General features: G+C 38.3%; 8 protein-coding genes and 1 long non-coding RNA gene across 14 annotated transcripts; 4 read left to right on the top strand and 5 right to left on the bottom strand.

Annotated features, from left to right (window-relative positions):
• Nucleotides 1–11,008: 11,008 nt before the first annotated feature.
• On the bottom strand, nt 11,009–12,408 carry LOC146475672 (uncharacterized). The gene is made up of 2 exons (XR_014865789.1): nt 12,151–12,408; nt 11,009–11,621 (listed from the first exon to the last, which is right to left on the bottom strand). It is a non-coding gene; the product is annotated as an uncharacterized LOC146475672 (long non-coding RNA).
• A 1,111-nt stretch (nt 12,409–13,519) lies between these two features.
• LOC146475671 (uncharacterized) lies at nt 13,520–23,922 on the bottom strand. Of its 2 annotated transcripts, XM_085115373.1 has the most exons (15): nt 23,811–23,914; nt 23,422–23,688; nt 22,157–22,299; nt 21,798–22,041; nt 21,205–21,281; nt 20,944–21,022; nt 20,248–20,469; nt 19,747–19,900; nt 19,199–19,273; nt 18,633–18,701; nt 18,190–18,272; nt 17,900–18,085; nt 16,655–16,923; nt 14,814–15,150; nt 13,520–14,419 (listed from the first exon to the last, which is right to left on the bottom strand). In XM_085115373.1, exons 2-15 carry the CDS (start codon nt 23,585–23,587, stop codon nt 14,016–14,018), a joined length of 2,508 nt encoding a protein of 835 aa, XP_084971499.1. In that variant the 5' UTR covers nt 23,588–23,688; nt 23,811–23,914; the 3' UTR covers nt 13,520–14,015. The 2 variants fall into 2 exon arrangements, with proteins under 2 accessions (XP_084971499.1, XP_084971498.1); XM_085115372.1 differs by having other exon boundaries at nt 23,422–23,922.
• On the top strand, nt 22,139–51,706 carry LOC146475670 (uncharacterized). 3 transcript variants are annotated; one of them, XM_085115369.1, is made up of 45 exons: nt 22,139–22,240; nt 24,309–24,359; nt 25,428–25,526; nt 25,949–26,050; nt 26,248–26,469; nt 27,813–27,908; nt 28,626–28,692; nt 28,892–28,998; nt 29,170–29,256; nt 29,542–29,600; nt 29,744–29,884; nt 30,005–30,067; nt 30,318–30,423; nt 30,809–30,895; nt 31,307–31,389; nt 32,137–32,230; nt 32,538–32,591; nt 33,007–33,108; nt 33,344–33,472; nt 34,358–34,492; nt 34,827–34,955; nt 35,124–35,258; nt 35,946–36,044; nt 36,687–36,776; nt 37,175–37,234; nt 37,739–37,846; nt 38,013–38,060; nt 38,227–38,286; nt 38,368–38,436; nt 38,884–38,973; nt 39,205–39,288; nt 41,650–41,712; nt 42,083–42,190; nt 42,506–42,595; nt 43,185–43,237; nt 43,904–43,973; nt 44,828–44,923; nt 45,321–45,410; nt 45,926–46,130; nt 46,246–46,300; nt 46,680–46,800; nt 47,107–47,205; nt 48,101–48,120; nt 48,865–48,976; nt 49,295–51,706. In XM_085115369.1, the coding sequence occupies exons 3-45, from the start codon at nt 25,449–25,451 to the stop codon at nt 49,328–49,330; spliced, it is 4,002 nt and encodes a 1,333-aa protein (XP_084971495.1). In that variant the 5' UTR covers nt 22,139–22,240; nt 24,309–24,359; nt 25,428–25,448; the 3' UTR covers nt 49,331–51,706. The 3 variants fall into 3 exon arrangements, with proteins under 3 accessions (XP_084971495.1, XP_084971493.1, XP_084971494.1); XM_085115367.1 differs by lacking the exon at nt 22,139–22,240 and adding an exon at nt 23,992–24,188; XM_085115368.1 differs by lacking the exons at nt 22,139–22,240; nt 25,949–26,050 and adding an exon at nt 24,004–24,188.
• LOC146475669 (uncharacterized) lies at nt 51,353–72,215 on the bottom strand. Of its 2 annotated transcripts, XM_085115370.1 has the most exons (15): nt 72,018–72,215; nt 69,304–70,438; nt 68,260–68,339; nt 67,605–67,727; nt 66,883–67,028; nt 66,302–66,416; nt 65,358–65,588; nt 64,707–64,982; nt 63,906–64,094; nt 63,032–63,382; nt 61,908–62,028; nt 61,046–61,111; nt 60,577–60,772; nt 54,916–55,213; nt 51,353–52,661 (listed from the first exon to the last, which is right to left on the bottom strand). In XM_085115370.1, the coding sequence occupies exons 1-15, from the start codon at nt 72,069–72,071 to the stop codon at nt 52,218–52,220; spliced, it is 3,825 nt and encodes a 1,274-aa protein (XP_084971496.1). In that variant the 5' UTR covers nt 72,072–72,215; the 3' UTR covers nt 51,353–52,217. The 2 variants fall into 2 exon arrangements, with proteins under 2 accessions (XP_084971496.1, XP_084971497.1); XM_085115371.1 differs by lacking the exons at nt 51,353–52,661; nt 54,916–55,213 and having other exon boundaries at nt 60,573–60,772.
• A 7,546-nt stretch (nt 72,216–79,761) lies between these two features.
• On the top strand, nt 79,762–83,227 carry LOC146475668 (uncharacterized). Its single transcript, XM_085115328.1, has one exon. It carries the CDS (start codon nt 80,006–80,008, stop codon nt 83,072–83,074), a length of 3,069 nt encoding a protein of 1,022 aa, XP_084971454.1. The 5' UTR covers nt 79,762–80,005; the 3' UTR covers nt 83,075–83,227.
• Nucleotides 83,228–83,868: 641 nt separating this feature from the next.
• Nucleotides 83,869–87,061, bottom strand: LOC146475667 (uncharacterized). The gene is made up of 4 exons (XM_085115363.1): nt 86,365–87,061; nt 85,783–86,098; nt 84,971–85,206; nt 83,869–84,394 (listed from the first exon to the last, which is right to left on the bottom strand). Exons 1-4 carry the CDS (start codon nt 86,944–86,946, stop codon nt 84,011–84,013), a joined length of 1,518 nt encoding a protein of 505 aa, XP_084971489.1. The 5' UTR covers nt 86,947–87,061; the 3' UTR covers nt 83,869–84,010.
• LOC146475666 (uncharacterized) lies at nt 87,051–94,273 on the top strand. The gene is made up of 17 exons (XM_085115364.1): nt 87,051–87,193; nt 87,344–87,428; nt 87,795–87,874; nt 88,383–88,474; nt 88,791–88,899; nt 89,230–89,300; nt 89,419–89,526; nt 89,684–89,756; nt 90,145–90,187; nt 90,634–90,716; nt 91,024–91,074; nt 91,214–91,282; nt 91,641–91,686; nt 91,788–91,888; nt 92,191–92,277; nt 92,801–92,971; nt 93,709–94,273. The coding sequence occupies exons 1-17, from the start codon at nt 87,179–87,181 to the stop codon at nt 93,811–93,813; spliced, it is 1,389 nt and encodes a 462-aa protein (XP_084971490.1). The 5' UTR covers nt 87,051–87,178; the 3' UTR covers nt 93,814–94,273.
• A 49-nt stretch (nt 94,274–94,322) lies between these two features.
• LOC146475665 (uncharacterized) lies at nt 94,323–102,769 on the bottom strand. 2 transcript variants are annotated; one of them, XM_085115366.1, is made up of 11 exons: nt 102,155–102,769; nt 100,158–100,203; nt 99,345–99,411; nt 98,682–98,817; nt 98,242–98,305; nt 97,663–97,743; nt 97,166–97,233; nt 96,272–96,347; nt 95,914–95,999; nt 95,497–95,605; nt 94,323–94,631 (listed from the first exon to the last, which is right to left on the bottom strand). In XM_085115366.1, exons 1-11 carry the CDS (start codon nt 102,679–102,681, stop codon nt 94,563–94,565), a joined length of 1,329 nt encoding a protein of 442 aa, XP_084971492.1. In that variant the 5' UTR covers nt 102,682–102,769; the 3' UTR covers nt 94,323–94,562. The 2 variants fall into 2 exon arrangements, with proteins under 2 accessions (XP_084971492.1, XP_084971491.1); XM_085115365.1 differs by having other exon boundaries at nt 95,914–96,002; nt 102,155–102,765.
• An 8,800-nt stretch (nt 102,770–111,569) lies between these two features.
• On the top strand, nt 111,570–114,402 carry LOC146475664 (dual specificity protein phosphatase 6-like). The gene is made up of 3 exons (XM_085115362.1): nt 111,570–112,086; nt 112,271–112,672; nt 113,343–114,402. The coding sequence occupies exons 1-3, from the start codon at nt 111,657–111,659 to the stop codon at nt 113,663–113,665; spliced, it is 1,155 nt and encodes a 384-aa protein (XP_084971488.1). The 5' UTR covers nt 111,570–111,656; the 3' UTR covers nt 113,666–114,402.
• Nucleotides 114,403–123,999: the final 9,597 nt, after the last annotated feature.

Here is a 123,999-nt window from a genome sequence, read left to right as displayed (position 1 = left end):
CCCCCAAACGTAAAAAATCCTAACCCCCAAACGTAAAACGACTAACGCCTAACCCCAAACGTAAGAATTACCAACCCCCAAACGAAATCAAACTAATCCTGAAACGTAAGAATAACTAACACCCAAACGTAAGAAAACTAACCCCCAAACGTAAGAATTACTAACCCCCGTGCGTAAAAAAACTAACTCCCAAAAAAAAAATTACTAACCCCCAAACGTAAGAAAACTACCCCCAAACGAAAATTACAAACCCCCAAACTAAAAAAATTAACCCCAAAACGTAAGAAAACTAACCCCCACACGTAAGAATTACTAAACCCCAAACGTAAAAATTACTAACAGCCAAACGTAAGATAATTAACCCCCAAACGTAAGAATTACTAACCCGCAAACGTAAGAAAACTAACCCCTAAACGTAAAAAAACTAACTCCCATCCGTAAAAATTACTAACCCTCAAGCGTAAGAAAAAATAATCCCCAAACATAAGTAATCTCACCTCCAAACATAAGAATTACAAACCCCCAAACGTAAGAATTACTAACCCTCAAACGTAAAAAATCTAACCCCCAAACTTAAGAATTACTAACCCCGTACCGTAAGAAATCTAACCCCCAAACGCAAAAATTAGTAACCCCCAAACGCAAGAAAACTAACTCTTAAACGTAAAAGTTACTAGCCCCAAAACGTAAGAAAACTAACTTGCAAACGTAAGAATTACTAACCCCCAAACGTAATAAACCAACCTCCAAACATAAGAAAACTAACCCTTAAACGTAAGAATTACTAACCCCCAAACGTAACAAATCTAACCCTCAAACGTGAGAAATACTAACCCCCAAACGTAAGAAGTACAAACCCCCAAATGTAAGAATTACGAACCCCCAAACGTAAGAAAAAAAACCCAAACGTAAGAATTACTAACCATCAAACGTAAGACGACTAAACCCGAAAGATAAGATTTACTAACCCACAAACTTAAGAAAACTAACCCCCAACAGTTAGAAACCAAACCACCAAATCTAAAAATTACTAACCCCAAAAAGGTAAGAAAACTAACGCCCAAACGTAAGAATTACTAACCTATACACGTAAGAAAAGTAACCCCCAAACACAAGAATTGCTAACGCCCAAGACGCAAGAAATCTACCCCTAAACGTAAGAATTACTAACCCCCAAACGTAAGAATTACTAACCCCCAACGTAAGAAAACTAACCTCCAAACGTAAGAATTACTAACCCCAAAACGTAAACAAACTAACCCCCAAACGTAAGAAATACTAAGCGCCAAAAGAAAGAAAATTAACCCGAAAAGGTAGAATACTAACCCCCAAACGTAAGAAAACTAACACCCAAACGCATGAATTTCTTACCCCCAAACGTAGGAAAAGTAACCCCCAAACGTAAGAATTACTAACCCCCAAGCGTAACAAAAAATAACTCCCAAAAATAAGAATTACTAAACTTTAAACGCAGTAAAAATAACCCCCAAACGTAAAAATTACAACCCCCAAACTTAAAAAAAATTAACCCCCAAAGGTAAGAATTACTAACCTCCAAACGTAAGAAATCTAACCTCCACACGTAAAAATTACTAGCCTCCAAACGTAAGAAATCTAACCCCCAAACGTAAAAAATCCTAACCCCCAAACGTAAAACGACTAACGCCTAACCCCAAACGTAAGAATTACCAACCCCCAAACGATATCAAACTAATCCTCAAACGTAAGAATTACTAACCCCGAAACAAAAGAAAACTAACCTCCTAACAAAAGAAAGTTTAATCGCCAAACAAAAAAAACTAACCCCCAAACGTATGAATTACTAACCCCAAAAACGTAAGAATTACTAACCTCCAAGCGTAAGAAAACTAACCACCAAACGCAAAAATTTCTTACCCCTAAACGTAAGAAAACTAACCCCCAAACGTAACAATTTCTTACCCCTAAACGTAAGAAAACTACCCCCCAAACATAAGAAAACTAACCTTAAATCGTAAGAATTACTAACCTCAAAACGTAAGAAAACTAACCCCCAGACGTAAGAATTACTAACTTCCGAACTTAAGAAATCTAACCTCCAAATGTAAGAATTGCTAACCCCCAAGCGTAACAAAACTAACCCCCAAACGTAAGAAATCTAACCCCCAAACGTAAGAAAACTAACCCCCAAACGTAAGAATTACTAACCCCCAAATGTAAGCAGACTAACCCACAAACTTAAGAATTACTAACCCCCAAACGTAAGAAATCTAACCCTTTAAACGTAAGAATTACTAGCTTCCAAAAACAAGAAAACTAACCCCCAAACGTAACAAAACTAACCCCCACACGTAAGAATTACTTAACCCCAAACGTAAAAATTACTAACAGCCAAACGTAAGATAATTAACCCCCAAACGTAAGAATTACTAACCCGCAAACGTAAGAAAACTAACCCCTAAACGTAAAAAAACTAACTCCCATCCGTAAAAATTACTAACCCTCAAGCGTAAGAAAAAATAATCCCCAAACATAAGAATTACAAATCCCCAAACGTAAGAATTACTAACCCTCAAACGTAAAAAATTTAACCCCCAAACTTAAGAATTACTAACCCCGTACCGTAAGAAATCTAACCCCCAAACGCAAAAATTAGTAACCCCCAAACGCAAGAAAACTAACTCTTAAACGTAAAAGTTACTAGCCCCAAAACGTAAGAAAACTAACTTCCAAACGTAAGAATTACTAACCCCCAAACGTAATAAACCAACCTCCAAACATAAGAAACCTAACCCTTAAACGTAAGAATTACTAACCCCCAAACGTAACAAATCTAACCCTCAAACGTGAGAAATACTAACCCCCAAACGTAAGAACCCCCAAATGTAAGAATTACGAACCCCCAAACGTAAGAAAAGAACCCCAAAGGTAAGAATTACTAACCCCCAAAAGTAACAAAATTAACCCCCAAACGTAAGAATTACTAACCCTTAAACGTAAGAAATACTAACCCCAACCGTAAGAATTACTAACCCCTAAACGTAAAAAAATGAACCCCTAAACGTAATAATTACTAACCCGCAAACGTAAAAAGACTAAACCCCTAAACAAAAGAAATCTAACCCCAAAACGTAAGAATTATTAACCTCCAAACGTAAGAAATCTAACCTTCAAACGTAAAAGTTCCTAATCGCCAAACGTAAGAAAACTAACCCAAAAAACGTAAGAAAACAAACCCTCAAACGTAAGAATTATCAACCCCCAAACGTAAGAAGCCTAACCCCTGGACGTAAGAATTACTAACCTACAAAAGGAAGAAAATTAACACCCAATCGTAACAGAACTAACCCCCTAACGTAAGATTAACTAACCCCCGTGCGTAAAAAAACTAACTCCCAAAAAAAAAATTTATTAACCCCCAAACGTAAGAAAACTACCCCTCAAACGAAAATTACAAACCCCCAAACTGAAAAAATTAACCCCAAAACGTAAGAAAACTAACCCCCAAACGTATGAATTACTAACACCCAAACGTAAGAAAACTAACCCCCAAACGTAAGAATTACTAAGCATCAAACGCAAGAATTAATAACCCCCAAACGTAACAATTACTAACCCCCAAACGTAAGAATTAGTAACAGCCAAACGTAAAAAATCCAACTCCCAAACGTAACAATTACTTACCCCCAAACGTAAGAGTTATCGACCCCCAACCGTTATAAAACTAATTTACAAACGTAAGAATTATTAACCCCAAAACAAAAGAAAACTAACCCCCAACCGTAAGAATTACTAAGCATCAAACGCAAGAATTAATAACCCCCAAACGTAACAATTACTAACCCCCAAACGTAAGAATTAGTAACAGCCAAACGTAAAAAATCCAACTCCCAAACGTAACAATTACTTACCCCCAAACGTAAGAGTTATCGACCCCCAACCGTTATAAAACTAATTTACAAACGTAAGAATTATTAACCCCAAAACAAAAGAAAACTAACCCCCAACCGTAAGAATTACTAACCCTCAAACGTAACAAAAAATAATCCCCAAACATAAGCAAGTTAACCCCCAAACGTAAGAATTACTAACCGAAAAACGTAAGAAAATTAACCCCAATATGTAAGAGATCTAGCCCCCAAATGTTATAATTACTAACCCCGAAACGTAAACAAACTTAACCCCCAAACATAAGAATTACTAACTCATAAACGTAAGAAAACTAACGCCCAAACGTATGAATTCCTAACACCCAAACTTAAGAAAACTAACCCTCTAACCTAAGAATTACTAACCCCCAAAAGTAACAAAACTAACCCCCAAACGTAAAAATTACTAAACCCGAAACGTAGGAAAACTAACCCTCAAACGTAAGAATTTCTAACCCTTAAACGTAAGAAATACTAACCCCCAAACGTAAGAATAACTAACCCCCAAACGTAAAAAAACTAACCCTCTAACGTAAGACCTACTAACCCCCAAACGTAAGAAAACTAACCCCCAAACGTAAGAAATACTAAACCCGAAACGTAGGAAAACTAACCCCCAAACAAAAGACTTACTAACCCCTAAACGTAAGAAGACTAACCCCTAAACGTAAGAATTACTAACCCTTTTAGGTAAGAATTACTAACCTCCAAACGTAAGGAATCTAACCCCCAAACGTAAGAATTACTAACCTTCAAACGTAAGAAGACTAACCCCCAAACGTAAGAAATATAACCCCCAAACCTAAGAATTTATTACTAACCCCCAAACGTAAGAAATCTCACCTGTAAACGTAAAAATTCCTAAACCCCAAACGTAAGAAGACTAACGCCCAAACCTAAGAATTACTAACCTCGAAACGTAAGAAATCTAACCCCTAAACGTAACAATTACTAACCTGCAAACGGAATAAAATTAACACACAAACGTAACAAAACTAACCTGCAAACGTAAGAAATCAAACTCCGAAACGTAAAAATTCCTAACCCCGAAACGTACGAAAGTTAACCGCGAAACGTAAGAATTACTAACCCCAAAACGTAAGAAAACTAACCCCGAAACGTAAGAATTACTAACCCCCAAACGTAATAAAACTAATCCCCAAACGTACGATTTACTAACCCTCAAACAAAAGAAAACTAACCTTCAAACGAAAGATTTACTAATCCTCAAAAGTAAGAAAACTAACCCCCAAACGTAAAAATTACTAACCCCTAAACGTAATAAAACTAATCCCCACACGTACGATTTTCTACCCCCCAACCGTACAACAACGACAATTTTTTATGACAAAACACAAATTACAATATTACATATCCACAGTTAGCAAGGGCTATTAGAGGTGGGTAGCATTTAAAGTTGTTTGCACGCTTAAAACGAACAGAAAATTAACAGTACAAAAATAAAAATGATTCATTAAACAATAAGAAAGGGAATCAAATAAGAAAATAAATGAATAAATAAAACACATAAATGACTAATTATTATTTAGAAAGTTAAATGCAAACTTACTAAGTAGTGACATAAGATTGATACGAGTTACAGCGTTTCTGTCAACATACACCTCCTCAGTCTCCAGAACCTTTAAAAGCAATTAACGCAGTTTACGCTTAAAAAGTGTTAAAAAACTTTCGTAGTTAAGGGGGGATTTTGATCCAAATTGTCGTAAGAAATCTAACCCCAAACATAAGAATTACTAGCCTCCAAACGTAAAAAAATTAACCCCCTAACGTAAGAATTACTAACCCCTAAACGTAAGAAAACTAACCCCAAGAAGTAAGAATTACTAACCGACAAACGTAAGAAAACTAATCCTAAACGCGAGAATTACTAAACCTTAAACGTAAGAAATCTAACCCCCAAACGTAAGAATCACTAAGCCCCAAACGTAAGAAAACTAAACCCTAAATGTAAGAATTGCTAACCCCCAAACGTAAGAAATCTAACCCCGAAATGTGAAAATTTTTAACCCCCAAACATAAAAAATCTAACCCCCAAACGTAAGAATTCCTAACTCCCAAACGTACGAAAACTAACCCCAAACCTAAGAATTGCTAGCCCCCTAACGTAAGAAATCTAACCCCTAAACATAAGAATTACTAAATCCCAAACGTAAGAAAACTAACCCCCAAGCGTAAGAATTACTAACCTTCAAACGTAAGAAAACTAACCCCTAAACGTAAGAATTACTAACCCCCTAACGTAAGAAATCTAACCCCCAAACATAAGAACTACTAAATCCCAAACGTAAGAAAACTAACCCCCAAGCGTAAGAATTACTAACCTTCAAACGTAAGAAAACTAACCCCTAAACGTAAGAATTGCTAACCCCCTAACGTAAGAAATCTAACCCCCAAACATAAGAATTACTAAATCCCAAACGTAAGAAAACTAACCCCCAAGCGTAAGAATTACTAACCTTCAAACGTAAGAAAACTAACCCCTAAACGTAAGAATTGCTAACCCCCTAACGTAAGAAATCTAACCCCCAAACATAAGAATTACTAAATCCCAAACGTAAGAAAACTAACCCCCAAACGTAAGAATTACTAACCCTCAAACGTATGAAAACTTACCCCCAAATGTAAGAATTACTTAGCCCCAAACGTATAAAAACCAACCCTTAAACTTAAGAATTACTAACCCCCAAACGGAAGAAAACTAACTTCCAAAAATAAGAATTACTAATCCCCAAACGTAAGAAATCTAACACCCAAAAGTGAGAATTACTAACCCCCAAACGTAAGAAAACTAGCCCCTAAACTAAGAATTACCAACCTCCAAACGTAAGAAACGTAACCCCCAAACGTAACAATTACTAACCCCCAAACGTAAAAAAACTAACCCTAAAAAGAAAGAATTACTAACTTCAAAACATAAGAAAACAACCCCCAAACGTAAGAATTACTAATCCCCAAACGTAAGAAATCTAACCCTTAAACGTAAGAATTACTAACCGTCAAACGTTAGAAAACAAACCCTAAAAACAAAGAATTACTAATCTAAAAACGTAAGAAAACTAACCCCCAAACGTAAGAATTACTATCCCGCAAAGGTAAGAATTACTAACGCCCAAACGTAAGAAAACTAACCCCCAAACGAAAGATTTACTAACCGTCAAACGTAAGAAAACTAACCCTTAAACGTAAGAATTAGAAACCCTCAAACTTAAAAAAACTAACCCCCAAACGTAAAAATTACTAACCCCTTAACGTAAGAAATGTAACCTCCAAACGTAAGAATTACTAACCCCCAAACGTAACAAATCTAACCCCCAAACGTAACGAATCTAACCTTCAAACTTAAAAAGTACTAACCCCTAAATGTAAGAATTACTAACCCCCAAACGTAAGAATTCTAACCCCCTAATATAAGAATTTTTAAACCTCAAATGTAGAAAAAACTAACCCACAAACGTAACACTTACTAACCCCCAAACAAAAAAAAAGCTAACCCCCAAACATTAAATTTACTAACCTCCAAAAGTAAGAATTGGTAACCCCCTAACGTAAGAAATCTAACCCCCAAACGTAAGAATTACTAACCCGCAAACGTAAGAAAGCTAATCAATGAACGTAGGAATTACTACCCACAAACGTATGAAAACATTCCCCCAAACGTATGAATTACTAAGCCCTAATCGTATCAAAACTAACTCCCAAAAGTAAAAATTACTAACCCCCAAACGAAAGAAAACTAACCCCCAAACATAAGAATTACTAACCCCCAAAGGTAAGAAGACTAACCCCAAAAAGAAACAATTACTAACCTCAAAACGTAAGAAAACGAACCCCCAAACGTAAGAATTACTAAACACCAAACGTAAGAAATCTAACCCACAAACATAAGAATTACCAACCCCCAAACGTAAGATTTACTAACCTTCAAACGTAAGAAAGAAAACCGCCAAACGTAAGAATTACTAACCCCCAAACGTAAGAAAAGTAACACCCAAAGGAAAGAATTACTAAGCCCAAAACGTAAAAAAACTTACCCTAAAAGGTAAAAAAATAACCCCCAAACATAAGATATCTAACCCCCAAACGTAAGAATTACTAAGCCCCAAACGTAAGAAAACTATCCCCTAAATGTAAGAATTGCTAACCCCCAAACGTAAGAAATCTAACCCCCAAATATAACAATTATTAACATCCAAACGTAAAAACTCTAACCCCCAAACGTACGAAAACTAACCCCCAAACGTGAGAATTGCTAACCCCCTAACGTAAGAAATCTAGCCCCCAAACTTAAAAATTACTAACTCCCAAACGTGAGAAAACTAACCCCCAAACGTAAGAATTACTAACCCTGAAACGTAAAAAATCTAACCCCCAAACGTAAGAAAACTAACCCCCAAACGTAAGAATTACTAACCCCGAAACGTAAGAAAAGTAACCCCCAAACGTAAGAATTACTAACCCTGAAACGTAAAAAAGCTAACCCCCAAACGTAAGAATTACTAACCCCCAACCGTAAGAAATCTAACCCCCAAACGCAAAAATTAGTAACCCCCAAACGTAAGAAAACTAACTCTTAAAGGTAAGAGTTACTAACGCCAAAACGTAAGAAAACTAACTTTTAAACGTAAGAATTACTAACCCCCAAACGTAACAAATCTAACCCCCAAACGTAAGAAATACTAACCCTCAAACGTAAGAGAACTAACCCCCACAAGTAAGAAGTACTAACCCCTAAATGTAAGAATTACTTACCCCTAAACGTAAGAAATATAAAACCCTAATATAAGAATTACTAAACCTCAAAGCCCCAAACAGAAGACTTACTAACCCCAAAACGTAACAATTACTAACCCCCACACGTAAGAAAACTAACCCCCAAACGTAAAAATTACTAACCCCCACACGTAAGAAAACTAACTACCAAACGTAGGAATTACTAACCCCTAAACGTAAGAATTACTAGCCCCCAAACGTAAGAAAACTAACCCCTTAAACGTAAGAATTACTAATTCCTAAATTTAAGAAAACTAACCCCAAAACATAAGAATTACGAACCCCCAAACGTAAGAAATCTAACTCCCAAACGTAAGATTTACTAACCCACAAAACGTCAGAAAACTATTCCCCAAAGGTAAGAATTACTGACCCTCAACCGTAAGAAATCTAACTCCCAAACGCAAGAATTAGTAACCCCCACACGTAAGAAAACTAACCCCCAAACGTAAGAAAACTAACTTCCAAACGTAAGAATTACCAACCCCCAAACGTAAAAAAACTAACAGCCAAACGTAAGAATTACTAACCCCCAAACGTAAGAAAACTAACACCCAAACGTAAGAATTACTAACCCCCAAAAGTAAGAAAACTAACCTCCAAACGTAAGAATTAATAGCCCTTAAACGTAAGAAAACTAACCCCTTAAAGGTAAGAATTACTAACCCCCAAACATAAGAATTACTAACCCCAAAATGTAAGAATTACTAACCCCCAAAACGTAAGAAAACTAACACCCATAAGAATTACTAACCCCCAAACGTAAGAAAACTAACCCTTAAACGTAAGAATTACTAACCCGTATTGTGCCTTGTGCGCAGGGGCGCCGCATGAGGCCACAATCCTTGCCTTTAAAACCAAACAAAATTGACATGTCGACCTCCGCAATGACTTGTCAAGCCTCGTGCACGCACCAAGACACGTCAAAAGACATCGAGGCTAAGGTTTAAATTCCCCACCGCTTATGCATGGGGATCAATCATTCACCCCCGGGAAGGCAAAGGGGTCAAATGCCCGGGGTATGCCCGGGGGGGATGTTGAAGCTTCATTTTGACCGGTGCATAAATTGATAGGAACGACGTTCAAGTTTACGAAGGATAAAGTCTTAGGATAATGAAAAATTCACCATCTTGTGCTCACGTTCTCCGAAAGACCTTGAATTTGGTCATTTCACGTTGTTGTTTTCCTGATGACGGTAACGAAATGTACCAAAACATAAAACGCACGTGCAGGGCGATTGTTTTTGCTCATTAAACCTATTATTTTGTCGCGTTCCCGTTGCCATCGCCGTCGTCGTTGCTAACGCTCCCTAATGTCCAACAAAGGGCTGTGACGGAACGCATACCAACTTTGACACAACAATCGACACCTACCAGAAACCAGAATCAATCACTACAGAGGTCACAGCTTTGGCGCTTAATGGATGATAAACAAAAGTGGCCAAGAAAACTCTTCCAAAAGCTACATTAAAGGAAACGTGCACTCTCGAAACGTATTAACGTTAAATTGTTGAAAATACAATCTACTTTGAAATTTCGTTGGAAAACACGGAAATATTTTCAGTGTCGGACAAAACATGATTTGATTATCGCCTATTTTCGCTTTTTAATTTCGAGGGCGCCTCCATCATGGATTTCATGACGTAATACGGTTGTTTAATTGCTTCACACAAAAGAATTTCTGCTGAATAACAACACCAGCAACCGTTAAGGCTGGTTTCCATATGATCGCGGATCGCAGATCGCAGATCGCAATAAGGTCTGCGATCATATGGAAACCAGCCTTTAGATAGAACATGGTTCTATCTTCTGCGATCGTCTGCGATCGCGATCGCAGGATCGCAGACGATCGCAGAAGTAGTTTCCATATGATCGCAAACGATCGCAGACCTTATTGCGATCTGCGATCCGCGATCATATGGAAACCAGCCTTTACACGTCATAAAATTCAAAATGGCTGCACCCAGGAAATTTAATTAAAAGCGAAAGTAGTCGATAATCATATCTAATTTTTAACACATTTGAATTTCATTTCTACGTTTTAGACTAAAATTTAGAATTTAGACACTATTTCCAACACTTAACGGTTAAAATCGTGACGCATTAGAGCATAGTACAAAAGAAGGTCGCCTACTCTCCTTTCGGCCAGCCGGACTCCATTTTGCACTTTTTAAATCCGTTGTTTCTTTCTGGTTGTGTGGCGCTTACAATGTTTCCCTGGAAAACTCCGGTTAAATCTCTAAATGACATTTCATTGTCAGCATCGTCAGTAGCAACGTTTTTGGAATTGCAGGACAAAACAAATTGAAATGAATTAACCTTCAAAGCAATTTTTAATATTTTTTTTAGTAATTTATTTAAATAAATTGATTTAAATAAAGATATATATTTTTTGACGAGTACACTTTATCACGCTTCCTTGCCGTCGATTCATAACGAAGTCCAGTCCTGCTTTGTCTGCAACGCTATGTTGCGTTACAGTTCAACTAGCGTGACAGATGTATTTTCAAGTCAATGTTTTATGTATAGTATTCCAGTTCTTTTGTCTCTCCATTGCATTGCTTTCCAACTATAGAAATTTTCCAGGCAGCTGTTTCCTGGCTTACCTGTTGTGTTACAAGTCAACTTGTCTTTTTCGAGATCTTCGTAATCGCCTGGAGTGACTGGAGTAATAGTTTGCAAGGAAGTGACTTTGCTGATTTCCATTCCCCGTTTCTACTCGGATATAACGATACACTTGCGAATGATAATAAAAGAAAAGTAGAATACAGGAAACAACAAACATCCAAGTTGAAAGTGTGACGAGGATGATATTGTCCGTGCTGGATATCTTCATTATTTCATGCCCTGTGGTGTGGTTCTTTGATAACAGTCTCATTTTATAGAGTTATTTCCTGTATTAACTTGCGGTCAAGGGTAGGACCTGTAAAATGTAAAAAAATAATTGTCACTTCCTGTGAAATTGATATCTGCTGTTATCATTGCCTGGATCAAGTCAAACCTACGGTCACGTATTTAATAGATTATCCCTTCTATGAAAATTGTTAAGATTGTCTCGAGATAAAAGCCATTGAACAGCTCTTGGACTATGATACAGTTTATTTTAATGATCACTGACTGCAGAGCGGCCCTGTGTTGAGTTTGAAGGTCGATAAAAGTATAAAAAGGTCATTTAAAATGAAAACTGTTTTAAAATTACATGTCTATGTAATGAGAACGGGTCATAAGAAGAATGTTCGATTCCTGTGCTGTTTGTTATGTTGTACAAGGTAGGTCTAAGTTTGAGTCTATGGTTGGAGATTGCAAACCACTTCGAAGTCTTCTGATTTATTATATCGCGCATGGTGATACGTACTGTATATTTATGTCATAATGACGTCTATGTCTGATATACACACTTGTATTGAGACATTCAACCGATAAAATGAAAAGGAATACCCTAATGTACTTACTGTTGGTTTTGCAAGTCATTCAGGTTAAGGTAAAACCCAAAATTTCCGAACATCTCAATAGTCTTCCATCACTGAACACACCAAGCTATTTTACACATTTCCTGTTTATTTAAAACGGTTTAATATACAACATTTGAGCTGAACTTGACAAAGCTCGATTGATACGTATTATTTACACCCATGATGCGGATTACATGCATGCACAGGGCATCATTTATGCACGTGCTTAATACTTATCCAGGATAAACCTGTTTGGTAAGTACTTACCACAGCGTACGCGTACGGCAGCTATAATCTTGAAAACTGGAACATCCTTTGCATCGTCTCGACACGTCCAGGGGCTAGCAGTTTAACCATGGCAGGGAAACGTTTTACCATGCACCTTCTTGTTGTTGTACTGAGGGCCCAAGGGCAAAATTCATTATGGGATTAAAGGGCATAGGATAGTCTCTGCAGGTATGATAACCTCATGGCAGACGTATCATCTTTCCGGCAATAAAGACACCGATGCTACAGTTGATGTTTTGATAGACGATCAAAAAGAACACACTGAAACGTCTGTCAGGCCGAAACGCATCGCGTCCGTCACGTTTCCGGACAGCTGACGATCCTCGAGCGCATGAACCACAGGTAGCCCAAGCTCTATAAGCGTTGTAAGACCTTTGTTTGACCTTTGTAACGCGTGTTTGTGTGCCGTATTTTGGCCGGTTCAGCATGATTCCAGTGGGTTTTAGGCTCGCTGTTTTTCTCTCCCCAATAGAGAGGAAAACGGCCAACCTAAAACCCATTGAATAGTGTTGAAATGGCCAAAATACGACACAAACTTTGGCAAGATATCAAGGAGACAAGGTAAGCCATTTTTGTTCAATTCATGCCCTTTATTTTCGACTCCTAAACACGTTCGTAAATTCCCATACAAACCCTTATAATTTACACCATTGCGTTACACTCATCGTGGCACTCAAATTACGTGATGTTACAAAGGTCAAACAAAGGTCTTTTTATAAACGTTCATACAGCTTGGGCTACCTGTGCGTGAACGTGCTGCATCAGGATATCAGCACTGATAATCTCAAGTGTCGAGAAAAGCAGTAGATTGGGATCAAAGTAGAGTGGCAATGACTACGAGCCTCCTCGGTCTGAAATGGACAAGGGTTAACGTGCGCAGAGCCTTTAATCTGACAACTTGGATTTGTATCACGGTATTTCCGTGCTCAAATCACGCTTGTAAATTGTCAACTGATTAGCCTCCTACCACTGTGTTGGGATTTTTGTTTTCTTTGAAACCCTACTTTCCTCAGTTGTAGTGCCCCTTATTAGCACCATCGCGCTAAATACACAACACTTGTGAATATAACAAGACGTAACGTGGGAAAATTAAGTTATAGTTTATTTAGTGTGTCCCCGCTCGAGAAAGCTCAAACAATATTCATTTATTCGATAAGACAGAGTTGCATTTATTGGCATAACAATGCCAGAGTTTCGCAAAACAAACATTTTCCTGTCATTCTGTCCTGTCATTCTAAATGTTTCTGACGTGAAACCGACGGAGCACCCATCTTTGTCGGAAAATTTCCCTGTGTTAACGAACATTTTGCGAAAAGGTCACCTCGTTTCCCTGAATGCATGTTAAATTTATCATGACTTGAAGATGAATTTCAGTGCTTACAGCTAATAAATAGCTGAAAATATTTCTTTTAGGATCGTTGGCGAGTAAAAAATGACTTCCTCTACCAATGACGTGCCAGGCGAGGTTCTAAATTTGTTGATAACAGGTGGAGGAGAGGGGGGAGCTGCGAGGGTGGGGGGAAGAGGGTATAAGCTCTTTACTGTCGATAAATCCAGGTTCTCTTCCCCACGACCCCTCAACTTGACAACCAATTCTCCGGGTGCTCCAGTGTGGAGGTGACTGACATAGGATTCTCAGACACTATCATAACACTTGTGTCTGTGGGAGACAGCACCGCAGGCTCATCCGATTGAGACTGCAGTATCTGATCGGGCAAAGTTACTTGAGGCACCATGACATTCACAGATAAATCGTTTGAATTACTGCTGCCTGTTAAAGCATGTTGAGGAATTGACAGCGCGGATGATGACGACAAAGTTGCTGCAAGACTCGTTTCCATGTTTGAGATCACAGTCACGTGAACGAGGGGGTCTGGGCTCACCACAGCCTCTCTGCTCTGTGAACTTACTTGATGCATGTGTACAACAGGTGAGTCTGGAAGATGGGTGCCATCTAAGCTTTGAGCGATCGCTGCCGGACCTGAAAGCAAATCACACACCATAAAGACCTAACGTTTTCACTTCAAAAGACACATTTTAAGTAAAGTTGTGGTATCATAACTTTTGAGTGTTTGTGGGTTAAATCCTCAACCAAGAGACTAAAATGAAAGCTACTGAGCAGTACGTTACTGAAGTGCTGTTTGTTATTCAGCACAACTATAAACTTTTGAATCTATGGATAAAAACAGAAATCCGAAAGTGTGACCATCCAAAGTGGACAAGGACGACAAGTGGTTCTCGCTTTTGGGTCTGGATTAAATCCTTTGGTGTGAGCTGTTTATTATTTAATATGCTCAAGGCTGTCTAACTTTTGTGTCCATTGATAAAATCTTCATCATTCTGTGCGGTTAGAATGATAGCTGAGTGAAACTCACCTGATTGTTTTATGGTCTGCACTCTCTTTATATCATCAGCTTCTTGCACCTGAAGCTCAGCTGTCAGACCTCCATGGCTGTCCAGAACATTGCTGTCCACATTAGTATCGTCTACATTGCTGGGTATGTCATCCTGCTGCACTACCTCGCTGTCCTGTAAGTCAGGCTCTGACTTGCCAATGGTTGTGTGGGTGAGATCTGCATTTGCCAACTCGGATGCAGTGATGGGTCCAGAGATGTCTGTCTGTACTATGGCCTGTGTAAACTCAGGTGAAACCTCAGGGAGAGTTTGGACCGCATGATGTGTTTGAAGCACAGCTGTTGTCATGACTACCTCCTGAAAGAACACATTATAAATTTAAAGTGGATCACTGTGAACCATTTGTGCCAAAGCTCCTAAGCACTAATTACACGGAATGCCCGCAGGGCATGACGTGTCTAGGTTTCGGTCGGGTATCTTTTTTTTCTTCATCGGTGTCATAAATGTGCACATTAATTTATGCATTAAACTCTGTCCTCCCCTAGTAAGGATATATTGTTCTGATTGTCTTCAACAGAAGCAGCCCAATCAAAATCTATTTTTCAGGCACATATCACGAGAGAGGGGACCCACTCATCACTTCTGTGTGACGTCAAATCATCATTTGATTTATTCATTAAAACTAGATTAAATTCTTCCCTCTCCCAGAAGGGATCTATTGTTTTGATTGTCTTGAACAAAAGCAGCCCAATCAAACTCCATTATCTGCGCGTATATCATGAGGGAGGGGACCCACTCATCTCTACTTGTGTGACGTCAAAGCAAATCATCATTTGGAAAAGTTGTTTTCGTTCAATGGCGGCCACATGTCTGAATTTAAGACTCCGGATCTGCCGTTTTCAGAGAGAAAACCAACCTTTTTCAAGCAGTAAATCGAAATAATAACTTCTAGGTAGTACTCGACAGTTGAAACGGCAGAAATTGGGAGAGTTTACAGCAAAGAAAATCCGCTTTAAAAAACAGATCGAATGATCAACGCGAAGGATTAGAGCTAGAGGAGGCCAGACCAGTTCAGCGGGGTCATGACGTTATTGCATAGTTATTTCTGGTATGATTCCTAGTAACACAACGATAAGTATCACGCAATATATCTGAATAAAACCATTCAGACAATTATTTCAATGGCCAAGGGAGGATATTTTTTAAATATCTGCGAAACATACAATGGGGAATAATTGGGGCTACATTACGCATTCCGTGTAATGCCATTAGAGGGGCATCTTGTTTCCTGTGAAATTCTGTTTATTATGTTGTACATGGTGTTCAAAAATTTTGAGTCTAGTGGGAATCCTGATGTGTGGCCATTCAAATGAAAGCTACTGAGCAGTACTTTCTTGAGGTACTGTTTATTAAGCTGTGCAAGGTGGTTTTTCCTTTTGAGTCAATGGATGAAATCCTAAAGTGCAACCATTTGAATTAAAGCTTCTAAGCAGTACTTTCCCGTGGTGCTGTTTATTAAGCTGTACAAGGTGGTTCTACTGTTTGAGTCAGTAGGTGAAATCCTAATTAAAGTGTGACCATTCAAATGATTTAGCTACTGAGCAGTACTTTCTTGTGGTTCTGTTTATTAAGCTGTGCAAGGTGGTTTTTCCTTTTGAGTCAATGGATAAAATCCTAAAGTGTGACCATCTGAATTAAAGCTTCTGAGTAGTGCTTCCCTGTAGTGCTGTCTGCTTTAAATTTTCATGTACTAGTAGCAATATTGTTTCATTTTGCATTCAAGACATTCTTATCGGTAAGGGTTAAATATAGCTTTAAAAGCTATATCCATCTTGTGACAAAAAAAATCCCCATTCCTTACCTGGTCATGTTGATTGCTGTCTAGTCCCTCGGGTACTGCCGTCAGCTCTCCAGTGTGTGTCTGTCTCACCAGATTCCCTGTGGGTTGTTGAATGATGTATGTCTGTCCAGCAGGGGCTTGTATGATATATGATGGCGTCCCCTGGACAGTTGATTGGTTACTGAAAATGTCTTGTGTTAGTGCATTGACTTGTACTACTTCAAATCTACTGTGACTGGTGGTGAGGGGAGAAGTGTCATCTTCTCTTGTTACTGCACCATCACTGCTGACTGTGAAAGAGAACACATGTAGCAATGATAAACCCTCACTCAAACTATCAAACCTTGTCTGGGAGGAGTGAGTCACTAGATGAGCTTGGTTGGAGAAGGTTACATTGCAGAACACTACAGGATAAAGCAATTACCTGAAGTTTTCATTCATAATAATAATTATTATAAACAAACACTTCAGCTATTGGAAATTATGTGTCCAATACCAAGAACTGAGGCTGCGAAAGCCAGCCTACATTACAGGGGATCTGTCCAATGGAACAAGATCCCTGAAGAGATAAGACATCAACCAAATTTATATGATTTTAAAACACTGTTACAAGACAAGGTTATCTCAAATACATTTAGTTAAAATGTGTTTTTTGACAAGGTTCGTAGGCAAACCATTTGTTTTGTGTTAAAATAAAGAATATGATGATGATGACCATCCAAAACATAATTTAACACATGGAAGCTCTGCCTAGATATTGTACTCTTTGCCCTTTGATTTGCCAACTTTCACTGAAATGATACCCCTCTCAAATACACAAAAAAATATACCCCAAAGATAGAAGAGTGACCTCTGTGTTACTGATGGCAAACATTATCTTAAGTTTGTATTGTAATTTCAGTCTGCGATTTTCACTTAGTTTCTTGCTATCCTCTCCAATACTTAGATTTATTTGCTCCCCTTTTGGTTCCTAATCAGTCTTTGTGACCCTCTCAAATTCACCAAGTCTTTGCATACAACTTGGTTGAAAAGGATGCCCCCCCTTTTGACTGGAGCCTCACTATATAGCCAACTATAAGTTTCAAGTTTATTCAAAAACTTGAAACTCAAGTTTATTCAAAAATTCAAAAATTTAGCAAAAAAGAGAGACTGGCCCGCAGGTAGCGAGAGCTAATCTAGGCGGGCCAGACTTATTGGGTACTTCCCCTCCCCCCTGCTCATATCTAACTTAACTTTTTATTATTAGAAGTAAAGAGAGATGGGTACCTGTTATAGTATGAGCAATTCCTGAATTTGTAATGGTTCCTGTTGATATTGGGCTGACATGAACTGGTCTTCCTCCAGAAATTACAGACACACGAGGAAGGTGATTCCCTTTAAAACGAGCTTCTTGTCTCTCAATTTTGTTTCGCAGTGTTGCAATATATGTGTGATATAAATATGAATATATGCCTGTCAATCAAAGCATTCAAAATGAGATAACATTAAGGAGGCAGGGATTCATATCATTCCTTAAATTCTGTTATTTAAAGTGATGAACTGTTCCGTTGTAATACCTTCAAATGTTGTTGCATCACTCTCAGGAACATGTTTCTTCATTGCCCACCACTTGCTTCTCAGCCACTGAGGGGAACGCACACTGAAATAAAGCAAATGACAAATAACATGTCTTGTTTTATATTCTGAGAAGGTAAATAACAAAATTGGTAAACAACAAATCAGGACTACACGTAAGAGTGGGGAAGCTGAATAATTTGTGGACTGTTCTTCAAGGCACTGTTTTTTTTTTCACACCTTTGTCAATCTAACCCTCAGTTTGTTAGAAATAACCACATAATTTGTGACTAATTTGATTATTTAAAGATAAAAAACATCAACAAAAACATTGACAAAATGGCAAGTCATGATAGCCATAGCAGGCATTATAGATCACTCAAACAAGATCACCATTCATGTCACAGAACTTGATGTTTGATAAAATAGACTAAAGTCAACTTACCTGGCCCAGTTACTCGCCATTACCTTCCAATCTATTTCATTTTCATCTTGGAGATTCAGTTCACGGACCCTTAGGAGAAAGTTAAAAATGTTTTGTTCTACACACTGCACTTCAAATTAAGTCATTGTAACAGAACTAACAGCTTTCATTTCCAGACATGCACGCTACTCTCAACTGGTGCTCTCCCAACAGAGCTAACTGGTCAGCAGACAACTGAGCCAACCTGGCTGTCTGTGACAGATGTCACAGACAGACAGACAGACAGACAGGTGTCAAGCTTGGAGATTTGTCTTGTGAGAGAGGTGTCTGTGTTAGCGAGCTGTCTGGGTAAGAAAAGTCTCTGTGTATGAAAAGTGTCTATGCAAGAGAGGTATCTTTCCTATAGACTGAAATGCCTGTCTCAGAAAGGTGTCTGCACATGCCTCAGGGAGAGAGAATTTCTGCCTTATAAGAGCTGTCTGTATTAAAGAGTTGTTTGTCTTGAGATGTGTTCACCAAATTATTATTACAGATTGAAGTGCCCATAAGAGGAGTAGACATGTTAAAGAGACACCTTGTTATCTCACCTTGTAATAAGTTGAATTTCATCCTGTTTTGTCCATTCCTGTCCTCCTTTTTCCTTCCAATTTAAATAGTTCAGCCTAAGTAACACAATTGACCAAAAATATGGAAAAAGTTAACAAACTAAAAGGTGAAATGTGTGACAAAATTGACAATGGCACTAACTGAATGGTCAAATTTTGTGATTTCGTCCACATTCAAAATCAAGGATGTTGCATAGCTTAGAGTCAAGGGATGGTAAATGTCCTTTACTACCTATTCCCATATTCTGGTGGGGAAAGAACCAAAACTCTTATGCAGTGTTCACAAGATACTAAACAAGTTTTGTGTCAGCACAGCACTGTAACACTCGCCTGGTCTTCACTGTGCAACATTTGTACTGACAGGAGGCATGCTTCAAGTGTAATTGCAAATACTTGGAGTTACACACCATTCAAGAACTTCTGTGGCTCTCCTTGATCAAGAGCACATAACTGTTTTCTTGGTTATTGTCAGCACAAAACTCAATGTGACATAGAGTTACAAATAGCTTTTCAACCAACAAGTAACATACCATTTTGAGCGACACTGTTTCTCTGATCTTGTGCCAACCCTCTCAGCTACAGAAGCCCAAGATATCCCTGCTGTGATGTACTCCCCAGAGCTTGTGCTACTCAGCTCGTGTACTGCACTGGACAGTCTTTGCTCTTCTTCTGCTGTCCACTTGCCTTTAAAGTAATAGGAAACATAGTCAAGCATCAAGGCTTGGTTACTGTGCAACAACTGCGGGTCAGTAACATTGCATACAATGACATTTTAGTGTGTGACAACCCTTCATTCTTCTTCATCATTCTTCTTCAAACTACCCATGATTACCCCAAAATGGTGCACACTAAATTGATGAACGAGAAGACGATTGCTCCTTGGGCACTAAGGAGTCCGAATAACATCCTTTCCAGTGACCATGCACAGGGCCATGGCATGAGTACATGTACCTAGTCTGAACATTAACAGTTTCTTCAAGCAACAGAAAATGGGTGTTACTCTTTAGCCAGAGAACAATCGATCTAACTACCTGAGTGGCAGTGATCTCTCATGAGTCTGAATCTGTCCTTCACTGATGAGGCACTCCGTCCCATGGCAGCACCAATCGTGGCCCAGTCATTACCATGTTTTTCTTTCAAGGATTTTAACTGTTGCACTTCCTGTGAGGAGTATTTTCCCACATAGTTTCGTCTGTCATACATGCGGAGCACACGTCGGTAGATTGCAAAAAGAGGACGTCTAATACCTTTAGCTAAAATAAAGAAGAAAATGTTGTTTGAAAGCAAATAATTGCATTAAAACACAAAAAAGCATAGAGGAAACTGTTGACTCAAGAAAAATGTATTAATAAGAACTTTTTTATTTATTTGAGATATCTTATTTTCCTCCAATAACACACCTGTAGCTGTCCCTCGAATAATAATATTGTTATGTACCCCTCAGATAATCATCCTCTCAAAAGACATGCCCCTAAAATTACAGCAGGGCACTGTATCTCCAGTTTAACACTGCTTTCTCTGAGTAAAGTAATCACTCTCAGCTGTACAGATACAGTTGACTATGATGTCTATACACAAATTCAAGAAGGGCTAGTTACAGAGCTAGTTTTTGTTGTACTCAAAGCAACAGCAGATGTTGCAACTTATACTATATTTTGGTTTGATGTGTAAAAAAAGTAAGTTAATAAGATCTGCATCTCAATGACACCTGTCAGGTATGTTATTACCTATGGTTCTGTAGAAGTCCTTGCGATCATCCTTGGTCATTTCAAATATAATGATGTTTGGATCATGGATGTTGTTGATCTAAAAACAACAACAGCAACAACAAATTAGACTGGGCTTGATACATGTAAAAAAAGAAAAAAGCACAGACAAGCAGAGAAAGAAATATAAATCAGATTTGATATGCATCATACATGTGTACCAATCATGATATTAAAAGTCAAGGATTGGGAAAAGAAAAGCAACTTTTTTTATGTGCATACCTTGCAGTATTCCAGTATGTTTTCTTTTAATTGGTCATTCTCTTCTTTAGACCACATTCCTTGTTTCCACTTTACTCCTTACAAACAAATAAATAAATAAATAAATAAATATTAAATATAAATGTCTGTCTGGTGTCTTCCTGCTAATATATAAATACATAATTTATATTAGCAGGAAGACAGAATTATCAGAGGATGACTATAAAAAAATTGTCTCAAGACTAAAAATAACATAAAAATAGCTAAAATACTGAAGTAATGATTTGGTCATGTATACCTGGTAAATATGATCTGGTGGTTACTATAAAATTGGTGATGTGATGGCTTTCTTTTTTGGTTCCAAAATCATCCAAAATTTATTCTACAGAGAAGCTTTAAGCAAAATGATGTCTTCACATCCCAAAAAGACAGAAGAATTTATTAGTGATTTTATATAGTGTACATGTTCTGTGGAAAATCTGAAATTTGTCTTCTTCTGCTCAATTCAAAATTTGACTGTTAACTTTACACATTGTGGAGATACATTGTTTTGACTGGGCAGTTCTAATATTTTAATACTCCCAAACAGCAGTCATTTCAGATCCTGAAATCACCTTTGCCATGAAGATTATCTTTGTCTTCTTTAGTAGTGAACCATGCTTGGTTGACAGAGTTATTATTCTCATTGACAACAACAGGCTGAGACGCAGGAATGATTGTTGACTCTTGAGTAAGTTGTCCGGCTGCCAGAGCTGCCACGGCTGCTGACAAACTCAATGTTGCATTTGCTGCCTCTTGAGCAGTGATTTGGCAACCATTATCAACAGCTGCACTGGTAAAGGTCTGGGAATTCACTTCCTAGCAACCAAAATTAAAAAAAAAAACAAGTAAATAAATAAACAAATTAGTATGCTGAGGCCTGCCCTTTAATTTTCATAATTTTTCTATTTTTGTATTTTAGATGAGTTCTGACCTGAGAAACAGCAAGTGATGCTGCAGAGGACATGTTCACAAGTGTTGCCAGATCAGCAAACCCATCTGATGACTCGGGATCCAGGTGAATGTGCTTGCTGTCTTGATCATCTGTTTGATCGACTTGCTTTCGCTTCATTCCAGCTATTGAAGTAATGATCATCAAATAAAGTATTACATTTTATGGTTAATGCCATACCATTCACTCTCCTCTTCTATGTCTGTCACTCATTGCCCCCACAACCTCATTATTTCTGAAAAACAAGTTAATTTTGCTGTGTACCAGAGAAATCCATGGCATCACTTTAGCAAGAGGCCATTAAGTAGAGTGTGCAACAGACAAGTCTAGTTCTAAACCGTTTACTGTAGGGTATGGGTTGGGAATGGGGAGGGGCAGACACCCTCCTCTGTTAGGTGGATGTAAGCCACTGGTCCGGCAGATGTCTGTCTTAATTAAGCTATGTTCACACTTGGTTCCCAAGCACCGTGCCTGAGTACAATTCTCACTGGGCACTAATGTGAACATACTCTTTTAATCAAGTATCCAAGCCAGAATTCTGGCAAGGTGTCTGTGCCCGAGTGCAAGGTTGACACCTGGTACTCGGGCACTGAAGTAGGCACTGGTTCCTTGTGAGCTCAGCACACATTTGTTGCCCAGTGCCCACGCACTAGTGCTTAGGCACCAAGTGAAGATAGCCTTAGCTGGATTAGCCTGCTAGCAGTCCCTTTCTGGATAGGTCGAGGGGGTGCACAAAATAGCCGAGCGAAAAAGCCAAAAACTGGAGTGAATGAGCACAGAGGGGCTGTTTCTCCCCAAGTCTCTTCTCGTTTTATTCTCCTCACTCCAGTCTCGCTGTGTTGTGTGCTTACAGCTGTTTCGTTCGGGTATTTCACACACCCTCTCAACTATCCAGAAAGGGATTGATGGCAGTTGCCACCTGCAGGTTTGCAAGTGTTGTTTCCTTTCATTTTATTATTTAAAAATAGTTGTTACCGCTAAAAAATATTCTTGATAAATTTCGATATTTTCCCTCATTCATTAAATTAGGTCAGTGGTTTTCCCTAAAAAAGGAGGAGAAAACGCTATTTGAGACACGGGTCAAATCCCGCACGAAGCCCGAAGGCTGGCGTACTTTTATACCTTGTCGCTCAAAGGAAATTATTTCTCCCATTGGCCATACCAAATTCAAATCAATAATTTTCACCGATTAATAAGTCTAAAATAAAAGAAAGATTAAACTTATGAAATTTAAAAGGCTTTCGTACCTATTTCAGCAAGAGAAGCAACTGGATTTTCCGGCGAAAACGTGGAAGCGAAGCCAAGATCGCCGCCATTTTCTTCAAGAGCCTTCGCGTCTACGGTGCACGCAGTTTCGTGTTGTAGAGAAACTTCATTTAGTCCAACCTGGCTATTCGTCTCACCCACTTCCATTTATTTTGTGTTTCACTTCCGGTGAGTGAAAACAAAATAATTATACAGATTTTTCGAATTTCGAGCTTTGGTGAAATCCACGTCCGGGAACTTCAGACACGCTGAAAACGAAAATCCCGAATGTTCAAAGACCCGTACGTACGTTTGTCTGATCTCTCACGGAGCGCTCTTCATAATGGCGATTTTTCACCTTAAAAACAGCGCAAAACTAAGCAAAACTTACAAGGTTACTCTATGAATAGCTGAAGGATAACAAAAAGCGAAAACCATAGAATTTTTTCCCCGAATGAAGTTGAAAATTGGACGATAAACGAGATAAGAAGGTATGAAATTTTCTGTGGGACTTTTTTCAGGGGTGGCACCCCCCGAAAACATAGCGCCTTCAAACTTTCGATCAGCGGCCTACCACTTTAATGGCGGCCATCTTTGTTTTGGTAGCAACCCAGTCAAAAGGCGATAATCACACGTTTGTAGCTAATTTGAGAGGTATTAGCTCGATCACTGTCAGTAGCAATCGAGAATTAGTAGCAAGTTTATTCTGCAGCTGAAATAATTCAAAATGTTCAAGCGCTGGCGCGATAAAAAGAAGGAAAATGAGCAGGTAGTATTTGATGATCATTCGTTCGATCTTGTATTTGCCCGGGAATGAGATGTCACGTCAACATTAATTATTATGACTAAAAGTGAACGCTGCTAATGCGGTGCCTCCCTTGTTTAATAGCCTGACAGCCTAACGAAGGGAAATCAGCCGCAATCGGTCTCTGAAACCTCCGTGAGTATGTAATATAATTATTTATTAAAGTGTAATCATGCATTTGTGATATAAGTTACACGTGTAAAATTATTATGCATATTGACACTCACGCAACTTCTGGTCATTCAGGGACTCTATTTCTATTGTCAATTGTATTGATTAACAGTACTACATTTTGACATGCCCTGTTCCACAGATCATAATCCTACACTTTTTATTTATACATGCAAGGTGGACTAAAGTGGCTCAGAAATCTGCACTCATTTCCATTTCTGATAAAATGAAAGTTCTCTGAAGTTTGTGCAAGATCAAGTGCAGATTTCCTAACATATGCTCCAAGTTTTATTTGAAAGCAATTTCATGGCTATTTTGTGCAACTTTTCGAACCAAAATTGTTTGTTTTTTTCTCAGCATTATGTGATGGCCTAAAATAGCATGTACCAAATAGCCTGCATGCATATGCCTCCTATTTCCTTTGATGCACTTGGAAAGGAACAAAAGAAGTATGAGATGTCTGCATGCAGGCCAGTACCAAACTGTAGACTCTTTTTTGTCAAATCCATAATTGGAAGATTCTATGCCAAATACAATAATATTGTGACTCAAGAATAGGCCAATTTCGATATATTAAAATTTAGCTTGAAACAATAAACATCACTTCAAGACTCCAGGGAATAAACTCATACAAACTCTACAATTTATTCCCCGAAGCCTCGTACTGATGTTATTGTTTCAGGCTGAATTTTGATATATCAAAAGTGGGCTATTTACTTGTCACAGTGTTACATTTTAGTTCTGGCATAGTAAGAAAAAGGATCATTTGGAGAAATGCTGGCATGACTAGCTATAGCATAACTGTATACCGTATGGTATATTTTATGTAGTGATGTTTTAATTTAGCAATTTGCAAAGGGTTGTATTTAGCAAGCAAGTTAATTTAGTGCTTTGCTCTTTAAGAAGTATTTGTACACTAAAACAATACGAGCAGTCTGGATCACTTGTGCAACCAATCAGATTAAAGGATTCAGTTAATTATTATTCATCTGGGATGCATGGAGAAGAAAATAATAAATTTTTTTTTGCCAGGGATTTATCTGCCCAGTGTGTATGATCTCCTTTAACTCTCCAGAAGATCTTCAAATCCACTTTGAGACGGCACATGTTGAGCCATCACCTTCCAGTGGAGTAAGTTAAACCTTTTATCTTCAAGTTGAGTTATTCCTTTACTACAGATAGATACAATAATACTAGTTTAAACTCTCACTGTGTGTTTCGTTCTAGACTGCCTATCATATCTCGTTGACTTGACAGTAGAAAATTGGTGTCTACACTGTACATTACGAAATTGAAAGTTAGTGGGAATATCTCAACTTGCTTTATTGCCTGGACATTTTCACAATGAAATTATATTCATAGGATGAAAAGTTCAGACTAATAACTGAGCCATACACATTTCTACAGAAGTTAACTGATAGGGGAGGGAAGGGACCTCTCCTGCATGAATTTTATTAACAACCATAAATTTTTACCAGGTTATTGCTTTGAGACCTTTTTTGGCAGTGTGCATACTGTGGGACTAATTAGGACTTCTTTACTTTATTCTTTAGGATTTCATTTGTCCTTTGTGTATGAAAAGTTTTGAAAGTCCTGGAGAGTTGCAAAACCATTTTGATCAGCTGCATGAAACTCAAAATGATTCTGAAACTGTGGTAAGTCATTTGCTACCTGAATATGTCAGGCTTCTGTTCTGCACCACAGGCATCCCACAAATCACCACAGGCTTGCAACCCAAACAACACCACAGGAAACCACACTATCAGAGGGTGTCAATGTACTATCATAAGCATTTCAAAAGAGAGTGATATGACTGTGTAATACATCTTGGAAAAACCTTTTCTTTATTTAGAAGCCATCAATTGCACCTTTGTCCCAGAGTTTACCTGCAGACACAACAAAAATTTGGAGTGAAAAACATGGCTCTTTTCTGTCATTTGATGAAGAGATTCCATCTCCCAGGAAAGAGTCAGAAGTGTCTCTTTTGTCAAGTCAGCTTAAAGAACTGGAAGACAAAGCACAGGAGATTTTGTATTTACAACAAGAGCTTAATGAGGCAAATGCATCATTAAAGGTATGGAATCTTTCTATGACCTGTCATACCAGCAGCCCTTGCATGACTCTGTAGCACGAACATACAAAAATCCAACAGATAAGACCCCAGATGTTGAAAGAGCAGATAACTCAGTCCAGCAGATCACTCGCTATCCAGTGGATAAAATATATTGGTTGGAACACATTTTATCTGCTAAATAGCAATTTATCCACTGGTAGAGTTATCTGCTCTTCGAACAACCGGGACCAGGGCTGGCATATGTTGTTAGCTGGTGAGCCATGTATTATGGCCAGAATTTTTGTATGTTCTCAGAGTTTTAGAATGACTACAAGACAACAAACATTGAAGAATTTCTTTACCTCATGACAAGTTATATTCACTTTACAGTCGAACCCCACCTTACGACCACCTCGTTAATAGGACCACTTTTTTGTGCCCCATATGAATTGAAATTCCAGTCATTTCCTTAGTATTACAACCTCGTTAATCCGACCACCCTATTATTAGGACCACATTTTCGCAGCCCAAAGGTGGTCATATTAACGGGGTTCCACTGTACTTGTATAGTATCGCAACCTCATTTAAGTCTAGCATTACTGCTAATTGGGGACATTGAAATAAAGAAATAAATACATGTACTATAAAATTGTACATCAATAAATAATGCAGGCAGTCTATATGTACAAAATCGTAGTGTAACTACAGTGTATATAGAAAATTAAGGGGACCTCATAACCTATAATACCTGTTATGGGTGAATACTCTTAATGCAAACTTGATTTTATGAGTGATGTGCACCTGTAAGAAGTTTGTTACAGGTTTGAAGCTCAATACAACATATATGTACAGTGTATCCATGGAAACATATTTACAGCCCTACCAACATATTTCAATAATTTCCTGTATGCTACCTATAAAAAGAGAGACAATAAGAGAGACTACAGTGAAACCCTGCCTTACGGCCAACTCGTTAATATTACGGTCACTTTTTTTTGGCCCCTCAGCAAAATGACCATACATTTTCTTGTAAAAAAAACCCTTGTTAATACGGTCACCCGTTGATACGGCCAAATTTTTTTGGCCCATTGATGACCGTATTAACGGGGTTCCACTGTATATCGTACTTTCCAGCATGGTAGTTTTTGCCCACATCTTTCATGATATCCTGTAGTGTCTAGAATCCTACATCTTGCATCGATTGTATGCTGTTTGGAAATACTAGGGCAGGCAGTATAGTGTCAATAATTTTCTGATCACTTAACCTTGTTCATGGCTGTTAAGTGTTGTGACTGTTTCTGTATCAGTTACCTTTTACCATTATTTTTCACAGTAAATTATTTACAGCACTTCTTTTATGGCAGGAAGAGAAATGGTACTCTGCTGCTTTGAAGGAAGAAGTTGACAAGATCACCAAAGAAAAGGTTGAACTGGAGGAAATGAACAATTTACTGGAAAAGGTTCCTTATTCATGTGTTTACTATTGCAGTACTGAACGTAATGTACTTCAATATGCCACAAGGCGCACAAGGTCATCACCCTCTTTGATCCACCCTATCCTACAGTGCTACTTGACTAAACCTTTCAATAACTAACAGTAATTCAGAACCCATCTAGTCAGATCCTAATGATTTACTGTCAACAGTCATAATAATATTGAGAGGGGTAAAGGGATGGAAAGGGAGGGGAGAGATCACATAAATTCCAGTGCCTCATCTTTCATAACACATTTTGTTTGTTTGCTATGGAATTGCATTTCACCATAAAATTAAAACTAATATTTTTGGTGAAAATTATGGAAGCTCATGGCAACCTACTTAATAAATTACATTTCAGTTCATCAATTCAGCTTATGAAATTTCATTTTAATTATCAAGTTTTCTAAAAAAAAAAATGACCTTAGTCTACATGATGAGGTAAAACTGCATGTGTAAGGACAACAAACTGACAAAAAAGTAAAGAAAGAACCAAACAAACAAACCATACAGCAAACCATAACTCTCTGATTGTGATGTAGTAACTTTCTGAACTGGATGAAGTAAACTGAGATGTATGCTAATACATTTATTCATTGTGGCCTAACATTTAATGTGTTTGTGTGACAGCTGTGGTGTAGTAATGTTATATTATGAAATAATGATCATGCTTAAATTTCAACTTTATTTTTCTTGTTATAGGAGAAGCGAGATTTAGAAAAGGAATCTAATGAAAAAGTCATGGCAGAGAAAGAAAATAGTGTTAAATGTAAGTAGGTGAAGGGATATATCTAGATCTTAGCAATGCTGGTCTTTGTGGTACACTAATGAAAAATAAGCATCATAGTAAAATAGTCGTAGCATCACATAAAGTAATGTACTTACCTGTTACTAATGACAAGCAATCGCATTTTCAATATTTCTGTTATTTTATTTTAATTTATTATTTTGTTGTTTTCATTTTCAAGCTATGGCTGAGTTTGCTCAGTTGAAAGTAGAGCTGGCCAGGGCATTGGAGGCCCAGACAGGAAGCCAGAGTGAACAGATGAATTTATCTCAACGCACATCAGAACTGGTGAGGAATTATACTTTCCTGAGGGAGTGGCATGCTGAATAGACTCCATAATGCATTACTGACATTTCCTTCTTCCACCAGAAAAAAAAAAGGCCATACAGTATAAATGTAAAACTGTGGATGTAAATATAATTATCTTCAATGCATCCTGTTCGTGTATTTTTATTGCAGGCAACAGAAAATGCTGGTCTTAAAGCATCTTTGGAGGAAGAGCAAAGACAACAGAAAGTTTACAGTGAAGAAATCAACAGATTGAAGGTAAAGGAAAATGAGAGTGAATATTATTAGAGAGTGGGGAGTACTTACAGGGATAAAAATGAAGTCATTAAATTAATAGTGGACTGTAATTCATACATAATGATTGATTCATTTCATTATTTTGATTTTCCACTTTTTAATGTCATCCATTATTTGAATGGTATGTCACTTAAGGATTTGAAAAGTTAAATACTGTAGATTTCACATCCTAAGGATTTTACCCATATACTAAATTATGTGTGAGTAGATGTTTTATTATATAATTGTGGATAATCATTGTTTCAGGAACAACTGGAAGATAAAACCAGACTTAATGAAAACTTAGAAAAGCAGATGTCTCAAAGGTGTGTACAACGGTAAACTCTAAAATTACTTAATAAAGATACAGGTCATACAATCCCGATCTTTTATTTATTTATTGCTTAACTTAAAATTGACATAGCAGTTAGTTTGTAACCGTTACTTTAATTCCTTTGCTTGTATACAGACCTTCTGGAGATGAAGTCATATCTTTGCAGAATCAACTGTCCATAGCACAGCAACAGGTATCAGCTCTACGACAAGAAAAAGAAGATGAACACAAGGCTTGGCAAGAAAAATTTAACACAACCTTAACAGAGGTGAACAGGTGCGAATCTTAGCAAAGTTTAGTTTTAAATTTACAGTACATGTTTCAGTCATTTAGCTTTAATTTACAGAAGTGTTAGGTTCTCACGGTGTTAATGGTTTGTTTTTAATCCTGGTCCAGCTTGCAGATGAAAGTTAAGGAACTTGAAGTTGAAAAGGCATCAAAAATTGAACAAGTTCAGAGGTGAGAGAACATGTCATTCATGAAACTACTTATAATTATTGTAATGAGAACCATTCACAGTGTTTATCTAGTAATGAAGGCCTGGTGGTTTTGTAATGTTTATTGCATTAAGTTTTTAGTTTTATCAAGATGAGTCATCTTAGCCTGGTATCAGCCTTTAAATTTCTTGTTTCCTATAATTATTTAGATGACACTCAACATTTTTCTTGTCATGATGTTAAATATATTAACTTCACCATTGTGTTGACAGCCTGCAGACAGCAATAACAGCATCCACAGAGAACAGGAAACAAGTACAAGAACAAAGCCAAGAAAAACAACAACAACTTATTAACCTGCAACATGACCTTAGCCAGGTGAGATAAACTGAACATTGAACAGAGCTGGTATGACATCGTAAGGAGACATTTGCATAACTCAGGTCATAAAGGTTGTATGCAGTGAAACAACCTTAGTTTCCTTTTATCAGCTGGTGTTAAGTTAATTTTTTATTCAAATAATTTTATTAAAATGAGAAGAGAATATGGGATAAGGCAAATAAACCAACCGAACAAAGTTTTGCAATCAAAGATATTAGCCAGTGTTAATGTGGAATACTTTATATGCATCCACTGCACCATGCTGAAAAATTGTGACATCTTAATGTATTTCTGAAAATGTGAATGTTAAAGAAAGTGAAACATTAATGTAATTAACAGCAAATTCAAGTTTTTAATTTACTTCTTGGTTTATGCCTTCTAGGCTAATGTGGTTCTCAAAGAGAAGGAGACCTTTATTGAATATCTGCAAAAGCAACTTGATGAAACAAAAAGCAAGCTAGATTCTGAGGTTTGTGCAGTGTACAAATTAATGTACATATAAAGGAGCGGAGTGTGGGGATGTTAACAGAGAGAGTGTAGAGGGGGGGGGGGGGGGGGATGAAAGGAGGGGACTTCTTCTTTCTTCTCTCCCAAGGAGAATTGCTGGTTAATAATAAAGGTGAAACCTGTGACATGAATCCAGACTTGACTTTCAGACCTGCTTGAAGTAATTTCATTTGAAATCACAACTCTCTTTACTCTGATGCAAATCCCTTCAAAACAACTGAAAAATGAGACAAGTGTCCATCTCTTTTTCTGTTATGATTTTATAGTAGAGGTGTGAAGTATTTGGGTTACCATTTGGTTAGATTTTTGTTTTCCTGGTGATTAAGAATTCTCCTTAAATTAATAACTTCAAAATTGTATTGTCTTTGTATAGGTCACACTAAGGGAAAACTCAAATCAAGAAGTCCGAAGCCTGCAAAACCAGTTAGAGGAAGAACAGAGACAAACCCAAAACAGGTCAAAGGCTGTTTTTATTTTGAGTCGAGAATAACTTGGCTTTGGTGTCATGAATATATCTAGTTCAGTCTACTACTCATTAGATTGTAAGACAAATGTGTACCATTACTAAAGTCTTTGGGGGCTTATTATTGCCTTAGGCCTCAAGAGGAGAGAGAGGGCTAAAAAAAAAGCTTAAAAATAAATCAGCCTCTCCAAAATTTTCCCACACCACTTTGCTGAAACGTAGCAATAATGTTAAGTTGATGGAAATGGAATGAAATTATTTTTTGAGTGCTAAAGTGTGGACTACTGTCTGTAAAGTTCCCCGGACTGACTAGTCCTGTGAAGGAAATTTGGTTTGCCAAGGTCAAAGGAAAGTCCTTAACCTTGGTGGGATTTGAACCCACAGCCTCTGAATTAAATCACCAGCTGAGCTAAACGGTCTCAGCTGCAGATGCGAAGGGTTGTGTATCACAAAATAATGCAATTTGATTTTTTCCAAGTTAGTACAATAACGTACCTCTGCACATTAAAAACCAAGTTTTCCTACTTTCTATATACTTTAGACAAGCTGACTGGGTGTTTCCCAACCATTGGTACATGAACACCCAAGTTTTAAAAGCATTTCTTTGTTTTCTAACATGGGAGGAAGAGGCCAATTGAGAAATCTTACTTCCAAATTAAACAGAGGGTATATAAGAGATGGTGGCTGAATAGAGCTTTAACAGTATTGATTATCATAATTATTTTATTTTTTTCTTTTAGAGAGTCATTAATGAACGATCTTGAAAGTAGTCTTCAGCAAAAGAAAGATGATATTGCAAGATTTGAAGCAGAGCGAACAGATCTTATTGCTAAGGTTCACACCATAAATATTGTTATTAATTACTAAACTGTTTGCAATGTAAAAAAATAGTTACTAAATTATCCCCAGTAAAAGCAGCTGGAAACTGAAAAAAGCTGTGGCACAAAAGGTTTGACTGGAAACTGAAAACTGGTTAGTGAAACAAGTGACAAAGAATTTAAGAAGAACGAGCTACTATTGAATAAATAAAGAAGGAAACTGAAAACAAAAATGTAGGAACATTTAATATCAAAATTTATTGGGAAGTTCCAAAAGAGGTTTTAAATTTAGGTACCTGTTTTCTTTACTTTGATAATTGTAGATTGAAGCTGGTGGTGGAACGGAAACTGTTATAAATCAACTCAAGCAAGAAAAGGTAAACTTGTGTAAAGCTGGAACCAGGAAAATGCTGGAAAGGACATCCAAATACCTTATTTAAAGTTGTAACCACCTTGTACAGCATAGTGAACTTTACCACATGAAAGTACTGCTCAGTAGCTTTTATTTGAATGGTCGCACTTTAGGAATTCATCCACAGACTCAAAAGTTAGAACCACCCAGTACAGCATATAGTAAATAGCATCACAGGAAAATACCTCCATTTTCATTTGAGGATTTTAATTCACCCACAGTCTTTACTGATGAATGAGTCATTAGAATGTGGTGCTTAAATATCTATCTTGACAGGAAGCCTAGTTGATGGTTCTATTCATTCTTAACTTTTGTCTACTTGTCACTGTTGTGTGTTACAAGGAGAAATAAGATGCTGATGTCTGTTTGTTAAATGACAGGAGAGCTACCAAGTACGGCTACAGTACATGGAAACTTCACTTCAAACTCAAGCACAAGAACATTCCAAGAAAATTGAAGAGCTGCACAAAGAACAGAATAAGGTCAGAGTGGAAATGGAGGGTGGGGTGGGAGAGGGGGTGGTAGTGAAGTAGTGATGGGTTCTTGAACCAAGACTTCATAGGCACGGGCATCTTTTTTTTTTGGGGGGGGGGGGGGGTGGGTTGTGACACAGCTGACAGCTATATGTACAACATTAACTGATAATCATACATTCAATCCTGTTACTAGGCTAAAACTATAAGCTAGACATTATTTTGTTTTTCTTGTGTTATGCAGGTGGAAGAGGAGTTGGCCAGGGCAAAAGACAATTCTGCAAAACTGGAAAATTCTGTCAGGGATCTGACATCCCTATGTAACAATTCTTCACAACAAATGGAGGAGTTGAGAAAAGAACTCAAAGAAAAAGTAAGTGATTACAGATTTATTTACGGCAAACCTTAAATGTGACTTAATTTGTGAAGGTATCCTCAAACAAAAGCCAAAAGCTTCAACCACCTTAGGTAAAAGAGGAATGAATGATTGATTAAATGTATCAAATAATAATAATATTATTTACAAATTACAAAATATTTTCCCTTTTATTTGATTGGTTGAACACAATTAATGGTTCTTGACAGTATAAAAACAAGAGAATTGAGTAAATCTCACTTAACAAAGATTTAATTGAACAGTAGCGGAACTAAATAATTTAAATAACAACAAGACTAGTATTACAATGGGGTAAATCTAAATCATACTTTTGGCTGTAATACTTTCTAAAGTATTGTGTGGCCATTGATATGAAAGCTACTGAGCAGTACTTTCCTGTGGTACTATTTATTTTGCTGTACAAGCTCGTTCTAACTTTTGAGTCTCTGGATGAAATCCTAAAGTGTGACCATTCAAATGAAAGCTACTGAGCAGTGCTTTCCTGTGGTGCTGTTTATTATGCTGTACAAGCTTGTTCTAACTTTTGAGTCTCTGGATGAAATCCTAAAGTGTGACCATTCAAATGAAAGCTACTGAGCAGTGCTTTCCTGTGGTGCTGTTTATTATGCTGTACAAGCTGGTTACATTTGAGTCTCTGGATGAAATCCTAAAGTATGACCATTCAAATGAAAGCTACTGAGCAGTACTTTCCTGTGGTGCTGTTTATTTTGCTGTCAGTACAAGCTGGTTCTAACAAAACTACTGAGTAATACTTTCTACAAGTGTTTTTGCAAAGTAATGGAATTTTTGAAAAACATTTTTGTTAATTTATTATACACGAAACATTCCCAGGATAACTGTTTAATAACATTCTATTTTTAGAGTGAAACTCTTGTTGCACTTGAAGCTGCAAAAGTTGCTGAAAAGTCTGTTTTGGATGAACAAGTCAGATCTTCCCAGGAGACCTTGCAGGAGAAGCTTAAAGAACTGAGTGCTCTTCAACAACAAAATGTGAAGGTGAATTATGGAAAAACTCTGTGGTGGATTTTAGATGTGTTCTTGTAGTTTTATCAATATTGTTGTGTCAATACTAATGAAGAAACTAACAAGAAATTGGTGAAATTTCTGTGATTGTGTTCAAACTTAACCACGCACACCACATTTTACACTTTGATTTTGATTAGGTAGATGCATATGTAGGCTCACTGGACTTCCCCACCCCTACCCCTCTTCCCCCCACCAAAAACAAAACAAAACAAAAAACAACAAACAAACAAAAACTTAATACACTGTAATACTACATGGTAATATATGTGCCTGTGTTATTTTTTAATCTATTTTCCTTGTGAAGCTCAAAGAGGATCATGATGGCTTGAGGGAAAAGCACTCCAAACTTGAAATTCAGGTGAAGACATCAGAGATGGAAATTGAAAACCATTCAAAAAGATGTGCACAGCTAGAAGGGGAAATTAAAGGAAAGGTGGGTGACATGAAATATCTTTTACTCTGAAATACGAAGTCCAGATTTTGTCTCAAGATAATAAGGCCCTGTAATCTTATGATAACTGCCAACAGCATGGAGAATGCCAATGTTAACCTTGGAAATGATTTAATGTAAACAGAAGAAGTTCCTTTTGTTTTTTCACAGGTTGAGGTGATGACATTACTGAAACAAGAGAAGTCCTCTGAGAAAATGTCACTAGAAAAACAGATTGATGATGCTCAGCAATCGCTGAACAAGAAGGAAAAAGAATTGGCAGCCTTGCAAGGAGAACTGCAACAGGTATATTCAGTCTGGATTCAACATCTATGCATACATCTGAAACTCATTTTCTTCTTAGTGAGCCTTCAGTTAGGTTTCATTGAGGGCCATGCACAGGGCAAATTGAGCATTTGTAAAGTACTTAACATAACATCACCCAGCTGCTTTTTATGTCTCAGCTGTCTTTTTACATTAAAGAGCACATCCAGGTTGCCTAGCCTGCCCAGGTGCACTAACCTTTTGCTGGACTGTTCAAAATCTTAATGAAACCCCAGATTCAGTTGTGATCTACTTGTGCCCCCCACCCCTATATTTTGTTTATGGAGATAAGCCTGTAGAATGCATCTGTCCAATATCATATTTTATTTCAAGCTGAAAATGGCTCACAAAGTCTTGGATTTCACAGCGGTCCTCCAACAGAATTTTCCAAAAACCTGTACATATTGTATCTTTTTGAGATGGAAGCAAAACTGGAGAACTTGGAGGAAAAACTTGGAAAAATGTGAGAACCAAGACAAACAAAAGTCACCAAAAAATATACGGAATATGAGACATATCAGATCATAAAACCAGATCATTGAACTCAGCCATATTGGCAGGAAGTGAGTGCTCTCACCACTGTGCCTTTCCTGCTCCCCAAATAAAACTTGTTTGTAATTTTTTTTGCATGTGATGAGAAATCATGAAACTTTTCTGTTCAATTTTCAGTTCAAAGAAAACTCTGCTGAGAAAATGAAATCTATGGAAAAAGAAAAAGAGCAGCTCTCTCTGAATCTGACGTCCACAAAGACTTTATTGGAGGAAAAGGTTTGTGTTTAAAGTATTATTTTCATGTGCTGCTTGTGTGTTTGTACAATGTTGGCCTGAACAGAACTTACAGATAGTAATATATTGTCAGCTGGGCTGGGTTGTTCAAAAGCCAATTAACGCTAATCCACAATAATTATTAAAAGTTAACCGAGGTTTTTGTCTCGCTGTTAAAAATGATTTTAAAGGCAAAGAAAAGTCTAAGGTAAAACTTGGAGACAAAGATCTTTTGGACGAATCCTTATGGATTAGTAAATATACTCAAATCAAAGTTCACGTTAATGCAGGATTAGCTTAATCAGGCTTTGAACAACTGGGCCCTAGAATTTAATAGCAATTGATTGCCAGGCATTAAGTTCAACCAGATGTCTGAAGTGTCTGACCAGTATGAAATTGGCTTTGGTAGATGTGGTGACCAAAATTTGGTGCATGAAAATCCACTGTGTCATTTTGATGAATTTTCTTGTTGCGAGTTTGACAAGTTTTAGTGGAAACAAGCAGCTGTGTGACTGAAGTGTGATCCCCATACTGAAGAAGTAATCGTGAAAGTCGAAAATTCTTTGTTTATATTTTTTTTACTTTTCAAAGATTTCCCTCTGTCATTGAAAATGTTGTTTCCTTTTCTTCCTATTTCTTGATCAGGAGAAATCTATTTCTAACCTTGGATCAGACCACCAGGAGGCAAGAAAGGAAATAACATTGTTAAAAGAACAGTTGGCATCTATTACACAAGTAAGATTATCTGTTCTTATTGATTTGTTCATATTTACACACCTCTGGTCATTAAGTAAGATACTACATCTGGTCCTTCTGGATATTTCACTGATATTTTACCCTGCAGTGGAATAGCATTGGAGTGAAGCACTGCTAGTTTGGGTTGGCTGTGGTTCAATGGTTGTTTGGGGAACCCACTGTCCAAAAAGCAGCCCAACCTTTACAATTCTTCAGACTTCCTGGTTTGCAGATATTACAAAGATTGTGTGTTACATAGCAGGGTTGTGTTTGTCATTACAATGCTATGATATACAGGTATTTCATGCCTGTGGGCCCTGTAAGTAAGGAATTAAAAATGCCAATCACCATAGTTCACTACCATTTTCTCATGACTTTTCAATTCATTACCTCAACAGTCATTGAAAGAAAAGTCTGATCAGCTGGAAAGTGCCACAAAACAACATGTGCAGGAAAAGGTCAGCTTTTAAATTCTTCTTGTTTCCAGAAAGTGTCTGTTGTTTTTCTTGGGCAAATCAAGTTTTAAGTGAAGACCTAGATTTCCGTGGGAAGTCAGGTTAGATGGTAACTATAAACAGCAGTCAGATTTTTATGACTCCAGCCTAAGATGTTGAATTAAGGGCAGCTGGATACTGATTGGATATGTTTTCCTGGTCAGGAAGAAGTTTCAAAGAGCTGCAAGCACTGCAAACCACTTAGAAGATTGAATAAGACTGCTCACTGGGCAGATCGTATTTAGTGCTAATCCTAGTGAAGCATTTGTACTTTTTTTTAAAAAAATCAAAGATCCCAGTTTAAAAACAGTTTATTTTTCTCTCAATTCAACTTGAAGTTTTGATTGCTGCTGCAGTTCACCCAGTAAACTCGCAGAAAATGTGTATTGTATTGAAGTCTACCAGTTTTATTACCAAAAAGGATTTATTAAAGAACGATTTCTGCATTTCTTTACTATTGTTTAATAGCAAGCTTTGGAATCCAAACTGTCTGAGTTAGACAGCACCAGCAAGAACCAAGTGTCAGAGTTGATGAGCACATTGAAGAATGTCAAAGAAAAATTACACGAAAAAGAGGTACTAAGGGAACTGTGTCATTGCTTTGGTGAGGTGGTTCAAAGTGTGCTGCTTACTTATCCTAAAGAATTGGTCATTTTATGTTACATAAACTGAGCTTATGTGCTGCCTTCAAAGCCACTAAGATTATGTTGTTAAAAATATGAAATTATGTTTCGGTTCTCAGGAAGTGTGCACCAAACAAGTCCAAGAACAACAACAGCTTCAACAGAAGGTACATTTCTTCTTATGTTGTAATGATTGAGATTCCTTTTTTCATGTGTCTGAGTACTTTTGCTAAATTATTGTCATCTGCTTGCTTCATAATGTAAGTTTCACGCAATTCACAGAAACTGTTAGCAATATAGAACAGACATATTAAGAATTAATCTTTTAATCAGATCCAACGACTTGAACAAGAGAAATCTTCAGTGGAGGAAGCCATGAAGGAACTCGGACAGGTCAGTGTTTTGCCTTAAACCAGACAAGCGACAATGTTGTTACGGTAACCGTTCTTCTTATTTTTAATTTGTTTTCAACAGGCTCACCAAGAACGAATAACTAGTTTAGAGACAGAGTACAGTAAAAAAGAAGAAAAACTACAAGAACAGGTGGGTGAGCTTATGCAAACATGATGTGTATAGTTATATTATTTTGTGTTTTAGAGGGTGAGTAAGTGAGGGAGTGGCATCTACATCTATCATAACGAATCAGCAAAGTCCATACGATCATTGCACCAGTTATAAAACTAAAAATAACTAAAATGGTAATAAATAAGGATCACCGTATCCTAGTTGATGATTTTCTTTATTCTTCTCACCTTTCTGATTTAGAATGTTTTGATTTTGTAAGGAGAAATGAGATGTTGATCACGACAATTTTGTAGTACATTAGATAGTATTTAGTTGTATAACAAAGGATATCTCCCGGTTGATGATTTTCGTTATTGTTATCTGCTGTGTGCGTGAGTATCTTAATATTAAGAAGAGAAATCAGAATGCTGATCAATCTCTGATATTTTATTTAATTCTATTTTGTATTCTTCCTTTATTTAAAAGCTTGCAGAACAAGAGAAAATAGCTGGTGTGATGCAAACTTCCCTTGAACAGAAAGATGGAAGAATGAATGAAATGCAGAGAAGAATAGAGGTGTGTTCCTTTGAAAAATTGAAGCATTTAAATAAAAGCCACTGAGCAGTACTTTCCCTTAGTGCTGTTTGATTTGTTGTGTACGATGTTTATAAATTTTCAGGAAAGGAAAACTGTTGAACAGTATTTTTTATATTGTACTGTTGATTCTTCTAATTTTCCCCAACTGTAAATTTTAGGAAACTTCGTCAAATTGTTCTTTGTCATAACTAAATATTTATCTCTTCACAGGTTCTGGAAGAAGAACTGAAAAGGGAATGTGAAAGCTGCAAAAACTACGAAGCACAACTTTGTAAACTGCAAATTGCTTCCAAGGTAATGATCCTGAAATATATGCTTGATTTAAATAATCAATAAATTTAAATGAAGACTTTCGAAAATAAGACTTTATCTTATTCTTTTAACTGTACTTTAAATGCCATAAGATGCACGCTATACGATCATAATAGAGAGTTTTAGATCCGAGTTTACCGCGAACCTCTAACTGCGGTTTGCGGTTAACCGTTTGCGGTTCGACGTTCACACGTAATTCGATTTAGTTCTTCTTGCAAATTTACGGCCGCCATTTTGAATCAGCATTTAGTATTTCGCCCGAATTTGTGCCTCTGTTACAGTGTAATGGACGAAGATTTGCCCCACAAGATTTTTGTATCATTACGTGAGATAAAACGAGAGTTACACGCTAAAAGCTTTCAGGTAAATGACATACGTGAAAACCTACCTCTCCATGTTGAAAACGCACGTCGAAAGCCTCAAAAATGACGTGATAGACTGGTCACGTGACCTCCAGCGGTTCGCGGTAAACTCGGATCTGAAACTCTCTAATGTAGGCAACCTCTTTATTCATTTACCAGTGATGTTAGGGACCTTACGAAAACGTGACGGCAACGGCAACGAGAACATCAAAAAACAAAAGGTTTAATGAGCGAACAACGGTTCTGCACGTGCGATAACAAATTCAAAGTTTTACCGAGAACGCGCGTACAAGACGGTGAATATTAACTTTAAGTCACGCTTTCGTTGCCGTTACCGCCCTCCATTCGGCTGACGCAAATCTTCATGTCGCAGAAAGAACACGATGTTTCTACTTTTTGCAACGAGAAAATTTGTTGTGCGCGGACGTTGTTATACGTTCATCAAACAATCGCAACTTGCAATTGCAACATTGTTGCGCTACAAGTTGAAAGAAAATGTTGCCCGTGTTACTTGGCCTTGAAGCAACGACAACGGCGACGGCAGCAAAAACGCCACAAAACAATAGGTTTAATGAGCAAAAACAATCGCTCTGCACGCTGCACGTGCGTTTTAAATTTTGCTACATTTCTTTGCCGTCCTCTGCAAAACAACAACGTGAAATGACCAAATTCAAGGTTTTGCGGGGAACGTGAACACACGCCGGTGAATTCTTCATTTACTTTCTTAGCTTGAACGCCACTCCTACCAATTTGGTTCCTGGGTATATTTCGCCGTTGCTGTACAAGTTGAACGAACTGAAACAATCGCGAAGTAGCACAAATAAAATATAGTTATATTTTCAAGTGACGTTTTCGTTGGCGTTGCCGTCGTCGCTTCTTAAGTTCCCTATTAAGAGACAAAGGCAACAATGTCTGAAGTTTTGGTTGTCCTGTGCCGGTATCTGAATGAAGAAAAACAAGAAAACTGAAAGAAAATTTTGACATAAAAAGGATACATAAAAAGGATATCGAACAAGAAACTCGACTCGCTTATGATTCCAAGTCCAAAGCCCGGTCAAACGGCACATGATAGTCAATAGACAGATTTAGCATCGCGTTTACGTGAAACGGCAAACGTCCCCTTGCCGTTTCATGTTTCATGTAAAATAGCGTTAACCTTTTGACTTAAGCTAATTTTGCGAGTTTCGATGAAGCTGTTTTGCGACTCGCTGTTGTGAGTTCATGAAGAAAAGTGCGGTAAGGAGTGAGTTATGAAGACGGGATTTTTAGATATGAAACTTAATTTGCTCTAGTATGACTTGCCGGAAAAATTATTGGGGCACTTGTTTTCAACAATGAACTACTTATGTGTATAAGAAAAAAGGAAGAAATACTTACGTAGTTCTCACGTAGACGGCGAACGCGAAATAGCCTGTTTTCATGCGGTGTTTCACGTAGAAACGGGCTGTAGAAACGGCAACCGGCGACCAGCAACCGCGAAAAATGGCGGGAAAATCGTGGTCACGTGGTCATTTTGCCGTTCGCATTTCACGTATACGCAACGCCATAGTCTCTTCAACGGAGAGACTTTGGCTACGCTAAATATCTCTTTTGATAGTTAACAATTATTCCACAAACGCGCGTTGCATATGAGATGATAGATAGCTAACGAGGCGCGTAGCGCCGAGTTGGCTATAATTATCTCCTATCCGGCCAACAAGCACAAGTGTAATGGCTCATATACCATGGCCGCTAAGCCAATCAAATCCTTCGAATTGCATTATACAATGATTCAGTTTTTAATAATTGATAATAGTTGATGATAGTTTTGACTATTATCAACTACCATCGACTATCATTTGACCAGGGCTTAAAACAGGTTAACCCTGGGACTTGCTGTGACACTCAGCTCTGCACTAATCTTGCTCTATTGAATTGTGTGAGTGAAGTGTTTTACCGCTACATTTGAGTGGCGGCCTGGCTAACTTTTTTTTTTCCAAAGGAAAACCAAGAAAAAATAGGTCGCCTTGAGAAAGATCTGAAAGGTGCTCGAGATGATATTAAGGTAAATAACATGTTGATCCTACTGTGCAAATTTAATGGCGGCTTTCAATTGAGTAATCACAGTAATCATCCTGACCAATCACAACAGGCGTAAGACACAACGAACCAATCAGAATTTGAAGCAAATACAAGTAAACGCGTCAAGCGCGGGAAAACGTGAGCGAGGAAGTTTTGACTGGTTTAACTTTGACTTCTGATTGGTTGACAGTTGCCAGGTTTTTTAATACACCATGGAGCGTAGTGAAGCAAACAAGAACAAAAACAACAACAACAGCAACACGATCAAGTCTCGTTAGTTTTGTGTCACGTGCATGATGAACGTTAGCGTGAAAAATAGACATGTTGTTCACAGCGAAGTTGTTCGTACACAGGACCTCGAGAGTCAGGTCACAACAGGAGAGGAGGAACTGGGCCAATTTAAAAGACAAGCGGAAGAAACTGAAGGCAATCTGAGACAGACTGTAGAACAACTTAATGAGGTGTGTTCAATGTTGTTTGTAATTGATTTTTGAGATGCATTGAGGTTTTATTCCTTCGAGCCATGTTCATTTTTTTTTCAAAGAGCTCAATGAGGTGATCTAGGGGGCTTACACATAACCTCTAGTTACAACACATGATATTTAGCTGGAAACGAGACAGACATAAATACAGCAACTTCATGTTTAATTTATTATGTTTCACTTGTGTATTTTATTATTTAAAAACCTTTCTCAAGTTTCTTTGAAAAGTCATCATTTTGTTGAAGTCTTTTAGGTCGTCAAAGCTAATTGGTTTCCTTTAAAACGGTTTTTTAGGCCAAGAATTCTTTGGAGACACAAGTAATGAATCTTGACAGTGAAGTGAAGGCCGCTCGGGAACAAACTGACAAAACTAAAGCTGAAAAGGTATGCTCTTAATTTGTCGTTTCTTCCCATCAGCGGCTTTTTGACTGAGTTCATACCCATGACTTCTCGTTCTGCTATTCTGTTTATGTCTTTCCCTCTATTTGAATCGATCCGTTTTCTTTTTTTCGTTCCCACTTTTCTTACCGTCAGTGCTCCATTAAGTCCCCTTTTCTTTGTAGCCTGCGAACGCAGACGTATTTCGGCGGAGTGAAGCGACAGCCGGAAATACGTCTGCTTTCGCAGGCTACTTTCTTTGTGGATGACATTTTTTTTTTTGCATATGCCCCCTTTCCATGTAGAACTGAATTGAACTGAATAACTTTATTTTAGCACGATAAAATCATTACTCTTCTGTTTCAGCTAGTTGAACTCTTATCAAAACTCACCTTTTGAAATAAGCCCCCCCCCCCTCCCTTTGGAGCCTAAAAATAAATAAGTCCCCATAGGGAGTTAACACTGTTAACAGTTGCTTGGAGTCCAACCAACTTAATTCCCGTCATTTTCCCACCTTTTGTTTGTTTGTGTCTTTTGTGGCTGCATTAAGAATAAAAGTGATACGATATTGGTGACTATTGTTTTCTCTTGATAGAATTCCGTTGAAAAAGAATTGGAGAGTCAAAGAGAAGCTTTTAACGGATTGAGGCAAGTTAGTACACTAAGCTTTGAAGGAAATAAATATACCTTAAGCTCTGTTTGGTTTAACGCAAACAGAAGAGCTGCTGCGAAATTCAGCTTCCTTCATGGGTTTATTTCAAGTAAAACGTAGGCTTTTGATGTGCAGTGGAATCTCACTGAACCCCTTTCAGTTGCCCGGATATCAACATGCATATTCTCCTTAGTTTCTCTATAGACATCTTATTGTACTAGTAAGGAGAATTTATTCAACATCAAGACATTCTATTTGGTGATCACTTCCTTTATTCTCATGACTTGTATGTTAGATCATGTAGTTCATGTTGATCACTGTTGGGGCTTTACTTGAACTAAGGCCAGTCTCCCGTGCTTCTCTCTACTACAGTAATTTGAATTCTTATTACTCGTACTTTCTTTAACAAAAAACAAAAACAAAACAACACTTTATTGAAACAGAGAGTTAGAAGTTAGGTATATACCTACCCGCAAATAGCTAAAGCTAGTCGAGGCGGGTAGGTATGACTATGTTAACTGAAAAAGCTTTGTGTTTTTCTTGACGGTTGTGTTCTAAGTGGGAAACATGATAAATCATTGGTAATATATTGAACAGAATTTAAAACGTAAAACGTTATAGTTAGTTATGATTTTGTAATATTAACTTTTTTCCTCTTTTAGAATTTCAATGCAAACAAGAATAGGAGAACTGGAAAAAAGCCTTACTGCTGAACAAGAAGCTAAAGAAAAGGTGAAATCATGTTGCTTGAAAATCCAGGATAACTGCAGCAAATGGGTTTTATTTTCTCTCATATCTTTGGCTTTTCTGCCTTCTAAACAGAGTTGATCACTGTGCTGATGTTATGAAATGCATAACAAGATGGTTACCCTTAGTTAAAGCACTAGTAATAAAGAAAGATTAGGGAGTGCGTTCGATGATCTCCATCCCAGGCTCTTTTACCTTTGCCAAGTTTGAATTGATATTATCCGCCCCTGTAAAATGTACGGGGGATGTCAGATACGCGTCCCAATATCCATTCATTGTCCCAACGATCTCGACTCCAAACGCAATTAGGAGTGCGTTCTTTCTACGTCAAACGCAATAATTTATATGAATATGAACTGTCACTTGAAAGACCATCGTAGTTATGAACGCAGCTTGAGCAGTTGCAAAATCGAAGACTCAGAAAATTTAGGCTTAAACCGCGGTACGGACCCATGATTATCAAATCTACTGGGAACTGTTGCACTGCAAAACAGCTCGTACGTTTTGCGTTGCAAGTCGCGCAAACTCGCGCATGTCGGCGGTAGGCCTCTTACTCCTTGAATTCGAGTAAAAGACCTGGACTGTTTCGCAGCGTAGCTTCTAGTGATTTTGTGAGTTGTTAATGATAACCTTGGAATATTGGTAGTGTGAACTGAGAAAAGTAACACGATTTAGATTGTTGTTTTAAGTAAAATACATGAAAGACCAACGCAGTTAATGTTATGTACGCAAGTTAATTTAAGCAGTTGCGAGAAGGCTTTCTCTTAACTGTAAGCTTTGTATAATCTTTGGTTGAAATGGAAGACAGCTTAGTAAAATTGTTTTTATTTTTTCGGAAGGTACTACAAGAGGCTCAAGAGAAGCAGCAGCTTCTTATCAAGCAAAAACTGGAGCTGGAAAACAAGCTTCAAAACACTGAAAAAGATCTAAAAAAGGTGAGTTAAGAAAATAATAAGGACAACACGGAGCTGTTCAAAGAAGTCAATGGAAAATGTGTTTACAAACAGCTGAAACAAATGAAGTTATACACCAACTGCTGTAAACCTCGATTACCCGCCGCCGTTCGGAAAATGAGCCCGCGCTGTTCCCACTCCTGTCTTCTCGGAGAGGAAACCTGGACCCGAGGGAGCGGCGGAAATTTGCGCTTAAAACTGACATTTGATGTTGTTCGCAGTTTCAAGTTTGCGGATAAAACTCTGTCGTGTGGCCAGGCAGTTGCTGTACTTTCCTTTGGTGCTGTTAGTTTGCAAGTCAATGAAATTATCAATCTTATCGTGTGACAACTTTAATTAGTCCAAGATTATATCTGAGTAATTTGTTCACATTTTTCAGGCTTTAGAAGAACACGAAGAGACCAAAGAAGTGTCTAAACGAGTTCAGTTGCTTCTTAAAGAGGAAACAGCAGCAGTTCAAACCAAACTGGTGAGATAGTAACAACAAAAACTATATACATTTATTACGCTGTGGTTAAACAAAAGGATGGAGTTGTGGTGACAGCATAGTAGTGCGATCCTAGGAATGAATAGCTGCCAAAGAAACCTTTCCAACGATGGCCTTTTTTATACAGTTCGCAAAATATCATTTTTTCTGACTTTTACACAGGCAGAAGCCCATGACCGAGTGCCTCTTCATACTAAGCCTTGGAGTCAACCCTTTCCCAAGTAGATTTATGTTTAGAAAATTTGGAACGCCCCCAGTTCAAATAGCCAAGCAAAGAAGAGCAAGGACAATTAAATTGTCATACGTCATACCTTTTCATGAAAAAAGCAGTTCTAAAAATAAATTTACCCAGGAAAGAGTTGACTCAAGGAATAAATACAAATAGAGGCTCCTGATCAAGTGCTCCTATCACTGGGCATTCATCCATGAGAGGGAAAGAGTACAAATCAACAGCTTTTTAAAGTGTCTTTGCACTTAACTTTGCGCTCCATTTTCAGGCGAATGAAACACAAGAGCTGGAAGACCTTAAGAAGAGCAAAGAACAAACTGAAGCAAGGCTCAATATTCAGATTTCGTCAATGAACGAAAACCTTGCCGCCGCGAGGAGTGAGGCGGAAAAATTCCAACAGGAGACGAGACAGACTGAGGAGAAGCTTGCTGAGGCTGAGAAACGAAATGATGATTTGAAAGGAGAGATGGCCGGTGAGTGACTGGTGACTAGAAAGCCTCGACATGGTGTATGTGCTAGCCGTAATACCACGAGAAACATATTGTTCCTCTTTTGAAAATTAATCATATTTTTGCTTGTTACTTGTAGTTCTGGAAGCAACTATTCAAAATAATCTGGATGAAAGGAGAAAACTTCTTGAAAGGTTTGTACATTAGAGAATGATAGGAGGGGGCAATCATTTGCATTAAAAAACTCCTTCTTTTTCGGGTTTGCTTTTAGTTACGACCCATGCTGTATCCCATAATTTTAGTAAGGGTAGGGTCACGTGATCCCAGCGGACAAGGACCTTTCATCATCATCATAATTTTTTCAACACTTTGCGCCTTGAAGCTAAAAACTCCTTCAAAATACAAACTTGTATAAATAAAATGTATGACATCATACATTCAGATCAATCGATATAAAAAGCTACAAAAATAATGTTAACTTGCAAGACGTATGTGGGAAGGCAAAGTTTTTAATTTGAAGTGATTATTGTCAACGCAGTTGTTGTCGTTGTTGTTGTCGTTGTTGTTGTTAAGGTGTGTAGCTGGAGACGAGGCTTTAGAAAAACAGAAAAAAGAAACAGCTGACCTGAAGAAAAAGGTGGAGAATGCACAAGCGGCCATGATGGAACTAACGCAGGAGAATCAGTCGCTACAGGTAAACCTCAGTAGTGATCAGCTTCTAATTTCTCCTCACAATATTACTGCTTGATCAACGATACTGGTCATGAGAATTAAGGACATGATCACGAAAGATAACATTGCATTGATTGATCAACAAATTCTATCAACTAGTCCCGTAATAAATATGTAGAGAATATTAGGATAATATGTTCATCAATCGGTTACTGAGCCAGTCATTCATTTTAATTGCCAGTCAGTGAGTTAGTCAGTCAGGCAAACCTAAACACATGGTTCATTTAATTCTCTATGAACAAAAGCCTCTTTCATTCTTCACTTTCAGATTTTAAATACTCAAAAGAACGCACGAAGATGGGAAAGCGATACTGACGTAGCAGCTTGTAATGGATGTGACAGACAATTCTCTATGACCATTAGAAAGGTTGGTTACTTCATCATTGTGAATAAAACACGAACTTGGTTAACTAAAAACCTTTTGCTGACAAGTCTTGGTGAACGGCTCTGATAAACGTTATTAGAGACACTTGTATCCTTATTTTGTTTCTCCAAGAAGTGCCACATCTCACAAATTTTCGAAAAATGTTTTATATTTTGAAACAATTTTAGTTGGGGAAAGTTTTTTTTTAAAAATAGGGATAACCTCACGATTTCGTCTTTCAGGTGGCATATCTTAAATTATATGTCATGTTACGCTAAATGATTTAGTAAATAAACCCCTTCAGGCGGCTGGTATATCGGAGCCCAAGACTGAAAGATTGTTCGATAAATGAACAGCAAAGCTTCGAAGGCAACTGTGAAATTTTGAGGTAACGTTGTAGCCAGATTTTATTAAACTGGGAATGGATGACAACAACTAAGACCTAAAACTGTAACGTTTTTTCTTTGTTTGTTTGTCTGCTTTTGCTTTTTTGTTGTTGTTGTTGTTGGGTTTTTTTTTCGTAAAAAAAGAAAATAAAAGTCCGCCAATTGATTTTGTATCACGTGACATGTTTGGTCCAATGAGAACGCACGGAAATTAATCAGTGGTTTTAATGTTACGTTACGTTACGTCATCTTACGTTAAGTTATGTTATAAGTTGTATGTTACTCAAACGAAAGAAAGAAACAAAAACCAGACAAACAGCACCAAAGGAAAGTACTGTCAATGACTTTTATTTGGATGGCCAGACTTCAGGATTTCATCCACAAATTTAAAAGGTAGATTTACGTTACCTAACTTTTGAGGACATTTAGGGTTATCATCGAACGATAACAGTTTATCTGCCACGCCATTTAAATGGACTTTGCTTATATTTTTCCTTTCTTTTATTTTTCAGCACCATTGTCGAAATTGCGGGTAATTATAATGAATTTCCTTATTTTGCAGTCAGGTTTAGATCTGTGTCTGGTTTTCTTTTTTATTTACCTCACATTCTCAGCACATAACGAAAGCTAGAAGGGGTTAAAGAAATTAAGAAACTCTCCCCCGAGTAGAACAAAAATATAAAAAGGGAGAGATCTTTAATTGGTTGAAACACTCTTCCAATGTCCTTTAACCAATCAAAAGAAACAAATTTTTCGTAATCCCACTTACGGACGTTCTCCTTCATGCTTCGTACCAGCTGCTTTCCAACGCTTGCCACCGGCTGCAAGTCCCGGGGGGGGGGGGGGGGGTACTTGGGTTCAGTTTTGCTGGGTATGTGCCGCTGGCCTCTCAGAGCCCCTGCCCCATTATAGTCTTTTTTGTGGCCAGTTATAGGCCCCATCTTAGTCACTTTTGGGAAAATGAGACCATTTTGAATCCCTACGTAATAGAATTTTCTTACCCCAAAAATCCGAAAATGTGCGACCCCATTCTAGGAACTCTATTGAAAATGTAACCCCATTATAGTCAATCCAGTCGTGAAAATGCGACCCCATCCAGCAGCACATCCCCATTAACCTCTTATAAGGAAGTACCCCCCCCCCCCCCCGGGCTGCAAGTTTTCCTGCGCTACGGTCTACATAGAGTTTTCATCGGTCAATTGCGTCATAGCGTTAGTTATGGTTGCCTGTATGTAATAGAAAACTTGCTAAAGACTTTTTCTCCTCTCTTGCACAGGTTAATCTACTGTGGTGATTGTACACAAAAAAGTGCGCCTCTCACATCGAGCAAGAAACCCGTGAGAGTATGTGACAAGTGTTTTGAAGAAGTCACTTCAGGCACGGCACGGGTGAGTGACGATTGTGTTACGTAACATTGTTACTCAGTGATTGCGTTACATGACAATGTACATTGGGATTGCGCAACTTGACTGCGCATATTAGTGATTGTATTGCTGCTTCCCAGTGGTCATTTGCTTCTCAAGGACAAATAACCAATCTTTCATGATGTATGGGCAATCATATCTGGAATAGCAAGTTTATTTTTCTGCCATTTGAGGAGGTTGATAAAAAAAACAAGTTGTTTTCTTTTCTCTCATTTTTCAATTTAAACCACAATACGCCGCAATATATAAACTTAATAACGATATTTTTTTTTTAATTTTCAGTCATATTCTTTGAATCCGAACCAAGGCTTCAGCTGAGGGCACGCCTCAAGAAGATACGATGTTATATATTTGTATCAACTTATAGCTTCTCCTTACAAGATCGATACGACACCAAACAGGCAGATGATGAGAATTTAGCCAGTCTGTACGTTGGAGTTTTACGTAGTACGAATATTCTAGTGGTAATTTCTCCAAACAACATGAATACACTAGAGTACGGAAGTATCCACATAACAAATTTGTAATATGAACAGTTTGTCCAACGTTATTGTCTCTGTGCCAAAGTAGACCTTTGAAAGACTGTTAGTAAATGGTTGAACTACAAAGACGACTTCAAATTGGCTTGACAAAACGATAGTCACTCCTGCGTGCTGAGGTATCTAGCCGTTTCGCTTTTTAGGTACAAAATTTTTACGCGGGGGTGGGATGTTGTCAAGTTCTGTAATGGGATTCATAGACAAAATTTATTAGCAAACTTTTTAACTGTAATTTAAAACCGGAATCTAGTTTTCTATTTCTTATTCAAACCGTGGCGACTAGGACAGTAGTAAGCGCGGAGGATGATGACGAGCAAGTAATTTGAAAGTGAAGGGTGGCTTCAGTAGGGTAAGTGAAATCCTCGTTTGTAATTTGACATTTGAAGCTGTCAAATAATTTCTTGGGCCTTTATACTCACATTAAATTTCGCACAAAGCTATTTTGTGTACTAAACAGAGGCTTTATTTTCATGATTTCGGAGAATTAAGGTTTTAAATGTTGCGATAGGATAGCTTATATTCCTTAGCTTACATTTCCCCTCTTAAACGGAGAAACTGAGACTCGTTAAAATTGATAGGATTAAGTTAGGTAGCTATATTTTTGTAGTAATAACTGAAATATTATAATGATATTATAGAATGATAGCTGCTGAGCAGTAGTTAATAGTAGGGCTGGGATAGAGCGATTTTCGTTTGATCACGCGAACGAAAAGAAAACATGTTAACTGGAAAATAGAGGTTTCCTTGATTTAGCGAACAAAAAATAACGAACGTCGAGCTGCTTTTGATTGGCTTACAACGTTCCTAAAATTATGCAACATTGCTTGGCATCACCTATTTAAGGGAATGTGATTGGTCAATCGAACTTTGTTCTATAATAAGGTGTTCTTAAGGCGAAAAAACAAACGAGGCTTTGCTTTGAACTTTTGAACTAACGCACGACGAAACGAGAATCGCTCTAGTTTGCCATAAAATGAGGTAAAACTCTAAGGTTCAATGAAGGACTGTTGTTTTCTATTTTACGTGCAACGTATGGCTATGTACATCTCCTACGCTAAGTAACGTAACTTGTTGAATAAACATGACGCCATGGAAACCAGGTCTGATTCCCAGGTGCCCTCGACTGATGTGCTTAAGCCCCGCCGGCCAGTAACGAACGGCTCTGGGGATTGAAGAATAACCCATTTTACAGTTGCGTCCTTAGTGACCTGGTCTGTGAGTGAAGGTGAGACTGGAGTTGAATTTTTTTATATATACAAACGCCGTTTCTCATATCAAATTCTAGTTGTTCTTATGCTAAATAGTTTGCATTTACATTTGAAAAGCACTGGGATTTGTATCAAAACAAAATGAACAACAGCCTCGCTTCAACTCACGGGCCAGGTCACTAAGCACACAACTGTAACATGGTTTCGGCACCAAACCTCCTCCAAAAATTTAGCCCAGGCGTCTGGGAGTGAAACCGGTGTATAGAACGACTTCAATTTGAAGCGATTAAAAAAAATTACAATATATCACAAATGCTAAAACATGAAATAAATTAAAATTAACTAAATTTTGTTGTCAATATATTAACTTCTCTGTCTTCTAATTATTGATAACGTTCGCCAACAGTTAATACCGCGACCGCTAAACATGTATTTACAAACAGATTGATACAATACATTATAACTACTAATTCAACACTACCCAACTCCTCAGAATCGATAAGGGTCTGAGGATAACAAGCCTCCATTTTTTGAAATCAGAATTACCACCATCTACTACCCCCTCAAGTTTGCTTGAATCTTGGTTGGTACACTTAACCTAAACCCATAGTATAATAAAATCTCGTTGAGCGACCGCATATCTTCTAAACGACCACCTTCAAAATGTTGGCTTGGTTCGAGTCAGGTCACAGTCACATTCAAGAATCTATTGTAAACGACACCGTTCCTGATCTCTCGTGAGATTCGACTGAATTCACAACAAACGCAACTAACCAATCAGAAGTAGAAACAGAAAAATGAAACATACGCCAAGCGCGGGAAAAAGCGCGCACACCAAGTCACGTGCACTATATATATTCTGCTTCTGATTTGCTAACAACGGAAAACAGTGTTTCCATTAGTTAAAGCACGTTGCTCGAACTACAGAATTCACTGACAAGAAATAATCTTGACATAAGATTAGTTTGGACAGTAGTTTTCCTTTTTCGTTGCGTCCAAAGTTCAAAGTATTTTGGCCATTCACAATCCTGCATTTCGCACCATACCAACTGACAAAGCCTTTGGTTTGCCTTTTGACAACTTTTTCTGCAAACTTATAGGTTGGTTAATTGTCCTTTCTTCAGGCGTCGTTGTCGTGAAACTTCAGTTATTCACAACAAACCAAGAAGTCCTGCTTGTGAACCTAAAGCACTCCTTCCTTTCAAGGTCATTTCTTGAGTGGTCACGCTGTGTTAAATGATGTGTTACAGCAACCGCGTAACCACTTACAAATACAAATCAAACATTGTTCATCGAGATGCCATTTGAAAACTGGGACCACAAGGTCCCACCTCCTGCGTATTGGAGAGTTAAATTCCATGTTCGGCTTTTAAAAGCCAAAAATACTATAATTAATCACGTTTTTATGAACGTACCATCCGTTGTGATAGTACCACGATCTTGTGGAAAATCACGTGACTAAAATAGCACGCAGAGCGTACTCTTGGGAGGCCTGGTCACTGAGCCGTTCTGGGTTGTTGCATCGTTCACTCTTGAATTTTCCTCTTCCACAATTTTCGCTACTTTGGACACCGCCTGTGCTGCACCGTCACTGTTGCCATTGACTACCGCCTGTGCAACCTCCGCTGCGGCAGAGGCAGCTTTTATCGCGGGTGTAGAGTACTTGGATTTCGAGATCTGCTGTGCTGTTGCACCCGCAACAGCAGCGGCAACCGCACTCGCAGCCATGCGCCTGATTTGCTCGGCGACCTTCTCGTCCTCGGTAGTATTGCTGGAGTCCGTTTTTGGTGATTGGACTGACTGCAGGTCAGAGAATTCAACTCCCTTCTTGGGCTTACTGGATTCCGTGACTGGTTTAAACTCGTCAGACGTCGACGAGTCCAGATTAGCGTTGTTTAGTACCTAAATAAAATGAAAAATAAAAACGGCAAAGAAACAAGTCTTAGTTGACCTTCAGCTGATTGACAGAGACGCTCTTGCGCGCGCGGTGACGAGGAAGTTTGTATACTCGTGTCGTTGGTCGGCCTCTGCAACAGCGCAGGAGAGAAGCTCTCGTCCTTACTTCGAGGACTTTTCTTTCCGTTACCCGGTTTTTACTCCCTTCTTTCCATAAAATTTGTCATTCTTGAGATCAGAACTTTAAAGGTGGGATCGCATTTAACAGGGACCGGAAGCCGTGCAAGGGCCTGGTTGTTCGAAAGCCGATTAACATTAATAGACGATTTAAGGCTTTTAAAGGCTCATCTCATTTTAAGCTAATGATAAAGAAAAGCCTAAGTCGAAATTGAGGGTCAAAATTCTTTTGAAGAATCTCTATTGATTAGTAATTAAACTCGAGTCAAAGTTCAGGATTAGCTTAACGGCGGGGCTTCGAACAACTGGGCCCTGGTGAACAGTCAGTGGATATTCCATTACAAGTACATGACGAAATAAATGCTGCAAAACAAGACCTCGCCATTGTTGACAATTTAAACGTCTCAAGAAAATGCCTCCCAAGAAGTTTAGGAGTGGTAGAGAAACGAAAAGGAGGTTCACAGGTAACAAGTTTACTATGAAGAAAAATAAGGTGGAAAATGAAGCTTCAGTTGAGCAAGAATCGGCCGAAGAAACCGAAGATTCCGAGTCCCAAGAAACCACGTGGTGCTTGAGTGTTGATGACTTCCAGTTTCAGTGAGGAAACTGGGCGATGTTTCAGGTGAAGCAGACGATGGCGCAAATCAGGAAGATTTGAAAGGTCCGCAAAACTTTCGCTTGGTTGATATCTCTGATATTTACACAATTTTTCACTTATTTCGTTGCCTGGTTTCCAAGTATGGCCGTATCAAGACGGAGGAAGATGGCCGTGCCAAAACTAGCTTTGCCTCCCTGCTTCTATTGAAGTGCAAGAATCTAAAGTATTTATTTTTTCAGAGATTTTATACTTCTTCGAATATGGAAGGGAGCCAAGCATTTGAGGTTAAGTGTGGAATAATTTTGGCATCAAGCCTGACTTGTGAAATTTACTGCTGCTACGAACATGCCTTCTCCTATGCTGTCTAGAGTGCTGCTCAGACTTTGCAAAAAAAGCACGAGAACTGCTGTGGAAAAGGTGAAGATTTATTATGAACCAGCATATGATGGGATTTTTGACATTGTAGTTTCAGCAGAGAGCATTTGGAGGAAAAGAGGTCATTCATCCTCGTGTGGAATAGTCACTGTTCTGCCTACCATCACTGGAAAAGATCGAGTCAAAGGACTGTAAAGCGTGCACTGTATGGAGAAGGAAACTGAGAAGGTACACAAGAATTCCAGAACTGGTGGGAAGGACACCAGCATCTCGTGAGGCCAATCACCTGGGTACTTCAGTGTTACAGGTAAAATAAACTGGAATAATAAATACCTTATCCTCTGGTTTTACAGTTAACACTCGCATTTACGGAGAAGTTGTAAACCATCCGCGCGTATAGGGTAAAACCAAAGAATAGGATTTACTTAGTTTAATTAAACCCAAAGTTACTCCATAGACGGCCACTGGCTCTTTGTTACGGTGGAGTGAAGTGAGACATCCTGTCAAAGTCCAGGATCCGAAATTAACTTTTTTAGGCAGGCGCCAACTGGCGACTGAATATTTTTTTCAGTCGCCATATGGAAAAATGTGGTCGCCAAAAAGTGTCAATAACATTTTTCCTTCGCAGTAAAACACAAACCAAACTTTTTGGTTCCCAATTTTTTTTTAAGAATCAGAACGAAGAGAACGCATTTGGGGCTGCAATGGCGATTTTTCTGCTAATGAATAAGATTAATATACAAACACGCTGATCATAGCTGTGAAACGTTGTGGTAGTTTTAATTAACAACAGGAAAATCGGTTTTATACTTCAAGTAAAGGTAAAAAGTAAGTGACCAATTGGCGGGAGGCTTTGAATTTTAATTTTAATCGATTTGGCTGAAATAGAAGTTATTGTTTGTATAATGATCGTGGCATGAAATAGTTGATCGCCCGTTGGCGACCAGTTGTGCAATTCTGGTCGCCAGTGCAAATTTTTTAGTTGCATTGGCGACCAGGAAAGCGCAATTTCGGAAAACAAGTAGCTTTGAGTGTGGGGAAAGGGGAGAGGAGGTTACTGAAAGAGAAGGGGGGGGGGGGGGGATGTTCCCAGTTTATGTATCCCTTTACCTGTGTCTCGTGCTCTGGTGTGCGTGGAGGTTCCGGGGGGTGTATATCCCCAGTGCCGTACAGTGTTCCGTTACAATAGCTGATAAGCGCGTTGATTTGTCCTTGATCGTACTGGTGCGAGAGAGCACTCCCTGAACCAGCACTCAAATCTAAGCACACTCCGTGGTCCTTCAACAGGGACCCCAATTCATGCCCCTCAGTGTCCCACGTAGATTTGTCAAACAAAACGGAGACTACAGGCTTGCTGTGAGACAGACCAGTGTTCACATCCTGTGTGCCACGAGTCCAGTCCAGGTATCTTAAAAGTTACAAACAACAAATTTTGAGTTAGTGGATGAATTCTAATAACACACAAACATTTTAAAACTATTGAGCAGTGCGTTTGTGTGATGCTGTCTGATTGTTCGTTTTGCTTTGTTTTTGTTTTTTGTTTTTTTTTTCAAAAACGGAAAACGAGGATAGGGCTTCTCGCTAGGAATAGGGTAAACAGGTGTTTTGTTTAAACCACTGTGACGCGTGTAATCTTTTTTCCGATGATCAACCAATAAACGTACCGCGCTGTACGCACAGAGGACAAAACATGTCCGTGTAATGATACAAGATCGTAACTGGTCCAGACATCGAAGATTAAAGATAGCGATTCATCCCACTTCCCGGAGGATAGGCGCCACCCTAGCAGACAAGCCAATCTTTGTATTTCAATTTCTGACGGGAATTTCTAACTTCTTGGCTACCTTTTCTAAACCTTTGATGAGATTGCCATCCTCTCGTTCACAGTCTATTTTTGCACCCCTTTCAAATACTAAAATTATTACACTATACTATTCCATTCGAGCGGAGCCCACCCCCCTCTTCCCTCCCGTTTTTTCACCTGCTTTTAATGGGAAAGTAAGATTTCGTAAAGGTCAAAGGTGTTTATAAAAAAAAAAAAACTTAATAAGCCTGATGAGGCAACTGGCATAATTGTCAACACAGTCAGGGTCTAGAAAATTGGCGTCGAGTTAAAATAAGTCCGCCATAAGCTCCTGAAGTCGGCATCGCTGCAGTTCTCGAAATCAGGAAATCGAGGAATTTCGACGAAGAGACTCGTTTACTTCTTTTGGCACGAGAAGGTTTTTCTTTTTCTTCTTTCTTTCTTTAAACATGTTTAGTCGATAATTTGCTTATCGCCATTCAAACGTATGTTTTTTAATTCCAGGTCAAGTGAATACAGCCCGGGTACAGCCCATCATTTTTATTGTGTTTTAAATAAAAACAAGGCATAAACGGTCAGACGAATTTCCTGTTCGTTGTTCCTTATCTTATTTTCACAACAGCAAACACTTGCTTTTTCTTTCTCTGCCGTAGAAATCAATACCTCGACAAGAAAGGTCATTTTAATCTTCTACGATACGGTTGCTTGAGTTTCAAACGTCAAGCAAAAAGAAAACATCGAATTCTTTTTAATTATTTACTCATTTAAAATATATCAGCTGAAACTATATTGATCAAAATCATCCAAGGCAGCAAAAAGGAAAAATTCCCGAAACACATTTGACACTTTAAAACTAAACCGACAGTGGAGGGGATTAGGCTATCTTTTTACTGCAGACACGGAATGCTAATTTATTGACAACGCTAATAATCTGTTGTTTCAGAGACGGGTAAAAAGCATACGTATTGGCCATGAGAAAAACTCATTTTCGAAAACTGACATACAAGATTTCAAATGTCTCAATTTTTGCCGGAAAATCAGGTATGGATAAGCTGCACTCGATGAAAGATGAATCAAATTTCTACTCGTCTCACCCGATCGACCGCCATCACGAACGTTTCGCCTTCGGCAAGATACGAATGGTCTTTAAAAAAAATACAAACATTATATGAAAATTTTCGCAGATAACGATGTATTATTGCAGATAATGAACAAAAGGAGCTTAAGAAATGTTTTAAATATTGCATATTAAACGGAAATATAACAATCTGCACAAAATTCACTCGATCGCGTCGAGTCATTTCCACAAATAGGCCACAATTGTATCCAATTGCGATTCAGCGTTAACACTTGCAAGCGACGAGTACAGGCGAATCGAACGACAGTAGTTTAAGCGTGAAAATCTCTACTTTAAAACGAATATGCCTAAATTTGCCAGCTCACAACTTTCGTCTGTTTCTTTGGATTTTCTCGACCGATAAATGTTAGAATTGTATTTTACCTTGATCAAAATGGCATGTGTACCTTGTTCGTTGTCTTGTTGTTTCTTTTGCCGTTACCTATTTAAGCTGTTTCCTTGTTCCGTAGAAAAACCGATTCACTCCGCTAGTCTTCGATTATGACCTGTATGGCTTGTGATAACTTACCGATTTTGTGGCGAAAGTTTGTTTATGATCTTGGATACGGCAACAAACCCAGAAATATCAAACCGACAGCTGATATCGGTCACTGATGACGTCACTACGAATTAATGTTTCGCAAGCTGTTCATTGAAAAAAACAATTTTTTGAATACCGCCTGGTGGGATAAGCTATTAGTTCCGGTGAAATTTGTACCACGAATGCAGCTATAGTAGCAAAAAAAATAAAACAGAAAACTATAAGAACCACGCACAAATAATGCTCAGTAACTTTCATTTGAATGGTTACACGTTAGGATTTCATCCACGGACTGAAAAGTGTAACCACCTTGTACAGACCAAAGGAAAGTCCTGCTCGGTCGCTTTCATTTTAAAAATATTCATCCTCAGACTAAAAAGGTTTAACTCGTAACACAAGTCTTGGTTTAACTAACTCCAAAATAGTTTGTTCATCAAAATATTGAAAACGGACGTCACATGCAATGGACCCATTTCTCGCGTTATCTTTTGGGGAAATAATCTCAAAAGCAATAAACCGGAGTATGGACAAGGAAATATATGCACTGCGCGTAAAATATATTAAATTACAAAGGCGATGATTTTATCATTTTCTTAAAAGAAAAGTGTTGAAAATTGCTGCAAACTGAAAACACTAAAAAATAAACCATTACAATCTAACTACCTGCAGAAACACTGAAATATGAATGAGGTTTTTCGAAAAATGTCCGACTTGGCGAAAAAGGCAATTTATGAATATTTACTTAGCAAATAAGAGGATGTGAAATTTCATGTGATATGTTTCGCCAGAACGGCCCCACTGCCACCTCCTAACGTCCCTAAAACACTCGATTAATAAAGCGTTTAAATATCGTCAACGATAGAGTATAAATGGTTAAATAAAATACGCGATTGTTTTCAACGGTTTCCGTAGCAACCAGCTTATGTCAAGAACTGTTTAGGTTCTCTATGTAGAGCACACAAAGGCTACAATTTTCGCCATACATGTAATTCTGTTTCCTTAATTAAAACAATTTTACCCTTTACCTTGACTGAAAAGTCGTGATACCGAACACAATTTTCGATCGGGGTGGGAAAATCTTTACCATAATATATTAAATAACAAAATTGAAAGTTTCCGCTCGAAAGCTTTCTCTGGGAGACGAATTTAAATAACTTGAGAAGGATCCGTCTTCTCGCCTCTTTCCGCTTCACAGCCTTGTACGAGCATTGCAAGACAAGAAATTTTTTTGGCCACTACAGCTTTTTAACTGTGTCTTCTATCCGGTTTTTGGTTCATAAAAATTGGCGGGTTCACGTTGTCTTTGTTCATTTTTTATAATCAAAGGACTTCCTAACTTGAACAATTCTGTCTCCCATTGATAATCCTACTTCGCACTCCTCGAACAGTTCCTTGTCTCTAGATGGGATCTCATTTAGATACGATAGATACGTTTGAAAAACAAACTATTAAAACGACTCTAACAGGAACAAAAGAAAAATGGATGCAGCTTAATGTTACGTTACAAAAAGAACGAAACGTCACCTGGAGGCTCCGCGAAAAATCAACGCGGAAAAAACAAAGTCAAAAAACATGACCAACCTTTATCAGCTTACAAGACAGCTGGAGTACCAGGAGCTGAATAGACGCTCATTTATGAATGTGCGAAGAAATAATACGCCAGTTTACGACGATTTTCTAATTCTCCAAGATATAAAGCCAAGGAAACGTTTTTCCGGAGAAAATCTAATGGAAAATGTACTTTGCTTGTTTGCACTTAATGGCAAGATACGCGTATTTGCATAAAAATACAACCTATTTCGCACACATTGGACAAACAAAAAAACCTTAACAATTACATCTTATGTACTTCTAAAAACTTACAATAGCCGCTTCGAAATCCAAAACAGCTATTGTAAGTTTTTGTATGATGTAACACAAAAGGCACCATGAGGGAATAAAGCCATATATTAAGTTCTTAATTTTCACGAGAGCAAACTACAAATTTGAGGGGGGGGGGGGGGGTTATTCCACTTTAGACAAAAATAAGAACAAACAGAATCGCAAGGAAGAACTACTCAACACCTTTCACTCGGTTGGTCACACTTTAGGATTTTATCCACAGACTCAAAACTTAGAACCACCTTGTACAGCATAATAAACAGCGCCACAAGAAAGTACTGCTCAGTAGCTTTCATTTGAATAGTCACAGTTTAGGATTTCATCTACAGACTCAAAATTAAAACCACCTTGTACAGCATAATCAACAGCATTACAGGAAAATACTGCTCAGTAGCTTTTGCATGGCCACGTAACCAAACATCTTACAACGCAATACGTTGTCAGGGAGACAGTTAACAAAATGTTTGTAACCAACAATGAAAATTTATGCTTTAAGTTAAGATTTAAGTCTAAAGCCAGTTTCCGTTTCACCAAGAAACGCAAAGAAGATAAATAACCCTGTCCTTTGTCAGTGTATTTATTCACCTGGATGCTTCAAACGAAACCTCGTTCAACAATGAATTAAAATCACAATCGAAAAAATCAGTGCGCAAAGCGTACTTGTGTAGCTCCTCAAAGTGTTATGATGAATAACAGTTGGATGTGCATGGTGGCCTACTATTACTTTCGGCAATAAACTAAAGGAACACATTAACAAGGCTAAGACTTCACTTAACCAAAGTCAAACAAAGAAAATAGACGTTGCACATTCCAGTTTCCCAAATGACCGAGCAGAAGATTTGATTTTTTTTGTTTTAGAGATTTGTGTGAGCCCGTATCAACCTCCAGAATTGAGTTCTTTTGCAATTCCTTCTGAGATTTTTCCATTTTTCGTCGAGACAATTGTAACTGACGGTATTTTACTTTCTTTGGTTAAAAACTGTGCTCAAATGAATAAAAAGAGTGAAACAAAACAGCGGGGACCGACCCTTGATTGGCATAAGAACGAAAAAGCTAAGTGGCCGGGCAGTCCTAGAGGCTTTAAATCGCCAGCAACCGAGACAAATTTACTTAGCCGTGTTACTTTACTGAGCATTGAGCAAAGAGTTCCGGTATATCCACATAACGACGCAAGCGGCTGATAAACCAGCAAGAATGAATAGACAACCCACGTGGCTTCTTCAGACTCTCCTAAAATGTAAGAACGCTGTTTGAATCACTTCTTTGGCAAAGTTAAGGGCGGTTCTCCTACACCTGAACAATTACAATGAACGCAAATACTGCAACAAGTCAGTGCTTAAAGCAAAACAGAAAATTGTTACATTTTCTTCAGCACCATGAAAAAGCAGCCCAAGATGTTACGATCGCCAAACGAAGTGCTCTACTTACTGTGACGTGACAAAAGCCAAAAACAGAGACGAGTCCGCGATGATTTTCCGACGTTTTTCGTTCAGTTCTTGTCCCGTTTTACCAGCTAGTACCCAGTCTCCAAGGCAGTCAAACCCGGCCAGGTCAAGGGACTGCTGTAGAAGCTTCACCTCGTGCTGTTGATCCGGGTGATAACTGATGTAAAGCACGGATTTACCTAGGGAAATATTGCACGGCGAGTCAATACGTATAGTAATTACGTGACTGACAATTCACTAAACATGCATATTCACTTCAAATCGTACATCTTGGGAAGCATTTCTCGTATGAGCACAGTAGTTAGATATAAAAGTTTGTTTGACCCCCTACTCTCTCCCCACTCCCCCCCAACCAAAAAAAAAAGAAAGAAACAAAAGAAAAAATTAAAAAAAAATTATGATAGTCCATCTGATCAAGTTAAATGAGCCATCAGCATTGCTGCAATACTCACAGGCGATGTTAGCGAGCCAACTGATGGTGTCTTCAGGAATCTCCAAGTGTTCATCTGCATGCAAAGCTGGTGAATAAACAAAAACAGGGCTTTGAACAGTTTTCTGTGCAGAGGATGCTATGTATTGGCATTTATTGATCTAAAACAGGTGCTTCACCTTCAGAACTGTGGTACAATCTTGAAGTACAAGAGTAAAATTTTCTTTGGTGTTGTTTACTATTGTGTGCAAACTGGAAATAAAGTTTGGATTTGAGTAAAATATCCAAAAGTATGACTATCAAAACTAGAAGTTTTGACCGGTAAACTGTTGTGCTATTTATTATGCTGTAAAAGGTGGTTCTAACTTTGAGTCTGTGGACGAAATCCTAAAGTGTGACCATTCAAATGAAAGCTACTAAGCAGTACTACTTTACTGTGGTGCTATTTATTATGCTGTACAAGGTGGTTCTAACTTTGAGTCTGTGGATGAAATCGTAAAGTGTGACCATTCAAATGAAAGCTACTAAGCAGTACTTTCCTGTGGTGCTATTTATTATGCTGTACGAGGTGGTTCTAGCTTTGAGTCTATGGATGAAATCGTAATGTGTGACCATTCAAATGAAAGCTACTAAGCAGTACTTTCCTGTGGTGCTATTAATTATGCTTTACAAGGTGGTTCTAGCTTTGAGTCTGTGGATGAAATCGTAATGTGCGTGACCATTCAAATGAAAGCTACTGAGCAGTACTTTCCTGTGGTGCTGTTTGTTATGCTATACAAAGTGGTTCTAACTTTTGAGTCTGTGGATGAAATCCTTGATGAAAGTCGCTGAGCAGTACTTGATGGCGACATAAACAAAGGATTTCACTGAGTTTCTTCACTTACCTGCAGGTGGAATGAACCAACAGTAGTTTGTATGATGATTTACTTGTGAATTGTACTCGCTCACAAGCTCATACAGTGGTTTGTGCTTTGGTCTGTTGCAGCCGAAAATTGGTACCGTGATCTGTAAAAAAGGAAAGGACATTCTTTTGAATTTGGGATAATGGCATCACTATGCTATCAGCAAATTTTCAAAAGGAATCTGCTGTCTGGCCCGAGTAGAATAAAGAAACAATTTGTATCGCCTAAATACTAAAACCGTAATAAACTCGAAAAAAAAACTCGGCGTAAAATGAATAAAAAGTTTAATAAAATAGACCGTTACTTCCCGCGACGCTATAAATTTGCATCATTTTTAACAATAAGTGAATCCTCTACTTAGAAATAGGATTTTGGAAAATTTAACAACAGATTTATTTGTTAAGCACATTCTCGCTCCCAAAAGTCATCTATCCCAACATCCGGTTCATTGTTTTGCGAACAAAATGTCATTCGAATCTCCAGCGTAAAATACTCCACAGCACTCATGTTAGTTTCCTCCAGTCCATTTGGAAATTTTACCTCCTTTTACTGGTTTACACTAGTTTTGTTCCCTATTCACATAAATTTAAGTCGCGTTAATCTTTATTAAAGAGATTTAGCATCGCCTATACTCAAACGGCAAAAATAACCACGTGACCACGATTTTCCCGCCATTTTTCGCGTTTGCCGGTTGCCGTTTTTACGTGAAAACAGGCTATTTCGCGTTTGCCGTCAACGTGAGAACTGCGTAAGTATTTCTTCCTTTTTTTCTTATACATATAAGTAGTTAATTGTTGAAAACAAGTACACCAATAATTTTCCCGGCAAGTCATACTAGGGCAAATTAAGTTTCATGTTTAAAAATCCTTCATAACTCGCTCCTTACCGCACTTTTCTTCATGAACTCACCACAGTGAGTCGCAAAACAGTTTCATCGAAACTCGCAAAATTAGCTTAAGTCAAAAGGTTCACGCTATTTTACGTGAAACTTGAAACGGCAAGGTGACGTTTGCCGTTTCACGTAATCTCTCTACAGCTGTCACAGTATTAATAGAAGCGTTAATTTCCTTTATTAAGAATCTTGGCAAGCTGGCTGTTCTTATTACCTCAGGACAAATTCCCTTGTAATTCATCAGCAATGCTTCATTAACGTAGAAATACTTTGCCAACACAACCCATGTCATGATTAGGGCTTGCTTACTGCCGTCAGTAATCTTGCACCGACCAATCACATCCAAGGTGGTGTTATCACGTGATATCTGTACGGTCACGGGGCCAACTTTCAAAATGGCGCCCGAGTTCCAGTATGAGCACATTTCGCAGGAAGGCTTCAAGTTTGCGCATGCGCCGATAAGCAGTGGTGCAGTGCTGTCAATGGTCACGTGATCACGAAACTTGTAACGCCATCCCACCTGAATGTGACCCTCTGGGACGGAACTGGGCCAAGCTGTTGTATCCTAGGATAGACAACGTACAAAATGATTGAAGATGTCACAGTCAGGGGAGGGATCAAGTGGAAAGGGATACCCCCTAATACTGCCCTAAGATCAAGGTTCTTGCTTTCCGTTTCGACTCCTTTTGCTACGGTTGCTTTTGGAGAACTACTTCTTTCAGGCAAACCAATATACACACTATATTGATCTATACATACTACTGACTGCCAGAATGGCAGCATTACACGCACCGAGCATGCGCATAAATCTGATACACTGCACGCAATTTACGCGCGCGTTCCATCAAATACACACAAATGTGTGCAACTTTTGTAAAATTTGTCTGTAAATTTAACATGTAAAGTTAGACTAAGACACATTAACTGTGTGTAATGTAGAACAAAAACTCTTGCGTTGATCACTTGCAAAGATACACGTTCTTGAACTAAAAGAAATATTTTTAACAACGTATTGTGATGGGATGTTGCAAGTTTATTTAACTACCTCAAGGTGAAGTTAAAAGGAGAAATACCACACTGTGACCTACCTTTGACTCTTCCGGCAGCTTGGGCATGAGGGGCACATAGTACCTCTTGAACACTGAGCAAGACTTGTACTGTGACATGACAAGCTCAACATCATAATTTCCCTTTGGAGCACCTTCCACCAAGAACCCAAGGCTTCTGAACAAACTGATTACATTCTGTAGCTCTTCTTCATCCAAGAGTCCTGGGATCTAATGTTTAAATGATTCAAAGAAAACAACTTTACAGAAGATGTTCACCTTTATCATAGTCTCAGTACCACAGTAATTTACAGAATGCCTTCAGGATTCTTGAGGGAGGAACTTAAGGTTATCCCACCTCCATTAAATCATATTTTGACACACACAGATACATACTGTAGAGTTCAAAACCTAGAAAGTGCCGCCCATCTTTTTTCTTGGATTAACTCAGTTTATTTCTTCTTGCATGAAGGTGAAGTCATGGAATGCATGACAACAAAGATTTGGTGGCAGAGCTGTGATCATAAGCTGTGGGATCTGACTCTGCTTAATTCTCTGTATACATTTATCTGACCCATTTGTTGGCACAGCTTTGCCAACAAATTTTTGCCACTGTGTTTATACCCAGGATAGTGTCACCAGATACGTTCAGATCTTAATTTAAAACCACACAAGTACGCCCTTGCCAGGAAAACCATGAATGCTAAGAAATAATGACAAAAAAATAATACAAAGAATGACCATCATTACTGCATGATTTGAGCCAAATGAGCAACAAAAGATGCAAACAATGGAAGCCACTGATAGCATGGTTAATACATGTAAATCTAAAGGCACTCTCACCTGAAAGCATAGTGGCACAACTGACTCTCGCACAAAGCCTTTGCTCACAATATCAGCAATGGCTGCTCTCAAGGTCCACTCATTTGGCCGTGCACCTGTTGGCCAGAACTTCTCCACTTTACCAGCCTTGACAAACTGAGGGACAAATTCACGAGGGTCTGTTTCACACAGGACCCCTGCTATGCAATTCAGGAGAGCACTTGGGTTCACACATACAATCTTCGAAGGGCCTTGGTTTTGGCAAGATGAAGGAATGTTGAATACCAATATACAGCCCTGAAAAAAACAGTTTTGAAAGTCAACATTTATCTTACCATTAACTAGTTAAACTCTGAGTCGCATCTAGTACCTAAGCTCTGGAAATCTTAGACACAAACATCCACTGAATAACCTCTCCTCCACCATTGTTAACCATAAACTCAAAGACCTACAGCTACTAATGTTCACAATGTTTTAAGCGATATAAATTATTGTTATGACTGCATCATGTAACCCATCAACTCCCTTCAATAAATTATCCCTCTTGTCCTCTAACCTTAACATCTAAACCCCCCCCTGAAGTGGGAAGGAAATGCAGCTACATTGTAGAGTTCTGGGTATGCTATAGATCCTTCAGTTTAGTCCAACTTTCCATTCTGTATATTTCCGTACCTTGTACTCTAACACCGTTGTTGCTTGTTGAACAGCTTCAACTGCTAGCCCCACGTCTGATGCAAGGCGCAGATAATGATCCCAAGAAAGCAGCATGGTGTTTTTTTCACGTAACTGTAGTATTTCACAATAGAGATACACAATGCCTGGACTGATTTCTTCCACTAAGTGAGGGAATAATGTGCTGTCCATCAGGGTTTCAGTGATGGAATGCTGTAACTCTGTCATGCCCTATGAAGGAAAATGAAACTGAAGTATTTGCGCAAATTTGTGAGAGTGGGCAGTAGTGTAGCGGTCAGTGGATCAACTTTGATCATGCACTTGATCACAAGATGGGAATGTTGGAATTTCAAGGATGGTTCTTCAACATGTCATGCTGTTTTCCTTAAGAAAAACTATAATTCAAACTGTCTGTACCCAGGCAAATACAACACAGTAAAAGGGTACCACTCATTGTTAGCGAAACCAACGTAAAACAAAAAACCATGTACAGTATAAGCTTAGATTTATATAAAATGTACTGGCTTCCCGTCCAGCAACATAAACCTCTTAACTGCCATTAAAGTGAATAACAATATGGCTGATTACAAATTTATTTCTTCAACTTGGAATTGCATAACTTTCACTTTGTTCCTCTCACACACCCAAAAATACTGTGTATAAATTTCCTCATCAAAACCCAACTTAAAACCTGTCTTTTCATATAGTTGGCCTTCATTATTTGTTACAGCCACTTAAAATAGAGACACAATTACAGCAGCACTTGCTTCAGTCATGTCTACTCTTTAAAGGCAACCAGAAGAAGTGTTGATCATAGAGGGAGAATTGATCTTAACAGGGAGCTTTGAAAGGAAAGCATACAAAGACAACAGAATAAGACTTCCTTAATTTTCCTACTGAACACAATTTATACTGGAGTACTGGAGCTCTAGGGACTGAGTTACCTTTCCTTTCAAAGTGTTGACAAATAACACTTGCTGCGGAAGTTTGGACCAATTGCAAACAAGATTCTCCAGCTTGTTTAATCTTAATTCAACACACTTGTCCTGTCGTAGATCCCTGTTGGAAAAAGTTTATAAATAAATATGAACTTCAATTTCTTAAATCATACTCAGATTTCACTTCAAAGTAATATAAAATTTGAAAAATAATTAGAAAAAATTTTGAAAAATTAACAGCACACCAGGAAAGACCTGTTTAGCAATGCACTAAATAGTCACAGCTTACAACTTCCTCACTGACTGAAACATAATTTAAGTTAGAACCACCTACAGTAGTGCAGCATAGTCATAAACACTACCAAAGCAATGCACTGCTCATAAAGTAGTTTCCACTTGAATGGATAATGTTTAGGATTTCATCTACAGACTCAAAAGGTTTTAACCACCCCATAAAGCATAACAAACAGTGCAAAATAAACTAAATCCAATTTCCTCTTAACTTAATGTTAAGTCTTAAATATATGTAGTTTGAAATGTCTGGAAGCAAAACTGTTTAAAGACAAAGCAAAGAGCTTATTACCCACCGTAGCAAGTCTATTTCAGCCTGAATTTCCTGTCTTTGGCTTGCGTCAGCCTTCTTTACAGCCTCAAGTACCTCATCACCAAGCATGCTCCGATCCTCCGCGCTGTCAGCATGTGTTCCTACTATGATGAATGGTGATGTGGGTGCCTAGAAAAAATAAACCAGTGAGAGAAGAACAGAAAACTACTATTCATTGATCACTCACTTAATTAAGGTGCCTTGCTTTTGACACTTTTTTTTCCTCAGATATAATGTTTCAAGAAAAGTCCTGGTACTTTGATCCCATTTTATATAGTCTTGTTCACCAGCTTTCATTTTTTTGTTTTGTTTTTGTTTTTGTTTTTTGTATGTATGTATTTTTGAATGCTTTTCTTGTAGCCCTTGAAAATAGTTTTCCATGTTGATTAATAAATTATACACCAATAGTAACAGTTACTGTAAATTATGTGTACAATGTAATTAAATAATTATTTTTTCAGAAAAGGTCCTTCGGGGGAATAGATCATAAAATAAAATAAACATGTGCTAATTTAATTTGGAATTTTTTTTTCAGTCAGCTTTTTACAGACAGTATTTTTTTTCCAGGTTAAAATATTATAGTGACCAACAATACGATAGAATATGTGAGATGGCATCTTACCAAACAATGAGATAAGATTCTCTATTTTTCTTTGAAAATCTGTAGCACTTACATGAACAGAATATGTTTGTTTTATGACTCACCTTTGATCGCATGAGAAGCATCCATTGTAAAACAGACTCAATTTTAAAAGGGTCATGCACATTAAACACAATGGCAAACAGTGACTGCTCACAGAGGAACAATGGGTGAACTCCCTGAAGGCACTGCAAAAACAGAGAATCATTCATTCAGAAAGTCATTCATGTGAAAAATGACTCCTATCGAACGTATATAACTTACAGTGTATCTTTGGGTACCGTAAAAGTAAAAAAAAAAATTAAACAATAGAGTTAAAACCACCATTAAGCTTCAATAGCATAAAAAGCACCACAGGAAAGTACTGCTCAGCTGATCCATGAGTAACTTCCATCTGAATCATCAGAATGCACTTTTTGATTTTAACCTACAGACTCAAAGGGAAACACCACCAAGTACTGCATAAATAAACAGTAACCCAAAAAATTGTGCTGGCCGAACATCATTTGATGCAGTCAACATGTACAGTGATCATGACAATTTCTCCTGACAATATCACTACAAGTTCAAGTACAAACAGGCCATGAAAATACATGTAAAGCCAAATACACAAAAATGATAGAACTTTAAACAACTTCTCAAAACCACAACCAGAATGATACATATCGCAGCCAGTGACGAGTAAATGCATGTTGATATCAGGGCCCATATGGTACTTACAGCTCTTCCGCCACAGTCCCACATTTCCACGGTAAGTGACAACATCTTTTCATTAACATCAGTGCCAAGGTCAACAGACTCTAAACATTGAACAATTAATAAAAATGAAAATGTCTTGAATCTGGGACAACAAAGCTAAACCTGACCTAGTACAGTACCAATAAGCAGAAACAAAAACAATCACACTGTGGAGAAAAGCAGTACATGTGCAGTTGTACATTCAAAAAAAATACTGTAAAACAGACATGTCTGTTGCCCGTTCATTCCAGACCATCATCATCATCATTACAGGTGAACCCAGTGAGAGAATCTGGTAATTAATGATTCAGATAGTGAAGGTTTCTCGCTCCATATTAAACGTGTACTGGGTAAGGGAAGGGAAGGGAAGGGAAGGGAAGGGAATATGCCTTGCAGTTCTCAAATTTCTCAAACCAGTGGACCACAAAAAACATTGTCTAATCACACTCTTGTTCAGAACTGGCCTTGATATCCTAGAATTTCATACTTGGAGAGTCTGTAGCTCTATCAAGTTCTGCAGCTTCAGCAGGACAACTGATCAACTATTACTAAAACCAAGTTAACTTTGGTTACTTATGCTGAGTTAAATTCGTGAAACCTTTTTTATGCATGTAAACTTCATGCTTAGTGTGTCAGCATGAAGCTAATTGTAAAAGGCCTGTTATATCAAATGATTCATATGGTACATGTAATTTAATAAGCATAAGGCTTGGCTCATGAAAGGTAAGGTTGATGAATCAAGGTTGCTCTGATGTCATTTGATGTTGCAAACCCTGTCATACCTAAGATTTTTCCATTCTTAATTCAAATCTACCAAAATGAATCAATTCAGAAGCTGTACCAATGTTGAGCCATTGCCATACCACTTGGCATGACAGATGTAAGAGGTACAGTGTCTGAACCAGGACAAAGAACAAGATTGGTGTTACTTGTGCACACTCAAGTTAAAAATGAAGAATTGCAATATAACTCAGCCTTATGACTTTCATTATAAATGCAAAAGAGAGAAGAGCTTACAATACACACCTTTTCCACTTTTAAATGGTTTCCAAGATCCAACATGAACGCCTTCAGTTGAGGTATCAGCGATAGACTGTGTCATGGTGGGAAGACTTGTCATTAAACTTGTTTTCCCACTCCCTTGATTTCCCAGAAATGTCAAACGGCACAGTGGCTGCAAATCACATTTTTTTAGAAAATCACGACAACACCCCAGGCCTTTGGTCACCTTGTCCAATGGTGGACATTTCAGCGCAGTACAACCTTCCACTTTAAGTTCTTGAAGCGACACATGATGCAATATACCAAAAGGAATGTGTCTAACGGCACATTGCGACATGTCCACTGATGTCAAGTTATGACAGTTTGTCACCAAAGCATCTAAAGATTTTTCAGTCAATTTAACACACCATTCAAGTTGAACTTTCGTCAGAGCAGTACAGTTTGTTGAAAGTGCAACAACTGAATCATCAGAAATGTCTTGACAACCAGAGAGGTCAATTGATTGAAGCATCTTACATTTCGAACAAAACATACACAAACCTTGATCAGTCAACTTGCAATGGCTAAAACATACATCCCTTAAATTTGGACAAACATCACCCAACCCTTCAACAATGTCATCATTCACAGCAGACAGTTCACTAAGATCCAGTGACATGAGAGTTGGTGCAATGTGAGCCAGAACTTGCCTTAAGCCATTTGATGTAATATTCTCAAATCCACAAAGTGCAAAGTGTTCCACTTCCAAATCTGTTCTTTCAAGAAATGATGCAAAAATATCATCATTAAGAACCCAGCTTTTGTCATCCTCGTTACTATTGCAATCATCATCATTGTTATCATTGTCGTCGGCTAATTCCTCAGATTCAGTTGACATGATTGTAACATGTTTCAGGTGCTTGCAGTTTTTCACAAGTGAAGAAATACCCACAGATGACAGTCTTCCAAGCGACCCAGAGAAAGAAATATTTGTGAGCTTTGGACATTGTTCTGAGAGCTTGGTAGCACATTCATCATCAAATGGTTGACAGTTGTGAATGGATATTGCACCAAGATCAGGGTTTACATGTTCCACAAGAGCTTGAAGATCTTCTGAAGAAAGATTTTTGCAGTGTTTGAATACAAGTTCACTGACAGGTTGGTTTCCTTGAAGGTTTTCCTGCAATTAACAAAAACAAAGTTTAAACTAAATTATTTATACCCCTGCAAAGAACAACTGACTTCCGAAGCTTATGACTCTTTCCAGTTATTTCCAGTTCCCAAGAGATTTCACATGCTATACTAATGAGGATTTGAACTACTCGTTTGTCTAATTCCAAAAAGATTTTTTTTCATAATTTGTTGTAACAATATGCTTTTCTAATTCATACTTTATAAGCACCGCAAGAAGCAACAAATGCAAATAATACCGAGGCATTCATAAATTAAAGGCCAGTACAATTTATTGGCCAACAAAATATCGGAAAAACAAATACTCAATTAAGTGGCTTAGAAATTTTGAATTTTTCACTAAAGTTTATCTATCTATGGCTCTTTCATACACACTGTAATGACAGAAAAAAAACTACGTAAAATATTCAGATGTATTGAGTTTTTTCAGTCTGTCAAATGTTTTGAGTAAACAACTGAATAATAGAAAGGCCGTCAAATTAAAAAAATAGAATTTCGCTCTGAAACTGAAACATCTCGGATTCGTTAAACGCGCGAACGAAATTTTTCCCTTTCGTGTCATTTAAAAGCATCCCATTGATAAATAAACTCCGAAATAACAAATCCAACAAGAAGATTTTTAACAACGGGAAAATAATCCCAGAAGAGAGTAAACATTTGTCATGGTAATAATGTGAGAAGCTGTGAGACACAATAGGAAAGTGGGAAATTGTTAATGCCGCAGTTCGGAGCTACACGAACCTTTATTTTTATATATTTCCACGACAACCGAACATAAACTCTGAATTGCCTTTTCTTAAAATTTTAAATTAAATAATTTAAGGGATAAGGGCTTTCAGTCTCCTTTATCCTTTACATTCAAAGTAAAATCTTGATTATTAAATAAGTCTGTGGATGAAATCCTGAAGTAAGTGACCACTCAAACGAACGATATAACTTAAGCTTATATTAAGCTGAAACTTACAATGTACCTAGCAGCGTTACTTTGTCGGCATTTTTGTAAGCCGACAAAAATTTGGGAAGCGTTTTAGTTTTGGAATCTGAGTTTAAGGATTCATCGTAATGTAAGCAAACTTTCCTAGCGTAGTTCGCGCTGAAAGAGAAACATCAGCTCATCTTGATCGGTTTCATGTGTTGAAAACATACAAGACTCAACTGTAAACGTTACAGATCATTTACGATGACCTTTTAGCAGTTATGTTTTCGTACGCGTTCCAAACGATATAAAAGCTTCTTTTAATAGCCTACGAATACTATGTATCAGTGGCAGAAAGGTCAAACTGTTTAGATCATTAGAGTAATATCAGGAATCGAAGCAAACCTCCTGCCACTTCAAAAATCGATCGATCTGGTTACCACACATGCACAACAAATCAATGAACAACGTTTTGCGCTCAAAACGCGAGATACAATTCAGTTCGATTCGTACGAGCGAAAGCGGCTTCTTGCAAGTATCTTCGAAAATTACAATTTCCTAGTGCCGATAAAACATTATCTTCAACCTAATGAAGTTTACAGCGGGAAAATTATAAACGAAGTTTGATTGCAATTCACATCTCAAAACATACCTTGATCTGCTCCACTGTCGCATCTTGTTGAAAAACAGTTCTGTTGGATGCCATGAAAACGCTAATAAATCCACCAAGATATTTCCAAAATCCTGAAAAATATATCGGTAAAGGGAGATCGGCGGTGCATCCTGTCACGTTCTGAAGTTGTAATTTGCGAAGCTCGATTCAGGTTTCCATAGAGTTGAAGCCTCTCAAGTACAGCTGGCTTTCGTAATCATGCGCAGTAAGCGATTGTAGAACTGGGGGGACAACAATACAAAACAGTGGGGGTGAGAGAGTGAAAATTATCCAGAATTAGCCTGCGTAGCTGGCGGTATTGCAGGCTCCGCCGCCAAAACTTTATTTCACGCGCGCCTACAATACCGCCAGCTACGCAGGCTAAATTGATACCAAAATATTCTCACATTTGTGATATCCAACAGGCCTCTTTCGGAATATATATCTCTCTTTCTGCTAAGCTGTTTTGCAGACGATATGTAGCTTATTAAGGGACGGACCATTAGAAAAGTGATGGGGGGGGTGGGGGATTTTCAGTCTGCAAAAATTTTTTTTTATGCTCAGTGCTTGTGCAGGAATTTTTTTTTCAGTTGATACCCTCTGCACGAATTTTTTTTTTTTTGTTGTTTTCCAGAAAAAAAAAATTAAATAAAGGATTTTTAAAAAAAAGTTGTACTTTGTGGGCTTGGAATGATTACCTTTAACCCCTGAGACAATATCTAAAAATTACAGCATAATGGTCAAAACTAAACAAAAACAACGAAACCTAGTATCTAGTGCTGGTAGTAAAATCAGCCTCATACTTAAATAAAAGACTGGTCATCATTTTAAAATAATTTAAATCAAATTTCATGTACTGTCTGTTTATTGATTGTTTACTTTTTAACACATTTTAATAAGAATTGATTCAAAATTTTTCAAAACTGTTGGCGCCAAGAAATCTTATGAAATATTTCATAACAAACACTTCAAGTAGTATATAATCTCAACTTACTTAAAATTTAAAAGTCAAATTCATGGTGGGATTGTTAATGTTTTTGCTTAATATTACATGGATACTCTTTTGCTACAGACACAGTCCCCTTTCATTTTATACACGATAGAGTATCATTAGCACAGAGAAATGTTGATTCTTACTTTATATCACAATGATTAAAATGCAAATGATATTTTTTGTATATGATCAGACTTATATGTAGGCTGTGTATAAAAGTGGGACGGGGACAAGGGGACGGGGACATTGGGACGCGTGTGTGGGGACTTGGGACCTGGGGACGCGTGGGGAGGGACGTGGGGACATCATGGGACGCGGGGACGTATGGGACGGGGACGGGGACGGGGACGCGGGGACGTCAAATATAGGGACCCGGGGGACGTGGGGACGTTAATGTTTATTGTTTAAGTCGAAGGTCCAAAATCTGCGTACGTTATAACGCTCAGTTTAGCCGAAGACATCTCTGAACCTAAAACTTCTGTATATTATAGTCAGGGATGTGCAAGGGTTGCGTGATGATCAAAGCAAAAGCAGTAGAAACTTACCGTTCCTCCATGCCTGTTTAATAAACGAAGACTCGGCCAAGACCCCCTGCATTGAAGAAAGTGAAACCGCTGTCCTGGTCTTCTTGCTGATAGAAAATTGGAGCCTTAAGCAGGGTAGGGTGGGTAGCGGTCGCCAAAATTTATTTTCGATTCCAAATAAATAAAAAAGGAAACTAGATTACTTGTGGCATAAGCGAACTTCCAACCCCGGAGTGCTAGCTCCGAAATCTATTGCATATGCCTCTAAACCACGGGGGATTCAACTATTGAAACAATATTCTATTTTGTTTGACATATTTTTAGTGGCAAATCTAACAGTAAATGCTTGCTAACAGTGCTTAACCCTAATCAAGATAGTCAGTGCGCCTACTCCTATATGAAGAAATATTTTGTGTAAACATCATAAGGTGTCCGATGTGGTTAAATAACACAGTTTCACGAAGAAAGAGATATCGCGTTTACCTCCGACTTTACCTCCCGCGTCCCCGTCCCACACGTCCCCGCGTCCCCGCGTCCCATACGTCCCGCGTCCCATACCAGATGTCCCCACGTCCCTCCGCTCGCGTCCCCAAGTCCCAAGTCCCCACACACGCGTCCCAATGTCCCCGTCCCCTTGTCCCCGTCCCACTTTTATACACAGCCTTATATGTATGATCTTGCTTCTTTTAAATATATTTTTATAGATAGGGCTATGGCCCTGCATTATTTATAAATAATTACTCTTGAAATAAAATTCATTCTTCACATGCTGTAACTTCTGGACTGACTTTGATGTACTTAAATGGTCGAACATTTTATTTATTGACTTTTTGTTTTTGAACACACAAAAAATAAATTACAAAACACTACTCAAGACTTGCCACAGCTCCAAAGAGTGAAATAGTAATAATTTAGAAAGAAAACTGTAAATTGTTTTGTACTTATGGTGAAGCATACTTTATCTGATACAAGGAACTGTTTACTAATGTCCAGTGGCACATGAGACCCTGACATTGAATACTGATCACATTAGCACTGAAAAACAGTAGAAGTGTCTGCATTTAAGGGCAATGTTTTTAAAGCACTACATCAGATCTACTTGTATGTGTTTTTCAAATACTTGTTTTATTATAGTGCCAGCAAAATAAATAATTCAAAACCGTTGCAGGGGATTAAACTTCTGCAAGAAATAGTTACAGTTCAACATGTGTGTACACATCTGTGTCCACAATCTTCTTTCCTACATTTCAGTTGTCAAATCGATCCTAGTAATAATAATAATAATAATAACTTTATTAATGTGTCTGTCGTTCTGGTTGTACACCGGGAATAAAACTTATTGGGGACACCTACGTTTTTTTTGTCTTTCTACTGTAATTAAACTCCCCATAAGACGGACAACTCTCTAAGTCGGACAACGGACACTTTAAATATTAAACAACCGTCAACGGATAACTTTACGTTGGGGGTTTAGTGAAAAACGCCTCAAACAGGAATGTATGTGCTGAAAATGAAAGCAATTAAATTAAGAATTATGGAAACAAACTTCTTTTTTGTAGATAACTAAATACGTTGAGAATATTAAGGGCCTTGAGGGTTTCAAACCTGACGTACAAAAAAACAATCCATTTTCCAATATTGATTCTGTCTCAGTTCGTAGTTTCAACGACTTCAGACGGACGTAATACAGCCGCGTGTAGTCATTATGCATCGGTTTAGCTTGTTATCTCAGTATTACTGGTGTCACCTTAATACCTCTACTTTTTATAAGCCCGAAACCTCTCTAAGCCAGACAGTTGGAGTCGGTCCCGACGATGTGCGTCTTTTTAATAGAAAGGGTTCACCGTACTATATTCAAAGCAAATTTGTCCTACATCCTGATTTTTGCAGTAAAAGCTTTAAACATAAATTATTTTAAAACTATGTCGATTATTGACCGCCTTAATCCTTCAGTAAACAGCAAGTCATTCACAAGATACAAAGTACTTTCGATCACCAGATAACAAAGCACTTTGTGCGGTTTTAATTTGCCTACAGAGCACTTTGTGGTATTGACAATGAGCCACAGAGCATTTTGTGGTAAATAAAGTGAACACTTGTCCTTCAATCTAGATGCTCCTACAAGCGTTTTTAAAAGAGGACTTCTTGAAAATGACTCAGTTTTTTAAATTTTGTAACCATAAAGCACTCTGTGGCCCAACGAATAAAACTATAAAGCGCTTTATGGATAAGCAGATATGCTGGAAGCGTTTTACTGACAAAATCGTTTTTCTTCAAAACTAATTGACCTATTGCTCGTGATTATTGGGTTTACTACCAGTTACAAACACAAAACAAAATACTGAGTTGTAGTAAGGGAAAATTCCAGCCACGCCACAAAATGTGAGGTTGGTTTGTTGTTCATACAAAACAAACTTCCACAAAAAAATTTAGATTTTCAAAACATTAAAAAGGCCATTTTGGGGCATTCTGGAAGAAATTTTTTTGTCATTAAAACCCTAAAAGGTATTTTCTATAATAATTCCTTAATCTCCTTCTGCAAGAATTTTTTTTTCTTCCGTCTCGGCTTGCAAGAATTTTTTTTCAGGCATTTTGGCTTGCACGAATTTTTTTTTTGTATTTTCCCCACCCCCCCCCCCCCCATCACTTTTCTAATGGTCCGTCCCTAAATGCAAGGCTGATCGGACAGCTAAAATAATTTTTTTGCCCAATATTTCGGTCAGACAATACTAACCTTCTTCAGGGGCGGCAAAAAGCTGTCCGATCAGCCTTGCATTTTATTTTACGTTTTATTCAACATTGCTGATCCTGATCTACACAAAGATCCGGCTACACTTAGCCTCCCACGCAGACGTTCTTAGGGGTTCGTCACGCGTTCCTTAGTGGGGCAGAAACGCGTGACGAACCCCTAAGAACGTCTGCGTGGGAGGCTAGGCTACACTTTGCTGCTGTTTGTACAAGTGGGCCCTGCACTATTCAAGTGTAGCTTATTAACCTGGATCAGGTTCTGTTTTCGTTTCGCTTAGTAAGACGGGGGGGGGGGGGGGGGGGCAGATAACTCATGACTTTTCTCATTATGCTCTTCTTCTCCTTCTTCTTCTTCTTCTTCTTCTTCTTCTTCTTCTTCTTCTTCTTCTTCTTCTTCTTCTTCTTCTTCTTCTTCTTCTTCTTCTTCTTCTACTACTACTACTACTACTTATTATTATTATTATTATTATTATTATTATTAATATTATTATTATTATTATTATTATTATTATTATTATTATTATTATTATTATTATTATTATTATTATTATTATTATTATCTAGGACACGTAAGAAAAACATGAGTGTAAAAATGTCTGAAATGACTCCGAGTTTAGCACCACTTTATTATTAGAAGCACCATTTTCAAATCGTTCCTTTACCTAAACTGGCTCAAGATATGCCGTCAAGTTAAGAAGAAGCAAGTGGAAGTAAAATGATAACACGAAGAAACAATAATCAAACAGTCAATCACTCAATTGGAAGCAACACTAATATGTCTCCATGTCCCCTCAGTCTCTGAAGGCCTGACTTACAATCATGTTTCACCTTCTGTCTTTTCTCGTAACACAGAGAGCTCAGCGACCAAATTTCGTAAGATACTGAACAGAGTGATAAAGACAACTTTACATTTTTTAAACGCTTCTGGGACGTTTTTGTTTGTGTGGGGTGTTTTGAAAAGTAAAATGTCAATTAATTCAACCAACTTTTCAGAAAAAAATGTGATAATGGCTGATTGTTTCCGTTCCAGCCAAACAAGTAAACCAAAACGGGAATACTATTTTAAACTGTTTCAGATTTTCGAGGGATTTCAGCCAGATAAGTACGATTTTAACAATTAGAGTCAGTGGTTACAAGTATGTTAGCAAATGAACACGAATTCGTAAAACTATTTTCAAGAACCCACTTTTCTTCCAAACGTACATTGGTCTTCCATTTAATGGTTACATTGAGCAAATAGAAAAGAAAGAAATAAACAAACAACAAGAAAACGTAACAACAAAATAATTACAAATCATCCCCTTGTAACTTGCTTATGAAAAAAATTAACGTAGGATTTGTGTACTTTCCATGATCGTTTGTTTCAAGACAAAACAAAGAAATCATGGCAGGTTCTTACCAGTTTCCAGTTGTTAATTATTAAAATGATGTCGTCTTTGTTCCAGCGCGATATTCACTTTAAATTTTTCACTGACAATTTATTTGTTTGTTCGTATAGCATTTCCCTCTTAACCATCACGTCTTTTAAAATTTTCAGTATTACAAATCGTATTATTACTTTTTTGATATTTTTAAAAGCAACTGTCATTAAGTATCTGTCATTTTCCATAGTGTTTTTTTTTAATTTAATTTTTTTTTTTGTTGACACCCTAATCCTTTTCAAAAAGAGATCAATGGAGTTTATTTTACATACCGAGCTGAGAGATAAGTCTACAGCAGAATTTTAAATAGATAGCTGAGAGCCTCCGAGATAGCCTGAATATCGGACGACACGAAGTGAATCAAAGCAATTTCCCTTTTCCTTTCCGGCTTTTTAACAAACTGTATTAGCCCCCGATAATTCGTACATATCGCTAAGTTAATTAAAATAAATTTCCTATCTTAATTTTATGTTTTTTTATAAAACTAGACTGTATCAACTAGCTCAAATCAGTTCAGTATCACCAGCACAAATAAAGCGACACCAGTTTCCTTCGTTGCAATATACTTTATTTCAACCTTTTGTAACAAATTTATCCCCAATTTCGCGTTCTTCGTTGTTTTTTTAACGATGGACTAATTCTCTGATCTATGACGCAAGATCCATTCATTCGTTGATTGTCCATACAATCTCGACTCCAAACGCAATTAATATGGAGCGTGTTCTTTCTACGTCGAAAGCAATAAAACCATGCAATTTCTAAGACATCGAATCAGTTACATATAACTCGACCATTCTTTCAACTCGAACAGTTTTACAGTACTCCACCTTACTGTATGAGTCAGTTAAGAGTATTAGCTGCTTTTGAGTCATAAATTCTAACGACTTAGTTCTCGAAACGTTTCTTGGACAGAACTTTTAAATGTTTTCACGCGTTGGAAAATTAACTGAAGCGAATCCGTGTCCTCAAAACTTACTGAAGCATTAAAAATTCGTTAGGACCAAATTGTTAATTTCTCAAATGAGGGCCTTTATACGTTGTGAAAAACACATTTAAAAAAAAGACTCTAAATATCCAGTAGCTTTTGTCCAAAGGATTGGTGCCATCGTCTTGTAGAGAAAGCGCGTCCTCTTGAATTATTAAGTAGCAAGTATGCAGTCTTTAAAGAAGTCTCAACTTTCTTAAATTTTCACGAAAAGTCAGGGTCACCTAGAAAAGGTGGCCGCTTACAAAGAGATCTCAGATATAGTGATTTGACCGAAAAAGAAAATTGATCATTTAAGGAAGATGTTCGCTCAAAGATGCATGGGTCTCACTGTACCTTCATTATATTTTACGTTTGCGCGTCGCGTGGCTCTGTGAGCGTTACTAAACTTCTGTTACTAGGGAACGAATAAATTTCAGACTCCATCTTGGCTAGGGGTGGGGGTTACTCCGTTCAAATTTGTTATAATTTGACAGTGAATATGACTTTAAAAAGATAATCAGCATCATAAGATTATATCTATAAAATGTAAAGAACAAGTTCTGAAGGTTAAATATAACGGCCGGAAACGAAATTTTACAACTTTCCAATCAGAAGAATTAAATTACAAAAGATATGAGAGGATTTCTAACGACAGTTTGCGAACGTTCTAGGGTCTATAGTGTTCTATTTTTGATGAGAAAAATGATTTAATTTCGATATGTAAAAATAGTTTTAAGTTATAGTTTTAGAGGTCATAAATTTACTGTAATTTTGTTTGCCCCCAACCAAGACCGTGAAAAGTCTATTTTGATTCATTATAACAATGAACGTGACACAAATTCATTGCAATGGAAGAGTTAAAAAAAAACATCTTAAAGTTTTGTTGATCCCAAATTAAGGGGCGTCGGTTAGGATTACTCCGCGCAGCACCGTGACGGTTTCTTTTTTAAAACAGTTGATTTATTGACGATGAGTTGCACATAAGACAACTTTTCTTGTAAATTCTCCGCAACTTGATGAGACCGAAACACGGATATTGAGATAATAATTACAAAATATTACCCTGACATCTGAAGCAATTAACGTTTCCCACATCATTGAGTTTTGGACGTTTTATTAGAGCTAAGACAAAACAAAGGAATTGTTGTTTCTTCAAGTAGCTACCACTTGTTATTTAGGAAATTATTTAAAAGTTCAAATGACCTTCAGCAGGTTCGACATTGCATGAAAAAGAATTAATCTGCAGGACGTCTTGGCTTACATCACCAGAATAACCATATAACCTTCACTGACAGCCAGTGTCCTTAGATCATCCACTGGATCTCCGGGACAAGATGAGGTCCGCATCTATTTTAATCGTAATATTATGCCAGTTATCGATTTCCAAACCAGCTTGTGGAGATGAGGATCCATGGATGGGGGAAACTTTTGATGCCTTAACAGGTTTAGCAAGTATAGCTTACTTTAACTCAAGCATATGCTACGTTGGCGACAAACCATTCGATTGCTACATGCAACAACTCACATCTTATCTGCCAAAGTTTGAAAAATTTCTGATCAAGAGCAGACTGAATGAAAAAGCCTACAATCGAAAAATGTTCGCTCTTCTTAACGGATTTCGGGGCTTTACAGATGATTCCCTACCAGACAAGATTGAACAGCACGGATTTTTAACGAGCACATCACTGAAAGCAATCTATGATTCTACAGTCAAGCCTCTGATGGAAACTCTGAAAGAGGCCGTCGCAACAACTGCTTCAACGGATCCATTGGCCTACAACGGATACATGTTGCCCTTAGAAACAGCGTGTTCCACTTTACCAGACCGAGATGTCCCAGCACTCTCAGTAAAAGATGTTTGTCCTACTCTTTCACAATGTTCTTCGTCGGTTCATTCAAGCACAGCAAATGCTTGCAGCGAAGAGGGTAACAAATGCGATTTGGACAAAGCCATCCCACTTATGATCGGAGTGCTCTTCTATAAAATCAGCTTTGTATTCATTGACAGATTTTGTAGTGAAAGATGTTCCGGCGATGATGGTTGCAATATGGAGGAGGAATATGCTGGCATCGTTAAACAGATAGATTTGATGAAAGCGTTCCGAAAAATGCTCCCAGACAATCCATTTGATCAGTTTTTCAGAGATGCTGTTACAAGGAGGGCTTACTCTCGAATAGGCGAAGCCATGGAGATTATCAGCGAAAACGAAGAGAACTTCGATCTGCCTCTTTGCCGTTTAGCTTGTGAAGAAATTGACGCCGAGCCCGGCTGTCAAATAATGACATTTTATCCGCATTACTTGCTGTTGAAGAAGATGAAGGGAGAAAGACTTGATCCAGGACATCCCGGAGATACCAGGGATCTTACGCTCTACGAGAATGTGGACCATGCGAAAATGATCGAACTAAAACAGGACACTGTTAAACACAACGAGGTACTGAGTGCCATAGGACAACTTAATGACAACCTGGAAGCACGAGTCCAGGGTATTGCTTCTTATTTTAAAGGAATTGCAAGTTTTGATCAAGGTATAGCTGAAGCCGATGTGGCTTACTTAAGTACCAAGCTTGAGCACTTTAATGGGAATTATACCGTTCTTGAGGCAAAGGTCGAAGGAGACGTCAGAGAGGCCATGATTGCTATGAACAGTCTGTTAGCAATTCAGTTGGTTGAACAAACCATAGCACTTGTTGCAAAAATAGCGGAAGAATCCAACCCTATAGCAGCGATATTCACAGGCGTAGATACAAAGGGAGTGAGAGATCAAGCGGTATTAGTTGCGGACGCTGCAGCACAAGTGGCGCACGGCGTCTCACTCTTTGCAAACTTAGATAATCTTGCCACGGATACAACTACGATTGGAGATTCCTTGAATGAGAACCAGAAACAGATAACCACCCTGACAGCACTTGTCGAAAAGATTAAGAACGATAAAGTGAACGAAATTGGTGATGACGCAGAAACATTCATCAATGAATACGCTGCTTACACACCTCAGGTTGAAAGGCGGGATATGGAGGGGAACATTGCTCTGTGGGGCGCTTTCAGACAATCTACCTGTGATCTGTTAAATGGTGTCGAAGGAATTGGGTCGTCCGTTGGAAAGGGTGTAGCTAATGGTTTCTTATTATGCGAAAAACTAGAAGGGACAATTGCTGAGTTCGACGCTCTGAGAGAAAGCATTTTTGAATTTCAGTTTGAATTAATAGACAGTCTAGCTAGAGTAGTGCGAGGAAACGTTGCTAAAAAACTCGCTGACTCCATTCAACAACAACAAAACGACATGTTCAAGGCTGATCAACTCTTGGGTGGATTTCTGATGGCACAAATTTTTATCCAGTCTCAAGCCTGGCTATATTGCGACAAACTTGAGTACCAAAACGAGGGCCAAAAAGTTCAACCATGCTCACCAGAAATTGGACTCTTCACAAACAATGATCTGGATAATCTTGTGGCGTTCACAGACCATCAAACGTACATCTCCATCGAGCGCACGGTTCACATTCCCACAAAACCTCAGTACAGCGGAGATTTGGGTTTTATCAACATCCACTCGTTTGAAAAAGAAAAAACTGCTTCTTTTAGACTGCCACAAGACGTGAACTGGCTATACAAATTTGACTGGAGCTTGATTGGTGAAACACATGCTCCATATGTCGAGAACTTCCAGTTGTTTCTACCAAAGAAAGAGTACAAAACTGGCTCAGAAAAGGTGAAGACGTCAACTCGTATAGTAGTTACTGCCGACACGGAGGCGGGTAGTTTTATCTCCGCAGGCAAAGAAAAATCTGTGTTGTACAAGCTACCGGAGAAGCAATCATCATATATTACAGTTTACCAAGAAGGCTATCGAGGCTCAACCTGTTCTAAGGAAATCTCCAATCCATACAGTCTCTGCAACAACCTTCCAAAGATATGTCACACGTCCACCAACGTAGCAGGTAATAGTCTTCTTCCCACCACATTATCCAGATGGAGGGTCACGTACAGTGTTCAGTCGGGAGAGCAAGAGGTGGATTGGTTGGCTCCCATCTCTGCTACTGACCTGTACCTCATTGCCAAGGTAACGCTTCGAATGCTCCCTCGTAAGTCGTCGGTGAATCTGAAATCTTCGGACAAAAGGGCTGCTGACGAAGAAGATGTATGTTGTGAAGGCAACACCTACCGCTCATCACTGGTCAGCAGTGAGTGTGAGGATTGTCCAAGTGAATCCACTTCAAGGCTGGGAGGGTACTATTGTGAAGCTGAGTCTTCCACTGGCAGGAAAAAGCAACACGTGTTTCAAAGCAGAGCCGAAACCAAGCACAGGCATTTGACCAAGGGTAGAGCTTTCTTGGGTAGCAAAATGCGACGTCCTAAAGGTCATCCACGCAAAACTCAAGCTCACCACTCCAACAAATAGGACTCGAGACCCTTGAAATCCAGTGTGGGAGTGTACCAATAACGTACATCACTTGTCCAATCAATCAATCAATCAATCAATCAATCAATCAATCAATCAATCAATCAATCAATCAATCAATCAATCAATCAATCAATCAACCAACCAACCAACCAACCAACCAACCAACCAACCAACCAACCAACCAACCAACCAAATCAATCAATCAATCACTCAGTCAATCAATCAATCAATCAATCAATCAATCAATCAATCAATCAATCAATCAATCAATCAATCAATCAATCAATCAATCAGTCAATCAATCAATCAATCAATCAACCAACCAACCAACCAACCAACCAATCAATCAACCAAACCAACCAAATCAATCAATCAATCAATCACTCAGTCAATCAATCAATCAATCAATCAATCAATCAATCAATCAATCAATCACTCAGTCAACCAATCAGTAAAAAATAGCAGGTTTATAGCGCTCTCCACAAGATATTTCATGTAGTTTCACCGAAGTCCAAAGCCATTGTGTCTTTTATGAATTTCTGCGTACCAGTTACCAGAAAATTTTTCTGTGTATTTACCTGTGGTAACGATAACTCCCTTATTTTTTCTTGAAAGAAAGAAAAAAGTGTAAACATTTGATTGAACTAAGTAGTGACAAGGGGTACTGAAGGGAAAAGGTGTAATTATTTTAGGTATTCTTACTTAGTATAGACGTGCAACATGCATTACATCATTTCTTCTTCTTCTTATCTGAATAAAGGACCTTCCCTCGAAAATTACCAGGAGTGTAATTTTTGTATTATGGTGTACTTTATTTCAAGTTTTAAAGTCATTTTATTATGAAACTTTAAAAATTTCCACGCAATTTTTAAATCAGGACATTCTTGATAATTGCAGGTCTCAAAAATAAAATAATAACTGTAATGTAGTAAGCTATGTTGTCATTTCATTGTCTTCATGTTGCCATGGTGACATGCCACCCTCACAACTCTCCCCCTCTCCATCACTGTTCTCGTCATCACGTGTTCCTTCCTCCATGAAGTAAGTATCTAGCAGTTCATTAGCATACTGAGCGACTGTTTCATTACAGCTGTATTCTAATGCCTCTAAACAAGGAACACCTTCGGCAACCTCAAACAATTCTTTTGAGGCTGGGACATTTCTCAGCGCCATCTCCACAAACTGTAGACCAGTAACAATGGTTTCTTGATCCGGTGATTTTATAATGTTGACAAATGCATCCATGCCTCCCAAGTCTAAAACATTTGTAAGGTATTCAGGTCCATGATGTACAACGTTACACAAACAAATGGCAGCCTGTTGTAAACAAGAAAAGATGATTTGGTAACTGGTCAATTTGCCACTACAGGAAAGTCAACTTGAACTCATTCAATTGGAACTGGAATAGTTATTTTAAACATAGCAATTTAGCTTTTACTTCAGGTAAGGGTGCTGTGAATGAGTTTACATCCACCATTCAAAGCTCCTGCAACAAATAACTTAGTACGTAATTCGTCTGGTAAATTGACATTGCCCAAGCTGTGCACTAACTATCTAAAACATAGCGTCAGCTACAGCAGCGCCCTACTATGGAACTCAACACCAGAAAATGTATGAACAGTTAAATCAATTGGGCAATTCAAGAAGGAAATCCAGCAAATATGTAATTCATCGGCTTCTCACTCAGCAATCTTGTAAAAGCAGTAATTGGATATTTTTTTATCTTTTTTATGATAAAATTTAATGTAACTATTTTGTAAATTACTGAAGATTTTTTTCCGAGTTAAAATAAAGTTTGTATGCATGTAACACAACTCACATGTCTTCAAACTAGTGTTTGGCTGGAGAGGGCAAATGAAACTGAAGGAGTTATTTATGGAGTAAGTAACAAACCTCTTTCTTGATGTCAAAAGTTGAGGACATCAGGTTCATGACAAGTGGGAGTATTCCTGCCTCAATTAACATGTTGATGTGTTCAGTTGGTCCTGCTGTCAGATTGGACAGCACCCAAAGAGTCTCTTTCTTGATGTGTCTGTGTGTTGACTGCAAGTATGACTTCATGGCAATAACCATCTCACCACTCTGCAGAGCCTGAAAACTGTACTCATCAGGGCCGCTGACTATGTTACCTGAACGATCAAAGAAAAACATTTTGGTTGTTTTTTGAGTGATAAACGTGTAAGCCTTCATTCACTCCAGACTGGCCCCACCTTTGGTATCTGAAGATACCACAATGCTGAAGAACAGAACCACAAACTCAGTCAAAACGAATTTAACCAGGAAAATTGCACTCTCGTCAACAATTCTGACCCCTCTCGCCTCAAGATGAGAACAGCCTGTCAAAGAATCATTGTCAGACTTAATGACAACAGAGAATGAAAGGCGAGGGATTGGAAGCTCTCTTTCTCTTTCCAGAGAAGAAAAAAACATGTACACATTAGCTTGGGAAGGCTTTTGCCTGTTATAGTTAGATTGACTACTTTTTGGATTAAAAATTTTAGGTATTCTTAAGTATATTTTATTGTAATTATTATTGGTAGCTATAGTTGTATGGGGCATTTGATCATATTCAGATGTTAATTTGCGCCTAATAAGTAATAAATTATTATATTAATATTCCCTTAGATTGGAATTACAGTAGTCGCTGTATCTGGTAAAAAAGATAAAAGAGGCCACAAACACCACACAAGACTTATTTTACAAACCTAGGCTTCGCAGCATTGGTGTGACTGCTTGACTGTTATGTGGTGTTTCCTGTGCCAGTGAACTCAAGAAAGGTACAAGAATGGCAATAATTCCCCCTGAGATGAACACTGGAACACAGTCAGGTTTTGCTGTCAAGTATGAAAGCACCCAAGCAACTTCAGTAGATACATTCATTGAGCTGTTTCCTGGTGTCAAAAGGCTTAGAATAGAAGGCACTATCCCTGTGTTTAACATCTCTTCAGCTACGATTTGTTCTCCTCTAGCAAGATTTGATAAGGCAAAAGCAGCCGACTGCACTACTGTTGGTACTGGAGACTAAAATCACATGAAAAAAACAGTGAGTCTGCAGTCCAAAATAAAAAGGATTTTAGGTATCACTTGATGCGAAAGTGCTGTTCAATTTCTCTCATTTAAATGTAACGCAATGAGGCTTTTTTCAACCTAAAACTGGAGCCTCGTATAACAACAAAGAGAAAGGGTGGGGAAAGGGGGAGGGTGGGGTTTGAGGGGAACAAGTTATACAGTATTTTTTCCTTTTCATTTCAACATTTAAATAAAGTGTTTGAAGCCGAGGTTAATACCTTTAAAAGGTTGACCATTGGTGCAACAATCCCTTGCGCCCTTAAGATGTCTCTGCACTCCTGGGAGTCCCCAGAGAAGTTCCCCAAAGCCCAGGCGCACTGATCCTGAAGTTGAACGTTCTGTCCGCTGAGGTAGGTGATAAGGTAAGCAGCAGAAGCTTTCAATACTTTCATAGTATCCTCGTGCACTCCTGTCGCCAAGTTGGTAATACACCAGGCGGCCTCAAGTTGAAATTGAGCGCTGTTGCAAGTCAAATGTCCAACCATAGCTCTTAAACTGTTGTCTACTCTAAGAAAAGCGCTTATCAATTCACTGCCTTGGGAAAATGCCTTTTGTAGGTTTTTAAGGTTGGTTAAATTGTTTTTGTCAGATTTCTGGATCGCCCTTGCCAATTCTTGGACTTGATCTGCAGTGTAATCTTCCACTTCGTAGTCACTCTCAACTTCTGAGAAGCGAATACGTTTCGAACTCAGCAGTTTTTCACGTTTCTCTTTCCGAATTTCCGTCTCCTGGTCACGTCGTTTACTTCTCTGAGACGCTACATTTTGTCCAGTTGTTTTGTATTGATCTTTTCTATCCATTTTGTCCTTAGATTTTCACAGAAGTTGACTGTTACTATCTTCATGCGTCCTTGGTAGCCATGTTGGAATTACTGAGCCAGCAATTTCTCTCGCTGCTTCTGCGGTCTTCGCCATGACAACAACAACGGCCGCCATATTTGAAACAGAGACAAGAAACTTCCACAAATGTAACATTGAAAGATTTTTGTGCTTTCATCTTCATCGATAGGAAATTATTGCTGCTGCACTGGAGATGGCGTCGAGTTTGGTATGTAATACAGAAATTTTAGTTCAATAATCTAGCGAAATTCTGCATAAATCCACATCAAAATATACTTCCATATAAGCCTTTATATGCGTTGCTTGACTAGCGTTAATGCGAGGTTTCGATCTGATTTGTTGTGTTATTCCATCTCAGGAGGATCCTACCCTCGAACGGCATTTCAAGGGTCACAGAGACACAGTGACAAGTGTTGATTTTAATCCGAATATGAAACAGCTAGGTACGCACATGCTAAGCCAAAATGTTAACATGTGAATAGTTTGCAAATTGCATCGTGCATGAAGTGGATGTGAGACACAAGCGAAAGGGTGTGGGTTGCTAGAGTTAATAATAGGCTATTAAACGTCTAAAAGCGTTTAGCCATGCCTCCTGTTCTGGTATTCTTCTGATTTGCGTGACTGAAAGTAGTTTGATATTGACCCTTTTGAAAGGGTCTACCTTATTATCAGATTGACAGATGGTACACAAAATGAGAAGTTAATGAGACATCTGCCATCCGGGATTTTCATTCAAGACGCAGCATTCAATTTATCCTCTATTCTTAAATAAACTTTCAGTGACCTGTTGTCTGTTTTCATCTTCGCAGTTACTGGTTCAATGGATTCTAGTCTGATGATCTGGCATTTTAAGCCGCACATGCGAGCATACAGATTTGTTGGCCATAAGGTTGAGTGTGATTTGTATTGTATGTACAAGCTGCTATTTTTCTAACTAACCGGTCATTGTTGTTGTCACCACCAGGCACCATCGTCATCATTATCATCATCATCACCATCGTCATTATCAACAACAACAACACAACATCAGCAGCAACATAAACATCAATGGCCATTTTTATTCTTAACTAGAGGACACATTATCCATCTGGACGAACTTGAGCAAACATTTGTTGTTCGTCTGGTTATGTGTCTGTGGTATAAAGGACGGGGACAAGACACGTTATCCATCCGGATGAAATATCTTCCATTGTTCATCTTGAATGACACACAACGGAAAATAGTTCGTCCAGAGGGATAATGTTTCCTCTAGTATAAAAACAGCCAATTTCATTTAATAGTAAATAGACGTCACCATTACTGCCACCATCTTGTCATTCTTTTGAATTTATATTGTACAGTCAGTTGAAGTCCTAATAAGCAGTGTCTAACTGATCACATTCTGTGTTGTCTTCTAGGATGCTGTACTCTCAGTAAAGTTTTCTCCATCTGGACATTTGATTGCTTCAGCATCAAGAGACAAAACAGTCAGACTCTGGGTCCCTAGTGTGTGAGTATTGGCTGGGATAGTGCAGAGAGGGTGGGTGTCTGTAAGCCTTTTGATTAGACGATTATTTCATAGTCATAGTTTCATAACCAATAGTTAAATGAACGGTGAAAGGAAAGTTCCTTGGAGATGCATGACACTTGAAAATGTTTTCAGATAGGATTGATATAAAAATAAATATCAAAGTGTCAAAAATGGTACTTTCAAAACCATTTTTGACACTTTTTGATATTTATTTTTATATCAATCCTAACCAATATTTAGCTGGCTTTTTACATGTATGTGCACTTGACATGACTTTTATTCTTGTTTTTTGAAGTAAAGGAGAAAGTACAGTGTTCAAAGCTCACACTGCGACTGTGAGAAGTGTGGATTTTTCTGGTGATGGACAATCTCTTCTCACCTCATCAGATGATAAAACAGTCAAGGTAATGCCCTTTCATCTCCACTGAGCAATACTCCCCCACCCACCTACCCAGGGAACTCCTGAGTAGTCCCTGAGGGGATTTTAAAAACTGTTGAGGTTCCCATTCAAGATGTGGTGTCAAGATACAAATATACATGACAGATTTCCCTTTCACTTTTCCCAATTTCCTAGTCCTGTTATATAATTTTATGCAATTTAGATATATATTTTTATCAAGTAGATTCTGATTTTACACCATCAGTCTTTTTAACCTAGTTGCACATTATAGAACACTTCTTGTTACATGTAAATTAAATCTCAACAATTTGTTCATGATTGTTGCTCTGCACAGGTGTGGACTGTTCATCGTCAGAAGTTTCAGTATTCTCTCAATGCTCACATGAACTGGGTGCGATGTGCAAGGTATTTTTAGTCAACAGTCATCTATCTTGTATTATCAAATGAATGTAATGTGCCTACCCGATATCCTGAGATATGTAAAATGGCTAAGTATTGCACTTTATATTTTTAATATTGTTAGATTTTCTCCTGATGGACGAATGATTGTATCAGCCAGTGATGATAAGACAATCAAAATCTGGGACAGAACAAGCAAGGAGTGTGTCCACACCTTTTATGATCCAGGAGGGTGGGTATTTTTATACATAAATTGTTCAAGATATATATTCAGTCTAGTGGAATGAATCTTATCACTTTGGAGCTTATACATTGTACCAATTCACACGTTAAAGTGAACATTCCAAAAAACATACACAGTCCTGTAAGCTCTTTGGTTTACATTTCAGTTATGTGAACTCGGTTGAGTTTCATCCCAGTGGAACGTGCATAGCGGCAGGAGGAACAGACAGTACTGTCAAGGTATAATGGCTGCCCCTACATGTAGCTAAGTAAATATGTTTAATACACTGTACAGAATGAGATAAACAAAGAATGTTTGTCAGAGTATGAGTTGGTGAATATCTAGAAGATTTTTATGGGAAAAATATATATTAAATATTAAATAAATATTTAAGAGCACCACTGATTAAACTTTTTTATGGTTGTCGCACTTCAGGATTTAATGTAATCCACAAACTCAAAAATTAGAGCTGCTTTGCATGAGCCAATTAGGATTGGTACAGGGAAGTGAATGAGTGAATAACTTGCTTCTCAAATGAATGGGATATTTCTGTCAGAAACTTCGCTGCCTTGTACATGTACATTATAATATGTTTTATGGTTTTTCTTTGTCACTGTTTTCTTGCAGGTCTGGGACATCAGAATGAACAAACTCCTTCAGCATTACCAAGGTAGTGCAAAATCAAATCTTTCTTGAAGGGTTATATTTCAATAAAAATTAGTAGAAAGTACATGTACCCTATACATACTGCATATCAAGGTAAACTTGAACTGGTACCACAAGGAAACCATACCACTGTACCATGATATCAGTAGACAACTGGAAGTGTTGCACTCCTCACTGAATGAGATGCCATAAGTAATGCTGCCCCCCCCACCCCTCTCCCCAACCCACATCTTAGGTTTTTCATGTGATTAGCCAATATTAAGCCCATTTATACAACTGTAAAGCAATAAAATGTGTCAGTCAGAGCAAAATGTCTGATGATATTATATATGGGTTTGTGTTCTGGGTGCGACTTCCTTAAGTTTATATTTAGTTACCATTGAAAGGGTGAAAGGTTTAGGAAGTTGTCTTTAATATTTTATTGTCTTGAATCCTTTCTTTTCTATATAGCACACACAAATGCTGTTAATGCTGTTTCATTTCATCCATCGGGAAATTACCTTGTGTCAGCGTCTAGTGACACCACCCTTAAGGTAACAATGTGTTCATTTAAAGTTAACCCAACTCCCTATGGACAATGGTATTAATCTGTTAAAGACTGTCTTATAGACTTAATAATTACAATCCAAATATAGGACGTGCAGTCATAATTTATTCTAGTAACCGCACAGAGAACTGCATGTCTTGTACCATCTGCATGGTACAGCTGTGAAGAACTGGCTCAATAGCTCTGCAAATAATGTTTTTATTTTTAGCAAATTATTTGTGAAACACAAGCAGTCAAATGCACCCTCATACTGTGTTACTCAGTGTTAAGTTTGTTTTCTTTCTACATTTTAGATACTAGATCTAATGGAAGGGCGGCTGTTCTACACACTTCATGGACATCAAGTAGGTCAAAGAGGCTTAAACTGAAAGAAGCCTCTCTCTCTCTATTTTTTGGCAATAAATTATATCTTATATCTGCAGGGATCTAAGTATTTGACCAAAGCCATAAAATACCTTGTGACACATTAATTTGTATCTTCAGGGCCCAGCAACATGTGTGACATTCTCTAGAAATGGTGAATACTTTGCATCAGGAAGTTCTGATGAACAGGTAAGTTTACGGTACAATTAGATGACATGCAAACTTGTTCTTCTCGGCATGTTTTAAAACCCTAGTACTGTTGTACACACAGACAGTATTGAATGTTGAAAGTTGTTAAAATCTGAGTTTCGTATGATGTGAGAAGAGCGCATTATTGCTCATTTACACATAATTAATAGATAGATAGCTCTTTAAAAGCAACAGTTCCTACTGTTCAATTAACTTCGTTCATCTTGGATAGAGTTAATGGGCTTTGTCAACATTTTGGAAGGTTGCTTATAAGAGATTTGAATCTAATTTAAACAGTTGTTTGATACTATTAAGTAACTTTGAAGTGAAATGTTTTTCTTCTAATTATAAAAATTAGGTCATGGTGTGGAAAACAAATTTTGATAAAGTGGATTACGAGGAAGGTAACTATTATAGATTCACTAATGTTTCTAAAGGTGAAATATGCAATTAGCGCTGTTGAATGACTTCTGCTGGGTAACTAATTTTTCTTTGTTATCAACAGTACTACGTTCCCACAGAAAAAGAGCAGCTTCACCCCCTGTACCCCCAACTCACATCCATGACCCCCCTCCTAGGACCCCGCCCAAGTCTGGAGCTCCGGAGGTGAGTCTCAGTGAAATTCATTATATGTCAATCCAGGACCCAGTTGTTCAAAGAGCTGATAACGTTAGCCAGTGGATAAAGATAGATAGATAGATACTTTTATTTAAGGAAGGTTACTCCTTCAGTATTTAAACTACTGTTTATTAATGGAAAATAAAAGTATTTTGGTTAGAATACATTTTTAAGCTGGATAAACTTATGTCTTATTTGAGCCAAGTGATAAGTTTCTTAATGACTGAAAAGGAGACAGAGATGTAGTCGCAGTTTGTAACATGATAGTGATGTCTCCTCATTTATTGTAGGTTAGAGCCGGTGCCGAGCCTCGCAACCTTGCTGTTGGTGATCCAGAAGTGGTAGAAGTTGGCCCTGCTATGTTTTCTATTCCACAGGTTCCTATTTTTTTTTCATTGCCGTTGACTCTCAAACACACTCAAAAATTAAATCTGGCAATGACCTCCCAAGTGCTATTTTCTTGCAAATTTAATACAAAGAAACAGGACTTACAGTGCCATAGGAAACTGCTGCTCGACAGCTTTCATTGGAAATTATTATGGTAACACGTAATATTGGTATTTTACTCACAGACTGAAACATACAATTATAGTATTTGACAGCAACAGATATAAGTATTTCTCAATTACTTTTATCAGCCAGGGTCACATCCACAACAGCCTTCAAACTTACAGTCAGTGTAGTGCCAGATAGTGAAACAGTTATTAGTCTGCAGGAGGCGGATTGCATGTTGCATGTTCTAATTCAACAGGACCACACATAGAACAGAAATAATGCTTTCTTTTCTTCAAACTCAACAGCATTTTGTTTTTTATTGTGAAAATTCTCCAAATGGTTTCCCACCTCAGAAGGTATGCAATTCAAACATGGAATGTATGCCTTGTATTGTTCTCTTCTCAGAGACAGAGCAAACTAGATGAAGTAACTGGAAGAACAGGGGAATCTGATGGCCTGGGAGGGGTCCCTTCTATTCCACGTCCCCTCACTACCCCACTGGAAAGAAGAGATATCCCACCCCAGCTGAGCATGACACTGGAGCACATTGTAGGTCAACTGGATGTCTTAACACAGGTTTGTGTAATCATGAAGTGAAAGACAGTGTTATAGAAACCCGTTGTAAAATTTACTGCATACATTTTTTTTGTACATAGCTTCATTTATTTTTCAGTCTTTGAGATGCTATTTCCTCACAAGACCAGTAGCTTTAAGTTACTAGGAACATTACTACTCCCCCTGGAAGGGATGCTTGTTTATCATAGGATCTCCAACATAAAGTGACTGGGATTGTAGCCCAATTTACAGATGTGTGCTTAGTGACTTAGCCATTGACTTGAAGTGAGTAGCCTGCGAATACCGCCACCTCGAGGGGCGTTTCGTGAGAGAAACGCCCCTCTGGGGCTGGGAGCGATGAGAGGTGGCTGTATTCGCAGGCAAGGAAGTGAGGCCTTGTTTTGATACCAACTTTAGTGCTTTACATACACTGTACACTGCATGTAAATGTACAAACTAGTAATCATTAGTAAGAGCAATGTGACTTTAATACACACATGGGAAAAAGTGAGTTTTGCATCAAACCTTGTGAAGTCAACTCCAGCCTCATTTCCAATCAAAGGCCAGGCCACTTTAAACACAGCACTATTCTGTTATGACCTATCATGTCACTGGGGGTGGGGAGAGGGGGGGTTGTCATAACAACCTTATTTGCCTTGTGCCACTGAAACAACAGCTGTATCCCACCCAATGAACTGCATATGGATGTTGCCAACCTTTACCTTTTGTATTTCTAATGGAGATTTTCTATCTTGCAGACTGTATCAATTTTGGAACAAAGACTTACAATGACAGAGAATAAACTTAGAGAATGTTTGGACAACCAGCAGAAAATAACTCTTCAGATTAGGCCAAATGAGTAGAGTGTATTATTTCATTTTTCATATTTTCACCGGGAACTCAGCTAAACACACATTGGACATGTATTGTAAATATCTGCATTAATTAGTGTGAATCCATAACTATGACAAATTCTTGGTTTTGATAGAAAACCAATAGTTTGTATGTCAAGATGTCATGTTGAGTCAGTATGTGGCCTTGTATAAAACTGGATGCTGCCCCAGGTACCTATTAAGTAGCCTTTTGTGTAATTCAACTTGTCGTATAGCACTTGTAACGGTCAGCTATAAAACCCTTCACTTGTTGTACACAAGGGATTTTTAATTCTGCCACTCTTTTTGAGTGCTTGCATCTGATTATGTAAGTTCAAGCTGCTAGTTTCTTTTGTTAGTTTGTTCTTGCTTGCCTTTTTTCTTTCTTTCACTTCGTCTGTGTGTCTGTCTTTCTTTTCTTTTTTCTTTTTTTCGCAAAATGTAGCCAACTATTTCCTGGGTTTTTGCCATACTTGTGTTTAAAATGGGTAAACAAACAATCATGATAACACCAAAATTTAATAAACTGTCATGTTTATGTGTGACATACACCAACCATGTTAAATAGAAAAATTACAAGCTGACTTACAATCAACAAACTTGAAATGAACATGCTCTCTCTAGTATGAGTAAGCTAATCGCCAATAATAAACAGTTCTCAAACACATTAGTGATTTGTCCATGTAGCTGATTATTGTACAAATATTTTTGTTTCATTTATTTTTTTGTTACACTAGTTTTTAGCGTTGCTCCAGGCTGTCTTTAACAAGCCTTCTTTCTGCTCTTGTAAGTTCTGTTGAGATGTCAAGCTAGCAAATGAAACATAAGGATCAAAATTATTACAAAATCTTTGCAGGTTAAAATTTACATATTAGACACCACTCACAAACTGCCATAAAGTTCCAATAATTTTAACAACTCAATGAAAACAACAAAATGTAATTTGATGGCTGTTATGCCGCCAAAAGTAGTAGTTTTCCACGACTAACAACAGAACAAAGCTGCCAACTTTGAAGTAAAAACTGCCAAATTCTGCATCAATTAATAAAGAAAGTTAAAATTTGTTTGATATTGTGGAAATGAAGGATGATGATGGTGTTTAACCCTCAAAGCTCCACCAGTGACTGGCATGACATGAGAATATGGGAAATGATCAATATAAATAACTAGTACCATACAAGATATGGATAAACAGTGAAAAGAATATGATGGTGAGGCATAAAAGGTTTGAATTTAACAGATCACAAATATCCCACTAAGTAGTTCACAGAGAATCGTGAAATTGAGATCAAACAGCACACTCACGCCAGTCCAATAGATTGCTGATCTCAAATTACCCTCCCTTACCCACAAGAGAACAAAGGGTGGTCAAAGCCAAGGTTTATCACATTCCCACTGAGGGCTGGAATGTCTCTTTTGCTTGGTCACCAAGGGCATGTGAAGCATTTACTTGCCATATATATATATCAAAACGAAAAATATTTATTCTTAGTTGTTTTAAGGTCTTGAATGTTGGTCTGCATAAAATAAAATTGGATGGGATTTGAATCCCCAACCTTCCGATCTGTTTACTGACTGGAGCTCAACAAACTGAGTCAACCATTGTTTGACCCTCACTCAATCTACATTAGTAACAATAATTTATTTAGTAAGACTAGTTGTTTGATAACTTACATAATGATATGTTATGTAACTTGGTGGTAAAAAGCAATCCAAATGATGGTATTGAGTCTGTTGGTAATGTTCCCATCTGGTTTTGAACTGAACCACCCAACGTACAGATCTGTGAACAAATTATAAACCAATAATCCCATAAGAGCAACAGAAAAGTGGACTTAGAAGTTAAAACCACCTTGTACAGCATTCTAGACAACATACACACAAAGTACTGATTAAAAGCTCTCATTAGAACTGCAACATGTTACATTTTATTTCAATGGTTACACTTTTATGTTGTAAGATTTCATCCATCAACTCACCATTAATTTTATAACCATTTGAATGTGAAGTACAAGGTTGGTAAATGAGAGCAAATCTATGAAATATCATAATTTTTGTATTTGAAATAAAGGTTAAATATTGACTGATTACCTCAAAGGAATAAGGCTGTAGCATGTTCTACACTGTGCACGACCACTGCGAGCATGCTCAACACCATAACGATAGTCATAGTGAAACTCCTAAAAGAAATGAAAAAGGCGCTTATTAAACTCGTTTAACAAGGCTGAAGTGCCCTGGAGGAGGGCCAGGGGCTTTCACACAGAAAAGTGATGAAGGTGCATTTCAGGGCCTAAAATTAATGATGATATGTAATATGCAATTGAGCATTTCATGTGTGTAAAACCTTTGCAATATAAATAATAATAATTTTATTTACTTTTGTTAATGTGGCTGATAAGCATTCTGGATCCTTAAGTTATGTTAAAAAATGCATTACAATTATTATTACCTCCCCTCCAAACAGTTCCTCAAGATCTAAACTGTCATCTGAATCACTATCATCGGAATTATCACCATCTGAATCACTGTCACAACCAAAAGAAAAAGAAAAAATGTATCTATGACTCACTTAATGTCATAAATGACCACCATGTGACATTGGTAAATAACATTATTTGTTATTGTTTATGTTGTAATCCAGGGGTGGGACATTTATTCAAGGTCAGTGGTTGATGGCTATTTTGAACAATGCTACTGATGTCTTCCATATCATTATAACCCCAGGTCCCTTGATACAGCTGATTGTTCTGTCATACCTTGAGCTCTGAGATTAACAAACTTTGTAATGCACAAATTAAAAAAAAATAAATAAAATATTTTCTTAAAATTGCCACAGTTCACTTTGAATTAAATCACACTACATTTTTTTAATAAACTTAATTACTTCACCAGGGGCAGTTGACAGCCTCCCATTTTCTGCCTACAGGGTTCTGTTCAGCGATCATTTTGAACTACTTTTTTTATCTCACTTTGTATTGATTTGTATATATATAGTTTGTATTTTTTATTGCTGGTCATCGGTTGATACCAGCTGATCATTTGATTGGTTTTCCAGGATAATTAATTTAAAGATTTCTTTCTTTTTTTTTTCAAATAAATAAGAGGGAAGGGTTGAGCATTGCTGCAACTGACTGAGACATAAACATGATACTTAAGACCCTTAAGCATCTTGGTGACATGCTCACAAACTCAAAGTGCTGAGATCTGATCTTTTTATGTGGAATAAACTCAAGAACCTCTGCTGATTCAGTAAATCCCTGCTGTTGAGTAATGATGATGATAAGGATTATTAAACGATTAAAATTAATACATAAAAAAATCCAATGCCATAAAAATAATGTACCTGTCTGAGGACACAGTCAACACTTTACGTTTTGCTGCAGTCATTTTTTTCACTTCTTCTGACACCTCCTGTTAGAGCACAAGACAATTAGTGAATGGAGTTTGATAGGTTACTGTGAAAAATGATAATTACAGCAAAATAAATGAAAACTGCTCAAAACTGGTTCTGTTTTGTATCCATAGATCTTCAGATTATGTGTAATTGCCATACACATTTCCACGTCTACAGTAATAATTCAATTCAATGTATCCACAGAGTGACTCTCCACCTGTTATAAACCATTACTACCCAAAAAAATTCACAACAATAAGAATCTGGTACAGTAAATGACTATAAATAATTTATGTCAAAATAAATTTTTTAAAAAACATAATTCCGTTCATAAAAAGATATAGGTATACTAGAAATAAAAAACTTAATTGCTTTATTGCTACAGTACAAGGAAGAGTGTGTTACAGGCTGCAGTAAATGTTGTTCACTGTAAATCTCTACAGTACCTGAATCTTGATTGTCCTTTCTTCTAGTTCCTCTGCTGAAAGAACCTCTTCTGCTACTTTGTTAATTGTATTGTCTAGAACCTACAATGTAAACATTTACAAAAGGGATATTAACTTTAGTCTAACTTAGCCTGATCAGCCAAACATTTATGCCTCTTCCTCTTGGTACATGTATAATAATAAAGATTAAAACTTCTCCCCCTAGATGACACCTACATACATGTAGACATCTCTTTACAGAGTAACCTTTTGTTATCCAAGACTGTAATTGTACAGCTACTGAGAACATCCGTCAGCTTTTTCTGGATCAAAAGATCCCTCACACTAAAGCCTACAAGAATACCAGTCATTTGAAAACATATCCACAGGCCGAACAATCATCATCAAAACCTATGCACAGGAACACCAGTTATCTACAAAACTACTCACACAGATCACTAGACAAGTCAGTATGTACTGAACACACTCACATGCACAGGACTGCCATCAACAAACTTACCCACAGAACTGGCAATAATCTACAAACACACCCACAGGGTTACCACTCATCTACAAAACTTACTCACAAGACAAACTTACCTTGACTGGTACTGCTGATGTTAGCTGGGCAGCTGCTCTACAGTTTGGACAGTCACCTGACTGGCTAAACATAAACAATCAAAACAATGTCATGGTCTGATTCCAGCCTCAAAACAAGAACTACATGTAAATATTTATTTGACAAATGATTGTAACTATCTACACAAATGACTCTTTTCAAGCTACATGTACTTTGTCAGATTCAAGCTGAGAGGGAAAAAAACAAAGGTTTGTAGAATTTGTAAATCGAAAGTTTTATAATTTCACTCTGTAGATGATGTTGGCTCAGGGTGTTAAAATTATCAGCCAGATGATAGAAATAAAGTAGACTATTAAGCCAGAAAGTCTGGGTTCAAACCATTGTAACAAACTATATCATCCATCAGTCTTCGCAAGTTATTATTAATAATAATGTTGAAATACCTGTACATGTTCCTTACCTAAGCCAGTCTCTGATACAACCAAAACAGAAGGTGTGTGAGCATGGCAGAGTATGTGCTAACACCATTAGCTCCCGACAGATACAACACAGCAACTCTTCATTCAGTTCTGCTAGGCATTTCTTGGATCGCTCATCTGAAAAAAAAGACTACCAAAGTTAGAATCATGACACAGCAGTCCTCTAACTCTGGAAAGAAAAAGTCACAGGCAATCAAACCACCCAGAGCTTTGCATAGTCTGCATAACATAGAGCAACAAGGATTATTACTACACCCCATCATGACCAGCACAAGATAGTGGTTTAAGATCAGATCATTCCATGGTCAAATCATTTCAAGTCAAATCGTTCCATTTATAAAAATTCAAGAAAACATTCTTACTCAATGAAAATGTAAAGAAAAACATCTGGTGAAACAACTGACTTGGAACGATCTGACCACATACACCATCTCAAGGTTACCTTCAGTAGCTCATACATTTTGCTAGCTGTTCACTGTATCTTTTACCGTATTCACCAGGGTAGAGAGACAAAATAGAGTCAAGAATGACAACAGAGTTGGTTGACCAACTTGACCTACAGAACAATAGACCTGTACTCTACTACAACAGCAAAGAGCACCAAGCAGCACCTGACATCACATGAAATGGAATTTAAGAAATACCTTCTTTGTTGCCTTTGGTTTGCCGTTCATCCTTTTCTGTCAATTCATGATCTGTTTCCTTAGCAACCTAGCATAATGATTATACAATTTAAATATTGTTATGATTGTCACTTACTATATAACTGAAGCAGGGCTGTCAACCTCACATGTCTTCAAATATGGAGAACATGACTTCCCCGGCAAATAGCCATACAGAGGCGTCGCATCAAGGCCAAATTCACTGGTTCAGTGGGGGAAAGGGGGGGGGGGGGGGGGAAGGAATGCAATGTACATTAACCAGTAAAAAAAAACTACTGAACATTTCAGATTTTCTTGTAAGAGAGTCGAGCAATTGGCAAACTTGACGTCAATTATCCGGGAAATTACAGACATAAATCTCGAGATATCTGGAGACCAGAAGATACGCCTCAGAATCTGGAGATAACAGACATAAATCTGGAAACCGGGAGATACAGTTCAAAATCTAGAGACTCCCCGATTATCCGGGAGAGTTGACAGCCCTGCTGAAGTGTTCCTCCTTTATTTACTTTGAGCAAAAACTACATTTTCTTTTCTTCTTTGAGTGCAAATCATCTGGTGATACACCTTTGTGCAGTGAGACAATGTGGAATGAAGTAATTTCTACTTGTCTCAGGATGCAACATAAAAGATCAGAAAAATATTACAAACTATTGATCTTCCAAGTTAAAGTTTGATGTGCTGATGTCTGATCACCATGCCTTCCCTAGACCCATCATAAATTATATAATATTAATGTACCTTATTAGAACGGCTGAAAATGAAAGAATTCCAATAATTTAGAGTAATCCCTACCTCTTTGCTGTTTGTTTTGGATTTACTCTTCTTTCCTGGAGGTCCACTGAAAGATAACATAAAAATAATGTATAACAAGGCATAAGAAAAGAAAAAAAAAACAGTCATGGTCAGGCTACATTACTGCACAGACAGAGGTTTTATTCTCTGACTCAAACCTTAGTAACTTTACATTGTGTAAGCCTTCAAGGATGCATTCAATGACCAGTTCACATCCCGGGCTCTGATGTTGTTGTGGATAGGCTAGTGTAAACACCAATAAGGCTTGATTTCTGCTGTTCTCTAGGGTACCCAGCACAAGCTTATTTTCCCCTGTCTCTATGCATGGTCCCCAATACAGGCTGATTTCAGCCACTCTCTGTGGTCCCCGGTGCAGCCTAATTTCAGCCACTGGCAGAGGTTCATTTCTGCCACTCTTGGTGATTCCCAGCACAGGCTCATTTCAGTCACTCTCAATGCCCCCCAGTACAAGGTCATTTCTGCTGCCCTCTATGGGCCCCAATGCAGGCTCATTTCAGCCACTCTCTATGGTCCCCAGTGCAGGCTCGTTTCTGCCCCTCTCTGGCTTTAATTTATTTCCCAGGCGTGTAGCTAAGGTTTCGATAGGGGTGTTCATTGAGCCTCAAATCTTGCTGAGCGCCGGAGCTCTTACAAGGGGGGTACGGGGGCATGCTCCCCCTGAAATTTTTTAAAATCTGGGTTCCCAGAAACCTCATTTCCTGCATTTTGAGACCCATTTAAGGCAAATCACAACTTTGTTATACAGCAGCTTTTTAAGCTATATACATCACTTCGACGGCATAATTGTTTCAACTTAAACAAGAAAGTTCAACGTACATTCCGCGCCCTGTCAAGTTCTGATAGCTATTCGATCTGCTGATAGTCATACACCAAGCTGGTAAACTGCATCATTCTCGGGTGTAGGCCTTTGAACAAATTGACTATCTCGTCAAGATTGACAGGCATATCATATTTGATATGCATTAGAGCCAGGGCGGACAGCCTACTCTCTCCTCATTGCGCTTATGGAACGTTCACATTCACAAGTGAATGTTCTCAGGCGAACTTGTCAGTAATTGCGCGTGAAACTCAACAAGGCTTGAACTATTAAGTTTGAAGTGAATCTCATTTTAGAACAATGCCGCATTCAGAGAACAAAACGTATCGCAAAGCATGCTTTTCTATGGCTTTTTCGGGCAAAAAATGAAACGTCATTAAAATTAATCTCCAAGGGTTCCTGACAATTTTTATTTTTACTGAGGATAAGACATAAGGCCTAAAGAACGGGTAAGGCCTAAAGAACGGGTTTATATCTCTATTTTTCTTTGGTTGATGTATTTCGACCATAGGAACTTTATTTAAAAGTTTTTCTTCCGCCATTATTGATCTTCAAAGGGGGTTCGTTCGAACCCCTCGAACCCCCCCTCCTACGCGCCTGTTTCCTCCTTAAATCAGGTGCAAAACTTTCATTCAAAGCATAACCACCAACAGTTTGTTGGCTGGTGTTCTTTTATACCCCCACACGGAGAACAAGAGTGGCTACAAGCATTCCAAATTCTGGCAGATGATGGATATCACTCATGATCAAGTGTACTCAAGGCAGTTTACCCTCGGCAAGCCCTGGTTACACAATTTAGTGACGAAATATTAACACAGCAAAACCACTTTCTATATAATTATTGGAAGGGAGATGACATAATAATAATAATAATAATAATAATAATAATAATAATAATAATAATAATAATAATAATAATAATAATAATAATAATAATCATAATCATAATAATAATAATACACGATAAATTTAAACAGGGTAGCTAGAATTACAGTGGTAATTGTCATCTAGGCCCTAATATTTTGTTTCCCTTGGGATGATACATCACTCTAAGCTAAAAGACAAAGGTATGTTCATTGTATAGTCCAGCAGTTGTGCTGTGTGTGTGGAAGCGGGGGGGGGGGAGGGTGAGTGATTTGTCAAATAAACTTGTTGGTACCTCAAGTCATCACACGTTGAAACAGGCTGTTTTCTTTTGCTGCGACGAAGAACTCTACCATCGCTTGTTCCTTCCTCAAGAGAATTCGCCTCTTCAGAATTGTGCGGACTTTGTACTTCCGTAAAAACGTACACAAGCTCGGAATCGTAGGAAGAGACAATCTCTCCTTCTTTAGTTTTGACGCCAGCACCACCAAAAACAATCTCGTCTGCCTCGCAGAGTACAGCTGAGCTGCGCTTCTTTCTGTTTATGAGCAATCCATTTAGTCCTTTGCAATCAATTCTAAATTTTCCTCCTATGCAATGAATCTCCGCATGAACACGGCTGATCATCAGAGGAGAAATCGTACTGTCGATAACAACATCTGCATGTTCATTACCGCGTCCAAATCGCGTGACTGTCGGCTTGAGCAGAATTTTTTCAGGCTGCCGTGACGGATCGTAGGTTCTGCCCTCGATACGCTGAAGGCATAACATTTCAGCTCGGGTATGATGAAAAGAATCGTGATATAAACATGAAAGATACATCCGAAACAGCCGCCATGTTTATCTCCAAGAACAACACCAATTCTGATTGGTTAGAATATTCGGAAAAATCCGGACATGATCGGGCATGGTCGGCTCCTTTATGACGATTATTTCACATTCGGGACGACTTCGGACTAAACTTTCCCCAATCCCCTCATCGGGGAGGAGAAGGGAAATAGCCACAAAATAATTGCGTGTAAAGGCGGGAACCTCCTCTGGAAAAGGTGATTTTCAGTCAAAGCGGTAAATAGAGAAAGTATTTTTTTTGTTTGGCGACAAACAGATAAATGGGTAAAGAAGCACTAACACTCCCGAACCACATTCTTCATCTGTTTGAGGTCTGCTTGTCAACCTTCACCCAATCTCTGAAAAAGATTTCAATGTGAGGGCAGTGTTTATTTGAAAGTGGATCGTGACAATGCATTCCCATGTTCTTAATTATTTCGAACCAGTCGATGTTACCCAATAAGCACGATGGTGTATGCCTATAGGCAAGCTATATATGCAAGACTCAAATTCATATAGACGGCGATCAAATTCAGATGGAAAAAGGAAAATTATAGACTAGAGTCAAAATCTCTGTGACTGTCGGCTCTTTTGCACTGTAGAATATCTCAGCACCCCCCCCCTCCCCCTCTGCTGACCTCTTAGCCTGTGTAGTAAGCGTTTCAGTCGGGGTTTTGTGTTTTTCGCTTTTTGATCGCGCGGAAATTAGGACGAGAGAGGAAACTCCTCTCCTCTCTCTCCTCTCCCCTCACCTCCTCCATTTTTTCGGACTTGTCCCAATATCCGCGCGGTCAAAAAGCAAAAGAGACACACACCCCCGCAGGTGGGGTGGGAGGGGGGGGGGGGGAACAGAACCCCACTGAAACGCTTGCTGCGCAGGCCAAGAACCTCTAGCAGTACTTGGCGTGGAAAATTCAACAGTGTGTGCTTATGTTCTCCATGAAACCTTCTTACGTTGCACAGGATATGGATATGGGCTGGTTGCATTTTGCAGTCGACAGAGTAGGGCCAAGTATGCAGGGTCAGTTGTCTTACTTATTAAACTTACCCTTTCTGATTTAATTTCTCGGCCTGATTCAGAGACCGAATGAACTGTGGACAGTCATGCAACCTAAATCGCTGAAAATTACGTTCTACTGGTCTGTTTTCACTAAACATTTCGTAAATCAGAAACTAAAAAGGATCTTTAATATCCGCCGTAGAAGAGTTTATCTGAGTTCTGAGCTGTGACTAGTGGTGGTTTATATCGGTTGCCTTTTTTTTTCAACCTCTAGTATGCAAAAGGTACTGAGAAAATATTTTAATTTTAGTATTAAGGCATAAGTTTATTTGAACCGAAAGGGGCCCGGATAAATCCAAGAGTTAGAAAGGATAGCAAACACAGAGCAGAAAATCCTCAAAGAAATTGCAAACCAAAGATTACGGCTTGCTGCCAGAGAAAAACGAGGCTTTGGCTTATCTTTGAGGTACAAGAAAGGGAGACAATTATTTGTTGTATGTATCCGTGAAAGGGATTATAGCATTACGATAAGAGTTGTATCTGAAAGGGTGAAGGGCTGAACCTCCGAGGGGAGGGAGGCTAACTGTCAATGAAACTTAAATGAATACCCCTCCCAGTCCTCCCACACACTCACACTTCGAGGTCCGAGGGACTAGAACAGTACGTAGAAAATACTGAACAGTCCTCGGTTTTGGACATTGAACCACAATTATAATCGCCACAAATATTTGACGAATGTTTTCTTCCCACGTGCTAGTATGCGCTATATTCACACTGTAAGACTGAATTCGAAGAAATAAAATATAGGCCGATCTCTCGTGCTAGTATGCGCTATATTCACACTGTAAGACTGAATTCGAAGAAATAAAATATAGGCCGATCTCTCGTGGTCAAAGCCGGTCAATATTGTAAATAGCAACACTCGTGTCCCAAGGTTAAAGTATCCTAACGGCTTTTACTTATCGTGTACTGGGCTTTATCTTCATTATTTTCGTGAATTAAGAGTTCGTTAACGACAGTTAGCTGGGTAAGACTGAAAAAGACTATTGTTTGATATTTAGGGTGGTTCGTAATGTGCCTTCCATCTTCTTTTAGTTCTTTCTTTCGTCAGCTTTTGAACGTGATATCGCCAACAAGCCTGTCATATTTTGGAATATCCTTAATTGGAAGCTTTGTTTTTACCAACAGAAACTTAGCTTTTTACTTTCCTCATTTTGTGCACGCGTGCTGATCTATCGCTGAAGGATCGGTTATCGAATACGAATCATCACTGCAAACGTTTTACCCGCCAAATTTTTTTCAGAATTTTTAGTGCTGTTTCAGGAGATTGGGAAACAAAACTGACGTGTCATTAGATACATGTCAGTTAATACCAGTTTATTTTTAGAACCAGAAAAGGATATACTTAACTCCCGCAGAAAACGCGTCACAAATGCGGCGATGTTATTCTTTCGCAAGCTATATTGATTTATTCAGTTATTTTGAGAGCGTTTTGTTTTGATTTGATGTTTTACCATTTATTATTGTAAAAAAAATATCCTGTAACGGGTTAAGATTTTTGCGACACGAAAAAAGGAGAGCTGCGTTGCTTTCAATAAGTGACACATACGAATCGTTGGAATCTTTTTTATGCAGTTTACGCGACTCTTCATAACAGGGTCTCTCAAAATATTAAAATAGTTTTGCCACCTTTTTGAAGAGATTTTTCATGAACTGTAGCCTCGATTCTTGCCCTAAGCCTATCTTGCGGCTGCCAGCCGTGAAACAGCACCCGAATAACAGATCATAATTTGTGATCTTCATCATTTCAGACAACTGTTGCAAAGACCATCTCGAATCTCTTAACGGCGGCCAAATTACCTTATCAATCCGGTTGTTAAAACCAAATATTCATATGATTGAGTAGATATTGACCTAATTCTCCAAAATAACTTAAGACAAAATGTAGTGAATTCGATACCCTCTTACAAGTTTAAAGACCGCAGCCTATCAGGAAAGCCTTGTTTTGTTTCTATTTTAGCTCACGCAGACATAAAATAATAAATGTCAAATAAAAATAACGTTTACAACAACAACAACAAAGACGAATTATAGATAAGCCGCGACTGGATATTGTCATGTCTTGAATTTTTTTTTTTTTCATATGTCCCTGATCGGTTTGCTTTCAGTTGGAAATAGATCTGTAATAAGCTGGTTCAACATTGCTTGTTCAGACTCACACGTCTGGCGGACGGGAACATGTTTGTTGATCTAACTGAACACAACTCCGAAGCCTGTTTTTGAGCATTTTGCATAAAATCTTTTATTTTCCATTGCCCTATCTCTTGTAAAATTGGGTCAGTTGATCATCAGTTGCAAGAGAGGTGACACTGAGTAGAGAGAAATATGACAAATCAATCACGTGAGCCTTGACCATAACTTCCCCGGGACTGACATTTTCCACTGCACTAAAGGCCGGAGCATACAGTTCCAAAACGCGATGGAAAACGTTATTATGAGACGATTTAGAAGCTGGTATCACCATCACTGTGATGTTGTTCGCAGACGGGGCCGACAACTGGAAGCGCACCACTCTCTGGTCTCCATGCAAATAGCGAGCTCGCTTCTGTCTCCCAGTTTCCACATTGCTTAACAGTGCCCTAGCAAACAAAGTTGGCTGGAAGTTTTGACCGCCGCGCGGGCCCGGCGCTGCTGCCTCATTCGCTTGTCGTGGCGTCATCACATTTACCCGAGAACTCTGCCCTATTGTCTTTCTATTTTTTATGTACTTTCACATAGAACTTTTCAGCTAGACAGGAAGGCCTGTCTTCCACTCTCCCTTCCCACTGAAAACCTACAGCTTTTTAATCACTGCCTTCCGCCTACCACTTACAATAACGGTTTTGTATATCTGATTTCTGATTGTAAGATTGTTCCCTCATTACATTTAATTCTCGTGATAATGGGAATTTTGTTTAACCTTCCGGTAATAACGTTAGTATTCTTTTATCTTGAATCCAAACCGCGAGCATGGCGCAAACAGTATGTTCTGAAAATTTCCTGCCATAAAAATTTCCCAATTTCCCTCGATCCACCATTTGACTTCCGGAATCTGACAGATGGATGAACATCTCTTGATTAGTGTCTGCATACGATGCCATTGTAAATGACAGGTATTTCACAACTTCTCAACAGAAATTAAAAAAAAACCCTTATTTGGTAGAAAAAAATAATCAGGCTCCTTGTGTGATGAAGTTTCTAAAGTGAGTTCCCTGTTTCGCAAATCAACTGGATCAGCTTTTGACAAACGTGCGTCAAAGGGCGTCAAAGCACCCAGGCCAAAGTTAGAACAAGGGCCGGAGGAGGTCACAACCGTCAAAACCAAAAATATTTTATTAGTTAGGTCGAGTTACTTACTTCCTGGGACAATAGCGTGCGAGCAAGTTTTCTTCGCAGGATACTTGGATAAGGAACTTTATCCCAGAACGGCTAGGTAAAGAAACAATAAAATACTTGCAGTACGTTACATCAGTCAGCATGTGGGCATTTCTTGCTTCAATTGATCCAGTGATCAGCTTGTACAAGCCTTGCAGCTGTTGCGAGGATCACTGGCTTTCCTGTGCAGAAAACCACGGAAGTTTGTTCAAGTAAAGTAACACAACAGTATGTATATCAGCCATGACCAGCTGATACCGGTAACGCGCGATCAGGAAATCTGAAGTGTTTCACAGGCGTTGGCACGCCCTGTTGTGGCTGAGTCGAACTTTATTAAAACTGAAACAAAGGAAATTGAAGGCGGACTACTAAAGCCTATTCTTTTTGTTAATACCCAGCTAACACTAGTTTAAAACCGGTCACCAGTTCTTTATAGCAATTCACGTTATTCAAAATTCAGGGATCATGTCTCAGTAATAAGATTACCTTGCGTTTTACCCAGCTGGTAACACATTTGAAAACATGCCCAATTTGCATGTACTGATAGTATCGGCCCAATTAGTAAGTTTAATCGTCACATGCGCCAATTCACACAATACCGTTTTGTCGGCCGATTTCTTTTTCTGTTGACCTGGGGCTGAGTCCTTGTCGATCTCATCAAGTGAGCACGACTTTCTTGATCAGTACAGTTGTTATTGAGAGATAACTAAGCGTGACGAGGTCTAGATGTGGAAATATTGGCCGCATTCTTTTCTTTGCCCACACTGAGATAGACTAGGGCAAGGTCTCGAGATCGTCATTTTCTCTTGGATTTACTGACAAAGCAAAGAAGAAGAGGTCAGCGACACTTGACTGTAACATTCAAGTTTACGCCAGCTTAACAATTTAACGGTCTGAGACAGCATTCTGTTTCAATATGTGAAATTTTCCATTTCCCAAATTTTTCAGAAGTGAAATGTTACAGATATATCGAATTCTGCTTTTGAATACCCGGCTTTGTTGACATGCCATCACAACTCAGTATAAAACCTTTATTTCGCGTTATCATTCTGTATCCCGGAAAAAAGGATCGTTAAAAGCCTTCAATTTAGTTCTCGTAATTCACACCTGGAAAATAACGCTGGTGAACTTGGCTCAAAAGCGGAGAAATGATTTTTAAGAAAGGTTTAAGGTTTAATGATCCTTTAGCCATCTATACAATGAAAGAAACAAAAACAAAACAAAACAAAAGATGGCGGGATAGTAGCAGGGGGAAACTTAATTCCCACTGTAGGGCTACTCTCCTTTCATGAAATATAAAACTTTTATACTAAAAAAAAATTTAGAAGATGTTGCACATATAGTAAGCTGAGACTATTCACAAGAAAACTTAAAAGGGGAATAATGATTGAAGTTTTTGTATTTTAACGACATTTCTTAGAATTAAAACTGCTGTAAATTAGGCTTAAGAAAGTGGATGTTTTTTCTTCTCGTCCCCAGAGCCTCCTGTCCCTCTTAGCCGGCGGGGCCTTCGCACGGCCGGGACGAGAATGGTGATTTTTACGCTGAAAAATTTTGCGCCTCAGCGTACGCTTAAAAACTTAAAACGACTGTGGTAAATATCTGAGTATTTTTGTTTTCTGAGCATATTTAAACCCCCGGAAAACAAAGGTTTTGGAAACAGGAGAGGATGAGCTCTTGACGAAACAAAAATGAAAAACAAGAACAGCTGAGAACTAAAAAGTTCGATTCTTCCTTTCTGTTGTTAACTGATGGCAAAAGAACGGCTGTTCACAAAGGGACCGTGTTAATCACAGAGATTTTTTGTTTCATTTCATTTTCGCCTCCAGATCCTCACAGTGTATACTGAGGCAATATCCCTTGCCGTTTCAGACTGATGATATATTAAGCAGTGACCGCGGATACAGTACAAGCCACTCCCATGCGTGACGTGTCAAAATAACTCCAGATATTGCTCTGGTACACTATTGAAAGTAGTCTGAGCCCGTGTTGTTATCCTAAAAACTATTTAAATAAAGATTATTGCTTCAGTTCCTGTGGATTATATAGCGCCCGAGTGGATTCAACCACTAATCATATCACTTACGCCCCAATCCTCGCATTAGACACGCAAAATCCTAGGTTAGATGAGTGTTTTAGGATCAGGTGTGTTCAAGGTCATAAATCCCACTGATTTTATATTCGAAATGATCGAAAACAAACATTAAAATCAGATGCTGGCTACTGTTATGATGCCGCCGTTATCAGCTTCAATTTAAACTGACACACTTTTTAACCGGGTTTCGTCTCCGAAAATTTCCACTGCTCTTGTGAATACGAAAACTTACCTTCGAGCGGAGAATACTGGACGGAATACTACTCAAACTGACTCCTACTCGAGTTGTTTTTTTATCCATGGGCTCAAAAGTAAAACCACCATTATATCACATTAGCGGAAACGTACAATAAACGGAATAACTTTCACAGCGCTTTCCTTGTCGCACTTGAGGATTCTATTCATAGACTGAAAAGTTAGAACTTACTTCAAGTTTAGGGTCTCGGTATATAGCGTAACAAGCTGCACTACAAAAGCCCAACTCATACGAAAGAACCATCTTGCACTGTACTATAGGATGACACTAGCTACAGGAAAAGCTGCCCACTGAACAACTTTCATTTGCATTGAATCAGGGTGACACTGTCATTTTGAACAAGAATTACCCAAGGGTTGAAAATATACTATACATATCGTTTTGCAGACTTGAATTGAAATATTCAGTTTCCGTTCTGATGCGTGAGAATTTTCTTCTGCTTAGCAAAAAACTGAGCCTAAAAAGCTGACTAAAGTGTTCAACTGCTCGAGGTCGGGGCCGACACCGTAACGAAAGTTTTATTCAGGCCCGTAACTAAGAGAGCATGAACTCGTCCTCTCTTGCTGTAACTGGTTACTGGACGGATTTGGAAGAAAAAAAATTGTTGATCTTGCTTTCGTCCACATTCAAAATCTCTCTCTCTCTCTTTTTTTTTTTTTACCTACTTACGTCGCTATCTTCGTAACTGTAAAGCAAATCGTCACTATTGTTCATTTTTCCCTTTTCACTGGCAATTTGCAGTCGGTACCACTTTATGACTAATCACAATAATAAAACATTTTTATCTTCTTCCTCGTTGCTGACGAGTTTTAGCAGAAAGTGATTCATCATTACAAAATATAATTTTTCCTCTTCCTTTCTTTTTCATTGCGGTGAGCCCTGCCCAATAACCAAGTGTACCGGTTTTGGGCGGGACACAACAACCTCAATTCAAACTATTTCCGTTTATGACTGGACCCAAATGATCGGAGCACCAAGACTGACATTCACCCATTATCGCATTTAACAGCATTGCCTAACCTTTTCTTTTTCTTTTCAACGGTTTGGGGAAAGGGTGTAACTTAATGAAGTAGAGAGTTACCTCCACTTTTCAGATTAAAATTAATCGAATTATTGTTTCAACCAATAAATGCTTTGTGACTGTTCAGTTGTCAAAGAGTTTTAAGCTTTAATCTCAGAAAATTCGAAAACAAAATATTATTTCAAAAGTCAAAACTGAAGTACGCGAAATGAAATATTAAAACAATAGACTGTCTTTTTATGAAACATTGGTTTGAGAGGAGTGTTCAGGATTTCTTGTGCTTAGAATTCCATTTCCGTGCAAAATAATGAAGGAAATTTCAAAAAAGAACCAGAAAAATCATCTAGTTAATTATTGATTGGTTCTCCGGAAATTCTGAATCTTTCTGCTACCCATATGTGACCCTGTGACCCGTGTTTATTTACAGAGGTATTTTGAAAATGAAAACTGATCCCAAATGCCCACAATTATTGTATTTTTGACAGCAGATGATGTCCAGAAACGTTTTTATTCCGTTATGGCCGGTGAAAGAATCCAAAATATCTGACAGATTCCGAAATTCTAACGTTGTTCGGTCGCTGAAGAAGATAGCGTTGTATTGTTCGATTATGTTACGTAAAGGAAAGAGTAAAGCCCTTTGAATAGCAATTAAAGTAATTAAGCCGCACCCAATTCTCTTGTTGTGTTGAACAGTAGGACTGAATTTCAATTTTGTCACTTCATTCAAATTTTTGATAATGCTGCGCCACAAATGTAACATGTCTTTCTTCTCGAGCGAAGCATTTACCGAATATGTTCAGATCAACGTAAAAATCTTGCTATAGTGGGCGTTATATTACGGTATTTCGCAAGCCAAAATGATAATTTTGTTCAGTCAATGTTATTTCATTAAACCGGAAGTCTTTTGACAGGCAGGAGAAACTAAACCCCTCCTTTCTCTCAAGTGATAAAAGATCGCTATGGAAACGATGACGAAACTGCTTGGAGTCTTTGCTACGCTTGTCTCAGTGGCTTGTGATTGGTTCGCTGGGACATGCCGATACTGGACGTCAATAATCACTGTCAATCATTTTCGCACTAATAACAATGAGTTCAAATGGTTATGAAGACCAGTTGAGAAGAAAACAGCCACTCGCAGTCTTTGACTTTACCGCTCTTTACGTGAACTAAATTTGAAATCCAAATGCCTTCACTACTGATAGACAGCCCGCGAAGTTACCGAAGGATTCAAGTGGAGAAGAAGAAATTCATGGCTAAGGGAGCCACAGTTTCGTGGCTTTCCGACCAGTTGAGCCGTGGTACTTTTCTTCTTCTTCTTGACTGTCGTCCTTTCGCCGAGTTCGCTCGCTCCCATGTTCAAGGGGCAATCAACTTAACGATTCCTTCCTTAATGTTACGGCGCCTTAAAAAAGGAACGAACTTCGCCATTAGTTCGTTGATCACATCAGAGGAAGGGAAAGCGCAATTTAACAGAAATCTTCATCATGTTTCGGGAATCGTTCTGTACGATTCAGAAACTTCCGATTTGTCCGCGGTTTGCACAAGCAGTGCGCTTGGAGTTTTACTCAAAAAGTTTACTGAAGATGTGAACACCCCCGTCTGGCTACTAGAAGGTAGGGTAAACAATCTTAACCCTTAGTTCTGTTAATGTAATTAACTTGCTCAGAGTTGTGTTCGGTTGGTTTCTTGCTCATTTGCTGTTCACAATTTTTGTTTGTATTTGAATTGACACAAGTTGCCAACCTGTTGTTTTTAATTTCTCGGTGGCTGATTTCGGTGACTTTTGAATTCTTTCAGGTGGTTTTACCAAGTTCGAGAAAAAATATTCAGCATTTTGTGAACCAGGCGAGGATGTGGAACGACCCTTGCTTTCTCTCTCCGGTTTAACGATACAAGACACAGAACATGATCACCATTCTGTGAAACTTGAACCATCAACTCCACAAGTTACAGATCACCAAGAGAGCCGAACGAAAGTCCCTGTTCAGATTCTGCCACATTTGTACCTTGGTAGCGAGAAAGACTCTTCAGATCTCGAAATATTGAAGGAATACGGAATTACATACATCTTGAACGTTACACACGACAAGCCCAACTCATTTGAACATTTGCCGGGATTTAAATACAAGAAACTCCCAGTGGAAGACAACTGGAGGGCAAATTTATCGGATATGTTTCCAGAGGCTTTCGAGTTTATAGGTATGTAGCAAACAAACTTTTTCATTACTTTAGTATCATTTTGATCAGTCAAGATTATTTTTGTGGTCTTATGGTAATATAAATTTTGATTGATAATTTAATAAGATTGTTGAATAGCTAAGGACTGCTGGAAATTACCATGGCGGGGTATAATATTGCTAGAAACGCATTGGCGAGTAATTAATCATTAGTTTCCCAAAAGGATTTTAGTTTGCGGACAGAGAGTGAGCGGGGACAAGTTCGTCTTAACTGTGTGGGAGGGATTTAATTTCAGTTGATGAAACGCCAATCGTTTCAGTCGCATGTTTGTTTTATGTGTGGGACGCTACTAATAATGCAACTCGAACACAACAATTGACGTAGATATTGTGCGTAACACAACGAGTAAGCTCTGAAATTAAACTGTTACGCCATTTTGCTGTTGCATTTTAATGCATCAGCAATTTACACGAGAAGACAACAATTTGTAAAATATTTCGAAAGCTTGTCCTCCCGCGCACAAAATTTTGCCGCGAAAGCAAGAATTTTTAATTCCCTCTTTGGGAGAAATCGAGCTGTCCTTTAATTGTTTTAACAGTTCTGTATTGCGTTTGCGGCTTTCATTTAAATTCGATACGTGCGTCTTGTAATCTAACAAGCATTATATTGGTCTTTTTCTTTCCTTCCATAGATGAGGGCATTACGCAGAATCGTGGTGTTTTAATCCACTGTCTTGGTGGCGTATCTCGCTCGGTAACCGTGACCATCGCTTACCTAATCTCAGCACTCAACATGACTTTGAACGAAGCCTACGATTTTGTTAAACAACGAAAACCAAGCGTGAATCCAAACTTGAACTTCATGGGGCAACTACTGGAGTTTGAAAGGCAACTACGAACTCCGCAGACCCCCAGCTCAACAACCAGTACTTTGTCGAGTGACTCAAGTTTGGATGGCGAGGGCGAAGAAGGAGTTGATTTTAAAATGGTCGCACCACGTTGCCAGACTGTTTAAAACGCCCATTGCGTTAACAATGAACTTTAAAATTATTCTTTATGGAGGCAAAAGAACTTTCAGCGACGCTTCTGAAATAGATGTATAAATGAGAAAACTTAATTATTCTCGGGTTTGGGAAGGCCAATGAAATGCTTCAGAGTTAAATGTTATTTAGAGAGAAATATCTAAAGAGATAAGCTTACTGCGAAAGGAAGCTTTATAGATTATTTTGAAATTCTATTAATATTATGAATAGCGCATTAGTCTTTTTGTGCTGTTTTGGACTTCTAAAGGAATTTTGCATCATGTGCAATTGAATTGTAAACACAAATTTGTGTCTTTTACTTACTTCTTTAACAATACGATTATTTTCTATCTTCTACAATCATCAGCTACGTTTCCAATTCCTGCGCCTAAAGATATATTTTTCAACTGAAACCTCGGATTTTCTCTCCATAACAATCGAATCAACAAAGGAATTTTTCCGTTAATTAAAAATGTGTTTATTTAGCCATGAATCTACTTTTCTTTCATACAGTAGATTGTTCAGTAACGTAACAGTCGAGTAAACTTCAAGTCATTTATGTTCGCAACATGTGTAAATTCAAAACGTGAAATAATAAACTGATATTCCAAGAGCTCCAGAATAACATCAAAGACGAATTGTATATATTAGTACTTCATTGTTAGATCTAAAGATTGTAAATATATTATTTGAAGATATCTACTTAAATAAAACCAGAAAGTTGAAGGAACGTGTTTCAGATCAGTTTAATTCTTTTCTAATCACAACAAGCGCTCGCTGAAGGTGGTACATAGGAAGGAAATGCACTCTGTTCTTGTGTTTTGTTGCGGTGTGAATCACGAGATTTTGCCTCGAGGCTGTTTTCCGATTGTTTAGTTCGCTTCTAAGAGACAATCACTCCTTATTCATCTTCTTTGACACTGATTTGAACCGTTCAATTTTTTCCAGTTTTGCTCTTCAACCCAAGAAAGATAACGTCATGCTAAATGGGAGGTAAAGTTTTCGAGACTGAAATACGAGAGGCGAGTGCTGCACACTTCCGGAATTCCGTTACATAGCATGACTTCATGATATATTATATTGCTTCAGAGTTTATTTCTGTAATGAACGTGAAAGAAGCGTATTTGCGAGAGAAATCAGTTGTTTTTGGCTCATTTTTGTGTTATTAATGCATTAGGTAACCTTTTGGCATAGCGTATAACTGGGACAGACAACCGACGATTGAAAAGTTGACCCCATCTTAATTAAAGAACGGAAATCTATGCCAGAAATCAACATCAATTTGGAGAAGAATTTTAAGCGCTTTTTTTGATGATTCAAGGTAAAACTAATCTAAAATGCCTTGAGTAAACACTTCGGGTAGAGTTTTAAAAAGAGCTGGATCCGGTTTGACAGTGTGGTATTTTTCGCCTCACGCGTACAAACCGGGTTGTCAACAGTGTGGTTTCCGGAATGTCAGACTTGTTGGCGCCAACACTGTTTGTATCGTCTATTTTCGTTTTGGGAGGTGCGCATGCGTAGACGCTGTGATAAGTGAGGCATGAAGTCAGTGGAAATGAGCAAATGGCGACAGCGCGATAATTGGTGGCGGGAGATAGCTGGATTGGATGACCAGTTGAACATTTTGAAATATTGCGCTTTTTGAACGACACGCTTATCGCTGTTGTGATTGAGATCGTCATATTGCTTCTCTCTATATCCGCATTGTGGCGAAAAAAATAAATCACAACAACCGGAAAAGAGCTTCTGTGGCGTAAAGCTGTTTTAATAACCTTCGTAATCCTTCACATATTTTTCTTGAACTTTCACAGGGGGAAAATTGATCAATAAACAGTAGCATTGTACTTATCAGTAACTTTTATTATATTTCAATCATTAGACTTAAGGTATTCGTTCTGAGACTGAAGCAAGAGAACTAATAATGTCATGACTTAAGCCTGTTCAATTAGCGAAGGGAAACCGAGAAATCTTAACCGCCTCTTCACCTGATTACACAGCTGAATGATCAAGAATACAAGTTTAGACTGACCAGAGAAAAACATCTAAAATTATCTCGTTGACATCGAAATTATGAAACAAAATAGAAAGCAACAAAGAGAATTTCTACTCGATCACACAGTTTATCCTCTGACTCAACCTTAGAACCACCCTGATCACAATGACACAAAGTTTCATGAACTAAAGTTGTGGGTTTAACTCGGGTGCAAATAAAAAGATAAACATGGCACAGCTGAACTTAAAGCAGTATATTATCAATCGCTTTTAAGTTTCCTTCCTGAGCTAAAACCGTTCAGCCGTCGTGTCAGTCGGGTATTAAGTTTTGAGTTCCTCGCAAACAAAAGTTATTGAGCTGTATCGCTTTAATCACAAGTGGACTTTTTAAAACATTGCTCCTATGTTTGCACTTTGGCTATGACAGGAAGCAAAAGGTTAAAATGTAATATAAATTCAAAGGGAAATAATGACAGTTTTTTATTTTACCCTCCTAAGCGTTATCACCTTTCATCGACCTTGTAACGAAGCTGAAACATTCACCGGCCCACGCACCAAATAAATCCGATCATTTCTAAGTCAGAAGACCCTGACGAAGCGTTTCTTGCGTTCTTTACATTGCGCTGCGAGACAGCCACAAATTTAGTTACACTATGCTACGTGGATTGTGGGAGGGGAGGGAGGGGGGTGGGGATGGCGCCCTTTTTATTCAGTTTGAAGTCACTACGCGGATTCTTCAAGGGGCTTTGACACGAGAATACTGCATTATTCATACACAAGACGTTTCAAGATCATTAATAAGAAATGTGTGGGTAGAGCAAGCTCAGATTAGATTTTAGTGTACTTGTAATGGGTAACGGGTGATCAGTAAAGACGCTGGCGTCGAACGGGATGCTTTTCTTCTTATAATTAGGAATTCCTGCTCTACTCGGCGCTTAACCACTGAAATTTTGTTTCACCGTACGGTTTGAATGAAGTTTTGTCTGTGGGATTAGGTGATCTGCCTTTACTGAAAAACGTAGTAAGAAGAGGTTTGAACACCGCTTAATGAACACCTCCCCTGCGCCTTACACCCCACACTACACCCCATCGTTTCCCCCCGAGTTCAACGTCATTGCCATACCCCAGAGCTGTGTAGTGTGACCATTACTTTTCAGCGTCAGTCACACGCCATATATGGAAGGTGTATGGTGGTATGCCGCGCGTGGGCGTCTTGTTCTAGAAGCATTGCACTGATTTGTTCTGTTACACGCTGATAAGCCAAGGCTTTCCGCATAAAGAAAGATCATTTATCTTTCCTAAACTATGTGAAAGTTCCCGCTTCAGTGGTTTGTTCTTAATTCCTATAGAATATACGGAAGCTATCAAACTTAACGCCTACGCCAAGGCACGGTCAAGTCCCGTTAAAACTTTTTATCATTTCAAGTATTTTAACTTTTAATATTCAAGTTATGTGATCGCGTAACAGATTGTAGCGTTTCAGTTCATACATAAAACTCAGATGATAGTAAGTGAGTTCTGGGCCTAAAAACTGAGCAGTTATTCCAGGCAGTAAACGGTATTGTATTGTATGCTGTACAAGGTGGCACTGCATAATGGCAGCGAGCAGTACTTCTCTGTAGTTCTGTTCCGTTCATGACCCTTTTCTTCTCAACAATAAAATTGGCGATATAATGACAAGTTCAACAACAGTCTCACATATCACTGAATAGAAAACTCAAAGTAAACACGTCAACGTTCAATATCTTTAACGGATATAAACGTGCTTCAGATCCAACGGTTCGCTGCCATATAAAAATCTTATACTTCGTTAGATTAGTCCCAGTTTTTAAGAGTTTATCAGTCCCATCTCAAAATAAAGATCTCTTTAATAAGCAAAACTTTTAAAATGCTTTGAGTTCCAGAAACTGACTTAGTATATGTAAGATAGGTTAGCGCTGACTCAAAGGGGATGATAGGAGCTAACGAGATATACTTAAAATTTCTTTTACCCAATATTCTAATTCCTGATACCAAGAGCCTGACACTTTGAAGCTTGATCCCCAGCAAAACAGTCATCTCCCTTTATTCCTTACAACCTCAGTCAAACGTCTGAAATTTATTTTCGCCGGGGATTTAGTTGCTGTCCGTATATTATCGGGATGTCTGTAGTAGGAAGAAACCCGCAAGGCGAGAGTTGACTGTAATCGCAAAGCACAAACAAATAAACAAAAACTAAACAAAACTAACAAACATAAAACATATCATTCTGTGTAACAAGACCAATAGAGTGAATCTCAGGAGGTATATTTATGCATGTTTTTCTCCTGAAATAGGGTAAGATTCATTCGTATCATGAGTAGGTACGAGAACGGAGTTCGCGACTGATCTTTCTTTACTTTGGTATCAAGGAGGGAAATAACTCTTTAATTATAACTGACCCCAAAAGAGACACAAATTGGATTTGATAACGATATCTGGTAAAATAAGATGAAACAGTTCCGGATAAACAGGCGATGGGGAACAGGGTTGATTGCAAAGGCGTATGAAAATATCTTATAGTTCGATCTCATGTTAGTCAGAATTCTCTCTCGAAAGTTCGTTGAGCCTCTCGGCAAGGTCAGGAGCCCATTACCCTCCTGGCAAGGTAAATTACTTTCACGTTCAGAGTCCGTTCAAGGGCTAGGTGGTGATAATCCAACTTGTTTTAACTTTATGTGTATTACATGTTTTATTTAAAATTTATATATATGATTAAAAATATGTCGATATTTGTGGCTATTGGGGGTACGTGGCATTACTCGTCATTGCTATTAATCGCTTCCGATCCTATTTCAATGTTTTCTAGGATCTAATATAACTAATTGGTAACGATACTTGTCTGAGCTGAAAAAATTGGATTTAACGACTAAATAATGCGATATAGGAATTCCATGGATAGCATGTTTGGAGCAGCCCAAAAAACGGACCAGCTAAGTGGCCAGGCCCTCAGGAAGAGTTGCGAAGGCATTGGGCTCGAAAAAAAAGAGAAAAACTGGGAAGGGACGGAATGGGGGTGGGGAGAAAGGAGAAAGGAAGCGTTTATTTGAAGAGCAATTGACTTCATATATCCATTTGACAGAAAATTACGAATTCTGACAAATGGCATCACTGGATTGAAGTCAGCCGTTTCGCGCGAAGCACTGTCGGTACAGCTCACATGTGACTGTTCGTTAGATTTCATTTGTATGGTCCGGCTTTTTTCGTTACAAACCGCTCTACATTACTTGACCATTGCTAGGCCTAGGAGCTAGGACGGAGTTACTTAACAGATCGTGTTTACGTATCTACCTGGCTTGCCTAACATACATGATAAACTCCCCCTGGAATTGCTTTGAGCACGCAAGGAACCTCAGTCTGCTAAAGGTTCTGGGCATCAATGAGTTTGAACTTAGTTTTCCTCGCGTGGAGCCTCAAATTATTTCAGTTGTCTACTTTATAGCTCTTGAAAAATGTTCGACTATAAATACAAAAATCTTTAAAGTAAACCTTTATCCTGACAGTTTAATCGGATTTGAAACAGACTTAATACTTATTTATTCCGGAGCTTCGAAAACAAGTCATGACGGGCAAAAAACGGAGAGAAACAGTTTCACTGTTCATTTCTGAAAGCAGTCTTCTACCGTGACTGCTAAAATGTAAACATCCCTGTATCTACGTCTTCCAGTGACTACCGGAAAAGGAACTTGAAAGATGAAGGCAGCAGATCTACAGTTTATCTACAAGGACAACATGATTAATATTGCGGCTCGTTATATTTACGTCTGTAAATTGGAAGATTTTTATAGCCAGGAAATGCTCGTTCTTCCGGTCCTCGGACTGTTGGCTGTTCAAACAATATAACTGATTTGTTCGGGGCACGTATGTGAACATCGCTGTCGTCTTAAACCATCATCGATTCTGAAAAACAGTCGTTTTTTTCTTCACTCTTCTCGCCAGAGATCTTCAGTTTTTGATAACTAGTTTTAATGACGGGGCGACTAAGTATTCATAAAACAAGGCCAAATGTAAGCTGTTTTCCTTTTCTTCGTGTAAAATCGTGAATATGGAGAGTTTTTATTCATGATCAAACAAAACTAGAAAAATAATGTTCAGAAGTTTTCGTTTCAAAATCGCTGTACATCTGAAGTTTATCCAGATTTCACAGACGTCCACCAATCAGTTAACCTTTTTACCAATTGTTAGAAGATCCGTCACAATTTTTGCTCAGCGGGGTAACATAAACAACTCGTTAACCGGAAAAGTAGCATTCCAAGATATTTGAATAGAAGACTTCTAATTAATTCAAGCCAGTGGGTCGGTACTTCAACTGGTTGTCAACCAAAAAAAAGTTCAACATGTTTGTCAGATTTTGAGCACGATTCTTCCCATCTCGCTAGACAGCCCCTTATTTCGCTGTTTTCGGAACTGTGGAGGGAAAAAAAAGGGTAAAATTACCTGCTAAATTGTTTTAATGGAGCTTCGACGCTCTATTCCCTATCTTCTCTTCACTGCCCGCGAGGCAGCCTGGCGTTTGCGCGCCTCACACGTTTTACTTCTCTATGATATAGATCACTGGGAGGGAGGTCCTGGTTCCGCTCCAAATCCTGACCCTCTAACACCCTGGTTTATTCCACATTCTTTTCCCGAGCATCCAGAAATCCCAAAGAAATCCCACGTAACATTGCAGAGCACGATATGCGTGACTTCCTGTTTTCTAAGCTCCGTAATTCTCCTTCACAACTGAGCAATTATTTAACGAGGACTCAGTTACCGCATGAACCCACCCACGGAATGGAAATTGTGTTTTGACCACAAACAAAAACTTCTTTTCCTTCTCTCGTGACCATGCTTTCCACAACGACACTAATAACGTGATCACCGTAATACTGGCACGAGAACCTCGTTTCAGTCGTTTGAGAGATCATGAATTTCGCGCCAATATCTACATGTAGATATTTATTTCTGGATACTTCGTCACTCTTTGAAAGGAAAATTGCTTGAAACGTTCACGACAAAGTGCAACAGATTGAAAGAGAGCTAGGGGTGGGGGGAAAGTTTTTTTTGAACCTGCATCAGAACCGGGACCAAGAGCTACGCTGATCGTACGAAAGATGTAAACAACATCAACTTCAGTGACCTCATACGTGGAAACTCGCACAGTTTTCCTTCAAGTGAGTGAAGGGGAATTAACAATGGTGAGTATCACTTGACACGACTAATCTCAAACGGAAAAGGAGGTTTGACCACAAGGAAGTAGGTGTTTAATCTGGAAGAGGGTGTGTTAATAAAGGCAGGAATTTTAAATATCTTTGTCCGAAAACGGGATAACAACAACAAAGATAACAATAATAATAATAATAATAATAAGAAGAAGAAGAAGAAGAAGAAGAAGAAGAAGAAGAAGAAGAAGAAGAAGAAGAAGAAGAAGAAGGAGAAGAAGAAGAAGAAGAAGAAGAAGAAGAAGAAGAAGAAGAAGAAGAATAAGAAGAGGAAGAAGAAGAAGAGGAAATCACGTGACCCAAAGACTTTTGCTCAGGTCCTCTTTACACTCATCTCTAGCCCACCCAATTTTATTCATAATTTTTGGGAGGAAATGTGCGACAACTGGACGGCAAGCTCTGGGTTTTATTGAGGGCGTTATCGCAGTTACACTAGATTTGGATACCTCTCCCCTCGGACTCTCCAGCTATCAAAGCCAATAGGAATCGCGAGCGAGAATAATTAAGTGACCGGCCTGTTCAACTGAAAACTTTTGATATCTAGAGGGTTGGTTTGTGAGTTCGGCAATCTTCATTTTCCTCGCATGCGCCTCCAGGACAGTCTATCTCTGATTGTTCAATTAGAACTCCCTTGTGCAGCCAATCAGATGTCGAGTTTGGCTAGCAGTTGGTCACTGGGTTGTGCTGATTGGGAGAGAGGTGAGGGCTCACACTCAGACTAATCTTTTCTTTTTTTATATATATTGTAAATAATTCAGTTGTATGACTGCGAGGTGTGATATCTAATCGCTGACGATTTATCTTCTTCAATATTTTGATGGAAACTTTGTGAGGCAGGCCATCATTCTCAATAATAATAAATCTAAGCACCAACCGTAGACGATAATCCTGCTGGTATACGTCGGATCAATTGTTGATCTGATCGGCTTAACAAATACAGATGATAAGAGAAGCAGAGACCGATACAACGTAGAATTACGTTTTAAAGTGTATTTCGGCTGGCCAAACCAGCCTTCCTCAGAAACAATGAGAATTTGCATTGGGACATGTGCTTATATTACAAGTATTTGCGCAATAACAGAACTCAGCACCTTAAGGAGTTACACTGAATTGTATTGCGCATTCTTACTGCGCATGCTAAGCGCGCGCAAGTTTTTCCTCAATGCCAAATCCAGCCAATCCACCGTAACGAAAAAGATGTCGACTGGTAAGTTTACTCATAATTCTTAGTGTACGAAAACCCTCAGACGCTCAAAACAACGCAAAGAACAGTTCAATAAACTTGAAACCTAGCATACTAGGTTCTCAAGGTATTATGTGAAAATGTACCGCTGTCACCTTTTTACGTACGGCGGACCACCAAATGGTTATTTTCTCCTAAACGAACACCATGACCTATTTCTTTTTATCTCGTTTTTTTAGCTTAGCTATTCAGTTGAAAAAATATAATAAAATAAAATAAAATGACGATAGAAAAATGGTTCATCACCAGAAATACGAGTGCCCACCACTCCCGGGCACAAAATAGTGCGAACACGGACGCAAGAAACATTTTAGCTAATAATAATGCTTATGCTTGATCTGCATAGAAATTTATCTTTAATTGCTGCTTGTTAATGTAGTTCACATATTCTATGATCTTCTGTGTATAACATTTTTCTAAGTTCCTGTGTAATTCTTGTTACCACCAGACATGCGAAGAGCTGATCAAATAGACTTATATTTGAAAGCAATATTGCAAACAATTATGAGTAAGTTGAGTGGATCGTAACTCTTTCGTAGCCTGAGTCCATATAAACGAGCCGTTTGAAGACGAAGGACCCTGGAAACGAGATGGGAGTCCGTGTGGTGAAAGGAGACTGGGAATGAATTTCCCAGGTGGCCTTGCAGCCATGCACCTTCCCTCTTTCTCTCTCTTCTGAATTTGCAAACTTTCTTTGCCTTGTCGGTTGTGGAACAATCCAGGTAATAGTGTTGTTTCAGTTTCCCATCGGAGTCTCTAAAGTGTAATTTGTACGAATTTACGTTTGAAGAGTTCTATCAATGGTAAAATTCGTTCTTTTTTTTCGAAATTCACAGGTTTTAGCGAGGTTGTTCACAGCATAACATGGCTAAATCAAAGAATCATACAAACCACAACCAAGGTACGTTTGAGTGTACTTTCTTACTTAAATAATTGTTGTAGTGCAGAAACAGATAAGGTTGCCATGTTACCCTCGGAATATACAGCTTTGCTGGGCTGTTCCTCGGCCTGGACTTTTAATATTTGACTATAACTTTTCGACTATAACGTCAACTGTTGTTGCCACAAACGGTAATAATTATTACTTTTAACGTGGAAGTGCCTATCCAGGATTCCTATTTCCGGCCACTCTAATCTTGTTATCTATGAAGCTGCAAGGATGGGATTTAATTCCATAACACCTCTGACTCAGTTTTATTACTTCTTGACCATTTGATGTTAGAAGTAAATGTGTACTTTTAGATCTCATCACAGGGAGTCCACAAAAGTTGTGAAAAAGAAATAAATTAATAAAATATTGACTTACGTTGTTCGTTTCTTGTGGTTTTCTATAGTGCTCATTTGCATACAATTTACGCGACACTGACTGATGTCGTGTACTGAGTTGTGCGCGAGCGGATCTGAGCTCTGCTGACTTTACTATATATAAATATTGACAAGGGAGCCAACTTTTTCGCGAAACAATTTGAACACACTCAGCAAAATAGCTTTGAACGTTCGACTTGTTCGCCTCTTTGCAACCAAATTCGTATCAAACTAATGCTGGATAATTTGGCAACACACTTACCTGTCAGAATCCCAAGAAGAAACAATTTTGAGCCAGCATTTTAGCTATGTTTTCGTAGTTTTGCTCGGTGTATTTTTTCGCAACAGCTGCGGCCAGTTACCTTGGCGCAGACGTCACAGATTTACGCGCCATCTCGAGCGAAATGTCGCCTCTCGCTACCTCCCAAAGATGTTTTTGCGCGACAGCCATGGACAGTCACCGCTACCTGTTTAGTCAAATGCTACTTTGGTTTTATTTACAAAATTTAGGTTTGCGCGACAAGTCGGCTGAAATTTATTTCCGGTCTCGCGCAATTTGTGACTAAAC

This window comes from Pavona decussata, unplaced genomic scaffold, assembly GCF_977016875.1.
Source record: "Pavona decussata unplaced genomic scaffold, jaPavDecu1.1 SCAFFOLD_83, whole genome shotgun sequence".
In the NCBI taxonomy this organism is placed as follows: domain Eukaryota; kingdom Metazoa; phylum Cnidaria; class Anthozoa; order Scleractinia; family Agariciidae; genus Pavona; species Pavona decussata.
Note: the sequence above shows the minus strand (reverse complement) of the source record. Positions and strands in the feature narration are given on the sequence as shown.

Coding starts and splice junctions, on each gene's coding strand:
- LOC146475665 (XM_085115365.1), bottom strand. CDS start 102,681: ATGTATCTTTCATGTTTATATCACGATTCTTTTCATCATACCCGAGCT. Junction 98,306..98,681: donor TGTATCAGAGACTGGCTTAG/GTAAGGAACATG, acceptor GTTTATGTTTAG/CCAGTCAGGTGACTGTCCAA. Junction 96,003..96,271: donor AGGAACTGTTTGGAGGGGAG/GTAATAATAATT, acceptor CATTTCTTTTAG/GAGTTTCACTATGACTATCG.
- LOC146475671 (XM_085115372.1), bottom strand. CDS start 23,587: ATGGAAGTGGGTGAGACGAATAGCCAGGTTGGACTAAATGAAGTTTCT. Junction 21,282..21,797: donor AGATAATCTTCATGGCAAAG/GTGATTTCAGGA, acceptor TTTGTTTGTAAG/GAGTAAAGTGGAAACAAGGA. Junction 19,274..19,746: donor AAACAGTGTCGCTCAAAATG/GTATGTTACTTG, acceptor TGTGTTACTTAG/GCTGAACTATTTAAATTGGA.
- LOC146475668 (XM_085115328.1), top strand. CDS start 80,006: ATGAGGTCCGCATCTATTTTAATCGTAATATTATGCCAGTTATCGATT.
- LOC146475666 (XM_085115364.1), top strand. Junction 87,429..87,794: donor TCCGAATATGAAACAGCTAG/GTACGCACATGC, acceptor TCATCTTCGCAG/TTACTGGTTCAATGGATTCT. Junction 89,757..90,144: donor GAACAGACAGTACTGTCAAG/GTATAATGGCTG, acceptor GTTTTCTTGCAG/GTCTGGGACATCAGAATGAA.
- LOC146475664 (XM_085115362.1), top strand. CDS start 111,657: ATGCCTTCACTACTGATAGACAGCCCGCGAAGTTACCGAAGGATTCAA. Junction 112,087..112,270: donor CCCCGTCTGGCTACTAGAAG/GTAGGGTAAACA, acceptor GAATTCTTTCAG/GTGGTTTTACCAAGTTCGAG. Junction 112,673..113,342: donor AGAGGCTTTCGAGTTTATAG/GTATGTAGCAAA, acceptor TTCCTTCCATAG/ATGAGGGCATTACGCAGAAT.
- LOC146475667 (XM_085115363.1), bottom strand. CDS start 86,946: ATGGATAGAAAAGATCAATACAAAACAACTGGACAAAATGTAGCGTCT. Junction 86,099..86,364: donor CAATGGTCAACCTTTTAAAG/GTATTAACCTCG, acceptor ATGTGATTTTAG/TCTCCAGTACCAACAGTAGT. Junction 84,395..84,970: donor CTTTTGACATCAAGAAAGAG/GTTTGTTACTTA, acceptor TGTTTACAACAG/GCTGCCATTTGTTTGTGTAA.
- LOC146475669 (XM_085115370.1), bottom strand. CDS start 72,071: ATGGCATCCAACAGAACTGTTTTTCAACAAGATGCGACAGTGGAGCAG. Junction 66,417..66,882: donor GCTGAAATAGACTTGCTACG/GTGGGTAATAAG, acceptor TTTTTCCAACAG/GGATCTACGACAGGACAAGT. Junction 64,983..65,357: donor CAACGGTGTTAGAGTACAAG/GTACGGAAATAT, acceptor TGTTTTTTTCAG/GGCTGTATATTGGTATTCAA.
- LOC146475670 (XM_085115367.1), top strand. CDS start 24,147: ATGTTCAAGCGCTGGCGCGATAAAAAGAAGGAAAATGAGCAG. Junction 42,596..43,184: donor ACAAAACTAAAGCTGAAAAG/GTATGCTCTTAA, acceptor TTCTCTTGATAG/AATTCCGTTGAAAAAGAATT. Junction 44,924..45,320: donor CTGAAAAAGATCTAAAAAAG/GTGAGTTAAGAA, acceptor CACATTTTTCAG/GCTTTAGAAGAACACGAAGA.